Here is a 144179-nt window from a genome sequence, read left to right as displayed (position 1 = left end):
GTCAGCTGGCTGCGTGTAAAGAAGCTATTATATGTCTCTCCTCTCTCTGGTATCTTCTTCTCTCTGGCTCTCATTCGTTGGCACAGCAGATCCTCTGTGCTCAAAGAGGCATGATGCACACTGTCACACTGTCGCCCTCCATCATTCATGCATTCCTCCTCTCTCCCCTTCTAAACTAGTCTGTTTTCACAAGTGTACCAACACTTTTCAACAATGTAGACCAAAAAATGGGTTCGTAAAAGGACCTCCACAAATATTCAGTTACATTTCATTGACCTCAGTGTGAAGAAATGCTGATCTCAGTTCAGTTCAAGGCTCAAAAATGCATAGCATATTTCTTTGATTGCACCTCCAGGGCAGGAAAATATGCACACATTGACAAAAGCATGAATGCTCTGAGGCAATATGTATTCCTTCTGCAACAAGAAGAAATAGCCTATCTGCAAATATAAGGACTCCATTATACCTATTAATTTAGGACTGAACAAAAGCACAATTGGACCGTCTCCAGTAAGGGAATGCATATTGGCAGTCATGATGCATTCTAACCTAATTTTCGTCCTGTGTAGATCTGCTCTGACAACATGAAGCATGATGTACTTCATCTGGAGCTTGTATTGATTACATGTCTGTTACTCTCCCAGACTATTGATCTGGGTGGGGAACCTCATGGCGTTGCTAAATTAACATGCATTTTAACTCAAAATGTTTCATTCCATTAACAATTGGAATGTAAGTTAGTTAAAGTGGCTATAATAACAATATAATAACAATAATAATAATAACAATGGATCAAATCATAATAACAATGGATCAAATTATTATGGAAAGGAGTTATTCAGAGTGATGAACACAGAGAATTATCACTTGACTCGTTTTACTCTGAGTGCGCTCATTGTTTTCAGCTGTAGCTGGCAGGTGTTTTCACCAAAAAAGGTCAAAGCTAAAAGCCCACTATATGCTACCTGCCCAGCACCAAATGGTAGACAGACAAAGTTAGCCACCAGCTTGTTAAAAATGCATTCAGCAGCATAAGAGCCACTTAGTGACTACCTTGTTACTATAGCATTTAGCACCAACACAGCCCGTTTGCTTGTAAAAATAGCAATAAGCAGCTAAAGCCAGATATTTGTCTGAAAGATCATTGTGAGAATATGTTTGTTTTCACTGCCCAAATGCAGCCAAACATGTTATTGCAGGTTTAATACAACAATTAACAGGTTAGTGACAATGAGGGGATTGTTGTTGATGCATAGTAAGACATTAATAGACAACAACTACAAGACTTGTATGATGAAGAAATGTGGGACACAAAGTAAAAGCTGTTAGTTTGAAGTTCTGCTGTGCTGTATTTCTAAATACAGTCTTGATGTGTGAAGTAAGATTAGGGATTAAAAGTTTAGCTTTGTGCTTCATTAGGGTCATAATGTGAGGAATGGTTTTATCACTCAAGCATATCTAACAAAGTTATAGAATAAAATAATTGGTGATTCATAGTGAATGAACCTCCAGTAATGCCACGCCAGGTTTCAGATTAATCAGCCATTCCTCAAATGCAATGAAATTTGCTGAACTTCATTGTACGGTGGCTAACCCTATTGTTCCCTGAATCTAAAATATGTGCATGCTGACCCATTTAACAGATATGCTCCTTTATAATATTTTCGATCAGTTTTTATTTGAGGAAAATATGGATAGTTAGAAATATGACCACATTACTCCTATTTTAGCTTCATTACACTGGCTCCCAGTATGTTTTAGAATTGACTTTAAAATTCTATTGATCACTTTTAAAGCTCTTCATGGCCTCTCGCCTTGTTATATTTCTGACCTTTTAGTCCCATACGCACCAGCACGTACCTTGAGATCCTCGGGCAGAGGTCTGCTGTCTGTTCCAGAGTCTCGACTGAAAACTAAAGGGGACAGAGCGTTTGCTGTCAGGGCCCGAGGCTCTGGAACAGCCTGCCCGAGGAAATCAGGTCGGCTGAGTCAGTGAACTCTTTTAAGTCCCTTCTTAAAACATACTTTTATAGGACAGCCTTTCCCGATCTTATTTGACTTTATTTTATCCCTTTTATTTTATTGTATTTTACTAATTTTATATTAAATTTTCATGCTCTTATCTTTTTTTGTATTATTCTTTACACTTGTTAAAGCACTTTGTAACTTGTTTTTGAAAAGTGCTCTACAAATAAGGATTATTATTATTATTTTTTGGTCAGTTGTTGCTGTATAGCTGAAGGCATCTGAGAGGGACAATTACTGCAAAGGGCAGTCAGCAGGTCGGTCATACTGTTTATTGTGCATGAGCAAAACTTAGAATAAGTCGCTGAGGGCTCAGGATAAACATGCAAACTTATGACTTCTCTGAAAATAATGTGAGCATTATGTTTATCATTGCATCCCATACTTCTGGTGCAGAGCATGGCTAATGCTAAATGTGGATGTCATGTGTTTGACCTCCCTATTCACTGGATGCTAAAATAACAAAAGTATTGATCAGTATGAGTCATGTGTTTCATCTACAAAACACCTCAAGACATGATGTACTTTTTAATGAGTAAAATTGTTCTAAACTGATTCAAGCTTATGTGGGATGATTATGCATGTGTATACGTAGCAACATTTACGTCCAACGCCTCCGTCAGTTTGGTCTGGATACATTATGTAGAGTCATGCTGCACACACGCTCGCATTTTACTGACTAAGTTACAGCTGCTATGGCAACTGGGTTATGAGCCTCCTTTTTTCTTTTGTGTTTTTCTATGAGCAAGCTGTTGGTGTAGAGAACTAATTCAGCAAATACATTTTCCTAACTTTCATTTCTCCTTTCCAGTGAATTTCCGGAGTCTTTGTCAGTCTTTCTGTTGTCTTCTAAAAAGGTATTTACCTGATTCAGGTTTTGTTAGTTGTGTGGTCAGTGGTTCAGCCTCTTTTCCTCATTCTGGGGGATACAAGAATGACGTAATTTATACAGATATCCACCACAGCTATGGAGTGATATTGTGGTCTGGATGAATCAACTTGTCACAGACTTTTTTTTAAATTCAGTTACTTCCAGATTTTCCTGGCCATTCACACAACAAGTTAACTTTATGTGCAACAATTACTCTAATATAATAACACTGAAGTAACTTTAATTTTCCCTGCAGTGGCAGTACAGTGCGAACTGTGGCAGAGGCACCAACGTTTTTGCCATTTATAAACTCCCTGGACACATAACTGACACATACCAATACATTTATTTACTTTCACCTGTCCATTCTGTCCATCCCTCCCCCTCTCTTGGACCAGTGCAATTACTTTTACAGTGTTGGAGCACAGGGGCAAGTTTTATAAGCACTTCAGTACTTCTAGATGTTGTGAGTGTCGTGAAGTGGAATGTCTTATTCTGAATGGACAATTTTACGTGACTCATAATCATCTTTATATTAGTCTATCTCCTTAAATAACTTGTAAACACTCTTCCACAGTCTCCTCATAGAGGTGATGAGAGTAGTGATGACAAAAAGGTTTGCTTGAGCCTCTACTGATAACAAATGGTATGAAATGGTAACACTCATGGGAAAACATGTCACTGTGTTGTCTTTTTTTAAATCATCATTATGTAATTTTTAATGTAAATAAGCTCTTACCATCTCTACTACCCTGAAGCCCTACTATGTCATTTAAGGATAATGATTTTAAAACCATATAAGTAAGTGGACCTGATTTTGTTATCTGGGCGAAAATGTAGGCATATACATAGCAATGGAAATAAATAGATTATACCACATTTTTGAACGTTTGTTTTTTTTCTTGTCCTGTGATAGACTGGCAACCTGTCCAGGCTTTATGCTGCCTCTTGCCCATTGCATACTGGGATAGGTTTCAGCACCATGTGACCCTGCACAGGATAAGTGAGTAAAGAAAATGGATGGATAGATGTATTATTTTTTTGGCAGTGGTATCCCACTGAAATAATTCCACCATTTTCCATGCTTGCAATGACATTTTCTATTATTTGCACAATGCAATGCCTGCATTTACAATCACTATGCAATATTCAGTGTACAATGAGACTATTTTATTTTTATTATTATTTTGCCATTTACAGAAAGGAGTTTTTCTAAATGAAATATTTTCTTTGAAATTAAAGCTGTATAAATCTACATTTGGATTTTATCAATCAAGTTTCTATTCTGGCAAACTGACAAATCTACATCTGTTTATATATCTATGTAAAGACATAATGTTTTCTTAAGATTGTGTTACAAGAAGAAAGGTATTTTTCTTAGTGACATTTTAAAGAACCATTCATCCACAAGACAACTGTAGCAGCTATCACAGCTGGAGTCTAAAATCCTTAACCTTAAGCTGATGTCTGTCACTGTTTTCCCCGCTGTTCTGCATTGCATGTGACTGTAGCTGAAAAGTGGAGCTGAGCCCGAAATGCCCTTTGTAACCATAACTATAGCATGTGATATCCGGCTCAGACAACGAGCATCACATGTGTAGAGGTGCCTGAGATAGTAGCTGTGAAGAATTCACACCAGCCTGCCATAGATCATTGGCCCTGCATGAGCCTCATGATTCACCCAGGAAGTGTTAAAAACAAACACACAGAAAACACAAACCCCAGCAACACACACCCACACACCCACTCCTTCAATAATAAAACAGTATGGGGTATGGGCATTGCACTGTAAGGGCTGCAGGCAGTCTGGCCTCAAGGAAAAACACTAATTATTATTTTAAATAATTAAACATTCTAAACATGTGTATAGAAACATTAAAAGTGGTCTGATTAAAATCACATGATTAGACGAAGCACAAAGATGAGATAATTAAGTGATTGCCCTGAAAAGCTCTTTTTCAGACTAGGAATCTCTAACATTGCTAGCTTCACCTGGCATTTAAACAGAGGGTGCCTGTTACATAAATGGCCTTATTAAAACATGACAGGATAGAGCTGCAGTGCTTGTGCGATATTTGGCATCTAATGTGCAAAGGGGGGCATTAGCCCTACACCATGTTGTAGAAAAAACCATAGACTGTGTAAACAAAACAATTGTTTTTTTTTTTATACAGTCTACGTTTTTTAATGCGTATAAAGGGACAAAATTCGAGGCCGTCGGTTGCTGAGGCAGTAGGGACACTATTTATACGTCATGCACGTATCGGTAGCGACGTCCTATTGGTCGGCTACGTGCATGATAAATTTCAGTGGGCAAGTGTGTGCGTGTGATTGGAGGAGGTAGTACCCATAGAGTCCAGTAGAGGGCGGAGCCTGTGTGAGATAGAACAGTTTGTTATACAAGTGAAGTTTTGCCTGAGATTTTTTTGCACTAATGTAGCATGTGGTATGCCATTTATCTAGTATCTGTATAGATGTTGACATTATTAATATAATATCAGAATAAGGGAAGTTCTGTGCTCTTAGATTGTGCAGCACGCAAACAGCAGTAATTTAAATGCTAACTTTTTGTATGCTAACGTTACCCTACATGTGTGAAATGGGGACCTAGTTTCTGTAAAATACATCAGAGAAAGGTAGAGAGAGAAACAGAGAGAACAAGACTGAGACAGAGTGAGAGAGAGAAGCAGGTGGTCACTGGAGCACACATTAGGGATACTTCTCGACACAGTAACTTTCCCATCTTCTCTCTCACACACACACACACACAGACACACTTTCACAAATTCAGTAAATGCTTCCAATATGAAAATTGACTAAAGGTGCTAAAACACAGAACTATATACATGAAGGCAAATGTAGGAGAATTAAGCACTCAGAAGATATGAATATGGATTAACACTGGGTGAGTCACCATGATACACACTCACAGTGTGATTATGGGTTGTCGCATTACCATGGCAACACATCCTGTAATGTGCTGATGCCTCACGTGTGTGTGTGTGCATGTGCGTGTGTGTGTTTGTTTTTTTGTGTGTTAGTGGGTGGAAGGTGGCATTAATGTCACACTGGCCCTTACTTGCAGAGAGTCATACAGCACAGATATTTTAGACGTGGCACGGGGGCTGTAGTGAGAGGTTCCATGGAAAAAGATAGCTGCTATTAAATGTCTAGACATTTACAGGGTGTTTAACCTAATTTTGAGTTGATACTGACATTCAAAGATTTCTGGCAAAAACATATCATATTTGAATATTGGCTTGAATATATAGATATGCAAACATTCAGCTGCACAACCTGATATTGTGTTCAAGTTCTCACGTTCAGTATGGTGTGTGTTTGTGTGTGTGTATGTGTGTGTGATGTACTACTCTATGTAACATTGTATTATGTGCCTTCTCTTGTTTGACTAGTTTGTTTAGTGCTGTAGTCATTGTGTGAATGTTTATGGTGACTTGCCAAGGAACTGCAGATGAAGAGAAAATTAGCTTTAAGCTAACTCTGGTACAATGCAGCAAATAGTAACATGTATGTTTAATATTGTATATAGTCCTTTTCCAAAATTAAAAATTAAAGTAGCTGAATAATAGTGAATGACATATCCATCTTGCCACAGTCATTTTCAGTCAACACAGAACCTGCAGTAGTGGATGCTAGGAGAGGTTAACTTAACACTGTTCACACTGAGAAATATTTCAATTGAAGCAGAGCTGTGAGTTGAAGGAAAGGCAGCAGATAGTAAAACTGTTAAGCTGTAATGAATATCACTATCTGATTATCTGTTTCTATGAAGATAAGCAGCCCAGTGTCCCTGTTACTCCACTGAGCATTTATTTTAATAAAAAACAAAACTCTCACAGTTCACACCCTGTCTATAAGTACACGCTTGTCACAATTTTTCTGTCCTTTTTTCATTAATGTATAGCTAAAATGCTAGCTAGCAATGTACAAAGATGATGCCCCAGGTATTAAGCTGTTTGGTCAATTGTTTTTCTAACAGCCTTCAGTGAATATAACACCATACCTATTGCTCATGTTGGCTATGATTCAGAGGTCTGATTCAGAGGCCTGGAACCAGAAATAACTTCAAATTATTACTTTCATTGAGAGGCCAAATTAGCATACCCTAATCTGTTGTTTTTTGAAAAGGTCATTTAAATATTCTCAAACTACTCATTGCTTATGTTTTTGTCACTGTGTGTGCACTTCTGCAACTTTAACATCAGTAAAGGAAAAATGTTGCAAGATAAAACTGTGACAAAATGTACCACAGCGTGGAATCCCGGCTCAAATATTGAGCTGATGGTAGCTACAGATACGTCAGTTATAATGCAGATGGCTGTGAGTGTGTGTGTGTGTGTGTGTGAGAGCATATGTGAGTGCATGTGCAATAATCTATGTGACACTATGTGATTATTGTGTGTTATACGATAAAATGTGTAGGTACATGCATGCAAATCCAGTGCACATATGTGAGTTTATTTTGATATGTGTCAAATGTCATTGTCTGTATCTATCTGCAACCTCTGTCTCGTTGTCAGGCTCACACTTACAGGGACACAGCTGTTGTAATTGCAGACAGTCTGCGCTAGTGTGTGTGTGCGTGTGGGTGTGTGTGTGTGTGTAGTCATGCTGTATGAGAAAAGACGTGTGATTTATACACGAGTGACATGTGATTAAGATGAGTTGACACTATAGGGAGCAATAAAGTCCACAGGGGTCACTTTTAACTACAGCACTTGTGAGACTAGATTAATTAATGACAACCTCTACTGAAAGCAGACACACACGTAACAGCCGTAGTTGAATATTCAAAACATATATGAATATTCATGACATAACTAAATATTCACAAAAGATCAGTCATTCAAGCAGGACTGACTTTCGTCCCGGCAAAGACTTTGTGCAGAGTGGGAGTGCTGACTGTTTATAGGAAAAAGTGTTACTGTTACAACTGAACTTTATCCAAACCTACACTCAGACTCAGGGTTGGGGTTAACACTTTTATAGAGATATCTATATATCCATTATATCTATATAGAACAAACTATATAGAATAATAATTAACATGATTTATTGAACTATGATGGATACAGGAAGGTGGATATCATTCTAATGATCCTTTGTAATTTTATTTGCAAAATCAGTTGCGGTGATACTGTCTTTCAATGTTATGTGAACAACAATGTGATAATCATTATATAATCCAATATGTATGTGTATTTGTATGTATGTGTGTGTGTATATATGCTGTTACTGGTGAATAGGCAGATCCACAAAATCTAGTTGCTGGAGACCATCAAAAATCAACATGAATACAATAGAATACAACCTGCACACAGGAGTCAGAGCTCCGTTAGGCAAAGTGTTTATTAGTGACAGCAAACACAAACATGTGTGTAAACAAATGCTCTTGATATTTTCACTGGCTCTGTGTGACCTACGGACGGAATTGTGGAAAACATCTTTGAATTGTACCCTTGTATTTGTATATAATTTGTTACAATTATGTTGTGGCACATGGATTGGATTAAGTGATTATGGTCAATTTCTTATATATATATATCATGTGGGCATTTCAGACCTTACTGACCTCAGAATTTGGGTGCTGCATGTGGCAATTTTTTTGGACTTTCCAAACCAACAATCTGAGGTGAAACAGTAAGCAGGGATTGAAAGTCTCTGTCTAGCTTTCTTTTTCATTTGTTACACAGCTAATACTAATAAAATGAGTGCAACATTATCAACGTCTTCCAGGAAACACCGTCTGAAAAAGTCCATCATTATCCACATATTTAAATGATTGTGTCTTGCCTCTTTTCGCCCCGCCTTCAATTGTGGCCGCTAATAACGACCGGAAATCTATCTCACCTCCAGTCAATACAAAAGTTATTTTTGAGCAAACTCTTCTAAGGCAGCTCTAATTCTTGGGTATGGATACTTTTTTAGTGGATTCACATCAGTTACCGGTGAAAACAGAACCCTATCTAAGTAAATATATAAAGACAATCTAAAATGTACTAATGGTCAGGGTCAATTCATAGAATTTTTCCCTCCTTCTGTCAATCTCAAGGAGGTTCCTCTGATTCACAAAAGTAAAAAAAAGTGCCCAAACAAAATAAAGCATGTATTTATTACTGTATTGGGATGATTGTGGTGGTGTTTATTGAGAATATTAAGACTTCAGTGTTTGCAGATTATGTGGTGGGGAGCTAATTTTGACCTGATGACACTCAGACGTTGTTACCAACTCAGTCTTCTTTTACTCTCTCACTTCCCTTTCACTTCCCTCTTCTCATACCCTGTAATCTGAGAAAAGTCACTATACAAAGCGAAGAGTGAGTTCTAGAAAACAAAAGTTCAAGAAACAGAAATAACCTCTAACATAGTTTTATTTGATCACGATTTTCTACAGCACACAACATTTTGAGCTTTTCATACGTCATATGGACCCGTGTGAGAATATGTTGAATGAGTACATAACAGACCAAAAACACAACAGCAGCTGACATTTAGCAATAAATACCAGCTATATTATAAAATATAGCTCTGCCAACTTCAGCTATTTACAGTCAGTTGTATTTTAGTCTGACAATACTGTAAGTGATGTTATTATCTGTTTCTAAATGTTTTTCAGTTTTGGTGGTGCTAATATTCTTTAAAATGTTTTTTCCTACCATGATCTTGCAGTATTTTTCAGTTTTGTTTAAACAGGGAAATGCACGCTGGTAAACCCTGACAACATTACAGTTAAAGAGGTAAACCCCGCAATGTCAAGCAAAGAAACCTTTTGGTCTTTTGAGATAAAGTGCTTAACTTCTCACTTTGGTTTCAACCATACGCCAACTCACACACCTCCATAAACACGTACACACAATTAAGATGTGAGGCATGGTTTTCTAGGATCCCCTTTATTGAAAGATTATGAATACACACGGTGGGTAGTTCTGATGAAGGTGGCACCCGTGGGACAGCCCCGCAGTTTATTGAAATACATCAAAGACCTTTATTAAAAGCAGTGGAGTGGGTAGCCGGGTGTTTTGCTGACTAAATGAACCATTGTTGTCCCTCCTCCACACTCACTTTTTCATGTGACAGTTGTGTACCATGTTATTAAATGACAGAGTGACTTATCTAGTTTCTCCTTGCAGAATTTCCCTGTTTCTCTATTGTTGTTAGAAATAAAGTCAAACAAATTACAGAAACAACAATTCCTTCAGCGGTTGGACAAACTGCATTTAAATGAATTATTTTTCAAAAAGCTTGTAGGTAAGGTTTTTGTTTTGTGCCCATATGTGTTCCAAAAGTGCATCTGGACCAGCCTCACACTACAGTAGTTTCTGCTAGTAACTCATGTGATTGTCATGGAATATTGATCCTTGCCTAAAGATTATCATTTTTAGTTTCCCCCTCACTAGTTTGCAGAGAATTTGTTGTAGCAAGGGGTGCCCCAAGGCTCGGTGCTAGGTCCCCTTCCTTTCTCAATTTACGCCACCTCACTGGGGCCAATCATTCGCTTGTATGGCTTCTCTTACCACTGCCAAGCAGACGATACGCAGCTGTACCTATCCTTCACACCAGACGACACCACTCCATACAACATAAGAAAAATCAGGCCCTACCCTACTCAGTACGCCACCCAGCTTCTGGTACAGGCCATGGTTATCTCTTGACTTGACTATTGCAATACCCTCCTAGTGGGTTTTCCAGCTTGTGCGGTGAAACCCCTACATTTGGTTCAGAACACAGTGGCGTGTCTGTTTTTTGATCAGCCCAAAAGGACTCATGTCACTCCATTACTCAGTGACTGGCTACCCGTGGCCTCCCGAATCATATTCAAGTCTCTAATGCGTGCACACAGAGTGACTACTGGGTCTGTACCCATCTACCTGAACTCCATAATACAAGCTTACGTTACTTTTCGGCCACTGCGCTCCTCCAAAGAACGCCGCCTGCCACCCATACACACAAAGCAATCTCAGTCCCGGCTGTTCTCATCTGTAACACTACGATGGTGGAACGAGCTACCACATGCCATCAGAGCCTCTCTAACTTCAAGAAGCTCTTGAAAACTCATCTCTTCCTGAGAACACTTTCTCTTATAACGCCTCTAACCCCTAACCTCTAACATGGACTTCCTGTGCTCTTCTTCTTCTATTCCCTTACAATTCTCTTGTATTAATTGCACTATTTTGTTAACTCTTCTTTCCCTAGGTATTTTCCCCATTGATGCCATACATCCTATTAGCTCTTACGAGTATTTATTGCTGCTCTTACTGGTATCTATTTTTACTTGTAGATCTTGTGCTGCATTGATGCTTTGCTGATGCTTGTATGTTGTTCCTCAAATGTAAGTCGCATTCTTGTTGCTGACAACAATGCCACCTGCCTCACAAGGTGAGTTAGACTATAATTCAAAAGCAATAAAAATTCACACTTGCAGGTTTGTTGCTAGAATCCTTAAACTATCATAAGGTACCACCATGGTGTCCTAGACTACTCCTATTGTAGGAGTCATACAACTATTTTAGATGTAGATGTCTAGCAGAATAATCCCATTATTACAGCAAGATGAGTTTGCTTCCAGTCATTCAGGTTGTGGGTTTTCCCCTCTTAGTCCCTGATTAGATAAAATTCTTCTGATCTCTTTTTGTTATCAGCTTGCCTTGGGGTTTTATTTGTAGACAGTAAAGCAGCCCACTGCCCTGTCTGCCCTTAGTATGCTGTTTTGGCTTCATACAATTCTGTCACAAGGTTTTAAAATGTGATTATTAATGGATGTAAATCACGTTGGTTAAACTTTAACCAGAAAAGAGAGCAGCTGCCCCATTTATGTTTCTATGTAAATTCACAGGAAAATGGGGATTTTATCGGCAGAAGTTCTATCTCGAAAAACAAATCTTCTTTCTTTTCTCTAACTACATGTTTATGTAGGGGAATCACATCGCAGGTACTTCCCATGTTGTAAATCAAACATTTTCCTTCATGTTTCCAAAAATTAAAGCTAATGGAGAAATAAATCTTTACTGATCTTTAGTCCTGACATGGGCTTTACATTTGAGCTGAACTTTGGTGGTGAAACATAAAACTCTTTCTGTGGCTTTTTGTGTGTGTGTGCGCGTGCATATGTGTGTCAAATGATCTAAAGCATGGGAATTCCCCTCTTATCAGTTGGTCTGGTCTGGAATCTCTCTTTAGCGGAAAGGTTTGTTTGGGTTTGTGGAGAGCAGAAAGGGAAATGGTGAAAGAGAAGAGAGGGGAAGGGAAACAGGGACAGAGAATGAAAAGATCATGTGAATTTCACAGCAAACAGGGCTGGGACAAAAAAAATGGTCCTGGCATTTTTGGCATTTTCCAGACCGGCTCCCCACAATCAGTCATACACCCCCACCAGTACACCATCCTTGCTGTACCCTTAAATATGTGTACTGTACTATTCCCCCAAATTACTACAAAGCTGGGTAGTAAGGGCTATAGAAAAGTGGACCATTGTACTCACTCGCTCTCGACTGACTCCCTGGTGGATGGATGTGTCATGTAAATTCAGAACTTTCACTCAAGAGACTGAGAATCTCATCCTGTGTGAAAGAAAGTCAAAACTGACAAATTTAAAGTTTAAAGTTAAATAACGTTTCGTATGCGACTTATGTCACATGACTTACGTAATGAACTATTTAAACCTGACAGTCACAAATAGTTTTGCTGCCTAAACCTAACCAAACTACGACCATTTTACAACGTTTACCACGTGATTTACATAACATACTGAATGTCCGGTACGTCTGTCACTGGAATGGTCATTTTGGGGAGCGGTCATATATGTTGTTGTACTTTTCATCTACTTTTCAACTTATGTGTCTTTTTGGTTGTATATGTCATTTTGGGACACTTGACAACCGACCTGTTTTGTTGTGTACATATGAGGACATGTTGGTCATTTTTGCCCATTTGGTGGCATCCGCATGTAGATTCTTCATTTTTTCAGCCTGAAACTTCTCCACACCTCCACCTTTTTTCGTTTTTGCTTATCAATCTTGACAATTGACAAAGATGCTCTCCTTCATCCACAGATATTTGGCATCTGACAGAGAAATCGAGAGGACAGAAGGAGAGGGGTGGGGTCAGCCCAGTAAGAGATGTGATTGGGCCAGCATACTGTCTTTGTAGAAAATGAACCAATGGACAGCTGAACCCGCTTTATGGGCTGGTCGTTAATAAAACAAAAAAAAATTATTAAACAGTATTATTTAACAACTTTGAGATCTTTTCTTCTCTTGCCAGTTGTATTTTTCTACCAAGTCTTGACTTTGAATTAGGAGCTAATAAAGCCTCTTGGGGGTGTTTCAAATAACCCCCACATAGAAATGGACACAGCACAAAGTGTCCCATTGAGAAGTGTGAGAGTGCCCAGGGTGCCTTGTTCCACAACAAGCTCTTATTCTACAACAGACGGACTGGAGCTCAAACATACTTGTAGTAGGAGGCTTTTCAGTGTCTTGATTGTCAGAGAAAGTAGCCTTCATAGATTGTAGGGTGTAAAGAAAAAAAGGCTTGTCTTGAGGCTTACAAAAACACTTCTCAGTGTAAAGGGGGGAACATTTAGCTGAAAGAGGCGGGGCCTAAATCTGACTTTTTGATCTTTTGAGCTGCTGGATCAAAGGACTAGTTATGTACAGAGATTTGAGATGTTTTAGGTAATTCCAGGCACAAAACTCCCATGTGATTTTATCAGTTTCACACTACCATATCTTTGCCATATTTAATGTTCCAAAACCACATTTTCAAGTTAAAACATGTCCTATATATTTCCCATGTGAGTGTACCACATGATCATTGCATGTAGAGTTTTTCACCCAGGAATCACATGGGGTTTTCTGTAAGTGAAACTTAGTGTGAAAGTTAATTTTTGAAGAATCAGTATGACTAGCACAAGAGAGTTGTTTGACTTGTCATGTGAACAATAGCTAGAAAGTGGACCTTCAAACTACTATTTCCAAGATCAAGAAAAAAACGTTCATACTATATAAGCCAACTAAAAGGTCTATGGATAAACTGTAACAGCTACTGAACATTAAATGTCAACAGAACCATCTCAATATTACAACAATCTATCAGCTAATGAAGAATAAAAAAAAAAAGCAAGTTGGGATTGCTTTGTCGAAATAAACTTAAAGCCAAACTAATATCAGTCAGAGTCACACAAATGACACAGGCTTTGTTTTGTGATGTTCATGTCTTGATGTTTGTATTGTCAGACCATGATGATGATTATCTGTAGGAAATCAGGTTAATGCCGACAAAATTGCAGCCTCGTTTGTCCTATGACTCACTTTGTTCATTCATGTTTTCAGTGTTTGCGTCTATCATGTGACCTGGCTGGTGTCCTTGATCAGCTGTCACATGACTGGAGGAGCTGCTGATCTGTCCAGTCTCCATGATCTCATTCATGGAGTGAGTTGTCCGTCCTATCACCATGCATCCTATCAGATGAGTGTTGTTGGCCACAGTGTGGTCTGAGCGCTTCTTATATGCTAAACTTCACTTTCAGTTAGGGATGGGTATCGCTACTTGATACTTTATGGCAATGACCAAAACAGCAAGTATCAAGAAAAATCAAAACGTCTCCAGTCAAACCAGTACTTCAATTGTATACCTTATACAAATACCTTAAATTAGTTTCCCACAACTTATTTCACTCCTCCTCTCTCATTCAAATATAAAAAAAATTGCAAGCTGGATTCTTTCCCCATATAATAATACCCATAAGGATGAACTAATTAGTCTGAGGAGCGATCTGATAGAATTTCCCAATACTTTTATTTAACAGTGATTTGAAACAAGAAAACAATAAAATAGATAACCTTGCTTGTCCATAAGAACAATAAAAATAAAAATACCTATCAACTACTGTGGCTTTAACAGGTGGCATTTTACGCAAGGTATCGAATGAACTAGCCTACTCTACTGGTATAGGGATCATTTTATGTGTACTGGTATTGGTACTGGTATCGTAAAATTTTAAATCATACCCAACCCTACTTTTTCAGTACATCAATTTAGTGATGATGATTGATGACCAATGAAAATATTCTGAAAAGAATACAGCTGTTTGGGATGACACATGTGACCGATCTAAATTGCTTAAACAGATATAACTAAAAATCAGTTTACGCTGCAAGCCCTATGAAATTCCTTTGTGCATCCTCTGCATCACTATCTTCTGGCCATCTGTTTCCAGGCTCTGAGCATTTCTGTCTTGTCAGCAGAGTCTCTTCCTAGCGATGACATTATAGTGGATTAACAGTTTCTCACACAAGGTGTCTCCACATCATTCAGGGGTGTTTCCAAAAAAGATGAATAAATGCTTTCTCACGGTGACGCTAACAAAGAGAAACAAGTATATGTTTAGAAGAATTCACAACCTCGAGTTAACTGACAAAAAAAGTAAAATTAAGTTAAAATAAAGTTGTAGCTAGGGTTTTTAAAATAAACCCTCTAATGGCTTTGTTTTAGAAAACTAAATTCTTAAGTCTTACTTTTCATGTGGTGCAAAAATAATGTGTCATCAGAAAGTCAGACACAGGGTAGGCAGGATAGGGATTTTGGATGAGAATACTTTTTCAATTCTTTTTACATATTTATAGATTCAATACGTAGCCAAGCTCCCCGCTTAATGTGACTTTATAGTCTATCTAAGGCTTGTTAACTCACTCAGTACTAGCGGTAAAACTGATGTCAATCACACCTGTGTGACCAACATAAGTAGACTGAAATATTCCAACTGCCAGTGATGGTATCTTTGATGTTCATAACTAATGGAAAAATCACTTGGAGGTGTTTTTATTTTGCTCTGTCTCAGTTTGTTTGTTGTTACGTGGGCAATGTTTCTTGCTCCTCTGCACCTGACAAACCGGAAGAAGGTGCGTGTATTTATGTCTGTGTGTTTGCGTGAGCGTGTGTGTATGTACCACAGGATGTAAGATAACCATAGTTGATCTTTCCACGAAGTACAACGCACCCACTGTAGCCCCCCATGACTTTTCAACTCTATAAATAGTTCTTTCTGTTTCCACATGTATGTATCTCTAGCAAGTGCACACACACACACACACACACACACATACTGAAGGACAGTCACAGTTCTGACTTTGCTCTGTGCTCAAAGGGCTAAAAGCCATTTGGACAGTTATATTGTCATTAGCAGTACACTTGTATCAGATATCAAAGAACTGCAGAGCTACACTGATGTAGGGTTGTTGTTTGCAATCTGTTGCCACTAGACTATTTCATTCAAATGCTTTACAGAAGTCATGTGCATGTTTTTACAATCTGTTCTGACTATAAATTCATTGGCAGCAGTGCCATGTTCTGGTGTTATTGTGAGCCCATGTCAGCACAAAAAAAAATTGTATAAAATTTATGGGTGAAGTGAAATCTGTAATAATTTATTTGAATAGATTTCAAAGTCGTTTTAAAACAATTCAGACCCAATATAGAATCTGTGAAAAGGGCAAAAGTGGTGAATCAGTTTGGCCACAACAGTCTCAACCAAGATTTATGAATACTGATTGACTGACAGTCGTATTGAAGGCAGTAAGAGGAGGCAGGATCTTTAAGCCAACACATGGATCTGAAAATAGCATGAGAATGGCTATAGTACTGGAAGGAATAAAATCTGGAGCACATTGTTAAAAGATGCAGCAATTAATGACTAAGCCTTTCATATTAAGACATACTGGGCTTCAAGCAGGGACAACTCAAACAAACGGCCTTGTTCTTAAGCGGCTTGTGTGAGCAATTTAGGAGAACATGGTAATTTTGAATTTTCTCTTCAGGCAAGAACACAATTTCCATATGGCCCAGACCTGTTGTAGGAGTCATGGGCAATGGCCAGTTTTTCCCAAATGGAGTATACATTTTATTACATTTAAACAACTTTGAGTTTGAAAATCCTTTATAAATTACACTTAATAATTATGATGATATAATCCTGTTTGACTCTGTAATTTGACTTATAACTCTAAATGAATTCATACAGCTTCAGGTGATACAGCATTAACAGCTCTCATTATTTTTTCCCATTTCTTTAGCTGTTTAAAATTATAGATTTTCTTTTGTCGATCTCCAAAAGCAGGACTTCAACCTCCAAACTTAGTAAGTAGTAAGTAAGTTCTTGTTTTTACTGACGCTTTTTACTTTTACTCACATGAGCCCAACGTACAAAAAAGTAAGAGAAAGTTAAGATAAAACTATGAATTGTGTATTGTAATTGTGGCCTATATGTTTAATAAAAAATTTTCTTCATTACAACCTGCATTTTTGGGTTGTCCTGGGGGCTAAGTAGTTAAAAAGAGATATCACATACTGGGTAATGTATCCAGTTTGATTCCAGCTGGGGACTTTTGTTGTAAGTCACAAATAGTTTTGCTGCCTAAAGCTAACCAAACCCCCCTAACTAACCCCCCCAGCCAGCATATAATCTTAAAAACTGCTTAGTTTACCTATTTTTGCCCATATACCACCAACTTTCAGTGGAATCACGTGAAAGAATGTGCATCACATAAATTGAGGAACCACTAATCAATTATTTTGGTAAAAACCATTAAAGGAACATTTCTGAAAAGAACAATAATTTAAAAAAAAAGCAATCTAAAATGGGGAAAACAGGAAACAGGTTGTGGGTGACACCTGAGATGCTGTGAAAGAACTGGGATCATTTTTGTGTGAACAGATGATGCCTCCTGAGGGAGACATCTTTTTCTGGTGGATGGGAAAGCCATAAACATAATACATCTATCTGGGAAATGAATGTGCAGATCTGAACAATACATTAGGATGCACAGGTCGGAACAAAGAGTCATGGGAAGGGAAAGGTTTTGATGAAAATGATGCAAATGACTCAGACTTGCTTGTTCCTGAGAGGAAACGAGTGTTAGCCAGACCCTTTAAAACCTGCACACACTCACACAGGCCTTGGCTTGTGGGCTCGGCTGGAATTCATGAGGAAAGAGCATTACAATGGCCTCTCTCTCTCACACACACATTGAAGGGGGCTGGGGAGAGAGAAAGCTCTTGAGAAAACAGAAGTTACTAATTAAGTAAAATTGTCCCACAGCAGTTAGATGTCTAGCTGAAGTCTTCCCCTCTCTCTCTCTCTCTCTCTCTCTCTCCAGATCCGCCAGATGTTTGACTTCCTGATGCACTGACTTTGGTTTTAGTGCTGTTTCATGCTCTGTTGTCACAGCAGGAGATATTGTGACTGATCATTAGAGAGGATGAATAATGAGCCCAGCTGAAACACCAAAGAGTAAGAAGAAAGACGCAGCAGGAACACAGAAAAATACATCAAACAGGAAACATGAGAAACAGGACACATGTTTTAATATAATTCAAAGGACTCCATCTGTGTATAGAAAATATTGGAATGTTCTATAGGAGACCAAAAGTATATTTCCCTGTACGCTTCTTTCAATAAAGCTTCCTGAATAGGCAAACAATTCAATTCAATTGGTGGAGAGATGGTGAGGGATAAGCAGCCAACATAATATCCACACAGAAATACTAGGACTAATGATAATAACTGTAGCAACGGGTGTTGAGCAGGAACATGGGGACAGCGGGAAACCAGGAAACACAGATCCAGACTCCACAGCTCCAGAGCCAGAAACACCTTCAGAAAGGGACAGAAGGAGAGAGAAGAGGGGCGAGAAAGGGAGAGGAATGAAGTCAAGTTAGTAACATGCATTAATGGGATAAGAATGCATACAGATGGAGAGGGAATGGAAAAGAGAGGAGTTTTTTGCATCATGGGAAGTCCCCCAGCTGTCATTCTCAGCTCCGCCCTCTGACTTCCGAGGTAAATGGAACGCACCATAACAACCACTAGTGACCATTTGCTAAACCCCGCCACCGAACAATGATTGTCCAGTCATCGGACTCGGCCAGCTTCCCTGCTGAAATTATGATCTCGCGCGCATGCTAGTATGCCAGAGTTTAGAGTAATAATAGCAGCTCTGTCTCTCTTTATGTGGTTTGGGGAGGTTTATACTCAACCAACCCCAGGTAATGCTATCTGACTCATGTTTGGCACACAAACTTGCATCAGATAGCATTACCTTTGCCAAAATCATCATTATTCCACAGTTTTACTCTTGTCAAAGTGAAACATATTGGACAAAAACTGTGTTGCTTTTCCAATTGAGGTTTTTATAGTAATTAATTCAAGGGTTACATTAGAATTAGTCATATTTCAAATACATTTTTATTTATAAATGAATACAGAACTATAGCTATTAGTAGCTCTACCCTAAACAATGCTGCTTCTTTATTTCTATGTCCTACACATGAATCATCAACTCAGAAGGATGCTGATTTTTAGCGTGGGACATGCAGCTTTAAACTCAGTCTTCAAGCATTACATCATGTGTGCAACCATCAAGTGTGTATTTAAGATCGTTTTATGGGCTCTCATTTTGTTCATATGATTGGCCTGAAAACCGCCTGACTATATACGCAGCCAATCTATGTGTAGGTGCCCCATTGGATGATATGTGTGTGGATGAATATGATTGGTTGTCCTATTTTATTTTTCTCCGCTTCATGCCTATCCTGTTTAAATGTTCTTTGTGTTGTGTTTTATGATGACCCCGATGAAGGCCATGAAGCTGAAACGCATTGGTCGGCCAATAACATTCTTTTTCATACTACAAGTGTTGCTGAAGTCATGGCCTCTACATGTTCTTGTTTTGACACAAATAAGCAAAAAAGCAAAAAGTCATTTTCAGCCAAATCGCAAAGTTTAAGCATAGCATTAGCTCATGCTAGTTTCTGCGGCTTATAAAATCTGCTCGCAGTCATTTCAGCACACAAGATCCACAGTCATTGGCTAAAAATTTTAATCCCCCTTTGTTGAACAAACACAATGCTTCATAAATGAATGTCAATTATGAGTGGTAAGCCTGCCACTGGTATACAAATTGTAAACTGCACATGTTATGTGCTGTAATGGAAAGCACATCAGGCTTAGCAAAAGCAACTAAGGGGGAAGCTGAAGCATGTGGGTCTAATAAAGCCGGTCCTGTTTTTACCTGTCAACTCTCCTTTCTGACTATTTTAGGGGGGAAAGATGACATTAAAAACAATACTGGTAGTTTTTAGCTCACAAAACCTTGTGAGGGGATAATGCATGTCACTGAACAGGACTGGACTGGGACAAAAAATCAACCCCGGCATTTTTGGCCCAGGCGGCCCACCAAAATCGGCCTGACACCCCTCACCAATCCATCCTTCCACTTAAGGGCTCAGATTAGGGGTGTGATGAAACACTTAGCCCATGAGACGTAACATTGCACAAGATTGGGGCCATGACAACTACACAAGAATATATTTTAATAGGCCTAATATTTAGGAAAAAAAATTATTGATGAAATAGTTGATAGGGGGGTCCAGGGGTCCTCCCCCAGAAGATTTTGAGCATTGAACACTTAATTTCCTCCACACAGGGGACATTTTTTGGAGACATTTTCTGCACCAGGGAAGCACAAAATTCAGGTGGCAGGTGACAATTCAGAATATAAAAATATAATAGAATATAATGCAGTAACCAGAAGCTTGTTAATTTTTTTGGACAACACTTCTATATTTACATTGCATTCCAGGCTTATTGTGCAAATAAACCAAGAAAGTAACGCAAGAAACAGAGCAGAGGGAGTGGGGGCTAGTAATAGATGTGATTGGGCTGGCCCAGTGTCAGTATAGAAAATGACCCAATGGGCCGCTGTCCATACTTTATGGGCTGATTGTTGTCAAATTCTTTAAAAACAGTTAGCCTATATAAATACATAATTTACATTACACTGGCCACAAAGGTGCGTCGGCCCACCGGGCATTTGCCCAGTATGCCAGATTACCAGTCCAGCCCTGTCGCTGATGTAGAGTTTACAGCGAGACATGTAGTCTGTACAGATCTGTGAGTCAGTCTTTAATAGAGAGACAAAGTGTTACAAAGGCTGTAAGCTGTAATTAAAGCTCCAAAATGTTTGATAGATTGACTTTCTTAAAAACTATCCAACAAATGGCCCAGGATTGGATTCAAAAAGTTCGGAAATAACGTCTCTGTTCTCGGTTCACTGAAACATGGAGAAAACATTTCAGTCTGGCATCACAAGAGTGGATGACATTCTCCTTTGTGCTTTTGATGGAAAACAGAGGGAGAATCGTAAAAGGAAACACACATTTCCTGTGCGACTGGTGTGTGACGTACACAAGTGTGTGTGATGCACTCGTTGTAGCCTTAACAGGCTGGAATGTGACATCAGCAGCTGGCTCCCAAATGAAGGATAAGCCGCAACCAACAAAAAGTCACACTCACACAAATTGAAGCCAGAAAAGAAAATAAATGAAAGAAAAAAAGACGCGGCCAAGGGTCAATGAAACAGTAACAGAGGAAAGGAAGGATGTCCCCTCTTTAGACTCCTTTTCCATGCCACCCACATTGCCTTCTTCAAAGATTTGTAGTCATTTTTCTTTCCCCTTAAATGTCAGGAGAGAAACAGTGCCACAAAGTAAGCAATCTTCACAGGAACATAAACACTTAAATGTTTCCTTTAACAACTGCTCTTTGTTAGTTTTGTAAGTTAAGACAAACCGTGTCGAAATGTGAGCAACACATACATTTACCCACACATAGAAGACACACAAAGTCAACAGCTAGCTCACAAAGCTACTATCATTTAGCTTTTGGCACAAATTTGTCCCCAAGTGAGTCGTGAATAAAGCAGTCTGGAGAAAACCAACATGTGAGTGGAGAGTAAAAAAGGATAGTGAAGGAACTGGAAGAAATATTTAGTCTTTCTAGTGAATTTTTGTACAATATAAACAGAAAGATAAGAGTACAACACAAAGAGAACAAGGAATCAGCAGGTCTGTTTTGAACAAGGTTTAGCTACGAGTTTGGCTAAGATACTACCAAGTAAGGTACATGTGATTATATCAAATACACATTGCACTATGAATTGGATTCACTGACACCTTACCCTGAATGAAAAACAGGCTTAGATCTTTATACTGATTGGCTGCTGTTGTCAGACACACCATTCGAGACAGGCAGACAGGTGAGAGAGTTTGTAAGACTGATCAGTACTGTCAACCAATCAGGGCTTTTGTACATTAATATTAATGCTACTATGGAAATTAAAAATAACATTACAACCCGTTACATAAATACATCATCAGATAATGATGATTTCTTTGAAATTAACTTACTTTATTCTTCTCAGTATAAGGGGATTTTGCTCTGCACAAACCATAAAAGAGGCAATTCTAGTGTAAGTTACACGTTTTTTCTACTACACAGTATTTCTGGCCTCGACCTTACAGGTGCATCCCTCCACAGGCAATTATTTTATATTTGGAAGTTGGTGGGTGACTTCATCATGGAAACTTGAGATCATATGTTAGATGGAAGTATCATCTTAAACAAGTGTGACAACATACAGAAATCTTGTAATTAACTCCTCACTTTAAGCAGAAGGAGACCTCTGTGTGACTACATGCTTGACATATTTAATGATTTCCTACAGACATTTCTTAGATTAGTAGGTTTAAATAAATGTCAGCAGTCTGTGAGCTTGACATGTTCTGACATGTTGCAGTCTCTCTCCCTTACACTGCACAATCCCTTTCCAATGACAAAGTGACCTCATTTCAATAAACAGATTTGGACTGAATGTTAATCTCCTATCAGTAATAATTGATGACCCATCCAACTCCATTAATCATCCTTCTGTGAACAAAATTAAAGAGAAAGCAAGACGATAACTTTGCTAAAGGGGCTGAGAAAGTGATCACATTGCTGAAGGGAGTTGGCATATAGCCATCTGGGTACAGTAGCTATACTGCTGAGGAAAGGATTTAACGCTGAAATTGCTGTACAGTTTCTAAATAGCTTACTGATCCTGTATTTTCTGCTGTGGAGGTGATGCCGTATATTTCCAGGAGGTGTCCCCTACTCTTATCAAGGACACTCAATTCCACATTCCAATTACAAATGTCTGATTTTATCAATATATTTGTTTTGTCTTCATACAGTGTGATTTAGCAACAGAATTCAAATAAAAAATATTATTAAAGTGGTACACTGTAGGATTCTCCTGATATTTTTGGCGTTATTAACCCCAAATTTCCCAGAAATTCAGAGACATGTGATATGTTTGAATTCCTGTGTATTAAGTTTTTATGACATTGTCTTTTCTGTCTCCTCCCAGTGCCATCTACTGAGATCTTCTATTTATTCATAACAAACTGCTGTTGTTGTTGGGAAGCATAAAATGCATTACTTCCTGTGAATCTGTGGATTTTTCCTGGAAAAGGCCACCGGATGCTGTTCAACAAACGTAAGAGCTTTCATAAAGTCGATATTGGTTGTATTGCGTCATTCTGTTAAAAAGGAAGAAGCAAAGGGATGTCCCTTTTGCTTCTTCCTTTTTACAGAATGATTATGGTTATGTCATTAATACTTTAAAACTATTTTTACATACAGCGATAGTTGTGTGTAGTAGTGTGGAGATGTGAGTGAAATGTCCTTATCATATGTTCTCTCTTATTAAAGGATTATTTCGGTTTGTACCAAATGGACTGTCATTTGTTTTGCAATTGGTTCTATCTGTCATGAAAATACACTTACTAAAAAGACTGCTGATATCCAGGAGCACAGCGGCATTACAAAATAGTCAAATGGGACCAGACAATGATGCAGGTTTTAAACAAACCAACAAGTTATCCAAACTTACTTGGAAAACAAAGTGAAGCGAACAGTGGTCCATCTCTGACCTACTCTACTGGTTTTCCTGTGCGATGAGGGATTACAAATTTACTTACACTTCTATCTTCAAATAAAGTGGTAGATACACTGTATGCTTGTTTTCAACCTGTACGATCGCCTGTGTTTATAGTCCTGTTGGTCTTTGTTATAGCAATAGTGCCATGGTATCATATCTCAGTACAGTGTTACTATAGGCAACAGCTACAAAAGTAACCACTGGAAAGAAAAGTAAGTTCATTGAAGAAATTACTGTTACTATTTTTAATATCACTCACATTGAGGGGGGTTTTTTTGCTTAATTTTGGGCATCTCTGGACCACAATAAAGAACAGCTGTGCACAGTTAAAAAGGACTCAGAATACAACAAGCTTCCCTCCTCTATTTGTGCCTGCTGGCATGAGCACATAGATTGCATCAGTAGAGATAACAATTCCTGTCTTCAACACTGAAACGTTCCTTCCGCTCTCTCTCTCTTTTTAATGTGGGCACAAATCAGCACAAAACACATCTCTTTCTGTATCTTCTTGTCTCTCTGTTTGCGTATCTTCCATCATCACACCAGCGCCAAGTGACGTCAACATAATTTGTAACTGATAATAACTGAGAATTTCATTCCTCAAATAATAGATGAAGCTCCTCATCAAGGATACACTCCCTGATTTTATTATGATGTATGTGATTATGTTACAAGTACTGCCCCCACCTTTTATCATAAGAAGTGATTAAACATTTCATTTAATTTTTCAATATTCACATCAGATGAAGCCAAACTTTTACATGGAAAGCAGGTAGGGGAGACCACGGATGGTTGTAACATTTTTGACATTTCTGCCTGTATCTGGGAGCTCCTTTAAGCCAGTGTAATCAAAATGTGATCCAAACTATGTGTGTCTGCTATAAAATGGTGTAACTGTTATCTAACAGAAATGCATTGTTTAGTCTCAAACACAAGGAGTAAGTTAGTTGTAACACACCCTGGGGTGAAATGTAACATTATGTAATAAGTAATGTGAGAAAATCATGATATTGAAAGCTTTTACTCAACAATTAAATTAGTTTTTTTTTTTTTTTTTTTTTTTACATAATTAGTGTGTGTGTGTGTGTGTGTGTGTAGGGGTGATCCAAGTATCTTAGTTTCTGTATGTCATAGAATAATAAACATTAGTGTGTGTGTTTCTACTTGCCTTGCACCGTCACAGTAGAAAGAGACATATGGCACTCCTTGAGAGCAGGCTTCACAGGCCCACAGAGAAGCCAACAGGTCTTACACTAACATTTGGACATACTAATACAATTATTACAATTATTTTAAATACAACTAAACAATTTCATTGTTGTAACCCAAACTCTTGTAGCCATGAACTAGCTAACCTTACAACTTACAGCTAAAACATTAGCATTAACAATTTGCATGAAAGAAATCTACATATACACACTAAACGTGATTTAAGTTTGATGAGTTTAACTACAAAGCTGGCAATGCTAAAATAAACTAAGTAAAAATACTTTCTTTTTTTTAAATTCTAAAATTGCCTGTGCCTGCCACAGGGTTCTACGTTTTCCTACATGCAATAAGGACTAAACTGGGCATGTGTTGAGTGAATCAAGTGATTCCTAACTTATCTCTGTTTGGAGAAATTGGACATGTTGCAACTGACCCGTGTTACAACCATCCCCAGTCTCCCATACATGATATGAGTGATCAGTAGTGCAGTTTTTTCATACTAGACATGCAGTGCAGAAAGGTATACCACATGTGATGTAATGATATAGAATACAGAAAGAATTTCACAGCAGCGATTCTTATTTACACTTCTGAGGTAACTGAGGCTGAGTGGAGTGAAGTGAACGTCTCGCGAGGCAATTAAAGATAGGAAATCAGCACATTTTGGCCTCAGACTCACAGCAAAGCAGCCCTGTGATCTCTTGGTGCTGCCCCAGTTTCCAGCATGCAGTCAGGAGGTTTGAAGTTTGATGACATCTCACTCCTTTTCTCTTTCTTTCAGGTTTCATAGCCGCCAAGTGAGTCCTGTCTATTTGTAGGCTGTTTTATTTTGTATGCACACAAACACACTCGCACAACACAAAACAACCCACTAACGAGCCTGTATTGGCCCCCATTCCTTCTCCAACTGTGTCCATGGTTCAAAAGAGCGCTGTTGCATCATAACAACAGCTGGGAGTCTGGCAGGGAGCCAGGCTGTATGTGTGTGTGTTTGTGTGATTTTTGTGCCTGCATTGGCCTGAAAACCAGTGTTGTCTGCTTACTGATTAGGTACACTGAATGTGTGTATAAGCCCATTACGTGTGTTTGTGTCCAATTGCAAAATGTGTGTGTATGTGCACATATATAAAATCACATGTCCATATCCATATATTAGTATTCCATGTGTTATGTGCAATATATTTTTTCCTATTTCAGAATCCCCCAGAATATTACCTGCCAGTTAACGATAGAAAGCCCTGCTGGCTTGTAATTGTAATGTACCTTTCCTTTTAGCACATTCTGAAGTGTTTTTCCCATGTCAGTCAATTCAGTATCAGACACTTTTACAAACTGTTGTTGAATGTTTTCTAATCCTCTGTCTGCACTTGTCTTCAGCTATTATATTCAGCTATTACCGAGAAAATAACAGCAAAATGTGCCCCTTTCTTGGACAGATAATATAACCAGTTTGACAAGTTTGAAACAGTGATGTCTTAATGATGTCATACCTTACAACTATTTCCTTCATATCTGAAGATGGAGTCTCTCAGCTGATACGACATATATGCGAATGTATACGGATAACAAAAAACAACTGTTTTTATCCAGATCTTCAATACAAAGAGCTACAAATTGGACTCCAGATTTAGAGTTGTTCGTTTTTCATGTCTTTACCAAAGCTGTGATGAACAACTCATATGCGTTAGACTGCATACACTGTTTAGTTAATGAAGTTATTCTTGCTAGTGTGATGCTTTGATGAGGAACTCACTTCTCAGTGGTGTTAGAGCTCAGTGCTGCATGCCAACAAGAACAAGGTCATGTTTAGAGTCAAGCAATAGTGCTGGTTTAGGTAACATGTGTCACATGAAACATGATTACATTGACTTAAATTGGATGCCACTAGACCATGAATGTAGTTCCTGGAAATGTTTTTCATTTTGCAGACAAAAATTGGGATAGACTCTGCCAAGAAGAATTGAGGATATGTATAGAGGACAACACACACCGGCTACATTTTGTGGTGTGGTGATATTTTAATGCACATTTAACTTAATCTATTGTAATCAACATTGTTCTGACAAAGATGTAGCAAGTGTATTAATTGTAGGGAAGCCAACAGTGTCCATTGTTGTCTGCCGTAGTGAGAGTAATAAACTATAGATATTTTTCTGGCTTCCCATGAAGCGGAGAAACAGGCCTAAGAGTCTAGACTGAGTCAAACAATGAATCATACCAAAACTGCCCTTGTGAGTTGGCACCGTCACTTTTTTGCATTTTTTCCTAGGCTTCCTACTATGTTGAACATATCAAGGCTTCCATCCATCATCATCAGCGGCTTATCCCGCGTACAGGGGGCTGGAGCCAATCCCACTTTACATTGGGGGAAAGGCGGGGTACACCCTGGACAGGTTGCCAGTACATCTAGGCTTCCTTTCCTTGTAACTAAGGATCAAGCTACTTTCCAAAAATCCATGGAGTAGAATATTTAAAAAAAAAAAAAAAAAAAAAAAAAAGTACAGAAGTCACAGGGTGACATTTACTTTAATTGGTATGATTTTCCTAATGAAAACCAAGGGCAGATCATGCCAGCTCTAAAAACAGAAGAATGTCATCTGCATCGTGCTCACCCTTATAATTTTCAACATGGTTGTAGAACTATACAGTCACTGCCAGCGTTCAAAGAAATAAAGAGAAATGGGCTAAGAGGACAACCCTGTCTAATAACCCTTGCCAGAGGGTAACCCATCAGGGGAAGCATATTCCTCTTTAAAAACAAAAAATAAAATTTGTCCTTAAATTATTCAAAATAGGATGAAAGGTACATTCAATATTTAATTTAATTTTGTAAATATCTTGACAGATGGTCATATCACCCGCTGTCATCACATAACCAAAAAAAAAAAAAACCTTATAGTTGTGACTGACAGCACAGTTTGTTTAAGAGCTATAATTATCCACCAAGCGTTAATGTGATACAGTATTAAATGTGCACACTGCAGTCACCCAGCAAAGGCCAAATGACAATTTTGAAAATTCATCACTAGTCTAGTGGGAAACCTAAACCACAGCATAAAATGCAATGCGTTTCAATGTGCAACAATAAGAGCAAATTAAGTTCATTTTCAATAAACTTTATTTTTATCCCATTTCCCCAAAATGTTACATACAAAAGGTGATCAGAATTGAACATTTCCTTGTTTCAAGACCATAACATTTACACAATAAATAAAAAAGATGTATAAATAAAAAATAAATAAACACGACATTCTGTGCCAAAAAATAAAGACTCTTCTGAATTGGCAGATGGCTTTCACAATGTTGGGTTTTTTGAAAACACATGTACGTAATACTTGCATTCTAGGTCACAGTTTTTAGGATACAACTCTGGGTCGAGAAAGCAATGTAAACCGATAAGGATTACAGTACAACAGAGTACAATGTTTTCTTTTCCCCCCCCATAGTAGATATTACTGGGATATATATACTTATGATACCAGTTGTTCTAAAAGCTTATACCAGGTAGTGAGAGTGTAGTGCTATTGGACTTACTTTTAAACTTGGCTCAAAGTACAAAAGTAAATCCCACCTGTAAAACTCATCTCGAATCTTGTTTGTATCCAGCTTGATATTCACACAAAACAAAACACAAAAAAAAAAGGTTATTGCACTATACAGACATCCCTCAGAAAGGCACTTTTAACCCCCCCCCCCCCCCATTTTCCAACCAACAGTTTTGTTTACCAGCACGTGTGGTGCACACACACACAAATACATTAACCTACTGTATTGTGAATTTAAAACGTAAATCATTTTAAAAATCAAGAAAAAGCCTTTTGGTATCTAGTTAAAAACAAATAAAACAAGTGGTAGTAAAAGGCTTCGCTTTACAGATGATTATACAAAAAAAAAGTGCAAAATTGTGTTGCTCCCATAGCCCCTTTAGTATGCTGTGTACCACATCAGTGAAGATTGTTTTAAATAACTATCAAAAAAAAATAAAAATAAATACATACAAGAGTAACAATGGAGCAGAAGAAGCTATGACTTTCTCCAAAGTTTAGCATCACTGTCATCAAATAAGGCCAGGAATGTTATTTGTGCATGTGAGGTCAAGATCGTAGTGTGATCCTATATATGGCTAATTTATAAAAATAAAAAAAAAGATGAATGGCGCACCATAGTCCAAAAGAGGCCAGAAACCAACCAAGGGTAGGAGGGTCTATCAAACCACAGTTCTTCTCAAAGCACCTCTGCTGTAAGATCATGGTTCCAGGGCAAGTCAGCGGTGTAAATAAACTTGCTGCTAAAATACTTTTAGAAAACTGCCTAAAAAGCACTCCAGCTGCAAGATTATCCATGTTCCATTGCAAGGAAATAAGACAATTTTAGTGTTTAGATACCTTTGAGACACCATATCAGGGTTTTCGCCTACCAGGGGAAGCTGAAAGCTGCAGGGTTGGTTGGTGGCTTTGGAAGATCCAGCCAAGACGCGTGGTTTTGAGTGAGTGAGAGAAGGTAATTGGGAGTTTGGGTTTTCATTTAGGCATCTGTCCGTGAGGGATCCATCATTTCAGGCCATGTAGGAGTGTCTTATTTTGGGTACCAATACCTTCCAGGTGGATACCATAGGCATAAGCTGGATAGCTACAAACCCTTGAGGCAGATGGGTAACTTCCTCACTGCTTTATGTTTATCAAGCCCAAGCAATTTGATAATCAGCTGCCTAATCACCAGTCAGACGAGAATATATGGTCAAATCCTCCGAGCAGGCTTCCATCAACTGAACAGGCGTCAGCTCCCGCCTTGAGAAATTATATCAACCAGTCAAGTTGCCTCTGGGGCATCTTCCAATCAGGCAGCCTGGGAGGCACTGAGCTGTGCTCTCAGGCATCAGCATGATGTTGGAGCAGCTGGACCACATATCGCAGTCGGTGTCTTAGCTCAGAGGTGCATCCCAACTCAATCAGCATGCTGAGGAGGTAAGTGTATGAGACGCGTTCCCGGCTGATGTAGGTGAGCAGGTAGGAGTCGTCAGAAGACTTGCACAGGATGATCTTTGTGTGGTCTGTGTAGAAGTTAACCTGAAAGGAATGCAAAACAGAGCATGAATATAAAGGGGGGGGGGGCTTTACCAAAATGTGTAAACTGCAACAGAGCAACTTTCTTTTAACTTGTAATTTTGTTGTACCACTCTATAAATGCATCTAGAACTAAATGAATTTGAGAGCTTTTCCCAAACCTGTAGAGTGCCATTGTTGAAGAGCATGACAAGAGCATGGTCCGTCTTTACCCACTGAAGCAGCAGAGGAGGAGGACCCGAGACTTGCTCCTCACAGTGAAGATCTCCACCCTGAAGACGACAGAAAATATTGAGATTGAGTTTAATTTAATGTGACATCCTGTAAGCTATTGTCCAATTGCTCCTGGACAACTTTGAAAGCTTCTACCTAAAGAATTAGATGCCTTGCTCATACCTCCATAAGGTTCTGCTCCATGTAATTGGCCATGAGTTCTACAATTTGTCTCTGGCCACGAAGCTGCTCAGGTAGAGAGTTGGCAGGGAAAGTGAAGTGTTTGTTGTTGGTCAAGCAGTAGTGAACTGTCCTGTTGGACAGAAAAATAAGTGTTACGTTTGATTGGGGACAATTTCTGAAATTTAAAAATTAAATCCCCTAAAAATTGTAATTAATGATGGTCAAAAATGTTAATGGGGATGGCTGGCTTGGCTATATGAGACTGGTTAAATATAGTTGGAACGCATATTGGACCAATTTGGTCATAAAAGTAGTCAAAAAGTTCTAAGCAGAATGTAAATGTTTATATATGGCACCTAAATACCATAACAGGTACTTACTTGCGTTGGTCACAAAGACTGAGATGTGTTCCCTCATTGAAGAGCACACCAATGCTTTGGTTTGAGAGCTGGTACCCAAAACCATATTTGTTTGAGTAGTCGACCCATTTAGTCACCCACAGGAAGGACTGTGGTCTGGACAAACAGGGCGGGTTTCTAGTGGCTGGAGAGATAAGAGATAAAAATGTTAGGATTGATATTATGCATCCTGGAATTGTTCCACAATCCCACAGTAAAATGGATGACACAAAAAAGTTTCCAGAAGTCTATAAGTCAGCATATTACCCCAAAATAAACAAAAAAATGCTACAAATGTTAAGAAAGCTATAAGCTTAAAATGGTACTTTAGGCTACATGAGTCAGCAGCTATTCAGTCAGAAGATGTAAAGAAATGGCTGAGGCAAGGGAAAGATCTGGTTGAATGATTCTGCACCATTTGTGATTTAATGCAACAAAAAGTAAGAGGTAGTTCATCTTTGAGGAAGCTGTATTTAGCATGCTATTTTGGTGCTTTGCATCACAAACTCCGACGCAAAAAATTTAAGATCCTAGTCAGCATTTCTATTTTTCCTTTTTGAGGTTATACACATCAGTCTGACTTGCCAACCATTATGACAGACCAAAAGTGTTCTTTCAGTCTTTAACTCAGCCTCCTTTGTGCTCTCTTACCTGCAGGCATAGCAGCCAGGCAGCTGTTGAGAACTTTCATGGCACATTCAGAAACAGCTGCAGGGGTCAAGACGTCCTCACATGCTGAAGAGAACACAAGACTTGAGTGAAACACTGATCACAAAAAGGAATGAAAAATGCAATGAAATACTTCAGCTCAGAATTGGGGCCTACGTTCAGTGCTGCTGGCCATGGTGCCCTTGAAGGAGCGCGAGTTTGACTTCCTGGATTCCTCCTCAGCAGGAGTCTGTTCCAGAGGCACAGAGCTGATCAGCTGACCGGTGGGAGAGGGCACCTGTGCAGCAACAAAAGGTAGTATTTAACATACAGTCGTGACAAAAAAAAAAAAAACCCACACACACCAAAGTGAAAGTAAGAACACAAGATGGAAAAAAAAAATGACGTGGCAAAAAGACTGAAGGTGTTCTCTTAATGCATAGTGATTGCAGTTATTTAAAAAAATAAATAAATAAATAAAACTAACAAAAAACACCACACACAGGCAATGTTATGCTTCTACAGCTTTAAGGTGTTGCATTGCTGGTTTTGAATGTTTTAATCTTATGCATGCTTGCTGCCACTGCACTGGGGCGAAACTACGTTTAAGCGCCAGTTTCCCTGCAAGGTGTTGCAAGTTCTGTGTGTAGTTTCTAGTGTCAAGCTACCACAAAGCTGCTTGTGTTTTTCCTGCAAGCATAAATACAAAAAAGTAAAAAGGCCCTTTTGACAACTTTGTGTAGTCAGAAAGAAAAAGTTTAATTCCAATTCATGATCCACTACAACCTGGTATCTCAGCAAAGGCTCATTGTTAAGCAGACAATGAAATATTACTCCAAAAAGCAAACCATGTAGTTTCTATTGGGCTCTATAAATAGCAACTACATATGGATTGGCCCACTGAACTTCCTGCTGTTGTGGCATTTAGTCTCAGCTCTGAATCTTTTTAAATTAATATGTCAAGAGATTGTATGTAGTAGGATTAAAATTATGTAATGGGAGAAAAATCAAGAAAATAATGTATTCTGCCAAGTATGCAGTTACTGTTTCCTTAGATACTAGAAAAGGGCCCCCCCAACAGGTCTAATACACTTAAGTTTCTCACTAAAAATTAACTACAACATTCTTCCAGTGAAATGTTAATGGGTTGTTGACAAGCTGAAGGACTTCTGGGACAATACAGAACCTTACAGTGCAATGTCACTGAAACAAAACAAAATAAACCTCCTTTAAAAAAGGAGGAAGATGATTTATTTGTATAATTAAAAGCATAGTCAGTTGGTCAAATAATCTGGCTGCCCCATATTCAGTCAGTCTAAGCTGGTATCTGCAATGTTATTCTAAAAAACAAAAAACCCATCATACCAACTCTCCTTCACAATACTTTATTCACCCAATTTCCAGTGTAACTTGTAAAATAGTTTTAATGTTTAAATGAACAGACTACAAAAAGGTGTTAGGCTTACTTCAAACGCTGGGTGCAAAGCAATACAAGTCATGACTGATGTCGTCTGCCATGAAAATAAGTACCTGTCCTACTTGCAGGCTTAATTACCTTATTAGTAGCTGGAAACCCCCATTTTGTTTCAAGTAAACACAAAACGGCATTCTCTTTTCTTTAAGTAGGACACGCACACACAAAAAAAAAGACAACAAAAAAAAATATACCTCATTGGGTCCCACAGTTTTGTAACTGATCTGCCTGTTGATGGAACATTTAACGATGCCCGATACCAGCTTGGAAATATCTTTGTCATCTTTTTCCTCGCATGGGATCTTCTCCACTGCAACAAACAAGATTCTTGCATTGTAGTCACAACAAATATGTTTAACCACAGGAGCATTACACAGTTCTTGGAAAAGTGTGAAGGAAAACAAACTGAATTACAATCCAGTTGTTCAGTTTAATCATCAGTTCTCATGAGATGAAACCAGATCAGCAAGACGACAGGTGTTGCATAGATACATTGTAGAAGGGAAAAATATGTAAACACACACAACTTATCAAACAACCTAGGTTTCAACTGTGTCACTAGACTACAGCGTACCTTTTGGTTTCTTCTTGCCAAAGAGGCTTTTGGCCATTTTAGTGAAGAATTTCTTGGCAGGGCTGGGGGGGTGGAGCTCTGGCACCATCACACAGCTGCTGGGGGGAAGCTTATCAGGAGTAAAACCCTAGAGAGGGGGGGGGGGGAGCAAGCAGACAAGAATATGAGGAAGATGCAAGAGGGACAGAGGCAACACACAGCTCATTCTGAGTGAACATGATGGTACGTCCAACAATGCTGTGCAGTATGGTCTTTCAAACATCCCCACTCTCAAAAAAGGATGATGATCTTGACTGATGGCAACAGTGTCCTTAAATAGATGAAAGCATCAAATCCCATCATTGTTTTGTTTTTAAACTGAAACAGGAATCATGATTTGCATACTTTGGTGAAGAATTCGTGGTTGAGGATTTGATCCAGTGAGAGTCTGTTGCTGGGGTTTTTCTGCAGGATGCCTGAGACAAGTTTCTGTGCAGCAGGGCTGAGCGTGGATGGCAAGTTGTACCGGACTTCCTTTATACACTTGTAGGTCTCCTTCAGGTCAAGAGTCTCAAAGGGAGGGTTACCGCACATCAGTGTGTACCTGAATGGATGCAGGACAACCACTCATCAACTCCAGATACAAAACAATGAGTCATCCTAAAAACAATCTTAGCGGTTGGGTACAGCGTCCTCATTTAAAAACACAGTATCACTGACTGAGCCTACAAGTGTTTTCTTCACACATGACTGGACAAAGCAAATAACTACTGGTTAAAAATAGCAATAAAAAAAAAATAAAAAAAAACCCTCACATGACACAGCCAAGGGACCAGACGTCAGACTCTGTGCCGTGGCCCTGTCTGTTGAGCACCTCAGGGGCCAAGTAGTTTGGAGTTCCACAGATTGTTCTGAGAAAAACACAAAACAAAAGAAACAATGTACAAGTTAGATTTAATGCTTCAAACTATTCAAGTTATTTTCTGATCTGTATGTGCATCATGCAGACAAGGAAGTCGTGGTTGAACATCCCCCCCTCCTGCTACACTTATTCTTCTGGTATTCCACAGGAAGATGTCAAACAGGTACCGAAACTCTGCTCTAAGCGTTACATTCAACTGTCACTTGGAAACCGGTTTAGCTAGGTACTGAGGGAAAGTAGTGGGAGGAGGAATGTGCTTAGTAACTGATGTAATGGTTTTAATGTGCATTATGCAAGCCTAGAAAATGGTTAAGACTGTAATGTTCAGGTTCTTGGGTGTTATGGTTATAACACTAGTTGCTCCAAAATGCAATATGGATGTGAATTAAAGATTTCAAATATCTGTCTCTTCAGTCTGACAGACTGTACATTAGAAAAGTACTTTTTTCATACTAACTTTTTCCTCTGCTCCACCGTCTCCAGCTTGGCAGCAAGGCCGAAGTCTCCCAGCCGCAGCTCCATGTTCTCGTTGACAAAGAAGTTGCCTGAAAGAGACAAAAACATATGTCCAGTCAGCATTCCATAGATAACATGTGCCCGTCCTAAATTCCCAGTGGATTCCTGGGATGCTTGTATTGTGTGCGCACGCCACGTTTCAGTCGTGTGTTCACATACCTAGCTTGAGATCTCGGTGCAGGATCCCCCTGCTGTGGAGGTACTTGAGGCCAGAAATGATCTGTTTGAGGTAATATCGCACTTCTGGCTCTGTGAGCGTGTGTCTCGCCTTCCAAATGTGGGCTAGGGACTGCAGAGACAGAGCAATGAGTCAACTGTCAACCCGGGATCCGTCAGTGGGACGGTACTACACTCCTGCTGCGCACGCATACACACACCCCGACAGGCAGTAGCATAGAAAATAGATGCTGATAATTCAGCTGGTGTCTGTGACTCATCAGTAATCATTACGTATATATAAAGTAGGTTTAAAAAAAAATATTATATATATAATTTTTTAAACCTGAGTGTTTATAGTCTGTTGTGCCACTGTAGAGCAATGCAAGGCAAGCTGTCTACATGCAAGCACAACACTTGCAAGCTGTGCACGCAGTTTCTGAAGTCTCACCTTGCGACTGCAGAGCTCAAGGAATATGTAGATGTTTTCTTGGTCTTCGAAATGATGAGAGAATTTCACCACATGCTTGTGTGACAAGGTTTTGTGGAGCTCGATCTCATTCGTTATCTGTTAAAAAAAAATTTGGACAGTATCAGTTTGTGAGCATTGATCAATCCTAAACACAATGCAGATATTGAACTCAGGTCAGGCATGAGCCTCTCAGCAACACATAGTGGGAGGTGCAAACAAGCCCCATCATGTACCTTGTCCCTCTGGTGTGGTTTGGACACCCTGCTCTGTGGAATCACCTTCACAGCATACATTTTGTTGTTGGAGAGGTCTGTCATCTCATAGCATCGAGCAAAGCCACCCTTGGGGGGGGGCAAACAGGATGATCAGTTAACAAAAAGCAGCAGGTTGGAAACCTGCAATGGCCTTAATCTGCTTAAATGGCAAGTCTTTGCTGGGAGGATCAATAGCTGCACAGCAATGATTCAACAATTCTGGTAGGAGGCAATAAAAAAAAAAAAAAAAAAAAAAAAAAACTATCAAGAGATGGAACAAACCCAGCTGTCAACACTAAAAAAAAGGTTTAAATCTGTTCTGATGCATTCTATAATAAAGATAATTAACTGACCAGCATCTTTTTTTGCCCTGGATGCTCCCACATGCCCCTAAAAACGACAATCAACCCTTAATGTCATCTTTAATACTGCTCATTGGCATATCTCTTGATGCCATCAAGACTATATGCTTGAGGACATTGAGGGATGAGGCAGACCGAGCTGCTGCATTCATTAACCATGAAACTGACGGAGACGTTTCCAGCTCTGCGGCAGGCAGAGGGGGGAAAATAAATTAAAAAAAAGAGCTGCCCGACGCAGCGTTTCGACGACGTGCAACATGTTGATACAGTCGCTCGATTCATACATGGCACATACTGTGTCAAAAGCCATTACAGCGGCGATATTGCAGGGAGGGGGGGGTCAGGGTGGCAAAGTCAGGCAGATGTATCTTGTGTAATTATGTGTAGCAGTCGTCTGAAATGCCGCTAAAATGCGAGGATTCGTGTTTATTCTGCCAATGTAATAGTATTTGCCCACAGGAGCGGGGCACACCTTGAGCCTGATTCATTCAGCAATGACGCGCACAGCAGGGGGAGATTGGTCACATCCACCACGAGGTCATACAATGTTCCTGTTAGTAACACACCTGGAAAAATAACTAATAATGACTAATCATCGACACCCTTCCGTATCTGCCCCAAAAACAGCGGCTCAATGTCACAAATTCAGAGACATTCCTGTAGTGCAGCTGAGACAAGCACATGTAATATTAAATCGTCATACCTTTCCCAAAAGCTTTCCTTTGCTGTAGGATCTTCCCGTCTTGGAGTCCGTCACCACCTGGGCCAGCTCTGGTTTGGTTTGTTCGGGTTTATTCCTGCTGGTTTTCACCGGGGCAGAGGATTGTTGGGGTCCACGCTCCGGAACGGGTTTAAATAAATCCGCATTCATGGCGTGGCACGAAGTGCGCTGCGCCGCGGTGAAACAACCGGTATCCATTAAACACAGCGGTATAAATGACCAGTTCGTGTCTGTATATATGCCTTTATGTATAGCGCTCTCTCTCTTTCTTTGGCTTATTTTCTCAGTAGTTGTTCTGGTGCGTAACGACGTGTCCACCTCGTCTGTCTGTATCCATCTGGCGTGTCTGGGCACAGCTCTGTGAGGCTATAAGCGAGCAGCAACGTCACTGAGCAGGGGGCGGGGGGAGGAGACGCACTGGTGGAATAAGTCCAGACGATTTGCTCAGACAGAATCTCAATCAAAAAATGATCTGCTATGTAAGGAAGGCATGAATGAAACAGCGCTAACTCCGTTGATGCATCTCATGTCTTGCTGGTGCGAGCCCGATGACACGCTGTAACCCGGGCTGGGGTGGGGGGCTCCGATGTTTGTCATCTTTAATCTACAATACAGATTTACTGAATGGGCCAGTGGGACTGATCTGATGGTGCAGAGCGCGACACCCCTGAGAACAGGCACCTAAATTCTCATTTAAATGAATCTCCCATGGACACTGCACGTCCGGCCTTTTCATTAGTCTACCTTTACTACAATGACAAACAGCCTAATATCTGAATGAGTCATCTACTCCTTCAGTATGAATGGTGCACGCCATGCTGCGGTGGCCCACACAACGGTCCCCAGGACCAGAGCTAAATTGCAGATGACCACCACATCCGCTGATGCATGTCTGGGAGGTTTCATTGTGACTACGTGTTGCAAAAGAATTATTAATAATTATTATGAAGATTATTATTAATTATAATTACCAGTTCTAATGTTGAAATAGCACAACATATTACGAGAAGTCATACAAACATAGAAATATTTCCACGGATCATATAATGACCCCTGTGTTCACAGTAATATGAATCACATTTAGGAACTACAGACCATAAATACTGTCTTATAATTAATTTATCAAAACTGCGGACACAGAGGCGAGTTTGTTATGCTGCCAAAACCCTACAAAATAAAAGCTTAATTTTTTTCACAGTAAAATCTTGGGTTACATTTCCCCCGCGTGTCTGGGTGAGCTACAGATCGCAGCTGCCACCTGGTGGACAAAGCGACAGAAGACAAGCTAACAGACGCAAAGGAGACTCAGTTCATCAGTTCATATTTGAGAGAACTTTATGAACAACCTGAGGGCGGGCAACAACACATGTAAGATAAAAAATAAACAAATCACACATTTTACATATTCCCATATGTTGGAGGGAAAAATCACAACTTTCACAGAGCTACTGTATATGGAGATTATAGCAAGAAACAACACATTACAGAATTTCAAAGAATGTGTTTTAGAGCATTACAACAGGAGTGGGTAAAATACAGTCATGCACTAATATGAATGATTAACCTGGACTGATGCCTAAGTAGTGCTGCCTTTCCTGCTATCATTTCATCTATTTATGGAATGACAAAAAATAACAGGCTGATAAGAAGACTCAAGAAGTCTTCTGGTTGCCTTCATTAAAGGAATGTGAAGATGACTTTGGCAAACATACACTTGGAAACAGCTGAAATCACCACTTAGCTGCACGGAATTCTGCAAAAGGAACCATATTAAGATGTGACTTTACTGAACACATCTCACATATCTCTTTTACCCTGGTCCGATTTAAACTATTAAGTACTGACAGATATTTATCTCAAGAAAAAACAACTGCATTGTAGTCTTTTAATCCCAAAAAAGAAACAAACAAAAACAAAACAGGTGATGGAAGATGAGATTTCTTGCTATGTTAAGGCTGCCATCTGCTGGACAGCACCTGTATGTTTGTACAGACATTTCCCATGCAATGTATTGCACCTGAAGCCTGATATTTAAAGCAGGGCCAAAATAAGGCCATCAGAGGGTTAGATGTTAATTCCCAAAAACTTATACATGAGCTGTATAATGAATCTCTTGATTTTGTGGAAATGTGACTTATACATATCGGAACTGATAACATTTAATATTCAAGTGATGTTGGCTGCATGCCCAGCAGCTCTCACAGTTCAGAAGTCCATCATGCCTTCTTCTCCTCGTATTTTCTTCTCTTGGGACTCAGACCAGGCTTTGTTGATGGTTCTCTTCATCTCGTCATCTCCTTCGGAGTAAATCTTCTTCAGCATGCTCATCAGGCCGGCGCTGGGGTCTGTATTGTCGTCTACAGGGGGTTTACTGTTGAGGGAGAATAGGACAACAATTTGGATGTGTTCATCTGAATAGCGGGATTCTCATCCTGTATGCACCCACCCCAAGGCTGCATTATATACAGCAACACCTGGCACACCGATATGGTACTGAGAATCTCAGTCCTGGTTGGAGTGATTGACCAGATGTGTATGAGAATACTGGCAAGGTTTCACTTTCTGACATAAAAAAAAAAAAACTGTTTTTCTATACTTATACTTTCAGTAAAGATAATTCTTCATGCAAGTGCTCATGCCAATGTGTCATTAGCTACTGACAACAACTAATCATATGAACCATATAGCGTATGCAGTGGGTTTACGTCAAAACCCCTGCTTTGTGCAAATTACTTTAAAATTAATAAACTTTCCTATTTCTTTGAACTTACTCTTTCTCTTTGGACAGCTTTTCCACCTTTGTTAGGCACTCCCACTTCTTTGCTGTGTGCTTCTTGCACATAACCAGGACCATGTCGGTTTTTATCTGTTTGAAAGAAGGAAAAATAGTTACAGGCCTTACAGATGACTCTGTTTTCCCCAGAAGTTAGCAGATTAACCTAAAAGGTAAAATGCATGTTGACACTGAGCCTGAATTCAGAAGCTGGCAAGAAAAGGAACTACTAGATGCCCATTTTCTTTGTTGCTGCTGCTCTGTAAGAAACATTTAGCAATCGTTAAAGAGAACCCTAAAAAGTACTTGACAAATCAATGTAGTAAATCAAGGATTGTTACAGCAAGTTTGTTTTGGAGTTTATTTTCTGCCCTGTAGTGGTCACAAACTGCTTAATGTAGTTCAACCATTCACAACTAGAAAATATCATCCATCCAGAACAGGGGCCTGTACTACAAACCAGGTTTTCAGGTTTACGGGGTAACTTCAGCGTTAGGTAACTTTTCAGTCCTACGACAGTGGTTCACTTCTTACCATGGTTACTTAAGCCTAGTTCACAGTACACGATTCTGAGCCTGATTTGCCGCTCGCCAACAGTCAAGCTGTGATCGGGGGGGTAAATCAGTGGTTGATCGGCGGTCTTACTCGTTATGCGTGAACTACACAACGACACATTCACACATTTCTGACACATGGCCAACCTCTGCCAGATATCTAGCATGCCAAATATCTGGAGGAGTCTGCCGACTCGACATCCACATCCAGCCAATGAGAGCAGGCTGCCGGCAGAGCAGGCAGCTACTTTTTCACCGCAAAACACTTTTTACTCCCCCCAGCTTTCTCTGTAGCTCAGACAATCCCTGCTACATGTGTGTGCTAATCCACTCTTTCACCCAGATTTTTTGTCTTTATAATTGGTATCTTTATAACAACAAACAACAGCTGTTTTGTGTGTAGGTTCGCATGATTTCCCGTTTCACATTTCTCGACAAAATGTGGTTTGGAGACCAGCGTTGGGTAACAGAGTCGTTGTCAGCTCGGGTAGTGTGTGACCCCCTGTCACTGATCAGTCAAGTAGTGTGAACGCCACAACGACTTCAAGACTCCCGTCACAAGACGGCAAGCTGTGTAGTGTGAACAGCACGGCCATCGGCCAACGCTGAAAATCGTGTAGTCTGCACAAGCCTTCACTGAACAGCTAACCTGCTCCGGAGCAGGTTATGTTTGAGATATGAGACCAAGGCTATTAAAGCACCGCCTACTGATCAATTCTTTCGGAAAATGGCATCGTCATTCGAAGATTAAGATCCTGCAGACTGTTATATACTTTGTTTGCTGTATGTGATGTGGAGATGCTTTTGTATACCGATATCATGGTACCACAGAGAAGCACTAAAGCCTTGTACTTTTAAGATATGACAGTAAGCCTACTTACCACTTTGAAATTTATTTATTTTTAGTTCATTTTATCCTTTTGCTGCTATTAAAAGTAATGGCTTACTGTTTTAATATTAGGCTAAATATTATGACCATATATTTTGGTACTCAAGTTGGGCACAGGCACCTTTTTCCAGAAAAAACGCCTAAAATAACATACCCAAAATGAATCAGGAATAACTCCTCAACCATTTGGCCTAGATGCATAGTTCTGGTCTCCTTTGAAAAGTCAGAAGCTAAGTTTTCAACAGGTTAACATCAATTTGTGGCTGAGATATAGTCTTTCGAAAACTATATGAGCTCCTTTTTATGGCCTGAATGGATTTGTTTTGTTTCATTGCTTTATGACAATAACTTAAAACAACGTTTGGAACATTTTTAAGTGTGTTAAATAAATTAATCTGATTTTTTACGTTAATGAAAAGTTCGTAAAGTGAGTTGGAACAACCACTTATTCAGTGCCTGCAGTAAATAATGTCAAATTCTGACACACAGCTGCAGCAGCTGAAAGAATAAGGCTAAACCTGTCGTATGGATACATCTAAGCAACACATCAATTTAATGGAACACACAAATGTAATTATAGTCAGATCTACTCGTGCCCTAATGATTGGGCAGTAATATTAACTCGGGCATTCACACAGTCATTATTGTTTTGCATGCAGCAGCTGCAGTTGTGTTGCCTTTAGCCTGAATTATGTGTTTAACTTCTTTGTAATCTAATTTTATAGTTTACTCTTCATTTGTAAAATATGCCGCTCGGTTGCCAGTAGACTTGGCCATGTTTGCAATTGGTCTTCTGCTGCAAACACTGACCCTTTTATGTGAACGCGCTCATAGCCAGATAATAAAACATTCTGTCCATATTATGTCCAACTTACTTTGTAGTGCTTAGCAGGCCCCAGGTTCTTATATGTGATAACAATCATTAAATACAAAATGGTTCCAAGTATTAAAGAAACAAGCATGCTTCAGAAATGTATTTAAGATGCGCATTATGGCTTAAATAGTTTAATTAATTAGGACCTCTTCCAATTTTGACAGATAAGAAGTTTGTACTACCAGCAAAATAATAACTTGTGCCACCTTCTATCAACAGCTAAACCTGATGAATAGGCTTTATTCACCTTCTTATAGCTGTCTTTTTCATCAATTGGATATAACAGGTTGAGGACCGTCATCTGATGGTTTTTCCCATCTAGTTCCTTCACCAACACAGAAAATGACCTGCAAAAGAGAGAATAAGCAAAAACAATGACATGGTTAGTGACACATGATGAATACTATACTATATATGCACTGTATAAATATGCTGATTTTCACCTTACCCTTCTGTAAAGTTGACCTCCACATTTTCTGATGGAATTTTGTGCACATTCTTCAATGTGAGGTAAATTTTGACAAATTTCTCTGACTGGTCCCATGCTGCACAGAAGATGAAAAACAATCAGCTTTTACACGTGTGACCAGTTGCTCTCTCACAAATGGCTCGTAGTCTAACTAAACAATGGCACCATACCATAATTGGTTATCTTGACTGTGTATGTTGCTTTAGAGGCAGCAGATGGGTCTGCTTGTCTCCTGGCCTGTAGCTCCTTCTGTTGTCGTTTGACTGCAAGCTCATTCTCCACCTTCTTCTGCTCCTGCTTTAGCAGCTCCTGCACTCGTTTCCTCTCTGCCTTCTCCACGAGTGACCCCAGCTCCAGTAAATCTGCCTCCAACTGGTTGATCTGTATTCGGGAAAGAATTGAGAGAAACCCACATCCGTGAATTAGACATTTTACAGAAATTATTTAGATAATGTGTTAAACCCTAAACAGCTTTTTTTGTTTTTACCCGAGTCTACATTTCAGAGCTGAAACTGTTTCTCCATTAGTTGATCAACAGAAAATATATTTTGATTAATATATTTAATAGCAACAGACACGTAGTATCTAAAGTAAAAATACTAAACATGTGCTTCACAAATGTTGCACAAAGTGTTGCTTGAATTTCACTTGTATCTACAGTAAGTTTCTTGGGGTATTTTTTGGTCAGAACAAAACATCAATTACATGACCCCAGTTCCAGCATCTGGGAGCATTAATTGATAATCATTTCGTTTTTTTTTTTTTAAATGTGATGTAATTTGTTTCAAAAACCATCTGATACGGTAAGTTAAGTATGATAAGTTAACACTATCGGCTAAAATAAAGATAACATCTGATCACAAAACATCTAATAGTCTAGAATTGAAGCCAAACATTGTCTTAGCTCTACACACAAATAAAGAGCCTCGACGTTAGTTAACAAGTTACATCATGTTGATAGAAGGTTCTGGTAAACTCTGGCGAAAGCTAGTTACTGCTAGCTACTAACACATGCCGCCAGACATGAATACTGTCATGATCGTTGGCAAATACGCGTTCAAGTTTGGTGAAAATATTTATAACATAACGTTACCTCTTGAAACTTCAGCTAAAATTGACAGACACCACTTTGCTGATTTGCGGTTATCTGTTACCTGCCCTCACGTTAGCATTGCATAGCATTTTAGTGGAATCATGTAACGTTACTTAAATTCAGTAAATAATATACAAACTACAGTTTTAGATTGTCTGCAAATACTAAACCGAATAAACAATGCTGTTTACCTGCTCGGTTAGATCCATTCCGGTTTGTCTTTATCAGTTATGCTTGCTAAGTTCAGAAACCTATTTTAAGTTCTCTTTCGTTCCCTGCTGTATTTCACACTGCTCTCGCGGCGCGCTTCGTCTTCTTCTTCTTTTTCCTCCTGCTGATTAGTGGCGGTTAACAAGCACTACCGCTACCTGCTGGACCGAAGTGTTGACATCCAAGCATGAACATTTCAAATACAATTGTGTCACTAAAAATGTTAGTTCAAGTAATGAATTGTACGAATGTATTTTTTATTACGCTATATGGATGGATTTTCTTCTGACACTCGTCGATTACTTTACACCACTTTTAAGGTTTGTGATTTAATTTAATATTAAAACCCAATCCTGTAATCTGGGCAGTTTTGGGCTCCAGTAGGTAACCACCATAGGTAACAACTTGATTTGTGTTTTCTCAGTTCAGCACATAATGAATAAAATTATTTGAATCATTGGGCTTTGCCACATTTTGAACTAAGGCACTTCCACTGAAATGAAAAACTCTTACCATAAACCAACCATACACAACCACACTGTACATTTGAAAGGAAAGTCGTTAAGACTGAATATTAGAATTTGTGTATACCATAGCTTGGATAAAATAGTCAATATTCCAATAATATTTCCAGAATTTAAAAAAAAATAATGTACAACAATATTTATTCATCCATTTCTGGGTACAGTAAGTTACATGAACACTTGCTCTTCTGAGGAGTCACATTGTCATTTTCTCTTTAAATAATATGTATTTTGTTTTTCGCATTTAGAAGAGCCATAAGAAAACAAGCAACTTACTAACCGGACAAACATAATCTACAGAAAGGATATATTCATGTCCTCTTCAGCATATAACAAATACTGAAGATATGCTGCAGATTCACTTTAAACATTAACACCTTCCAGGTTTTTAGTCAATACCGCTAAAGACTCCAGACACTAAAAGGCCAAAACAAGTCTGTATTGGATGCCGATGTCCTGCTCTTCCAGCTGGAGTGTCCAGTGGATCCCTAGTCACCACCTTGCCCTCAGAATCCCAGACATCTGGTTGTGGTCAGCTAAATGACGGAAAACAATCCGGCTGAGTCGCCACCTTCGCTTCACTCCCCGAGGTCTGGAGGTCATCACACACCTGTTGCGTATTCTCACAGGGCAGCTGTCCCTTGGTAATGCTGCAATTTCTTTATCCGCAACCTCCTGCAAATAACAGTAGGGTGTTTAGGAAAATAATCACCTTGGATGTTGTGCATCACCTCCAATAATGATCACAAAAGATGCACAACTGTGACATCTGCACTGTGAGTGACTTGTATTGTCTGCTGCACTTGCAACATGAAAGACTTACTCTTACACACTGCGTCTTTTCATGAGAAGATTCAACTATTTAGAGATGTGCACAAAGATGCAGGCTCCTTTTTTTTCAACTAACTGTAAAGATTAAGTAGGATTTCATACTGTACTGGCAACAAAATATCCTAAATGAGTAATCATAGTTGTTGAAATGTTCTAAACAATGAATTGTGTTCCAATGTTATCATTTTCTCATATGTGTAAAACTAAAACTTCAATATCAGTGCAAGTTGAAATTAAAGTTGAAATTTCACTGATATTGAAGTTGAAATTAAAAATTCTGAATCATTAATTAGAACAACAGAAATTTACAAAAGTGCAACATGAGAAGACTATATTATCACAATTCTATTCCAGTGAAATTTGATAAATCAGTTAGCTCAGTTTTACAACACACTGACTAAAAGTTGAAATGCTGCATTGTACCTGAAGCTCTTTGGGTAGGATGGTGTTCTTCCTCAGTGCATTGATCCGTAGCCTCTCATCGGCATAGTCAAAGGCCATCTGTCTTCTCTTTAGGTCCCTCAGCATCCTCCAGTCAACGTAGTAACCTCTCACCTGCTCCACCGCCCCCCAGCAGCTCCTCAGGGCCTGCACACAGAGTTCCAGCAGTTGTTATTGATTGACCGGTAATATTATGCCCCTGGGTGGCACAGACAGATTGACTGCAGTTACTTCTAAGAGTTGAGCCTAATGTTACAGGCTGTTCTTAAAGCCTTTTTGCAGATATTGCCGATTGAAAAACACTGGTTACTGACATATGATCATCGGCGTCGCCAGGTCATGTTTTGACTGTAGCCCCGAATGTAACTCAACAACAGCAACAAAAATATTTTCCATGTTAATATGCAATAATCTTCATGATGCAGCCTGTCTCGCGGAGGCTACTCGCAATAATATTGCTACATTTTGTTTTAAAGTTCACGTAATGTGACCCCCCACCGTTACTCAGCCTGCCTGCGTTTAGAGGGAGCACGAGAGGAGAGAGAGAGAGAGAGAAAACATTGTTCACAGCTTCAGGGCTTGTCCACGACTTCTGAATTGTACCTAGAAAAATTGTAATCAATACATTTAAATATAAATGTTGTCGGTCAGTGTCCAGTCAGTGTATTTGTTACACAAACAGTTAACAGTGGCTGCAAAGTAGTGAGAGATATCATGACACACCTGACCGCAACACTAACACCTGTCGCTCTGTGTCCTGCTGTCTCTCTCCCACTCGCTCAGAGACACTTTGCTCTGTTTGACTGTCTCTCTGCTCTAGGATGCTTCATTCCCTCTAAAGTGGGTGAGAGCTGCACTTTATCAGAGGTGCTGAAGTGAACATTTGTGTGGAATTGTGTGATATTTCTGTTTGATCACAAGTGTTTTCAGTTTTGGTTTTCTTCCTCTGATGAAGAGCAGTGCGCTCGTCTCATCGAGTAGGCTACAAGTCAAATTATTTATTTATATAGGCCAAACTATTTTTAAAAATGGGCCAACGATCGGTCCATAAAGCATCAGGCCTATACTGACATTGGGATGGCCCAATCACATCTCTTACAGCACCCACTCCCTCCCCCTCTGCTCGAGCTGTTTCTTGTGTTGTGGGCCAAAAAAATTATAATTTGCCAAATACGCGAAAATAACCGATATATAGATATAAGGTTAAAGAAAAAAATAAGCTACTGATTACTGCATTACATTCTATTAAATTTTTACATTCTGAATTGTCAGCTGCTACCTAAATTTTGTCCTTCCTTTATAAAAATAAAGACATTTCCACCATTAATTGGTGCAGAAAATGTCTCCAAATTCTGGAAATTAAGTGTTTAATGCTCAAAATCTTCTGGGGGAGGACCCCCACACCCCCCTATCGAATATTTTGTCAATGAATAATTCTTAACTGAATTCTGATTAATAAAGCTAATTTATCATTGAGGTGAAAAGGTGCCATATGCACATTTGAAACAACTTTAGGCTTAGGCATGTATGTAGACTCAGCAGGATTAAATTAAATGAGAAAAGTTGATCTACAGGAGCATAACAGAACATATCTGACAGCAGTACAGAATGCCTGACAGGCTTACTGCATTATATAACACTATATTCTTCTTATTTTGAATTGTCAACTGAGACATTTCCTCAATAAATTGGTGCAAAGAAATTTACCAGAATGCAGAAAATTAAGTGTTTAAAGCCCAAATTTTTCAGGGGGACCCCCAGATCCCCTCAATTTAATATTATCAGTGTCAAATCTAGAGAATTATGGATTGAGAAGGGCCTATAATTTGTCTGCAGTTTATTAAGAGAAGTTAAAGAAGGAAACAACTTTTAAATAGACACAAACTTGATTCTACTGCCGTTAGTTTGTGGATTTTGTAGTGTGGGAAAGAGGAGCATTGAGCTCAACAGTTCATCTACATAAATATATAAAATGGCCATTGGATGGCAATGTTTTTTTTATTTATTACAAACTCATATGTGCTGTCTGGGAAAATAATGGTATTGTCCAAATTTATTAGGGGGACAGGGGGTTACATTTCATTGAGTAGTGGAAATGAATCTTCTCATTGTGCATTTCATTAAGGAAACAAACATGTTCTAAATGTATTAAACACTTTATTTTAATATCCTCCACCCATTTACTTTAGGGCCTGTCTAAATGATCTGATGGCATCAGCTTCGGGCGTTCATGTAACCTGCAGACATGGACGAACATTACTGAGGCTGAAGTGAGGAAGGCTCACAGGTGAGGATGCATCTAAAGACACCATTAGCTCCAAAAACGACTTAAATTCTTATATAAGCGTCCACAGTCAACGGTTTTATTTTTCACCCGAGTCAATCAGACAATTATCTCGCTGTTAACCATTACGGCGAACAGACAAGACATTATTTAGCAGCAATATAAAAGGCGTTTGTCACTTAGCAGGCTAACTAGCATGAGCTACGAAGCTAACATCAGAAAACTAGTAAGACCACTAAGATAGCTGAAAACGTTGCTTCCCTATCCTTCTGTCATATATAGTCGATGCAATCTTAATAAAAACACTCAAACTACAAAATACAAGGTTATAACAAGTAAATTACCTGCTTCGGGGCGCAGACAGTGGAATAAAGGGCATTTAACCCTAAACATGCTATCCTGTGGGCCGCCATATTGAATGATTCGTTGTGCAAAACCACAGAGGGAGGATGATCACAACGCTGAAAATATTGCCACCTTTCGACCAGGAGTGAGAAATGATAAATGGAGGCAATGGAGATGGAAACACATCTGTAAATTGTGTGGACCATTCCCATCCTTTTTTTTCCCGATCAAAGCTACAGCTAAATAGATTTTTTTTTAAACAAAAGAAAGGCAAAGAAAACCCATGCCAAACCAATCACATATTCTGACAAATTGTTCAAGCTGCTATTTAAAGAAAAAAAGATTACAGTACGTGCCACATTGACAGAGCCTAGTGCTCTTGAGTTAGTGCTAGCCTACATTTTATTACAGCTGTCATAGCAGTTTATATAAATTCTGACATGACGCTGCAAGTGTGCTGCAAGTGTCTTACATGATATGAATACAAATATGGACACACAACCTTCAAAACTGTTTTGGAAAGCAGATGTCTTCGCTTTAGCTAACACTGCTTTAAAGCTTGTGATCATTTTACTTTTTAGAGTTTGAAATCTCAGGTAATGGTTAGTTAAGAAGCTTCTTCATATCCCTTTGAAGAAATGATGCAGCAAGTTTAAGCTTCTAATACTTTCTGTAGGACCAAGTTCGGTTTAATTTGGTAACAACAATGATGGCATACTTGAGTGCTAGTCCATAATTTTTATATACAGTCTATGGTCCAACACCATGCATGCCCTTTGGCAGTTCTGACTTGATTTTTACTAGTCAATCTTGCGACTTGTGGAACTCCTGAAAAACCAGCAGGTGGCAGTATTGTTCTGTAGGTATAAGCTCATACTCTCTTTCTCACTACCCACCAAGGGAGTGGGGTCCCTATACTGAATCTAAACCTTATGTCTGACTGAAATCCTGTTCTTAAATCTTCTGAAACCCAGACCCATCTGTTCTCCCATGACACCACAACAATGAAACTCTTTTTAAGAAAGTACGTATATTTAGATATGTATTTTTTTAAAAGTGCACTGTGGTCTTTTTTCAACATATTTTTCAGGAGGACACTGTCTTAAAAACCTTTTGTAGACAGTGTTTTTAATGATAGCTGCAGATTCCATTTAAGTTTTCTTAAACAATCCCCATTATCGTGGAGCCTTGAGGGGGTGCGTTCTTGGATAAATATTAACATATGACAAACTGCAGGCATTGCTTCCTCTATAAAAAGTACCATTATGAAGCAGGCTGGAAAATCTGAACAGGCCCCTGAGCAGTGAATTAAATGAAAATTGACGTTAGACAAAGTGCATTAATGTAGCTTACAGACAGTCGTATTTGTAAACCTGACACTGAATATATAGCAAGTCATTAGAACAACACCACAACCGCTATAATTGAGTGTTGAAGTGTATGAAACAACAACAACAAAAAAATACATATGTATGTATATATAACTGTGTTCCCATTTCTGGGTTAGAAGGCACATCTTTTCAAATGACTGTTATTGTGTCATTTGACAGCAGCAGTATATCATAGTTATAATGCAGTTGGTTTTGGCTTAAAGTTTAACCCCTGAGGTGGCTGTTCCAAGATCACCAAGAAGGTAAAATCATTCCCTCTGTAATTTCTTTTACCTTCCTAGAATAGAGGTGTCAAAAGCTTGAGAGGATCTGAAAGGTGACCTTCTACGTTCCCATATATTGTAAAAATGTATGATAAATGCCAGGCTGCCAGATGCCAGCAAGAATAAAGCTTTGTGTTGATTGGCAAAAATACCTTTATGCTGGAGGAGTTTACACTTTCTTTTATCAGACCTTAAACAACTTGATTGGAGTAAACAACGAGACTCTTTCTGATTAAGGGTGATTGCACTGATATAAATGTAAACAGTAACCGTTCTTCCAAAATACTGGGGCTTACTGCAAAACGTGATGCTTTTTTCAAGTCAGAACAAGAACAAACATTAACAGCAGCCTAGTATGAGATTTGATGGCATAATGCAGTATTTCCATTTTTGCAGCAGTACTTATGTCATGTCATCATTCTTCATCCTCCCAAACAAACAAAAAGGTCAGTAACATCACGCTGAGAGAATAAAACACACATTGTTATTTACAGCATGTTATATCATCAATTTACAGTTTTCAAATGTTTAATAAATATGAATATGATGGAGACTTTTTTATTATTTTACAATAACACATACAGTTAGAAATTACAATAGCAACTCAGTAGAAATACAGTGTGTTACTGGCATGACTAGCTGAGTTGAATGGTGTATTACATTTTACAGTAATAAAGTGTTACAGTAGATTACAGTTGTGACAATGTAGAAATAACAGTATAATGCTGGTGTCACCAATGCTTCCTTGAACAAGGTATCAATCCCCTGTTACTTAATATGACCAGCAGCTTCAGTGTTTGACAGTAAAAAACGGCTGTATAATGCTCACACAAAATTTAATGACAATAGCAGTCAGAAACCTTTGAGCTGTTGTGTTTAGCCCTGAGTCCTTTGTGTTAAGGGACCAATGGTGAGAAGGATCTTTGATGCCTGGACTTTTAAACCGTACGAGTGGATAATACAAATGACAGTAGAGTAGCAAAGCAGTCTCTTGTTAGCTGGCATCAATGGAGCAATTGAATATAAAGGTGTAGACAGGTGTCTTAACAGCGGTGCAGTTTCATGCCTTACAGGGGATCAAGACCTCAGGCTGGATCATAGCAAAGACTTCGGGAGATTTGGGAACAAAGCCATGCAATATAAAACGGATCTGTTACTGACATAAGTTAAGATTACTCAGTGACACAGCAGACAAGTGGCCTTGTCCATAAAAATGACAGCAGTGCTGTGAACATGGTCAAAAGGATGTAACTGAGGCTGAGACTGCACCATGTAGAATCTGAAACTACATTAAACACATGAAGCGCTATTTATAGTAGGCTAATTGTATTCTTATCTAATAATGCTCAGGTTCATAGATTGCATATCTGCATCCACATAGAACATCTTTTTCACAGAATAGGTGACTGCATTAACATTTTATAGTTTATAAATGCTAAGCATGTCAAACATTCAAAATGAAGGAAAGCTCTCTGTTTATACTAAGAAGTGCCAGACAGACAGACATCGCCAACCAGCTAACCTTTCTGGTGTTCATCAATATAGCCTACCTTCTGCTATTGTAGTTTAGGCATTCTTTCATTCCACTCTAAAGAAGATTGTTCCTCTGGCTGATCGAACATGAGACATGCTACATGGAGATGAAAATGTGTGATTTCAGATGGAGGAAGTGGCATAGGCTATTCATTGCATTATTGTATGACTACTGCATTAATGAAAGACTGGCATATGTCAGCAGAAACAAGTCTAAACCCCAGTGTCTGCCACCTCTGACCAGAACGTCATCTTTATGGATACAATTTAACTTAAACAATTTAAACTAAACAACAAACATGCCATTTTGTTTCTAAGTGGGTGGGCTTTCCCTCTTTCCACCAAACCGTGTATACAACATGACCGTCTTTACGAACGTAAATGATACAAAGCCCAAATTATCAGACTGTACCAGTCAGGAGCAACATAGTAGAGATATATATTAATAAAGCTTAACTTTGACATCTTGGAGAGAATCCGAGCTCTGTTGAGTCTGTTCAAGGCCATGGTTAGAAGATACAATCACATCTCAGCATGTGTTCCTTTGGTAGTTCAAATATTTTAATCCAGTTTTCCAGTTTTGAGTGTAGTCATCTCCAGCTTCCAAAACAAAATGTTCCTTATATTACTATCATAATATAATATTACACGGGACCATAATGTGGTGGAATTTGGGACAGGGATTACCCAATCTCTGCTGTATACCCTGGCAATGATCCAGATGTTTGTATATTTTCCTAAATGTAAATTGATGACTATCCATCAATTATCAATATAGGCTACATATCATATATGAAACGTTTCTTATTCCCTTTTTGTCAGCTGGATGGGACACATTAATCTGTCTGGTTTTTGTTTATGTGAATGTTAAATCAGACAGAGGGCCCAATTTTAAGTTAAGAGATTATTCTCATGTTGGGAGGGGAAAAAAATAAAAGCATATATTTATTTACCTTAGTTTAGTGTGTGCCTATTTTTAGCTACACCAAACACATTATAGTCACTTAATGTCAAGAAAGTGTTATGTCTTGCAAGACCAGTCTATACAAATGTGGTTAAGTGATTACAGTTTGTTTTAAATATTCCACTCTTCCTATGAAACCATAATCAAACACATACAGTACCTGGTACAAAAAATGAAAAATGTAACAGCGAGACATTTCCCGTAGTTCTCTCGCTGGGTAAAATAAATAACTCTTTCTCCTTGAGATGTCGTAAACTCCACAAGCGGAGCCACCATTTTTAAGCCCTCAACTGGACCATTATTTTATGCCGGACGTCTCTGACTGAAACATTTTTGCCAAATGAAAAGAACCAAGCACATGTTACAGTATTTAAAGGTGCTTTAATAAATCACTGACAAAGCAAACCATTCAGACTGGATTTTGGATCATGGAAAACTTGTGCAGTCCTGCAAGTGTGTTTAAAAAAGGGGCGCCTTGGGAGACAGCAAAATTAGGCTTTCAGCACTTTATAACTAAACACACTATTGGAACCAATACTGTTAACATTTAGCTCTGCAGTGTTTTATTTTTATTACATTAAAACCTCCTTAAAAATTTGGCTTTATATCTCCTGATAAATTTTTAGAACTGCTACTGTAACAACATTATTTGGTTAGCCTATACCTCAAGCAGTCTGGCGGATACACATTAACATAAGATATGACTCAGCAGTCTTTAGCCGTTACGATACCTTCACTGACACAGCATTTGAACTCAGTGTCCATTTGAAGCTGATACAGCTCATTTAGCGAAAGGCCGTGACCTGACTGACTCAGAGGTCTCTGCTTTCCAGAACACAGGAATGTGTAGCATTTCCCCAGGAGAGAGAGAGAGAGAGAGAGAAAGAGAGAGCTTGGTCAAATTTATGGCACATCATTAATGAACTTTTTAAAGCAACCAATCATACACAAATACAGACCAATCTCAACTTTCAAAGAACATATTCTTTACATCAACACATTTAGCCAAAGGCATCTTTATGAAGAGTCAAAGGACAGGGTCAGGGGACATGATCCCGTTTCCAGGTTATGGTGGATGTGGAAGCAATTTTACAAATGAATTAAAATTACATTTGTAGGGAAATTAACTACTGCACTGTGTGTGGTTAAATAATAATAATTAATGTTATAATGAATAGTGTATCAAAAGTAAATCTAGAATTATAACATGTATAATTCCTTTATGTGTCATGTGTCTGAAAAGATAAAATAGATGAAATACAAAAATTGCGCAAGGACAAGGACTAGGTTGTTATCTATTAAGTTTGCTAGCATCAACTCAAGATTTGCTAAACCTCTGTCTGTGAAACCTCTGATGATTTCGACAACTTGTATACAGGCAAACATCACAAAAGCTCGCTCAACAACACAAGACACAGCAAGCCAGCTAATCCTAAATTATTACTTACTAATCCAATGTTACATAGCTCTATACAAGGCGCCCTGGGCCAGAGTGACAATGACAGAAGCGCCGTTCTTCCTATTACAAGTCAGTGTACCATCAAAATGATTTTGATGCTGTTATTTTAAGATAAAAATATTACATAATATTGCTTTAATATTATCAATCACAATATTGATATTGATATTATTATATATTAATATGAGTCTTTTGGGGCAAGTATAAATGATGAGTCCCCATGTGCAGATGTGCTACATTCACTGCTGAGGGGAGGATTTTATGAAACTCTTCCTCTCACATTCAAGAGTGGCTCCACTATTTGTGTGAATAAAATGTTTGGTGCATAACCTCATAAAGAGAAACACTAGCTTTTGTCTAACTATTGTCCATATTAGAAGATATAAAGACATATTTGTAAAAGCCAAGACTGTAATAGCTTGATTTTATGGTTAGGTGTTGATGTCATTATCAAGGAGAAAAACAGAAATTCAAATGAGTCCAATTACTGTGGAGGGTAGAGAAAAAGAGAAAGAAACACAGAGAGAGGGGTATACATCTGTGCCTATACTTAGTTACGGGACCACCAACGCTCTAGGAAGTGCAGTCCGCAAGCTTTGAAAACAAATCTTTCTTGACCAAAGAGAATCAGGTGAAGGGTAACTCCTGATGCCGGTTTACAAAGCTGAAATAATTTCCTTTTTGTCAGAGTTTGAGGAACCGTTTCATATGACCTCACTTTTTCCAACCGGGTACCTCTAGTTTCCAGACCTTGGCCTGCCAGTCAAAGGCTCTCTTAACTTTGTTTGTTTGTCAGCTGAACACAGCAAGTTAAGAGATTTTGAATTCTGAATAATGTAGAAATAATTTCATTGCATATATTTGTTACAAATTCATAATGAGTTCTGTAGTTTCTTATGTATTCTTATTCTTGTGGATTCTGGTCCAAGAATAGTTAATTCTATAGAAGCAGTACCCAGATCTACACCACACAGTCTATTCCATGACAATTTTTTCCATTGACGCTGTAAAATGAGCATCAGCCACAAATGGTGACAGGAAGTGATGCAACTTTACCTCCTTGAACTTGTCTCTTTTTAAATTCTCACATTGTTTCTCTTCTCTGAGACAAAAATGAATTACTGGATAGTCCCTGAGATCAAAAAGCAGTGAGCAGTGCTGGATTATGTCAGCGAGCGGACCAGGGGTCAGGTCTCCACACAATGTCTTGTGAACTGATGGTATCCACATCAGCCCTGCAGGAAGCTCTGTAACAGCTGTTGACACCATCTCATCAATCAGACTGCTGCTTGGCTTGCCTTGTCTATTCCAATTAACTCATTTGCTAATGTGCTTCACTGACTCCATGCACATAAATGAGGTCTCATTAATTATCATTCTGATGGCAGATTCATCTTATTTTGTGAATTGTATTGTACATAAGTGCCTTATTAGGTACCTTCATTTTTTCTGGGTTATTTTTTTTTTTTTGAGAACTAACATATTGACACTTTGTGGCAAGCCGCTCCCAGTTTGTTGTGACCTCAAGCAGATGTGTCACAAGAGACCATGCACTGTACTTACGGCATCACAGGTCTCAGTCAAGACCACAGCCATTGTTACGTATGTATCGTTGACAGATCATTTTTGTTGGCCTTTACCTTATTCAATCTAAGAAAACAGAAACCACATTAAAAATAATATTTGAAACCAATCTGTAAACCGGGTGTGTTGACCGCTCAAAGCACAACATAAAAATCATGATGTTGACAAAAAAACATAAAACTCAACAGTGATATGTAATAAAGATAACTGGAGACAGGGAAACAGCTTATAGTTTATGAACATATGTATTATGTGTGTGTGTGTGTGTGTGTATGTGAGTGCTTGTGTGGCCACAAGCTTGTTTGTACAAAGTGGTAGGCATCAAAGAAACCTGAGCAGACAACAAGGGGCTTTGAAACACATTCACCAAACCTCCATATGGCATTAGTTTTGTTTTCCATTAAATGACTTGGGCTTTATCTGCACTGTGTCCTCTAATCGGATCTGCTTTCCACTAAAGTCACACACGTTCAGTTTACACTGATAAAACATAAAAACAGCCTCCAAGACATTTCAGTGTAAACATGCAGAATGTAGCACTGATGCCAGCTTGGGCCCAACTTCCTGATCTGATCTTGTCATTTTTCATGTAAACAATGACAAAACATTTTGTTCCTATTTTTGACTGGTTAGACGGGAATGGGAAAATCTGCGTTTCACCACAAGGATGGAATATTGTCAGCTTTGAGTTGGCTGTCTTGATCTAGTCAAATAAACCTAAAACATGCCAGATATTTAGTCTGTCTTGAAACATATTTCATATGTTAGATATCTGCGGGTGCTATTTGGACCCGTCTGTCAGTTCACATTTAGCACACATCTTCTCATAGTGCTGCTCCCCTGCAGATCAAATCAGCCCTCTCAATCAACAGTTTCCAGATCCACAAGGAAACATGCAATCAGTGATGTTTCAGTTCACCCTTACCACACTTAGCCTGTGTGTGATTAAATAGACCATATGGTTCAAAGAGTAGAGTTAATGTGCTTTTTGTATATTTACTTGAAAGGATCCATTCAGGGTTCAGGTTTACGTTACTGAAAGTGATTGTTTGAGCACCTATAGACATGTAATAGTGATAAATGGCTCATGCCATAAAAATGTATTTACACTAAAGAGGTCAGTAGCCTCAGAATGTCCATCTGATACAGGCTAAGTGTTTCCATGATGGGTGCTAACCTTTGACAGTGCAAATTTTTAAACTTTAAAGGAATGATGATATTTTTTTAAATGTGTTTTTGTTTTCATTCTTCCCAAGGGTTTTAGGTTAGAGGAGAAGATTGGTCCCACTGTCACATCTGCCAATCAAATATGAAGCTACAGCCAGGAGACAGTTAGCTTAGCTTACCATAAAGATTGGAGGCAGTAGGCTAGTCTGGCAACCTATACTGTGTACATAAATATATAAAGTGACAATATAAAAATATAGAACAACAACGATTAACAAAAAGTATGTGCAATGTGCCAGGTTTGTGCATGATATGAAATGAAGTACAATTTAGATGTGCAGAGACATTTATGTTATTTGAAAAGAGTGAGTATCAGTGGGGGTGCTAGGCTAGCTGAAGCTTCTTGCCAGAGGGGAGAGTCTGAAACATTTTGTGTCCGGGGTGGGAGGGGTCAGCCACAGTTCCTGATGTGATGGAAGATTGCAGCCAATCACCTTCTCTGCAGAGTGAATGATACGCTGCAGCCTGCCTTTGTCCATGGCAATGCAGTGGCAGCAGGGTACCAGATGAGGAGGTGAGGATGGACTCGATGATGACGGTGTAGAAGTGCACCATCATTGACTTCGGCAGGCTGAACTTCTTCAGCTGCCGCAGGAAGTACATCCTCTGCTGGGCCTTCTTGGTGATGGAGGTGATGTTCAGCTCCTACTTGAGGTGCCGGACTCATCCCCACCAGAGATATGAGCCCAATGAGGGTGGTGTCAATGCAAACTTCAGGAACTTGTCGGACTGGTGACTGGAGGTGCAGCTGTTGGTATGCAGGGAGAAGAGCAGAGGGGGAAGAACACAGCCTTGAGGGGAACTGGTGCTGATGGTCCTGGAATCACAGCCGAAAACTGAGTTAACGCACAAAAACAAAACAAAACAGAGCGCACCCAACACTGAGGCAGCTCTATGCAGTGCCATCTTGGAAGAAGACAACACAAAGTTACTGCTCCCGGCAAAGAAATAGTCCAGCACATAACCCCTCATTTGTATCGATCTGCTTTTGTATAAATTAACCAAACGAGATATAACATGTTTGCTAGTTAGCTTTAGAGATACTGGCGGGAGGATTTTGTTACTGTAACTTTGACATAGCTAGGTAAGCTGTTTCCTACTGTCTCCATGCTAAGCTAGGCTAACCAGATGCAGGCTGTAGCTTCATAGCATGTAGACATGAAAATAATAATAGTAATTATAACTTTATTTAAATAGAACTTTTGTAAAACAGAGTTACAAACAAAGCAAAACAATGAAAAACTGGGGAAAAGAGTATTACAGGGGCAATTACAAATATGAATGTAAAAACAATAATATTAATAAAACAGACATAAAATAAATACAAAAGTAAAACTCCGAACATAGGGCACCAGTTCAGCACGCCTGATCTCCTCTGGCAGGGCTCTAACCAGCAAATGCACAGTCACCTTTAGTTTTTAGCCGTGAGTTTGGATCAGAGTTTTTCCTGAGGATCTCAGGCATCACGTTTGGTCATAAGGAGAGAGCAGCTTGGAGAAATAACGAGGTGCCAAACCAGACGGCCTTAAAAGTGATTAAAAGTATTTTAAAATCGATTCTAAAAGACTCGGGTATGTATATTGGATGACCTCATATTTGGTGTCATTAAGCTGGAGAAATTGGTCAGACATCCAACTTTTAATGTCGGCTGGGCAATTCTGAAAGGTTTATAGGCTGGTCATTGCCATCTCTGAAAATGTTAAACTATTCCTGAGTACTGAATCCAGTTATGGTACTAAGTGGGATATGCAGTTTGCAAATGTGTAACTCACATAATAAACTACGAAGATTCAGTGTAATGTTTTGTGTGTGATCACCACACTCCAAGGCATAAGGGCAGATGCTGGGACACCTATTCGTATGTTGAAAACTTGATAACTTGTAATTTGATAATACCCATTTGTTTAAAAGGACACACTGTTATTAATATTGTATTAATTAGCTCAGTTAATGACATCTTTGGCATAACTGGTTAAATAAGTATCATGTCAATTATGCAGTACATTAGGCAGTCTCAATTTCTTTTGTAAACAATGCTTCCAAGCTCTCACATATGGTTGTTATGACTAGAAATATATGAGCATCAGGAGGGCTGCTATTCATCTTGGCTGAGAGGAAATGAAGTGGACTATAAATTAATTCCACTATTTAGCAAGCATTCAAACTCAAATCCAAAATCTAACGGTGAGTGCATGTCAGGAGGGAAGATTGAGGTATGTCAGCAATGCTGATCGCTTCATTAGTTCAATTATATGCTGCATAATTTGGGAGTATTAACAATTAAGCCTTACATAACGACATAAGTGGTAAAAAAAAAAGTGCAAGAGACAGGAAAGCTCTGTCCAAATGTATATTTTTACAAAACAAAATGACCAAGAATGTAAAATAGCACTGCCTTTTTGTCATGAGGTTGTACAATCATATTGAAGCTTTTTTTAAATTTTTTTTATTATAGTTATTGCTTGTTGCTCTTATGTCGTGTCTTCATTAGGAAAGAAAGTGGCGTGCTGAAGATTTAAACAATGCTTTTCAGCTGAGAATGAGCAACACTGTAACTATTGTTGCCCTACCACCAAGTCTTGACTCAGCTTTGCGGGATGCTTCTAAAACTTAAGCATAGCAGCCAACTAACAACAATGCTTCAATACAACATCTATGATTAGAGAAAAACCATAGTCTGATTTTAATCACAAGTCAGATGTGACCAAGGAAAAACATAAAAAACATTACAACACATAAAGTTTGTTTACATAGTAGGAGCAATCTGCAGTTTACAGGCTACTGAAGGTTTTGGTGTACATTAAGCAGGGAAAACCATGGTGAGGGACATCCTTCCACTTACAACAAAACATTTCTATCCAGATAATGATGTTTAAAGAGTCTGAGAAAAAATGTTAACCACATTCCATGACTAACTCTACTAACCAGATCCAAACCTAATTGAAAAATATATGCTGAAGTGGTGTCTGAGCCACTGAATATTTTTGACTGTCAAGAGAACACAAAACAAGGACATTTATTATAAAATTGTATTGTTGTTATTGTACACAAGTCATTTCCAGACATTTTTCGAAATATGTGCATTGTAAAGTCAGTATCCAGCTTGAGACAGCAAGTGTATAATAAAGCAGCCTTCCCCATCACATAGAGTAAGATATGCTGCTGATACATGGTCAAGATAAGCACTAAGGTGCTTCAAATTTAGAGAACAGAGGATAGGAAAACTCCTTCAGGGGAACCACATCCACTGCTGATGGTTTGTTTTAATGATGACTCCAAGGCAACAGATAGATGAAACCAACACCTGCTTATTAGGTACAGGCTAAATCTATGGTAGAAGACCAGATATACAACGTGTAATGTCCAAAACGCCTTCTGTCAGCTTTTGGTCGAGCGAAAAACTGAACAGGCATAGCTTGAAGGGAAATTCAGAGGTGTGTGGGCTCTTCTAATAAAAGTTTAGAGATTGTCTTTTTTTCCAGAGAAGAGAAACAACATACAGGCATGCATCACATTAAAGGAAACATAATATAAAATTCACCCTGCTGTGAAGAGTTTTGTTACATCTGCTGCTAGTGTGGGGTACGTTTCCTGGCACTGAGCTGAAACCAACAAGCACATACAATGGGAAACAGTCACATTTATCCTTAAAAGTACAGTGACATGCATGAAATATTTTATCATTGTCCCATCAAGTGCTGTAAATGTCATCACCTCCCATACAGCATGTCCTGGCAACAGACTAGTGCACGAATGGAGTTCAATGTGCCGATTTGACATTCCGTGTATTCTTTATATTTGCTGAAGCTGAGGAATCGCCTTGCTTTTCTTTTCTTTCAGCGCCCATGTTAACCAATTGGGCTGTTCAGACAGAGTGAGCCGATGTAGGACAGCCGCAAGCAAATCTGTCAAGAAAACACACTGATAATCTACTATAAAGAATAGAAATGATATTAAATATGATATAAATGATCAGATTCTGATAAATGATGAAATATGTCCCATTCTTGCCAAACCCTTTTGGTTTCTCTGTCCCTCTCACTGCTGTTCGCCTGGAGTTTCAAGTCCCCCTCCCACACACGCGATGAAATATCAATATCTGCCCAACTGCTATAGCTATGAGAAATAGACGCTCCAGCTTCCTCCCACAGTCCAAAGACATGCAGGTTAATAAGTTAATTGAGCTGAAAAGAGCACAAGAGCAGAATTGCTTAGAGAGCAACCTGGCTGAGGTTGGTGAGGAGTTGAAATGCTGCCCCTTATTTTGTGGAGCATGTGGCAAGCAATTACACATTGTACCCTCAAGACCCCTAAACTCGCTCCCTATGAAAATATATATATATTTTTTAAATTCCATTTAATTAAAAGAGTGCAGACAATTCCACAGGAAGGAAGGAAGGATGTTTTTCAAGGTTGAGATTTGTTGATATTTACAACTAAACCAGATTAACTAACAAAATTAGTAAAAGCACTTGTGGACTGGTTGTTAGCTGAAATATAATCTTAATGCTTGTTGACATTTGTGACAAACTTGCTGACAACTTTGTTATTTGAGTGATTGGTCCGTGTGTGTGTGTGTGTGTGTGTGTGTGTGTTCGTTACCACATTCCTCTGTGCTGGTTTCAAATCAGTTGCCCAGTAATTGGGTCCAAAACATTGGAAGCTGATCTCATATAAGCAACTAACAGTCTCCTTTCATTTGTACACTCCCACACTGGCATGGAGGACACAAGTATTGGCACAACGGCCTGCCTACCATGATATCAACATACGTACATACTGGACATGCAAACACCCTCCTGTTGAATTTAGAAGCATACTGCTGTTATGTATTAATGTACATGGTAACTATTAAAGTCTCTGTTGGAAGTCTATGGACCTGAGACCAACATGGAAGCAGTTTTTAATGCAATGCCAAAACTCTTCCGTCACTGATTTCTGAAGTATTTACTTATGCCTATAAGTAGCCAATGTGATGAGGGATTAATCTGTTCATGAGGATATCAGATCAATCATCTTCTCTTTCTTCTATAAAAATCTGATTCCAGGTGATTTTAGCCTCCACTCTGTCAAAGTTAATTAATAACTCCAGATTCCTCTTTCTAATGACTGAAGAGCTTTGCGCTTGTTAAAAAGAGTGATAAAATGAAATTCAAGGCAACTTAATTAATCTTTGTAGTCTTTGTTCTCTCTGCGTAGTGTAATTGAAAGTGTCCTAGTTTCATATCTCTCTGATAATGGAAATTAGTAAAATGGGTAGAAAACTCAGCTGCAGGACCAAATCTGAGGCAGAACATTATATGCATTGATGTTCCAAGGTTAAGTTAACTTCCAGAGGAAGTGTAAACTCTCTGTAATGGCTGTGTCATTATGGAGCATCCGGTGATTCATTCATCTTTGTCCCTGATTCAAGGAGCAGTTTGCTTCTTAAAACACTGCACACACTGCTGCAGAATGACAGATATTATCTTTTAAGAGTTATGTTGCCTCTCAGTGCCAACAATACAGGCCATGCTCTTTTTGCTTTCTTCTAAAAACTAACAAATATGCTGTTTGAAAAAACAATATATGACCACACCTTAAAGCAACTCTAGAAAATATTTTCATATTAACAATGGATTAAATGACCATGGATAATTTGAAAGGTGTCAGTGACGAACGCTCAGAAGCTTTTCACCCAACTCTGCTGTTCTCCTCAGTTTTAGGGGTTGATTTAACTCACTGTTTTAGTTAAACTGCCAACCACTTCTTCTGGTTCAATCTCGCTTTTACGAGTATTGTTTCCAAATGCAACAGGAAGCTGTTTTCAGAAAAAAAGCTCTGATAAAATCATTTTACACTACCTGCCCATCACCAAACAGCAGACGGACAAAGTTAGCTTAACTAGCTAGTCAACATAGGGGAGCATTTGGCTGCTAAGAGTCAAATATTTCCCTTAGAAGTCAGTGGAGAGCAAAACAGAGCTAAAAGGAGTTACTCGCATGAATACTGCCGCTGTAATGTTTTTGTTTTTGGAGTATTTCACAAATCCATGAATATTTGCCCTTTATAGTGATGGGAGTACTGGGGATGGCAGCAAAATATATGCTAACTTGGTGGTAGTAAAGCACAACTGTTAAATAGATAATAGATAATAGTTAGAAACAAGTAACAGATATATATTTTCAACTTATTTTGTAGTGTTATGATTTTGCTCACTTTTCCCTAAGCCCTCACTGTTGGCTTTGTATATAATTGCAATAAATTTGCTTTGTGTTTGGTCTGAACACACCTTTAAATTCACCAGACAGACAGAAACACTTGCTCTGTGTTTCCCCAAGGTTAAATTAACAACAGTTTGCTAACAAGTACCAACTTTATAAGGTGCAAATATGTCAATATTGTGATTACAGCTTGTTGCCCTGTCCCCAAGTGGCCAAAGAATTTAGCAGTCTGGGTTAAATAGCTTTGACTGTGGACTGGTATTAGAAAAGATCAATCTTTCGAACTTTTTCAAAATGTCCAGATGTCCCTTTAAGTAAATCATTTTGTATTAATTCAGTTATGGTCTTTATAACTTGTCCTTTACCATTTTACTCAAATTGTTTGTCTTTATTATCTGTGATGATTTACTATATCTAGCCTTTCAGCTGCTATAGACAGGTTCCTTTCCAGTGTGCTCTGGTACGGTGCCTTATCAAATATTGTGCGAAAAGACAGATGGACTAAAAACCTATAGCTGCCCAACATTTCAAAGAGTACAATTAAAAGTTCATGCAGCATTTGTTCTGTACAAACAACCACACCTGCCCCCCAGCTACATCCCACCGTCCTCTGTGTTCCTACAGAAATTCGAAACCTTACTTATATATTTAGAGACAAACAGCCCCTGTCAGCGTAATGTATTGCCAACCTTGACAGCTGGGGTCTTTGGTAATGTTCAAGGGGGTAGATGCTGATGTGTGTGTTCTGGCACTGTTTGCATGCATGCACTTAGTTGTCTGCATATTTTCATTGTACATACAGTACATGCATAACAGAAACCAAACTGAAACAGAATTTATTTTTCTTTGCATGCTTTAAAGTAGTCAATGCGCTCTTGGAGGGTACGTTTTTGTGACACATGTGGTTTTTTCAGCTTGAAGAAGTTAGCCTGCTATGTGTCTTCACAGCATGCTTTGTGGTGGCCTGTTTTCACACAAATAACCTGAGAAACATTTAGCAGAAAATAATACATAATTGTGAAATCAAGTCAAGATTTTTTGGTGTCTGACTGCCAATCATTTGACCAACATTTAAACGTTCCAAAGGACTCATGTGATTATTATCACCGTTTTCAAGAACCCATACCCCCAGAGGATTTTATTCCAGGAATGTGCTACTTTATTGTCTCCATCTTTAACATGATCTGTATGCCACTGCTGTATTCATGTTATTTGATGTTATCCAAATATCCTCTTTCTTTTGAGTTGTCTTGTGGATTCTTGTGTACACTTTTTACTTCAAAAAATGTATTTCGATAAATACAACCTCTCCCCGGTGGTTACTTCTATACTAAGCGGACTACGTTTTCCTTGGCTTCTATCTCGCCCGCTTGAATCAAACCTTTATCCAGTTACAGTGGTGTTTAAGGCCCTACTTCCTCTGCTAAAGAGATTAATTTCAACCTCCTCTGCTACTGTAACCAAACACATACAGGGAGAAAAAAAACAGTTATTAAATAAATGAAGAAAGTGTTGAGATGATGAAGAAGCAAGGCATGCTTAGGTAGAGTGATTCCCTCAGAGTAAAATAGTAGAAAATGTTGCTCATTATCTCTAGACAGAGGAGGAGACACTCCCAAACTGCCCATTGGCCTGTAGGCACTTTGGAGAGAATTTGACAATTGAAGAGGGAGGGGGGGAGCAAAAGTCACTGGCAGTGAAGAGGTCTTTCAATCATTGGCCCGGACCTGTCAACAGGTGGCAGAGGGAGAGGCTTGGTGACGTTCAGTCCTTTAGACAAACGAGAGAAGGAAAGAGAGTAGAGGAGGAGAAAGTTAAAGAAAGGGTAAGTCAACATTCTAATTTTTGTCATTTTTCTCAGTGATTTAAACATGGAAAAGCATTGTGTGCACTGTGTTCAATGTGTCTTTTTTATTTAAGGATTTAGTTTACTGGTCATTATTAGTCCAATTAAGCTGTAGATTTCAATTTCAAAGTTATTTTGGTAAGTTTTGTTCAGTTCATTGTAAGATTTTAATTCATTTTATGACATTTCTAAATATGTAGTCGGCTAAATGGAAGTCACTTTTAATGAAATAAACAGAGAAAAAAAAACTTTTAAAGTTGTTAATTCAAAGCTGTTAATGCTGTTGTGCTCAGAGAACACTCTTGTTTAGTTTTACATTATCCCAGGAGGACCAATTAAGCCTTTTTAGCCACTCTTTCTCTCTATATTTCAATCCATATTTTTCACACTACTGAATTTCACACTAAATTCCATCTCAGCTGGTTCTTAGCTCTTTCTCTGCTCGTCTTTCTCTCCATACATCTAAACTCCCTTAGTTTAACTCAACACCTGGAATGTATCAAGTGTTCCAGGACTGAAGTTGGTATGCTTATGTTAGTTTGGGTTTGCATGGCAGCACTTAGTCTGTAAGAAAGTTTTGGAAATCTTGGTCAGTGAGAAATATTGACATGTGACGGGATTTGACACATTGAATGAAGTTATGTGGGCATTGTTATAAAGTGCTGATGCGCATATGGCATATAATTGATAAATGTGACATGTTTTTCAGCATTCCCAAAAACCACTGAGCGCTGTATTGTTTAGTGGTATAAACTAACTGAGTAAATTTACTTGAGTAGAGGCAAGTTATAGTTACTAGGTACTTTACAGATTAAGATTTTACATTCAAAACATATAACCGTTTTATAATATATGATTGTTGATTATATGATTGTTATACATGAAACTACCATACAGTATGTAACAGTTTAAAATACCACCTCAAATTACCACTACAGCATTAAAGCACCACTACATATTAATGCATCAAAAATAAATCATTTTAATATTCCACTGACATGCGGCCATTCTGCATTCTAATTAATGGTTTCAGTAACATGAAAACACAAATACACAACTTTTACTTGTAATTTAGTATTTACATTGCGGTATTGCTGCTTTTACTTTAACAGAATACTGTTTTTGTGATTGTTGAATGTATCATGCATTATGAAACAATGTATTATTTATTATTAGATTTGGATCAATTTAAAGCAAGTTATTTTCCCTTTGGATCGCTGTGACAGCCTTTAATTTCAATTTGCAAATATGTATTTGAGGTATTATTTACAATTTGTATATTCAGTTAATATCCACTTTGTATTGAAGATAACCTTATGTTGTCTGTCAACAAAGCTGCCAGCACTAATTTTCCTCTATGGTAACAACATAAATATTTATAATAACTATGTGCTGGGGTGATAGATATTCTCACAAGGCTGTCGATCCAGTAGATTTACCTTTAATGCTACTGTGCTGGCCCAGGGAATACACAGAAGCCCTCGCAAAATGAGCTACAGATGTGGGCCCTCAGCCATGCAAAATGATAGAGAGAGAGAGAGAGAGAGAGAGAGAAAGAAAGAAAGAAAGAGACCCACATCCCTGAGTGGGTGGCTTATAAAAAGTGTTCAGATTGCATAACATGACTGCTTTCACGGAAACCTCACAACTCCAGTTTTTTCATTTACTTTCACTGATTGAAAATGACCCCTGGGCACATGAAAGCTACTCAAAACATGTTTTTATTATTTCAAAAACTTATCTCTGTCTTGAGCTTAGTCTGTTTCATTAATGCTTGGGTTTTGTTATTTTCCTTTCTTCTCAGCTGGTTAGGTTTTCATCTGACGGCCCCACTAAGGGGAATGGAGCCTCTATGGTTCTGATGAAGCGATGTCCTTATCAAGGTCTACATGTGGTCTGTATGGCAACAGGAGGCAGACAGAATCATGAAGATATGAGCTCTGGTCTCAGACGATAATTGCTTTCAGCTTAGTTTTCTTTATTTTACTTTCCCTGTTCTGTCTGCAAGCTGCTGCGATGGAAGGAAAAGAGAAAGGGAAAGGAACGTCCACAAGTTTGCAGCCAGACATAAAGGCACAACCTTGCGGCTCCTCTTTTTAAACCCGCTCTTCTTCCCATCCTCAGGCTTGAAGGTTTGGTCCAATGAGATTTGTACTGGCGCAACAGTCTGTCTTTTGTCTGAGGCTTAATGGCTCTCTCATACAGGCTCTCATACAGGCTCTCATACAGGCTCTCTCTCATGGGATGACCACGAGTGAAACCAAGATAAACATCTGTAGAAAATACTTCTATTCTATTGTACAGACATAGATATAGGCAGAAGAAGGAGGCTTGGTCCGTCTGTGCATATTTGCCCTATATCCTCTCGTGACCCCCTGGTTAAGAACCACTGGTTTAGAGTATTCACTGTTTCCACATCTCTGAGAGCATGCAGAGATTTTTAGAAACACACACAAGCATCATCGCCGCTTGTCAAGGACCTTGAGTGAAAGGTGTCCATACAGTATTGCAGTTTTTCTCAATTGCTTAAACACTATAATCAGACTTTTGAACTAAAATTTCAAAACCATAATTCCATTTTTCAAAAAGCGCACCCATTTCCCTAAACTCTACACACAAATCCCTTAATTTCTCATTGCATACATCATGTGGTCATTTAGAAAGCGCTAACATTCAATATTGTACGCTCAATCAGCACAGCTTGAGGTGTGCTGATTGAGCTCAATTAGCACACAACTACCCAGGTGGACACACCAATGAGAATCTTCAATGGATAGATAAAAGAGTTAATTCAGTTTTAGAACAATGGATCCAGAGAGGACACCAGAGAGGAGGAAGAGGAGGAGGAGAAGGAGGAAGAGTAGTATGGAGAGGAGTAAGAGGTGAAGGAATAGGAACAGTAGGAGTTGGAGGAGGAGATGCGATAGGAGGAAGATGAGGAGGTGGAGGAGGAGGGCAGAGCAGGAGCAGGGTAGAGAACGAGGGAGGAGGAGGGAGGAGGAGGAGGAGGAGGAGGAGGACGAGAATCTCTGGCCTGTCCCAGACCAAAGATAGGATGCTGGAGCAGAATAATTAGTTGTTTGGTGTATTGTACTGTATAGTACGCTAAGGAATAAAAAATGTTCAAATGTTTTTGTTCTTTCTTTTGTTGCATTCATCATGTGAAAAGGTTTTTGAGGGGGAGAATCACAAGCATCATTACTTATAACCAGTTTTTGTAGTATTGTTTTGAATTTATCTCACCAGTGTGTAAGACTGTGTGGTAGTGTGTGCCTTTTTGAGGGCTTGTGTGTTATGTCTCAGGGCAAAGTTTTGTTTTTCAGCAAGATTGAATGGTTTTGAGTGGACAGCTTCATTTTGACCTGAAAACAGGATGTTTGGGGAATTGGGTGAGAAGTTGTGGATTTGTGTTTAGAGTTTCGATAGAAATGAGTTTAAGCAATGGAGAAAAACTGTAAATTGCTGCTATTACCTACCCCCCCACCCCCACCCCCCACCCGCATCTCTGTCAGCTATAAATTACAAGTTACACACACATACTGTACACACGTGGGCCGAGCCCTGTATGCACGTCTTTCTACTATATAAAAGAGTGAACACACATCACAGGTAGTCAACAAACTTTTTACAGGCCCATTGACATAGCTCTGCTTTGACAAGGAGAAGTTATTGTCAGGAAGGAATTTTTAACTGTGTTTATGGACATGTTGAATTTTACTTGAGAGGGTTTGAAAGCCAGATTGAAATGCTATCTGGATGGATGGGCCATGTGCTGAGTGAGAGCATCTGCTGGACTGGAGCCATTCTGTTTTACTTCTCTATCCTGCAGTCTTTTCTGACGTGGAGTGACAGTTAACTGCCTTTAGACTATGAACGTGCTAGATACTGATGCCAAACCAGAGTTCGACATATTTATGTTACTGTTCCATTGGAGAATATCCATATCTGTTTTGTGTCATGACAACCACTTAATGCTGTATACAGCCAGTATCTCATTCAGTGGTACCTAATCTTACCTGCCATTTTACGGTCCAACCACCATCTGCTCCATTCATCTTTTAACTACTTTAATATACATTTCTAAATAGTCTATCTATCTATCTATCCGTCCATCCATATATTGTCCATCATTCATCCATCCATCCACCCAACCATCCATCTGTCCATTAATGCATCCATCCATCCATCTCTCCAGCATTCTCAAATTTGACTGCCCCACTTCTCTCTGTATTCCCCATTTCCTTTCTCGATTAATCCCCCCATCTGTCTCTCTTCTCCACAGCAGTTGGTAGCGGCCCTCTGCTATGCTTGGAAGGTCACAGTGCTATCTCCTCCAAGAGAAATAAGAAAAGGGCCTGAAAATGGCGAGCATCAAATAAAACCCTGACAGAGAGCTATAAACATGCTTGTTAAGCATCTCTGCGCGCCAGTACCATTCCACATGGCTATAGTATACTGTGTATAATGTGGCTAACTGCTAGACTGTCACTGATTCAAACACACTCTCTCCATCATTCCTTCTATCACCTATTCACTCTCTCTCACTCACTTTATCTCACTCAATGTTCAGTTTTTTTAAAACTCTTTTCCCCTTACTTTCCACTTGTCTTTCTCCATCTCCTTCTCTTACTGTAATGGCTCTTCAACCTCATCTCTGCTCTACCCACCAAAATCTTGGCCACTGATAAAAACACCCAGTAAGGTTTTGGCCACCACATGGGGTCAAAAAAGCAATTTCCCAGTGATGTCATAGCTTGGATTTCTTACCCAGGCACCAGTCTCCGACCTCACGCTTTTGACCAGCAGCAATCAAACACACAGCTAAAATAACCAAACAAGGTCAGCCATATTGACTTTGGACTAGTTACAAACAGGTTGGTGTAATTACACGTCATATTTGTCTCCCTAAAAAGAAATCGGAGAATTTTAAATCACAGACCTACTTTAGTTACATCATGTGTAAATCATCAGAGTGAGTGATTCATGAGCCAAAGTTTATTTTACAGAAAATTAATGTCCACTAGTAGTAGCTTTCAACCTTGAAAAATACCACTCAAAAAGGCAGGTATTCTTCACTTATCCCTGCTCAGAATATCTGTTAATCTGATAATAGTATCATTATGGTGGCTGGGGGATTATTAGATTTTAGGTCCACTTGTTGAAATGTGAATGTTCTTGCCAATGCTCACACAGTGTCCAGTGGGGTTTTTAGGATCTGTTTCTCTCTCTGGACATTTTCTACTTTTCCATCTGTTTTTGTCTTTGATGCTCAACAAGCAAATGTTTTGCAATTGGTCAGTTTCTCCTTTTCAAAGTTGCACCCAGTTAGCAAACGTCAGAATACATTCACCAAATTACAAAAATACAAATATTTTATTCAACTTATATAGTTTCCACTGAAATATTCAAAATAAGAAACGAGGAAAGGATTTTTTCTTTCATCATGAAGTCATACTAAAAACACTTTCCTGTATCTCTTCCCAGTTTCTGTCTTCTATGGTTACTTACAGTATGTGCAGTCACAATTATGAGTTTCCCAACATATTTATTTAAGAATGTATGCTACTGTATATATTGCTATGCAGTTTTGTCAAACATCTCAGCTGGGCCCCCAACACATGAGCTTTAAGTCACTCTATTAGAGGTTTTGTGTTTCCATAGACCACACAAGCTAAGCCCAGTTAGATCAGAAGTTCCTTCTGCCGCAATTCAAACTTTTACACCAGAATGTTAAATTCAGACCAACATCCAAAAAAAAGACCTACTGAAGGTTAAAATGGGCCCACAGTTTTGAAAGCATGTAATTTGGCTTGCTGGGAAAGACGCTGCAAGGTTTTAAGTTCACATGACATCACTGTCATTAGACACAATGACATCACCTTCACTGAAGACAAATTTCTGCTCTTTCTGAAGCTCGGAAACGCCTGACTGAGCACAATTTATGGTTTAGAGCAAAAGGATCTTTGGCAAAGTGATGACTGCTCTCTTTCTGCTGCCATACGGTGGAATGACACACACACACACACACACACACACACACACACACACACACACACACACACACACACACACACACACACTACAGTGACATAACGGTTCAGGTTTCCTTAGATTAAATATACAGCAGCGTACCCCTCTGAATGTAACGTAATTTATGCATTGTCCAGATAGTGTTTCTGCCATCAATTCTCTATAAAACACTGACTGGAAATCGCATATGTGACCCTCTTTTAACCCAGAGGCTGAAGTCCACTCAGCCGTGATGACAAACATCTACAGTTTCGGTAGTCTGTTACAGACTTTTCATGCCAAAGATACAATCTCTATAAAATGTATAAACTCGCACTAAAAAAACAGATGGAAAATATATATTTAATCTCCATATGAAGCACTGTCTCTTGCCACTGTGTGAGAATCTTAGAAGAGAATTTGATGTGCTCAGTAGTCATATTCTTAGAGTACCTTTGAAAAAGCATGCTTATGAGGTGAGCAGTTTGTTTTGTTAATTCTGGGAGAGCTTGAGAATAAATGTATTTCTTAAAATGTTTAATATTCCTTTAATGATATACCATAGCATGCTGGCACTGCAGTGGGTATAATACAAGTTACTACTTTTGTGTTTTTGTTTTCTATCCTGGAAAAATAACTTCTGTTCAAACCACAAACTACCCTTCTTTCGTTTTTACTGTTTCATGGAAACAATACATGTATGCATGTATACATGGTTTTTAGTCTGGAAGGGGCCAATTCCTACTTTCTTTGAGTTATCACAGTTTTAAAAGGAGTTCTTTCCAGTCAGTGCTCTGAATGCCCACAAATTAAAAAAGATAATACAAAGAGGTTCCCTAAATGGTGTTTTTTTAGACATATATCACACTATTTTTCTGAACTCATTACTACACATAAACACAATCCCAGGTTTCTGTTTAAGACTGTGGATCAGCTGGTAAACCCAACCCCTCTTTGTGCCTCAGCTGGAAGTAATGATGACTGTGAATTGTTTTTATCTTATTTTACCAATAAGGTGGTGTCAATCAGAGCCTCTATTAACCCCGCGGCCTCTTACTCAGAGGTCCCTCACCAGCAACAAGAGAGTTTTGACCAGTTTTATCCCATCGACTTGTCTGAGCTTTTAAAAACAGTATCACAAATGAGTGTCCTCCAGCCCACTTGATGTAATACCTACAAAGTTTTTACTGAAAGTAATAGATTCTGTTGGGCCCCATTTGATCTCTGTTTTCAACAGCTCCCTATCTACTGGTTGTGTCCCTGATTATTTTAAAACGGCTTGCGTGAACCCACTTTTAAAGAAACCTGGTTTAGATCCCTCCCTCCCACATAATTTTAGACCAATTTCAAAACTGCCTTTTATTGCAAAGATTCTAGAAAGAATTGTGTCCAAACAGCTGCTCACTGTACTGGAAAATAACAAAATATTTGAAAAGTTTCAATCTGGTTTCAGGAAGTACCACAGCACTGAGACTGCCCTGCTTAAAGTCACCAATGACCTTTTAATGTCTGCTGATGAAGGCATGTGCTCAGTCCTGGTACTCCTGGACCTTGGATCACAACATCATGTTAGACAGACTGAGGCACTGAGTGGGGATCACTGGTACTGCCCTAGAATGGTTTTCATCCTACCTGTCAAATAGGAAGTTTTGCGTGTCAGTAAACAACTATTTCTCCTCGTTCTGTCCAGTTAAATATGGTGTGCCTCAGGGGTCGTTCTTAGGACCCATTTTGTTTTCCTTGTATCTGCTTCCCCTTGGACATATTATCCATAAACATGGCATTTCTTTTCATATTTATGCTGATGACACACAAATATACTTGCCCATCAGATCCACAGACCCTGGAATGCTGAGTTCACTTAACAACTACCTTTGTGAAGTTAAAAAATGGATGTCAAATAATTTCCTCCAGCTGAACTCAGACAAAACAGAAATCCTGGTCATTGGGTCCCAGCAGATGGCAAAACAAATACTGCCATCTGCTGATTCCCTAGTAAATCACATTAAGCCTGTTGCAAAGAACCTTGTTTTTGGTTTGATAGTAATTTAAATTTCGAGCAGCACACCACAAAATTCGATCTATGTTAACTTTTAAGGACACCGAGACATTTTACACGCCTTCATCTCATCACGCCTGGATTATTGCAACAGCCTTTTCACCTAACCCAAAAATCTATTGATCGACTCCAGACTGTCCAGAACTCAGCTGCCAGGCTTTTAACCAGAACAAAGAAATATGATCACATTAATCCTATTTTAGCTTCATTACACTGGCTCCCAGTATGTTTTAGAACTGAAAATTCTATTGATCACTTGTTATATTTCTGAACTTTTAGTCCCATACACACCATCACGTACCTTGGGTATTGTTTTTGTATTATTGTCTTTTGGGTACTATTGTCTTTACACTTGTTAAAGCACTTTGTAACTTGTTTTTGCTCTACAAATAAAGATTATTATTATTATATTATATCATTTATTGCATTCTAGTTACCCTTTAAACTAGCCTTTTGCTTTCCAATAGCTACACAAATCATCTTAAAATCAACGTCAACATTGTGTGTGTCCTGTGTGAACTTGATGTCGGTCTTGTTTCAGAAAAATAATTGTGTTAAGGTTCAGAAAAATTAACAATTATCTGCTCTTATCTTGTCCTCTAGCCATGACCACCAGACTCCTGTGGAGGGCCCTGTGCCTGCTGGCCCCACTCTGTACCATGTCACCCTTCAGCTCTGCCGACAACCCAGACCCCTCAGCCCCAGAGCAGGGAGTCACCTTCAGCCATGTCTATAAAATCGACATCCCAGGGAGCTCCAGTTGTAAACTTGAGCACCAGCCAACACAGGACGAAACAGGTCATTCTCAAAAAACGAGAGCAAGAGAGAACACAAGTGAGAATAATTACAGGCAAAAGAAGGGATATGAGCGGAGTTTGAGTATGTGTATGCCGAAATGGATGGAAATATGTAAATACCTCACATACTGGATGCTGGATTACTGTATGGCTGTACTGTATTTTTAACCTACAAATGTAGGTATAGTACATGTCGAAATGAAAAGGCTGAATTTTTGTCATATTGTGTAGGCCTGCAGAAGGAGACCACAACAAATGGAAAGAATGACATCATCTTCAGACACAACATCAGGCTGCAAACACCAAAGTGTGACTGTGAGGAGTCGGAAAGCTTCAAGTCACTCTTGTACAGAGTCAACGGGCTGGAGGAAGAAGTCAACTACCTAAAGACCCAGTGTACTCAGGGATGTTGTGGAAAAGGTGGTGCTGCAGGTATGCTGTGCCGCTATAGTTGTGAGGCTGAGCTGGGAAGTGAACTCTTGACCCACAATTGATCGGGTAAACTAGTGGAAAGAGGTGGTTGGGGTGAAAGCAGCAAACAATCTTATCTTACCTCCTGAAAACTGTATGTTTTTATTATGCTATGCATGTGTAGAAGGAATATAATCAATTCAGAGTAAGTGAAGAGTACTACAGTTCTATCCTATACTTTGAATTTGAATAATTTACCTACCAACCACAATAACATATTTCCAACTTTTCTCAAGGAGTGGACACAAGCTGTAGTGGCCATGGTACCTACCAACATGACACTTGCAGCTGCCTCTGTAACCCGGGATGGGAAGGACCAGATTGCTCAGTGTCCTCCTGCCCTGACGAGTGCAATGACAACGGCCGATGTGTGGATGGCAAGTGTGTGTGCCACCAGGGTTTCACAGGAGAAGACTGCAGCCAGCTGATGTGTCCAGACAACTGCAACGATAAGGGACACTGTGTTGATGGAAAATGCGTGTGTTTCCCACACTTCACCGGTGAGGACTGCAGCGTCCAGAAGTGTCCTAACGACTGCATCGGGAACGGCCAGTGTGTGGATGGCCAGTGCGTCTGTGAGGAAGGCTTTTATGGGGAAGACTGCTCATTAGGTAAGCTATTCAAATGCTTAACAACACCAACTCTTTGTTTTTTGTCTTTAATGTATGCATAATAATCAACTCGGTTAACTATGTTTACAGTACTAACTGACAAGCTAACGTTAATGGCTAACTTACAGTTAATGTTAACACTTACGTTCTCTTATCTTATATTTTGTCTGCACTGTGCCATTTACTCCCCCAGGCATTTGTTATCATGATTGTACATCATTTCAGTCAATTAAGAGTTCTTAAAGGGGGAAAGTAAGCATATATAAAAAAAAAAAAATGGGCACAAGGGTTAACGTTAGGTAACTGAGATTAGCAAGCTCATTAGCTCAGTCAAGTAACAGGACATTCAAGTTCACACCATTTATGGAAAACAGTTGTATTTTTTCATCTTTATAGTTACTCCTGTCTCATAAATGTCAGCAAATCTTTTTTGTGGAAATGTTTGGACTCTGACAAAGAATAGTTAAATATAAGTGAATGGTGCAATACCGCTAATAAGCTAGCTTCTTCTATTTGGGGCTCTCCTTTGGTTCAAAGGGCAAATGATTGCTTGCTGTGCGTGCTATTGGCGTAAATTTACTGTCAAAGTTCACCAAAGTTTAACATGAAATATTCATGCAGATTCACTTTGCCCCTGCGTGTGAATCCACATATTGAAATATATTAATTTCACCATGAAATTTTGCTGTTTTATATGTTGACAAAATCAGGCTAAGTAAACTAATGCTAAGTCTGCATTGTTGTTGGCGTCAGTGGTCAGACAGTCTGACAATTTAGGTTAGAAATTCATAAAGAACAATTTTCACCGGCATATTTTCAAGTCTTTGACCTCTGCAGACATAGATAATTCATACAGGTTTTCTTCCCATGGGCAGTTCATATCGTAGCTACCAGCAACATTTTCAATGTGTCCTCGTGTAGAGATGAATGGTGTCTGAGTGAGCATATTCCACCATGATCGTTTTATGGGTAAATTATGTATCTGAGGTGCAGCAAAACAACTTTTTATGACCTGGGCATGTATTTAACTTGATATGTGTTTCTCATGAGAATTTACTTTCACATTTCACCTTTTTACTTCATCACCTCTATGGCTCTGCTGACATTAAGTTGTGAATATTAACTGCGGTCTGTGGAAAACACAGATGCTACAATGAGCTCTGGAACCATTAAAATATAACACTTGCCCCTAAAGACCAGTTCACCTTCATATAAATTTCCTTCTCATATAATTTAGTAAAAACTTTTAGGATCTAGCTGAATGAATCCTTGGCTCAACTGATCGACTCTAGGCTTTTTTTAAAGCAGACCTTTCAGCAATTTATAGTAGGAAAAGCACAAGTGTTGCTAATAACATTAAAAATGACTCAATTCAAATGTCCCAGTACCAAGACCCTGAAACCATTTCATTTCATTATTTACACCTGTGCTTTTTCGATTGTGGCATGTCAAAATTTCATCAACTGGATAATAACACTCACTATTCATACAGGTGTACCGTGTTGGCTTTATAACCTGACAGTTGTCCCTCTGACTTTGCTGCTACCCTCATGCCAACAAGTAAATTTGGATTCAACAGGATCAAATCCTGTATGAAATTTTAATCTTTTCAAATCCCTTATTAAATCCAATTAGGCTGTTCTTTTAACATTTGCAAGTAACTAAAGTTTTGAATAACTACAACTCAAACACTACAGTTTTGAGTATTAGTCCAATTAATCTTGGCAACCTGTACAAGCAACCCTTAAAGGAGATGAACAGCATAAGATATGAAATGTTGATTAAATATTTCTGACATATTGAAATTAAATACAGCTGTAGCCTACTTTTTAATGCTACTGAAAGTGCAGAATAATAACAAAAAAATCAAGATGATAAGTTTAAAATGTTGATATGATACAGTCTGAGAGATAATTTCTCTAGTTAATAGTCGCCACTTATGTTGTGTTGAGGGACTAAAAAAAAACGTTACATTAATGTTACAGAATGGTGGGGGGGGTTTCGCTCATAAACAACCTTTAGTTGAGCGCAGACACTGGTTTGTAGGGCACTATCATCAACAGTGAAAAGCCAGCCATTAGGAATTAACAGATTAAAGTGTGAAAGTTACAGTAAGCGCTGGCAAAAATAAGGTCTGCTACACTATCTAGCCTAAATTACTCTTATGCAAATAAAAAAGAACAAGGAGAGACAAAAGGTCCAATAAAATGTTTGTTAGCATCGGCACTTTGCATGTATTTGGAAAGCAATCCAGAATAAAACCAGAACCATACTGAACACTTGCTGCTGCTGCTATCTCAAACCACCTCAAAGTACTCTTTCTTACGTTTTGAGGCTTTTGATACTGTTGACTTTTCTAAGATATAATAACTAGGACAAGCAGACTCAGAGCTCCCTCTTTTTTTTTTTTTTTTTTTACCAAACTCCTTGCTAATTGCAATAAATGGTCATTTCATTGATGTAAGTGTCTCAAGCTGAGCCTAAAGTTATCAAGATGATCATAGTGACTTCTGTGGCATTCAAAGCATCTCTCTTACAGTTATTTCAGAAATAGCAGCTGACCCATGACCGCTGATGGCAATGGCCTCTGGATAACTTTTGACAGCAGGTCACATGCTGTAATACGACAGGAATATTAAGAACGCCCATCAGTCTTTTTGGGCTCCATCTAGCTTTGACCCCCTAGAAGAATCATCACCTTTCCTGCTAAATGCACTGCACACCAAACCAGTATTACTGTGCTGCCTCAGGAGCAGAGTACAAAATTGCATTTTATGGCAATTTAAGGCCAGGCAAGCAGAAAGGTGAGAAGCAGCAGCCAGGCATGGACAGTTTAATTCACTGAGTTCACACTGCAGACTGTGACAGTCATTTCTAAGGAGGTCTTGAAGAGTCGGCTGCAGATGAAAGGCACAAAATGTTGCTTTGTCAAATGGCTTGTCTCTTGGACTACAGTCAAGCTTTAAAATAATTATGTATACAGTATCTATCTGGTCTTTGTCTACAGCATATCTTCCCCGACATTTAACCCAAAGTACAGCCACTTGCTACGGGTGGATCCACAAAAAGCAGATCCACATTAAATTTCAAGTCATGAACTACAGTTTTAGAAACTAGAATAACAGTATAAATGGTTCAGCCTTCACAGTAGCAGGTCAGCTATGTCAAACCCCTTGATGGCGATTTAGTTTCTTCAAGCTGTGTTTTGCACTGCAGAGGCAGAGAATAGCTAGAGACAGCTCTGCAGCTTTGTGTGTAGGTACTGTTGAATGGAGTCCAACATCAACAGGGGCACTGTGTTAGAGGAAAAGTCAGGAAGGAATGGAAGGTGGGAGGTAAGGGAATAAAATACATTGTGTTGATTTTAGGTGTTAGTAATAATAGTGGTAATAAACACCGCGGAAAGAAGAGTACAAAAGCTAAACAGTCAAGACATGTTTTGTTTTATGTGGCTACTGGCCATTTCAGTACCTGGAAGATGGATGTCAATCTGCTCCCTGAGTGATGATGGCAACATGACACTTTGGCTTTAGATATACTGTACAATGGTGCAGTTTCCTTGCCATTGATATAGGTTCAATGTTATTATTTTTTATCTCCACTATCAAGGGCAGATGCCTTGTGGTTTAGACAATCAGTGGTGCTTTAACAATGTAAATATTTCTGTTGCCTGAACTCTTGTCTATCCATCAGATTATAGTAGAAAAAAAAACAGTAAAGTTTAGCTGTCGCATGTAAGAAGTTACTGCGGGTGAGATTATTAAAAGTGAACAAAGAAATTCTTTAGAGCTATATCAACACGATGCAGATGCTTTGGAATTATCGTTCTTATCTTACATTATATTTATTCATTTAGCTGATGCTTTTATCCAAAGCAACTTACAATTGCTATACTTGTCAGAGGTTGCATGCCTCTGGAGCAACTAAGTGTGTTGCTCAGGGACACAATGGTGCATGGGTTACAGTGGGTTACAGTCTCTCACACGAAAGGCATGTGTCTTATCCATTGCACCATCACCACCCATCTTGGCTTCTGTGAATGTCTTACAAATGTTTTCCTTTTTGAGATTACGTTCAACATCATGTATCATTTGAATTCTTTTTATTCAACTCAAAACCATAATTGGCCTCTTTTTCAAGTTCTGTGTGTAAATGAATTGACCCAGAGACTTGATTCACGTGTCTAATTTTAAAATATTTATGATGGATGGGAAAGTTGTGAAACATAGGACACAGACAAACACTGATAAAGAAGTTGATTGAATTCCCATTTCATTTGTCCTGAACAAAATTAACACTGATGTTTCCTTAGCGCTTACTCGATGCAGATAGATCTTTTTTTTAAGAAATTCTAACATGTAGTTTCAGTCATATTTTCCTTCTTCAATTTGTATTTCACTCATGTCTAATCAAAGAAGACACAAATCACTATTAGTCTGTTTCACTGTTTCCAATCTTAATATGTTAATTTATTCAGCCAAGCTGTTCTGAAATATTATTTGAGAGTAAAGATTGTTGATAGTCGTGCCTAGAGTATCAACAGGGGGATATTAACTGCTTTTGGATGGAAAAGGATTGCTACATTTAAGAAAAAAACATTAAGCTTCCTGACTTTGGCTTGTGGAACAGCATCTGAACCTGATGTGAATTCCTTCCCTGCCAAAGTAATGGCGGACTCTTTCAGCACCCGTTTCACTTTTTCCCCTTAAAATATGCTTACGTTTGTGTGTACTGTGCTGTACTTCTCTAAATGTACCACCATCTACCATTTATTTCCCTCTATCTACCCACAGACTGTTTGTGGAAAGCCTCACTCCCCAACCCTGCTGACTTGCTGTCTTCTGTCCTTTTGGCTACAGTTTTGTTATTGTACTCCCCCATAGTTATGTACCTTCTTATTTGCCCCCTGCCATATTTTTTCCACCACTTCCATTGAAGCCCTTTGGCCTTGTATTACCACTGAAAAGCAATATTTTTTCCATCTCATGCATGGGAAGAAACCTCAGTGTTAAAAATAATGCATTGCTTTTGCCTCTTTCACGATCCTCTCACGCTGTGAAAGAGGGACAGACAGGTAAGAGAGAAGAAAGGGCAATAAAAGTGAGAAAAAATTATTAAATGATAAAACTACAACACATCAGTGTTATATGTTTTTCTCACCTTCCAGGCCTTCCTCACCTTGTCATTGGTTAATTTGGTACACTATAAATGAGTTGTAGCAAAGAACAAAAAGGAGAAGAAGAAGTTTTTCAACCTGATTGTCACTTATGTGATTTCAATAGATTAGCACAACTTTTACTGCGTTAATTTAATTCTCATTTTGTGGTTATTTAGGTTTAGCATAGATTGAGTGGCTTTGGAGGGAGGCCTAAATGGAGGGGGTTGATTTTTTTGGTTGGTTTTAAAACACTTTAATTTAAGTCCACCTATACATCATGTGTGATTGGAGTACAAAGATGTAATAAATGGTTTATAAGAGACTTTAATGTCATTTCAAGATCTAATGTGTTTATTCATTTGTTAACAACTATACTGAATGACAAATAGTAAAACACAGTTTTATAATATAAAATGTCTTCATAGAAGAAATTAGAATTGTTGACAAATACTGCCCATAAATAAACACTTAAAATGTCCGGATATCTGCCTACAACTGAATTATTGTTTGCTATAAACTATTTAATTCATGTTTATATACTGATTATACATGATAAATAGGGGAACTTAATGTAGAGGGGTACTGAGAAAGTAGGTTTTCGGGGCCTTTACATAAATGTGAGGGTGAAAAACATAAAGACAGAAAATGACGGAGGGAAACGGTCAAGGAAGCAGTAAAAATAATAGTACATTGTATTAAAATGTGCTATAACCTCTGTTAAACTTTGTCTTTGTCTGTCTCTCAGTCCTCGGCCCTCAGGATCTGCGGTTGGTCCGGATGACCGACGTCTCTCTCCTGGTTGAGTGGGAGTCAGTTCGTGGGGCAGAGTATTACATTTTGACATATCATCCCAAAGACGATGAGAGTGCCCTAGAGCAAGTAGGATTTTGTCATATCAGTAGGTGTGTCAAATAAAGGTTACCTAAGGTGTTTTAAAAACACATTATTTTCAACCCACTGTATCCTAGGTTCAGGTTCCCAACACAGAGAACTCCTACCTCATCACAGGACTGTCTCCTGGGGTCACCTACATTGTCCAGGTGTATGCTGTCATCAAAGAAATCCAAAGTGAAGCAGACAAGATTGAAGCTACCACAGGTGAGCAGGGGCTGCTGTGTTCAGCACTAAAAGTAACAGCCATCTTCTTCTTTAAATGAGAGTAATGCAGAATTAGATCCATTACTGGTGGAATGGGGCTGGGTGCAGCATGTTGCCTTTAACAGTGTACGTGGTTTAGGGCGAAGGCAGATGTGACCTATTAAAGACTCATGTGGCAGGGTGGTATGGCCTGCAGGTCTGAATGATTTAGTTTGATTTTCTGTGGATTAAATGGTCAAATTTGAGGTCACAAGAAAGTACATGTGTGAGGAGCATGAAAACACTAATATGTCAAGCTCTTAAATGTTTAGAAGACAGAGGTGTCGCAGATTAAGAATCTAGATTTCAGGCAAGAGACAAGGAAATGGCAAGAAACTGACTTTGCACATTTGAACATTAAAACCTTTTGATGTTCCTTCTTGGTATGGGTGGTCACCTGTTTATTCATGAATGAACAGTCTGTTCCACTCGTGTTGAATAATGAGAGTTTTTCTCCTGTATTTAAATCGACCGTGTATGCCTTTTACGCAGATGCTACGCTAAAAAGCAGTGAACACGCTGAAGTCTGTCATTACTTAGCGTTTCATTAAGCGCTGGTTTGTTAACCATTTAATTTAAAGGAAATAGCCCACGGATGTGTTTAGTGGAAATCGGACTTGCTCATAGATGTGGTAGAGACAGATGTAAAGAGAAAGAGATTACTAGACAGGATTGGTGGGTGTGAGTGAGACAGACAGACAGACAGAGGGACAGACTGAGTTTGATTGTAACGCGTGGTTAGCCTGGTTAGCCATGGAAAACCTCACATAGCACGGCATTCCCATATGGCCATGAGAAAACACTCCATCATCTGGCTTATGGTTGTCTGAGGAGTACACAGCATGAGGCAGACATTCACTGGTTACATAGTTTTCAACTTCAAACGATGATCTACTTCAAAGGAGGGTTTAAGTGAATGTTTTTCTTTTCCCCTTAGAACAACACAAGGGCTTGCATAAAAAATGCTAACCCTTTCCATTTGGTACCATTTGTTTTGTTTTGATAGTATGTCTTTTTTTCACCATATGCTGCAAATCCTGACATTCTCCCTCCCGCTATACTAATGTTCAAAATGTTACCTCTCTGTACATATTGTTTCACATATTTATGAAATGACATATGTGTTGAAAAGTGCTTTAGTGCTTCTAATGTATACCACTGTCTGGCTGTATAGTGACTCACAGTATCATAGCATAGGTTAAGCCAGTGATTATTGTTAACATACTGATATTTTTTACTTCTTTGACTTTAGTGCCATGGGCCAAAACTTGACAGAAACACTAATAAAAAACAATAATATAAATGCATTGTTTACACTGTTGTGTAAGACTGTGCAGGTAGGTATGGTTTTCACAGCATATTGTAGGACAGGGAATAGCTTGTTATTTATAGGCCAAAATACAAATGTTCTAATATCATGTTTGGTTATGATATTTTCTTGATGCCCAAAAGTGAAATTCCTGCTTGGGCCTCTCCCCAGGAAGGTAACATGCCATGGTGCAAGTGATTCATCTTCTGGCTCAAGGACATGGAACAGAGAAGTGCAGATGCTTGTATTTACAGGGGCTTTAATGCAGGGTTTCCGGTTTAAGGGTCATGTCTGTACTCCCAGTTCCACCTTGTTGTGCAACACTTGTATCCTTCCCAGACGTCTCAGCTATTGATGACATCCGAGTTCTTGGCCAGACAGAAGTCTCTATCCAGGTGGATTGGAAGAACCCACCAGCTAAGGTGGACCACTTCAGGCTCACACACACTGACCCGGCAGGACAGGAGGAGGAGCTGAACATACAGATGAGCCAAGAGGCGCGCACCAAACACACTATTGTGGGTAAGTAACAGAACGCAAGTTTTGTTATGCTCTTGTCTTAAAGTCTCTCCGGTTGGCTAACCAGGGTCTAGTAATGGATGTAACTTGAGTTTGGCTTAAAATGAAGAGCATTTGCTGTCTTTGCCCCTAAATTCTGTAATAATTTACCTCTCTGTCTAGATCATCAGATTCAATTGACATTTCTCATATGAGACAAGTCTCACATATACTTTTCTTTACTGATGTTTTGTTCTTTTGTTGATGTTATTTCTGTTTTGTTTTTTTGTTGCTTTCATGCCTCTTTGATGCTTTACATACATACAGTGAATATCCACACTCATGCACACATACAGTGTATATTTGTAAATACATTTCTGAATTGTATCAAATGATCAATATATTATATAATGCAGAATTGTATGAAATGTAACTCAATAAAAAATGTGAAAATCTTGTATAGTTATGTCACTTATGTTATTATCAGTTACATACATTAAAATATTAAGTAGATTAAGATTACATTCATGTAATAGTATAGAGCAGAGGTTCCTCACCCACCCATAGAGCCCTTAAAATGAAGCAATGTCTACTTGAGAAACTTCATCATAGGTTTTGGTTATGATCAGAGTAACCAAAATGTCTGACAAGAGGAAAGTATCAAGTATCTCGCAAGAAAGAAAAGTCAGATAAAGTAAACATGTGGCATAATGGTGTAATAGAAATATTTCCACTATAGACCTCTCAGCGGCTCCTGACCCCCAAGTAGGGAACTACTGGTATTGAATATTATATTGACCACAGTTCATTGCATCTTCGAGTTTTTAAAATGAAAAAAATGTGTCATTCTGCAGGCCTTTTTCCAGGAACAGAGTACCAGATCTCAGTGCAGGCCATCAAAGGAACTACTGAGGGAAAATCTTCCTCGGTTACTGGTGCCACAGGTTAGTGTCAATACATCAGCGATCCATTTAACCTAATGTGTTACTCAATGACCAGCGCCTGAGCAAATTCTGTATATTATCAGTTAGCACAAAATGGGCTTAATTTTTCCCAGATGGACTACCGCTGGACGGAAATTGCAGAGACTTGCGCTTGTCCTACCACTGACTGTGTCTGAATGGGATGACACTTATTTAATGATAGATCAGCGACATGTGGAAGGAAACACAGTGAAAGAAACAGTGAGGATTTCCATATTCCATTTAGTTTTGAATTGGGTGAAGCATCAAAGACAGCTCTTAGCTCTTGTCAAGCCACCTATAATTCACCCGTGGTCAGAACTTAATAGGGAAAACACATCTGTCACACACAATACTGACTGTATGATACAACCTGGTATTACCTTCCACACAAAGCCAATTATAATAGAGTAATGAATACAACCAGCAAGGAGCACGATTTGGGTCAATGATGGAGGGCTGGAATTTACAGCCTAATAATCTGGATAGGTCCAAATGACTATGGTGAACATGGTCACCAAGGGTAACATGATGCGAACGGTGTAACAACTATAAGATGATGGTTGAGGTGAGAAGGTCCATGATTTACAGAGTCCATCTGGTAATGTTGTATTTTAGCAGTGTGGCATTGAGCTGGACGCATTGGTCTAACCACGTTTTGGACTAGTTTTAGGACGTGAGGAGGAATTCATTTTATAGTTTCACTTTAACAGCTGGTCACTACATGCGGTTGCTTTAAAGTTGTTATTTAAGTGACTGACAAATGATCCATGATGCGTGCCATGGTCTCCAGTTACTCTCATTACTCTGCTCATTTGTGCTTTGTTATTTTCTACTTTTCTGTCTCTCATTTCCCTTCCTTTCTTTCCTCCTTTACCTTTACTTTCATCCACCCTAAGAGCTCAGTTCAAAAGCAGTCTCCAGGTTGATGGCTCTTCGTTTTTTAGACCCCGAGGCAGCCAATTTAATAGTTTTTAGTCATCAGTTAGCTAGGTGCTTTCAAGACCTCAACTCTCTTCTGTTGCAGCCAGTCAGGTACTCAAGGGCCCCTGTCAGTGCTAATCTTTTTTTTGTGTGTGTGTGTGCCACCTACTCGTGTAGTAATTATGTGTGTGTGTGTGTGTGTGTGTGTGTGTGTGTGTGTGTGTGTGTGTATGTGTGTGTGTTGGTGTTGGTGTGAATGTGCTAATCTACACCAGACAGACAGTGGCTTGTCTCTACTCCAGTAGCTACAATCCTTCATTTCAGGTGTTTCACGAAAAAGGCTTAGGGGTGATTGAGGGGGATAGACTTCAGCTCTATTTGCCAGCAGGGATGTGCTGGTTTCATGAAGACTGGCATGGCAAAACAGAGAGCATACTCACCTATTATCTCACAGAACATGCTGTTTGCATTGGTGCATGGTTATGTACAGTGAGAGATAAAAGGAACATAAGGAGGAAACACAAAAAACAGAGCAACAGCAATAACGAAAAGTAAGTGCTATGATTACAGCTGGAAATAACAGCATAGGGACAATAAGGAAGAATTAGAAATAAAAATATTTATAGGAAAATCTTGATAAAGAATAATGCAGGATATTAAAGAAATGAGTCACAAAGAGGCAATTTCGATGACATGGTATGAAACTTCATAGAGGATATCGATGACTCCTTCCATTATAGAAGATCCACTGTAAAAAGACATTTCTGTATTTTCGAATCGTTTTTACCATCTGTCTTCCACTTGTTCTCATGTTTCTCTTTCTCAATTTCTTTCAAAGTTCACCGTTCGTATGTTTTGTATCATATTTATTTTTCCTGACTTTCCTGACCACCAGTAAAATAAAATAAATTAAATAGACACATAAATAAATGAACCATTGAAACCATGAACCATTGTGGGTATTTATTTATGTTGTTTCTTCAAGATGAATTTGATTTTGATTTGTTTTTATTGATAGCAACACTTTGAATGGTGCTGAACATGAAGTTAGTATTCATTATGGCCTTGTAACTTGTTAAATGTGAAGACTACAGTATGTCTAGTTCTTGAATTGCGCTATATTTAATATGTATGATGCATCCACTGTGGTTCCTTTTTCAGCCTGTAGTGTGTTGGAATGATGCTGGTCTTGCAGAATTTGTGCAGTCTATATATATGTATATGTGTGTGTGTGTGTGTGTGTGTGTGTGTGTGTGTGTGTGTGTGTGTGTGTGTGAGATTCGGTGGGTGGCTGTATGGCGTCCTTTAACTGTCATCAGTACAATGACAGCTAACATTTAGGAAACACCAGAACCAAAGGGATCTGTACTTGGAGCAGACATTACATAGTCACTAACCTGCCAAAAGATTATAAGGCATATAAACACAACATACCACGGCTGCTGCTGCTGATTCAGTTTCAATAAAGTCACCACCTAGCCCTGTATAACCAAAAGCAGATGGGTTTGGCTTTGGCAGAGGACTTGAATGTTTAGTCTTTATGTTATCTGGACACGCTATAGCACCTCATGTTCTCCAGTGGGAGTACTCTGTCTGCTCAGACGCTGTCCATCAGCGCTTTCTGAGCCAGCTCTGTACAGTAGATGCCAGAAAAATGACGTGAAAATGTGAGAAGGGACATTTTCTAAAGACAACTATAAGAACTCTAACCCCTCCTTGTCTGTTCATTCTATTGGGGTGGTAAGAAACAGCTCTGTTGGCCTGTTCGTGTGGTTACGGTACAGTAAAGTTACTGTTTGTGCCTTCCACTTGTTGTGGCATTTGGAGGAGGACCTGTCATTTGTGCCCTTATGGATATATACAGCACCGTACACAGCACCATATCCTCAAAAGTGTGTTTTTTCAGTAACTGTTTACAATTGGTGTGTGGCTGTACCGAGGCCACACTTACATTTACATTTATTCATTTAGCTGACACTTTTATCCAAAGCGACTTATAATTGCTATGTCAGAGGTCGCACACCTCTGGAGCAACTAGGGGTTAAGTGTCTTGCTCAGGGACACAATGGTGGATGTCTCACAGTGGGAATCGAACCCAGGTCTCCACCACCGCTTCTTTATGTGATTCAGACATAACATGTACACAATTAGATGATATTCACATACAATTAGAAATGTGATGTAAACTGATTTATATTATTTTAGGGTAATAATATATTGGTACTTACTGGTGATTTAACAGCATTAGTACAGGCTTCATTAAAAAAAATACAAAAAGAACACTGTAGGTCTAATGGTGCGTTTATCAAAACTGAAATGCGCATGCCTGCTAGTGCAGTGGATGGATAATGAGAGGATCATTTATGATGGCAAAAGGAGCAATAGATATAATCCATGTTGTATGTTACTTCTACTTCTAGATGTGGCAAATAGACAACTTATTTCTGTAACAAAGAATCATGAGCTGCTTATGGTACAAATAGATCGTTGGACAATAAAACCCTCTGGTAGTCAGGGGACCTGCAACAAAACGTGTCCCACCTGACATACTGTAGTTTCTAAAACAATGGCACCTATTGGCTCACATATTTTACCTCAGCGCCATCAGCAGACATGGCTTCCACTGTACAGTGAGGCTATGAAGCTGTGAGGCTGTAAATGATGAAAGACTGCCTGTTACTGTGTGCCTTGTGGTCGATGTCTCTGCTGAACATGCCACCCATAATGGATAAGCTGTTTTCCAAGCCACAGCTCATGTTCTCTAGCCCGGTAGCCACTGTCACTACGCCGCTAGTGGGGTAGAGCGTCTGGAGAAACTCGATCCATCATACACTGTAAGTTCAGAGCAAATGCAAGGCGCCCTCAGAAATTAGAAGTGCTTGGAAAAAAAGATCTAATAGCATATAGAATACATCATACAGCCAAGGCAGCCTATAAGAGCAAAAGGAACTGCAGCAGTAGGACATTTGGTGTAAGGGGTAAAAAGCAATTGCAGACTTTCCTTCAAACTGTCAAATGCTTTTAACTTTCCTAGTTCATTTGGGCTGTCTGATTGTTTTAAGTCAATTCAAAACCCATTCATTTAATTTCCTTTAAGTGAATTGAGAGGACATCTGTAGCAAATATCAAGTTGGCTTATGTAGCATAATATATGATTTTAGAAAAAGCAAGTTTCATCCTCTTCAGACTGACTCTAGCAAAGGAGTGTTGTTATTAAAAGGTTCCGATTTATAAATGCTCTCAAGAGGTTTACCTTTTCTGCTGTTTTCAGGCCTGTTTTCGTCCAGCGTTGTCTTCACTGGGGACAAACAGACAGAGAGCACTATTTCTGGATAGATAGGAAAACAATACAACTTCAGATGTTGCAGGCTATACTGTATGGTGATTAGACATTTTCTCTTAAAACTATCTAGACATGTCAATGTGCACTTTTTTAAGACAATTTCAAAGCCACTGCTAGTGCCACTGAAATTCAATTACTAGTATGTGTGACAACCATGTCCCTGTGGCTGCCAAACTACAAGATGCAAACACAATCTGCCCCATGGCCTGATCATACTCACACAGTTCTGGTGTGAAACAATGAAAGTCTGTGGGAACGTTCTGCGATATAACAAATGTTAAGAGTACCACGTCTATGAACAGACCAACATAATACATCTGTCACAAACACGATGATTTGGTACAAACTGCTTATGATTTTTTTATGAATTTTTTGTATTAAGTTAAAGCAATGTTAATCAGTAATTGTAATTTGATCAAAAAATCAGCTTTTATTATCATGGTACACTAAATTGTAATAGGATGAATGGCGTCTCTGTCATTGCCACTCTGGGCCGAGGAGCCTGGTAAAGTGCTGTGTAACATTGAAATCTCAGGGAGGATCTATTGCGAGAACGGCAAAATGCTTTATAGCACCATATCACACCAACAAAACTCTTCAACAAGCAAGCTATGAGAAGAAGCAAAAAGTATATAATGTACAATGTAAGTTCTTTGGAAGAAGCTAACTGGGTATTCTCAGTATCAATATCATGGCAGAGGTTGCAAAGAGACCGAAGAAGATGTTGGCGAAGAGAGAAAGGGAGAGTGACGGAGCAAGAGACCAGACATAAGTTAATATCAGGCTTTTACTCATTGGTGTGAGTTAAAAGAGCTGAAATGATGCAGGACAGATGCCGAGCTGGCCTTCTTTCTGTTGGCCTAGTAAGTAATAACTTATTAGCTGGCTTACTGCGACTTTTGGTGTTGCACTTGCTTGATGTTTGGCTGTGTTAGCAAAGTTGTCAACTTGAGCCAGAGGTTTCACAGACAGAGGTTTAGCCACTAGCTATAAATCTTGAGTTGATGTCTCTGACTTGCTAGATAACACACGTATATATCAGTAATGTTAATGTGCTTTTACGTTTGTTGCCGTCTGGCCTTGTTGGTTAGCTTGCCACCCAAGTTGCAAGCAACATTATGCTGCTGCTGGTGGAGAGCGGTGCCGCAGCCGGGCGAGCAGGCAACATAACCGGGCAGCAGATTCTATAAATGTAACTAACAGCAGAGGTGAAGAGACTGAGGAAACTAAGAAGAGAAAAAGGGAGTAATCAAGCAAGAGGCTCCCAGGCTTTGGCAAGAGCTTTGTGAAATAAAAAGCTGCAAGACAGACGCTGAGCTGATATTCTTTCTGTATACTTAATTGGACTAGGGAGTTAATAACTTATTAGCTTTTGCACTTGTTGGTGTGTTAGCAAAGTTGTGGACCTTTTTTTGATCATAAGTAATGTAATCATAACAAATGCACGTGTACAGATGTCCTTAAGACAGCGGTGAATTACACTAACAAATACAATAACATTACAATAACAGTAGGGCTAAAAAATCACACAAAAAACCCAAATCTTCCATAATGTTACTTTAATGTCTCTTTATAGTCTCCAGTATAGTATTTAAAGAAACAGGACCAAACATTTAGAGGGATACCTACTACATGCTGTGTCATTTTGAATGTACACAATGTGATTTTCAACACGATGAGCGGATATGCAATTTCTGGGCTCCCTCAGTAGCACTCACTTAAGGTACTTAGACTACTGAATGAATCTAATTTTTAGGCCTTGGAGAAAACACTCAAAAGTAATAAAATAGAGCTATTATAAATTCTTTCTGTGGTTTAGCTCATGACAGACTGTCAAGCGATGCAGCCACAAGGATGGAAAAGTGACAACAAGAGAGGATAGAAAAAGAGGGGATATAGAGTTAGACATTTGCAAAGCTCCTTTATACTCCTGGATGCATCTTCAATCAGTTTTCATGAAGGCAGACTGCTCACTGACACAAGACTGACCTCGACTCAGCCACTGCCCCAGAGGGATAATCCTAAATGATGATTGCTTTTACATTTCCCTTCCCTTCCTTTGTGTCTCCCTTACTATGCCTCTGTGACTCTTATTTTTTGTCTCCCTCCCTCTCTTTGTTGCCCTCTCTCTTCTCTTTCATCATGAGTCCCTTGACAGAGACTAACACCCATCCACTCACACATGCACCACCAACTGCTCCTCCTGCGTCTGCCGTATGTCCCCTGTGATTCCTCAAGCCCGCTGACTTTTCAAACAGAGAGCTCTGTGTTCTGCTGTGCTCCTGTGTCCTCTTCCCACTGCAGCTCACCCTGTAGAGCTCAGTGAACAGACCATGAGGTTGGGTTATGTGCTAGCAATGTTCTTTTGAAGAGTTTCACAGAGCTCTTCTCTTGAGTACACATTTTCCTTTGGTTCCTCTGTCATCTTCAGTGTCCATACAAAACACAATATGGATAACAAGCTTACATATATTTATTTTGGAAAAGTTCTGTGTGCCACATACATACTTCAATAACAGTCAATATTTGTTTTTAAAATATGAGGTCGATCATCCCCCCATTGAGTTGTTTCACCGGGAGGCACTCCTAGGGATGCTTTCCGTAATGTTGTTAGACACCTTGTATAACAGTCTGAGCCTGTAAGTATCAAAAAGAAGCACGTTTTGTGGACTTTAATTTTGACAGACGCAATTGAGCCAATATTGCAGCCACCGCAGCTGATTGTCCTGCACGGATTCCAAAACTTTATGTACCTGCTAGTCTTTTTGACATGGTTTAAAAATAAATTGTTCTTTCCACACATCTCATGCTGCTTGCTCCTGCTGTAACTGCCAGTACTACTACTGTTGCTAGGCTTTTTCCATTTACTGCCCAATTGTCCCTGTGTTCCATGTATATTTGTTTGTTTGTTTTTGTTTTGTTTTGGGGGTTTTCTTCTTTTTTCATGATTGTGTTGTTTATGTACAGTATATCCTATATCTCAGGTAGATGTCTCCTGGTTTTTGTACCTTGGGTGCATTTGCTCAACCGAGTTTCTACAGCCAAAGTGGATGGACTGGAAGCATCAGTGAAGACGAACTCCTCGTTTTTTATTTGTCTGCATGTTTTTCACGTATACACACATGCTTTTTCACCTTCTTTAGACATTGATGCTCCTACTAACCTGGTCACAACTGAAGTAACCGAAGACACTGCAACAGTTTCATGGGATCGAGTCCAGGCAGAAATAGAAGGCTACATGTTGACCTACACCTCTGGTGAGGCCTCCAGTGCAGAGATCCCTGTAGGCCGTGACAGCACCTCATACAGGCTGATTGGCTTGAGGCCTGGAGTTCTCCACACTGTCTACATCTGGGCCTTCAAGGGAGACAAAGTCAGCAGGAAGAGTTCAACAGAAGCTGAAACAGGTAAACTTTGAATGGGACACTTGTTCATTGAAGGAGTAATCGATGGATTTGATCTTTTATGCGTTTCCACAATTAAAGACTTCACAGATGACATTTATATAAATGCCGGACAAATATGTTTAAAGGGTCTGGTGTATGATATGAAGTCAACAAAGAATTCCACAAAGGTAAGACATAAGTGATAAACTACTAATATTTTAGTTTGAACACAGTTTAAGATGTGCAATGTAAGAACAAATATTTTTATCCTCTGTACACTTTTTCAGTGACCTCACAATGACCTGTTATTCTCAGATATCTCAAGTGTTCCTACACAGTTTCTTTTCTGTATTTCTTAGCAGCCTGAGGGAAATATGTTATATGTTAATATGTTATAAGTGTCTCTTTTTCTTTAGGTCCTTTGTGTAAGACGCTCTTACCTCAAATAGCCCTTATGTACACACCAATCATTTCCTTTTGATCTTCTCTGTGTCAGTTTTATGCACAATTTTACTTGGTGACAGGAAGCAAGAAGCATCACAGTAGACATTTTACACTTAGCAAACGAACTGCTCTTGGCAGTTAGCTTGAAATTTGAACTCTCACCAAAAAAGGCTATTTAACATAATTACGCTGGACTCCTCATTTAAAGGCGGTTGAGTTTAGCCTGGGGATGAATATCTGAAAGACGTTTAAGAAGAGCCAATTTTACCTAGTCAACAAAGCCAGCTATTTTGTTTCTCTTGTGTTCTCCTGTCTCTTAATTTTTGCTATTGTGAACTTTAGCAGCTGTCGCTGTCTGCATTCATTTATGAAGAAAGGCAGCAGAAGAACACTTTTGAGTTCTGACTGGCATATATCCAAATTGCTTTAATAATTCAGTTCAACACGGGGACCAAAACTGTTGGGGCATACTCAGCAGCACAGTGGTAATGATATCTCATATGGTTAGGAATTCAGTATGAGCAGCAAATATAAATCCACAGTTACTGTAATTAATAATTGATCATCACAATATTTTAAGAATTTATTGGAATTGCGCTTCTGCAGGTGTCTGGTATGTTGTGATGTGTGTGTTTGTGTGTGTGTGTGTGTGTGTGTGTGTGTGTGCGTCTAAAAGCAGGAATGCCTTTACTTTGTGCCACTAAGGGCTTCCATTGCTTTTAGCCAAATGGGTAAAACATGAGTTGATTTGTTTGCTTAATATACCTGTCTTTCCATTTTTTTCTATTTTTATACACATTTCAATTTTTATTCAGGTTCCATTTTCAGAGTTGTACTGGTGCCTTTTGATGAGGGAAGCAGAAATGTTATCTCCAGTAACCTCACTCATGCAGCAACCAGCGGGAGAGCACATTTATGCAAATATCTGAAGTAGCTTGAAACTTACTTTGCGAGCTGGTGATGTTAACTGCTGGTTGCTGGTGAATTAACTATAACATGAGTGATATTATTAAATTATTATTTTGTCATGACAAATGAGAAGGAGCTAATAATTTCACAGATGTGTGAGATTATTTAATTTATGCATATGGTGTACACAATCCGTGATAAAATCAAAGGGCTGTGCTTTTTTTAAGTGGGCTCTTTCTTACCTGCAATGAATGCAAACATTCAGAATGATATAGAACAGCAAAGAGGCAAGATACATTATGCGATTCATCTTGAAGCCAAACCAGTGAAACTGTATCACATCAGTGGTTCAGATTTTTCTTAACAAGAACAAACAGTGTTCTGTCACCATCTGTTGTTTGCAATAGTAGTTTGCATGTTCTTTAATTAACATAGTTTATAGTATACTCTTAGTAGCCTGCATACATGACTAACGTGTGATATGACGTCAAACTTGGATTCAAAACCTCAACAGAATAAAATGTCACATAATTTAAACATTTGTTAAATAACCATTAATGATTGTTTCTAAAAAGTGTTCATCTTCTTGATGAGAAAATGACTACTTCTGGTTAAAGGACCCCCAAAAAAAACCCTCCAAACTACATTATACTGATTTGGATCAGCTATGTGTAGTTCTTGTTAGGTTTGCACTGGATGCAGTGATACCCGATTAGTAGTCCATACTAACCATAACTCCCCATACAGAGCTGGACGCTCCTGCTAACGTCTTGGCCCAAGATGAAACAGAGTCCAGCTTCAGGGTGTCCTGGGATCACACCCAGGCAGAAATTGATGGCTACGTCCTAACTTACAGCTCCTCTGAGGGTTCAAGTGAAGAAATCCCAATTGGGTCTGACAGTTCTTCATACATGCTGTCCAGCCTGAGGCCAGGTGTCCTCTACACGGTGTACATCTGGGCCATCAAGGGGAGCAAAGTCAGCAGGAAGATCTCAACACAAGCTGAGACAGGTCACACATCTAAGACTTTCTTCCAAAGCTCTACCAGCTAATGCCAAATTTAGGGTGAAATGCTAATCTACATGCACTGGTAGGGTTTAGGCACCTTAAAACATTTTGATAAGACAACTTCAAAGACAAGTAAGTTTCACAACCTTTTTATTTTTCTAGATGGTTACCTTACCAACAACTGTTTTAGATGTAACTTTAAACCATTAATAGACCAATAGACCAATCAGTCTATTTCAAAAACACAACTCTCCTACTAATGCTCCTACTAAGCTCTTGGCCAAAGGTGAAAAAAAGAGCTGGTACAGCTCATTTGTAGTTTGCACCAGTAATGTATTAATATCCTCTACTAACATGTCCCTCTAGAACTGGATGCTCCTGCTAACCTCTCAGCTCAAGATGAAACAGAGTCCAGCTTCAGCGTGTCATGGGATCCAGCCCAGTCCGAAATAGATGGCTACATCTTAACCTACAGTTCTTCAGAGGGCTCTAGTGGCGAGATTCCAGTGGGGCCTGACAGCACCTCTTACGTGCTGACTAGTTTAAGGCCTGGCGTCTTCTACACTGTCTACATCTGGGCCATCAAAGGAAACAAAGCCAGCAAGAAGATCTCGACACAAGCTGAGACAGGTCTCAAATCTACCATTTTCTGTTGAACCCAGTTAAAGCTGTTGAAATACTCACCTCTTTTGTGTTTATGTTTAATACATTATGTTTTGACAAGACTTCTCCATTGTAAACCCCAAAAGAAAATGTGTTTCTCACATGGTAGACTATTCAGAATCAGCTTGTTTGTTTAAAGGACATTTCCAATGTGTTCCAATCTATCTACTTGCCAACTTCTTATGCGGGTCACGGCTAGCAAAGCAGCCCGGACATCCTTTTTCCCAACAACTTACTCCATCTCCAGCGTGTCCTGCAGTCTCCCCTCAGTCAGCCATGTGGTGAGCATAAGGATGCACTCAGGGCCAAGGCCCATACTTTCAAGTGACCAAAACAACTCTACCTGCTACTGTGGAAGAGAAGCCACTGCATTCATTGTTCCTCTCAGACACTTCACTCTGTCATGCAGACAGAGGCCAGCCAACATGTTGGGGAACCTCATGTCAGTTAGCCTCTTGGAGCCAACAATATGATCATTTCAGTTGCATGTACTGTGCTACCCAATGTTTGTGACCAGAGATGGAGGACGAGTTGAAGATTGACTTGGGGAATTCAGAGCTTTGGCTCAGCTCTCTCTTCATTAGCAGGATCTGATATGTTTTCATTGCTACATCCAATTCCCCTAATGTTTCATCTTTCTCCTACACTCTATCTCGTTTGTAAAATCCCAATTTACCTGGATCCCTGCTTGGAGCAGCTGCCTATTTATCTTAATAAGACAAGACACATTTTACCAGAAGAGGACTGTGGAAGCCTCGGTCTGACAGCCTCAGTCTGACAGCCTTTTTCACTCCTCCTGTCCACCACAATGATCTTGGGGTGACAAGCACTCTTTGCTCTTCTAACAGGTAATGCACCCCGCCCAACTTCTATGAGCTAGGTTCACCGCAAGCCTGGCTCCAGGAATGGGCTCTAACCCTTGACTCCATATTCAAAACTGGGTTCTCCATATAATCTCTTGGCCCATCACCAGTGTTTCGGGAGTCAGTGGGCAGTCAAAACTCAGTGGATACATGTTTACCTACAGTTCTGATGAGAGCTCAAGTATACAGACACCTTTTGGACCCCATGCTGTCTTTTACAAGCTTACTGAGTCCTTGTGTCCTTTTCATTTACATTTGGGCTGTGAGGAGGCACAAAGCTAATGGGAAGATTTAAACATATATCTTATCTCAAATATATGGAGAGGGCATCTAGATGCAATATATGAAAGTAGACATTCTCCTTGTAATTACCATGATATTACTAATATTTTAGCAATGCATGTCTGTTCACCGTGGATGAGAAATGAAACAATACATAATGTAGTTTGCATCAGTAGTGTATTAACCACTTCCACTAACATCTTCCTCTAGAACTGGATGCTCCTGCTAACCTCTTAGCCCGAGATGAAACAGAGTCCAGCTTCAGCGTGTCATGGGATCCAGTCCTGGCAGACATTGATAGCTACGTCCTTACCTACAGCTCCTCCGAGGGCTCTAGTGAGGAAATCCCAGTCGGGTCTGACAGCACCTCTTACAGGCTGACTGGCCTGAGGCCTGGGGTCTTCTACACTGCCTACATCTGGGCCATCAAGGGGAGGAAAGCCAGCAGGAAGATTTCAACAAAAGCTGAGACAGGTTAATATGCTATGAACAGGCAGGTTTTTTTTGGTAATAATAAGGGGAGGCAATAATCAGATTTTTATATAAGCCAACTATGAGAATGAGTGTGTTAATGCAAAACACCCGCTGTATAAGCAGGGCTGGAAATTGGAGGAGGAACACTCTGTGCAACAGCCATAAGCACTACTGCTGTAGCACTGTTTAAAAAATGCTGTGATCTTAGCACAAAGCACGAAAAGTTCCAGTTATTTTTGCATACACAAACTCAAACAGATTACTGCTCTATTACTGTCTGTCTGATAATGCTGATTTGCAGTCAATTAGGGTCTGCCACATATGGCCCTCGTTTTAGGGAATATTGGTTCTACAGAAGCACTAATAGGCAGGATCTTGGAACAGTATTGTGTACAGAAGCAAGAAAGTCGCCTTTCAGATGAAGAGGACACAAACTACAGTAATTTCATTCCTATAGACTTGATAAGAAATTATTTTATTTTACTTTATTTTATGATGAAAAACAGCATTGAAGTTAGTTGTGGATCCCTGCACCCGTAGATGTATTTTACTTCTTTAATGTAAATGTTTAATCTGACAATACTGGAAACACTTGTATTCACAGGGGTCAGGTTTAAGTATCAGAGGTCAGGGAATACATCTGGGTTGTTTCGTTAGTACAGAGGTACTTGCATCATGTGTGAGCAGTAACTTTTTAATACATCAGTATAACCCTTAAAACTGCTGATAGTCTCAAAAACAGTAATTCAGTCAATGTTAATCATCTACTATATTTTTTAGACACCTGCAAACCAAGTGAACTTGGTGTGGCTTAATTTGTTAATCTAATAATAATGATGCTTTTGATTTTATGTACACACAAAAAAGCGATCCATCAATTCTTAGACCATATGACCTTTGATTTAGTCAGAACTTGTTTTCTCTAAACATCTCAACTGTCAGGAAGCACCAAAACTCCTGCTCTGGCAGGAAATGGTTCCCATAGGCCAGGCCAGGTCACCGAGTATGTCTTGCAACTTAGTGTGGGGTAAAAATAGCAGAGGCAGCACATGGTGAATGAGTTACAACAGGGGTATCTTTGTGTGAGCCAGATGAACTGTAAAATCACCTGGGAGCTCTAAGTGAAAGCTGGATCTTTTTCAATTAGGCAGCAAATGGCAGAGTTTTGGATTATAAACTTGTCTGGCCATAACTCATTAGGAACCATCAGGGACTGCAAAATCAACACAGCGTTGGGTTCTGATAGGAAAGCCATTGTGTCAAAAGATAACATCTGGGACACATAAAAGCATGTATTACTACAATTGTGACTTTATTGGACTAAGCACCATTAACGTGTCAGTTAAAATTGTCTCCAACCAACATCACTGCGTTTTACAGACTATTGATACCAGTGGTTCTACTAAATTTGTCACTATTCACACAATTTTTTACAGTAACAATTTAATTACCAGTAAAGCAGTTTAATTTTTTCAGCTACAATAAAACTGGCAATTGGTTGAATATAAATTGAAGACAGTGTTTTTACCAGAAGAGAACTGAAAGTATGACTCTTGACTTATAAATAATAATTGTGTGGGCTGATATTGTTCGTCATGCTGACATAAACTTCCTCTAATTTCTTGAGCTACGGGACGTCAAGGCCCCCACTGTTACAGCAGGCGTCTTCATGTCGGACAAATTATTTCAGCGTCTGTTTCAGGTCAAACCGCCAAAGCATTTAAATAAGGCAGAGGAATAACTGCCAGTTTATCTGCAGAGGCAGATTGTAACTCTGCAGGTGGATGGTAGTCATTTCTGGTGTTGCAGAGAGTCTGAAAAGCAACAACGTCACATACATTAATGTTGCACTTATCGTTGAGGTAGGTAAGGGAACAAAGGGCGATGAATACTGCACTGCAAAGTTATGTGTTAATAATATGGTTAAATACGACTATTAGCATAAAATGATGATTTTACAAAAACAACTATTTAATTAAAGAGACTCTTTTTTTCTTTGGAGTCACTCACAATTGATTATTCCCCAGTTTTAGTGAACAAACGTAAGTAAAAGCAGCACCAAAATCCTCTGCTCACTCAGTCCAGACCTGAGTCGGTTTGATGCATTAATGGACATACAGTAGACACCATGTTCATATGCTGTAATCCTCTCTGATTTACACTCTAACCCGCAGACATTGATGCCCCTAAGGACCTGAAGGCAGCAGATGTGACGCTGGACTCTGCTGTTTTGACTTGGATTCCTCCTTTCGCTGACATTGAGGGGTACATCCTCACCTACAGAGATGAGGATGGCCACATGGAGGTATTTAGCTATAAGGTTTGACGCATACTTTGTCACCCAAACAGAAAAAAGGTTAACTTAAGTTTTGGTTGTACTTATTTAGACTTAACATACTGTTCACACTGAATCGTTGTACGTGCACTGACTTTTATCCAGCTTTCCTTTAATGCAGAATCATAATGCCAGAAATTAGGTATTAAACTATGTATATTTGCATTTATTTTTTTATACCACTGCTACATTACTGCAAAAACACAACTTCATATGCAAAACTGAGTATGACTGTGTAGGAGGAAGCAAAAACCTGTTATTCGCCATTGTATAAAACTAGTGCTGCAGTTACTTTGAGCATCCTGTCGCAAAATTGGAATATTGAACTACACAAGTAGCTGTTTTGGTCTTTGCAAGTATGCAAATACTACTTGGAAAACCGTTTCTTCACAATTTGAAATAACCTGAGGCTGCAGTAAAGCAGCATGTTCAATTTAAGCTCTGTGGAACGCTGCCCTCTTGTGGTCAAAAGTAAAATAAAACTACCGGAAGTCATTTAATGGTTGAAGTGATTGAACTTTCCCATGATACTTTTTAAAGCTTTTCTTAGAATTGAGTAGCCCATTTAAATGTATGTCTCTAATTGAAGTTCAAGACAGTTGCATCACTCAAACAGTGAATTTGATCAAAGGCAACATTACATACCATGCATTATGTTGGACAACTACATAATATAATTTACTGAGTTATCAGTAAGATTAACTGCAGTTGTTGCTTATTGTGGTCAGACGGTTGAAAAGCAGCTTGCAGCTAGAGAGAGCAGTTTTACCGTATCCAGTTTGGAGATGGGGAAGCGATACATTGTCACCATCATTGCCTATAGGGGCAACAAGCGGAGCAAGGTGGAAGAGACCATCTTCAAAACAGGTCTGTACACTGCTGTCTTCCAAAGATTACATGTATAATCCTAGTTCCTTTTTATCGCATTATTATGTCAGTTGTCTGACATTTATCAGATTCTGTCATGTTGCATGTTCTGTACCGTTATTATTAGTAGTATTAAGTAAACATTAATAATGTCATCACATCCTCTTCCCAAGTTGGTCTCGTGTACCCATTCCCCATGGACTGCGTTCAGATCATGAAGAATGGCAATAAGAGGAGCGGTATCTACACCATCTATATAAACAATGACCGCTCCAAACCAATTGAGGCTTATTGCGACATGGACACTGATGGAGGCGGCTGGCTGGTACAAATTATTGATAAACTGCACAGACCAAAATACAGTTTCAGAATATTAATAATACTGTTTTTGTTTTTTATCATTATCAGTTACAGTCATGTTTGTTTTATGTGGACAGAATTTGTACCAGTAAACTCGTCACGATGTATAATATCTTTAGTGGTCTTTCAAAGTCTGAATTATTATCCTGATAATGTAGGATCCAGTGTTATTGGAGCTCAACTTTATGAAAATGCAGTACTCCTTTGCTGGAGTTCCCCTTTATTGATAGTAGTTGACAGGTACAATGATACCAAAATTTTAGTGGTAGACATGGTAACAAACAAATTGTTTGAAACATTTATGTAACAGCTGTCACTGAAAGTCCTGTGCTCGCTGCCTTCAGGTGCTCCAGCGACGTACTACTGGCAAGCTGGACTTTATGAAACGCTGGAAGCAGTACATAGCAGGTTTTGGCAACATGACAGACGAGTTCTGGATTGGTGAGCACTCCAATTTTCTGTCTGTTTTCTGCAGCCATTGAAGCATGCTTATGAGCAGTAATGGAGTATTTCTTCTTGCTTTCACATTCTCTGTCTGTTCCCTCAGGTCTGGATAAGATATATGAGCTCACCAACACTCCTGCTCCTACTGAGCTGAGGTTTGACTTGGGTGTGGGCTCAGAGAGAGCCTATGCTGTATATGACAACTTTAAGATTGCACCGGTCAAGCAAAAGTTCAAACTCACTATTGGCAAATACAGTGGGACAGCAGGTGGGCCTAAAACCTTTCTCCAAACTACTAGCGATATGATAAACTTCCACTGAGAAGACAACATGAACAGCGTTCAGAGCTTACGTTTTCTCTCTTGCACATTACTCAAAAAAAAAGGATAAGAAGAGCAGGCAAGAATGGCAGTGAGACAGACAGAGGTGGGAATACAGGGCTTTCAAGTAGTAGGCACCTCACCCATCATTCTGTGGGGTGCTGAGAAAGCAAATACACACAAACAGTAGGTGGGATATTTGTTCCAGAAACTCATATTCAGCCAGTTATAGACAGTAGCTATATAGGGAAGGCGGTATCTGAAGATGTCGGAGTTTTAGTGGGCTTTGAAGGCAGACAGGCGCGCAGCAAGTGGGACGCTGTGTCTACACATACCACTGTGTGCTGAAACAACATATACTGTATCTCTCTATTTTTGGCATTTTATTAAATTTCATCCGCCAGGGACCACGTGGAAGAAAAAGGAGTGAGCAGCAGTCTGTGAATATTTTGTGACTAGAAGAAGGTTACACAGCCTCTTTAGAGTTTTTCAATGTTTAAACACTACTCATTATTATTATTAATTATGGTTGATGATCCCCAGGCGATGCCATGACCTACCACCAAGGCCGACCCTGGACTACTGTTGACTCAGATAACGACATCGCACTGGGTAACTGTGCCCTGACCCACCGTGGTGCCTGGTGGTACAAAAACTGTCACCTGGCCAACCTCAACGGAAAATGGGGAGACAACAGGCACAGTTTGGTGAGTGAGCAGGGAGGCATCTCTGCACTGGATCATACATTGTTTTTTTGCCCGTAGGGTGCTTTCCTGTCATTATTCTGAATCTGCCAATGTCGGGTTAAAAATAACAATACCATTTATAAAAAGTAGATAGTGGAGAGAGGTGTAGTTCATTTTCCTTTCAAATAAATAGATTTTTATAACGTGCAAAATTCTGCGTCAGCATACATGCATCTAAGTGTATTAAATCGTACTGTTCTGTTGTTGACATTAATACTCTCAAACATGAAAGGTTTAACATCAAGAAAATGAAGTTGACTCTTACAGTTGGAGTGTGCCTTTACACCAACATGTGGCACTGACATTATTATGTGATGACAGATTAATAGTGACCCAGGTTACAAGTTAACAGTCTCTGGATCCTTGAGCTAAGGCTGTAGGCTGTCAAACATCATGCATGCCTCACTCCATCCGTCCCAGTAAACGACTTTATTCTCCCACTCTGTGTGATGTTCTAGCATTTAAATCTGCTTCATTAACTTAAGCTGTACTGTAGACAAACAATAGGGATCTTTTCTAATAATAATGCAAGCGCATCCTAAAAGTCATTTATTCTCTGCGTTTGTCTTTCTGAATCCCCTTCTGCCTGAAATGTCACTGTGGCAAATAACATTTTCATTGAGTGTTCTTGGTTAATTCAGCAGTTATTGAAAGTTTCAACACTCGGGTTTGGTTACAAAGTTAGGAAGAGTTTTGCTGATTTCTTTTCTATTCATTTTTCTGCTCTCCTGTTGCGATGTAGAACTAACCATCGTGATCCCCACCAAAAAATCATTGTTTCTGAATATACCTGTACTTACAAAAAGATGAAAATAAAAGAGCAAGCTGACCAAGAGGCTGTTTCCTGGTCAGCAATCAAAGACAACTTCACTCCAGCTCGCTTGTAGTTGTTTTGTTTTGGATTGTTGAGGTGAAGCTGAAGTGGCCCGCATCCATCGGCAGTGATAAGAAAACACATTTCTCACACCAGCTATAAACTGTAAGTGTTTTTTTACCAGGTTGATAGGGTAACAACAACAGTTATTATGTCTAAGGGAGACTGATACTGAAGGTACTGCCAGGGGAGAGCTCTGCTCTTGCAGAGATTTCATCCATAATATTGCCGCTGCAGATGTCTCCTGCAACGTTTGTCGGCGAAATGCAATAACAGTCTAAACAAGTTTGTACTCACATGAAATGAAGCCAGAGGCTGGTATTTATTAGTGTTTGTCATTCTGCCTGTCTTATCATGCCGCCTGCCTCTTCTGTGACTCCATCTCTCTCCTCTCTGTCTCTCACCGTTTTCGTTTTTGCCTCCCCCATTTCCCCTCTCATTCCTCTTTCACCACTCTACATATTTCTCTGGTCTCTCTTTCTTTCTATATTTCAATCTCTCTCTCTCTCTCCCTCTCTTGCTCAATCTGCTGTGCTGCTGTCAGGGAGTAAACTGGGAACCGTGGAAGGGCCACCTGATGTCCCTGGACTTCACTGAGATGAAGATCCGCCCTCTGGGAGCCTTGTCCAGCAGGAAGAGGCGATCGTTGATGGCCAGAGAGAAGAACAGAACCACAAACCTCCAAAAGAAATAAGAGGGCACCTTCCACTTATACCACAACAACCCATTGACCTGCCACCACGCTAGATTTGGGTACAGACATGTATGTCTTGGTCTTTTGACCACACAAGAATTCCTTACTGATCTAGTTACCAGTATTAACGCTGACAGTATTTAGACTTGTGGGGCAAAAAGACGAAAGCTCATATGTAATAGTAAATTATTATCTGTTTGTATACAATGACATTCATCAGAAATTCAGTGTGATTGTTGGAAAGCGGTGAATAGGAAACTGCCCTAGAGTTGTTTTGAAGTGAAGTTGTACTTAAACGAATTTAGTCTATCAGTTATAAAGCAATTGTTATTCTAAATAATACTGTTTCACTGATTCTGGTAGTAATTTCGATTATAAAGTTGAGAACCAAGAAATCAATTTTTTCTCCTATTAATGCATTAATTTTAACTTTTTCTTTTTAAGCCTTAGAGCTGCAGCTGAGGTTATTTGTATTATATTTGTATATTAACAACATAAATGTAAAGTTGTTATAATGGCTCGTGTGTTTTGTTTTAAGGTCAGTTGTGGACGATTAGCGAGTTAGCGCCCTGAGTTTATTGATTATGAAGCTGGCTGGCTGTGTCACATTAAGCTGCCAGTGTGCCGCAAACACTGTCACATCACATTAGTTCGTGTAGGACAATCCAGGGAAAAACAATAGATGGCTGTTTTGAATGACCATATTGCTCCTGCTTTACATTCATACTGTAGAGACAGCGCATATCAATCACTGTGATGTGCCCGTATCATAATGCCAATAAGAATGAAGTTTGTTTGCCCCATCCTCAGGAACATAATGACAAAACTCTTGTTTTCAATCTGGAAAGCTGACAAAGGTTATTAATACTGCATTGAGTTTATTACACAATTAAATTTTTTTTTTTCACTTTTATTACTCTCGGTTTATGTGACACAGACAGAGAACATCAATCAACCTTTCTGCTAATCTGCCAGAATTGATTTGTTGTCTCCGCTCCTCATAAATAAATTTCATTTGAAGCGTTCATGGCCCATAAAGGTTTTACTCCAATCAGTTTCTTAATCACGATGTTCAAGGTCCGAAAAATCCTGTATGTGACTCTTTTTTATTTAGTAATTGTGTTGTCAAACTTAAATGGCTGCTCATTCGTATCCATGCAATACATTCACACAATAAATAAATAAAGGTTTTGTTAAATGAAGACATTGTCATTTTCCTTGTCCAAGGATAGCTACAACCTTTAAGGAACACAGGTCGAACATAATTAATAAGATCAGAGACTGGATTAGGCACCAGATCCAAAAAAAAAAGGAGTTAGTGTGGGGGAATATTTTGTACCTATTTCTTAAGGGGCTTTGTTGATGTAACAGGGAAAAGTAAGACAGGTCTAGCTTAGAGTAATTTAGCTGACCCCATAAGTCTTTTCTGACATTCTAGCTTTAGGTATTTCTCACATGTACTTGAGACAACATGAGACAACAATAGACTGATTAGTTAGACAGTAGCTCAGGCATCAGGCTAGCAGTTATCAGTGTTCTCTGGGAATCTTGCAAGGTTGAGTTCTACAAGAATGTTTACAAGAACTTACTGGCTCCACAGATTAGAGTACAACTCATGGATAGTAATAGATTCCAATATGACAAAGCACTGGAGTCTAAACATCAGATCAGATAGATTTGTTGTTCTAGGTTAAGGCCAGCTAAAGATGACCTAATAGAGAAACCTACAGGCACTAGGGGAAGACAGAAACATAAAAGGGACCAAAAGACGTTATCCTTCAGATTTGGTGTTGGCATTTGATGTGTTTACATGTTGTGTGCTGGCACTGTGTCTCCTTGGCCAGGCTCAATAAACAATGCTATGTTAAGTCTTCATCAGTCTCTGAAACTTCTTCACACCTGAACCTGTCTCACAATCTCATTTCAACAGTACCAAATTTCATGGCAATCCATCCAATAGTTGTCAAAACATTTCACTCTCAACCAAAAATGGCTACCTGCTTGTGAATTCATATTCATGAATGTTGTCAAAATGTCATGCCAGTCCCTTCAATCGTTCAACTATTTCAGTTTTGACCGCAGTAGTGGACCTAACCTACGCTCTATAAGACAATAAATAAAATAATTAGTGACTTAGCTGACAGTCCAAAGCGATTTACAAGGACCTCTAACAAGGCCCACTTCAAGCACAAGGTATCTGAAGACAGAAGCTTCAGTAAGTTTAGTTCAGTGATCTACATCTCAAAGCTAAGTTGCATTATTCATTTGACAAATCATCAACATAACAGCCTTTTCCCTGAGTTTTTAACAAAATCACAGTGTTCATCAGCAGATTAATCTATCATGAAAGCTTGGGTGACACATTGTAACGAAACTGCTCAATGAGTGCTGCCTCTCTCTTCAGTCTGTCTAGAACTTTAGTGTTCCCACAGCACAACGCTGTCATCATACTGAATTGCGCTACGAACATGTGCGGACTGTTTGCTGTCTGGTGTCATGACAGTTTCCAAATTCTGTATCTCATAATCTGTAGCTCACTGGCGTTAATCATTTCTACACAGCTGCTAAAAGTGCATGGGAAGCATAGAAACAGCACATTTACACAATTTAAACACAAAGTGAAAGGAAATGTTTTTGAGTGTTTATTCATCGTGTGAGAAGGCTGCTACTGCTGTCTGAAATTTGGCAGCAAACATTTCTGGCATTTTTTTTTGTTTTTAACTTTGGAATTAAATGTCTCACAAAAGCTCATTGATGCGAAAGGCCTTTTCAGCCACGGTGATTGCAAATCACTGTGAGATTGGTTCCTGCGAAGGTTTGCTTAGTGCCAGGATAAACAGGGAGAGGAGAATGAGCAGTTTTTTCCTCTCTTTCTCTCTCTCTCTCTCTCTCTCTCTCTCTCTCTCTCTCTTTCTCTCTCTCTTTTGTTCTTTCTGTCTCTGTATCCTTTCCTGTGCGTGGTTATACACAGTATAGTATACAGGGGAAGCTTGCAGACATAGGCCTACACATTTGTCTGCCCATGTCACTTGGGTTGACATTCATACGCCTTCAGTTCAGTGTGACGTGTATTTTCCATGAGAGAACTTGGTAATGTTGCAACAAGGGAGTGTTTGTTTTAAAGGGGTGGTGAGCAGTTTGTGGAAAGAAAGAAGTAATGACCAGAGAAAAGAGAAGAGGAGAGGAGGAGAAGATGAAGAAGAAGAAGAAAAAGAAGAAGAAATGCAATAAACTCAGCAAACGAGAACACAAGAAAGTACCAGTAACTGACTCCTGGATCATGGTGCACCCCTGGTGGACTGTGCTGGTGATGAAAATTTCTGAAATAAATATATGTAAATATTGACTTTTTTTCCTTTATTTGACAGCAGACAGGAAACAGCAGGATGTAGAGAGGGGACATGCAGCGTAGGACATTGCAGTTATGTGGTATGTGCTTTAATCATTCAGCTTTCAGGAAGCACCACATGTATTGATTTGATTTGCTGTTTACATGATGTGATGTGCGTATGCGAATACATTTCTGAAACGTGTCTACGCTGTTTTCTTGCTGCATTGTGGCTCTGTCACATCTCTGTTGCTGCAATTCCAAATGGGCAATGGAAGTATTTCACACGCGTCGTCACCTCAGCAGCTACGCTCTGAGGTGTTTTGTTCATTTTTGTATAGTCTTCAGATACACCAGTTGCATCTCTTAACACAACAGTCAAGAGCCACAGCTGCTTAGGTTATCTTATATACATTATTCAGCAGGCTAAGTGACTTGAATTTGATTATTGTGTACAGGTGGACTCTCAAATAGCCAGGGATACCAGAGTCCTTGAGGCATGTTTGTCTCAGTACCATGGGTCGAGTGAACTACTGTAAAGAGTTCCTGTCAACACTTGTCAGGGATTTGGATACACCTCCGCATTTATACGTCACACAAGTTGTGAAAGACAAAAAAGACACCTCAGGCCCTTAAAGAATGAAATACAAAAAACATGTTGTTTACATGCCGAGATTGAAGTTATGCTAATACTTTTGACAACACTGAACATCTCACGCAGGTTAAGAATCAGGATCCGTGAGATGGAATAAAATTCCCTAAGTGCACGTCTGAGCCTTAATATTGTCGAATATGAATTGCTCCTCAAGCCAAAGTAATTACTTGCATCAAAGATTGCTCCGCTACGGCCATCAAACCGATGATGAAAATTGCATGTTCATGATGATCACCAGAGGCAGAGGTGCTTATTAATTGCATTGCCTCTGCGACTTTCAGTTGTGTTTATTTACACACTTTATATGAAAAGAAACCTTCCCACAGCTCCTTTGATATACTTATTTTCTGTAATTCAATGCCGTAAAAGTGGATGTTGTGTAAAAGGAAATGTTGCAGTTTGGAACCATGCATAGGAGATGCCATGCAATATGTTAATGTTTAGTGTTTCATTTCATTGTAACAGTTCCTGTAGTCACAATAAGCACAGTGTGTAAACAGTATGCAAAAATGACAAGGAGTATTGTTTGCATTGGGACGCATGTATACTCAAAAAAATGCATTGGTTGCATAAATGTGGATTTACTGTGAGCATATAATATCTGAGTCTCAGCAGTCACGTTGAATGAAGAGACCTGTGCAATATATGACATGCTCACACATAAAGATAATGACTTTATGTTAAAACTCAAAAGGTTCCATTAACATCAGTTTATGTTAGAAATAGAGAGATGAGATTCCACAAAGCTAAACCTTTTTTTTATTTCTCTCCCTGTCAACTTCCACATTGTGCTCTCCTTTATCATAGTGTCTCTATATGTCAGGATAAATTATGCATGCAGAGCTACCAACAAAGCCCAGCCAGGCACATAATTAAAAAAAAAAAAAAAGATTTGTCTCAGCATTTCTTCCGACTGTGGAACAACAAAAACACGTCCTAAATATACAACGTCAAGCATAATTGGATGGGATCAAAAACACGGTGCTCATCATATAGGAAACCATCCAGGATGGCAGATTTGCTGTTCAAAGAGATGGCGAATCCTCACACCTCTGTTCCCTCTGAACGCTGCAATCTGACAAAAGGCGAAAAAAGCTAAACATATATATTTCATATTCCTTCAAATAAAATATGATTTGTTCAAAGTGAGAGCCATCAAAACACACTGAGGGTCAATACCACAAACACTGCTTAACAAATGTCGAGAAGAGAAGCTTGGACCATGTCAACATGTCAACAGAAAAAAAAAGTGATCTCATTAATGCAACCAGTATAAGATGTAATGAATTAAAACATTCTTAGGATTTATGTGTTCAATGTGTTAAGTAGAAACAGAAAGACATACTTCTCTGAGAAATAGTCTGACGCATAATCTCTGTAAAAAAAAATCTTTACACTTTGTATGGATTAAACAAAGTTATAACATGTAAGTTTTTATTTTGCTGTACAGAGCCAGGCTAACTGTTTCCACCAGTTTACAGTCTTGCTACACTAAGCTAACCAGCTGCTGGCACCAGCTACATATTTACCACACAGACATGAGCGCAGTATCAAGCTTCTCATCTTGGCAAAAAGCAATTAAGTAGTATTTCCCAACAAGTTGGACTATTCCTGTAATCTTCCCCTTCGTTTAACTACTCATCATTTCCTGACACTGTCAGTTATAATGAACAGGAACTGACTCTATATCTCTCTCTGACAAATACAAACCACAATGGCGTGTTCAGCCAACCCCTGAACATGTTGATGGTGTTATTTCTTGGCAAACGTCTCAGTCTGGGCGATAACACTTGTAAGTGTTCGTGCATTGCTACTGAGGCGTTCATTTTTGCAGGGCAAGCTTTCCAATTAAGCCCAACAAGTACAGTCTCTCTCTCTGAACATGAAGCAGAAGAGGCAAACCCCAGCTTCCACGTGGGAATGTATCTGTCTGTGCAGTAATGAAATGAGTGGGGCCTGTTTTCCCAGCAGCACTTGAACAAGACGATCAACTTAGTAAGCTAATGCATAAAGATGATGATACTGCTGAGATGCTTCTGCTTAATTGGGCTTTGAGATGTCATACACTCAAAGAGCTTTCAGGCACAATCTACTTAAGCCCAAATCATCTGATTATTTCAGGGTATCTCTTCTTCTTGAATGTTTAAAAAGTATTTTAAGTGGAATAAGTTCAAAAATAATAAAGTTTTTAACCATCTTTTTTACCTAATTTGTTCGGACCACATAACTTTGTAAATGTAAATGATTATAATTGAAATACAGCTGTATTTACAAACATTGCTGATGTGAATGAACTCTGGGCCTGTATTAATAAAACTTCTAAGAATTACACTAAAGAATGCTGTAGAGACAACATAACTTAAAAAGAGTAAAACGTTTTACAGTATTTTTACCCTTGAGAAGTAGCTTTTAACTGATGAATCCCATGTATGTTCAGAGCTGTAATAGCTAATGAAAGATATGTTGCATTGTTCACGCTTTCTTTACAGAAATATTTTTACAAAACATTTTACTCAGTGCTTTGTTTTTCTGCAAAATCATATTTAATTTTAAATCATATCCTTTATATTTCTAATAATAATATACATAGGAAATGAAAAACAATGACGTTCTTATTTTATAAAGAATAGGATATTGACTGAAATGGAAATAAAAAGAAGGAAATTCTACTGCTTGCAGCTTTAATTTGTGTTGTTTGCACCCCTGATAAATGCAAGAAAGGGGTGAAGGAAGAAAGTGGTGCAACATCTTATAAAATGTTCAAATCAAAAGCAAATAACAGCCTAGAACGATCCTACCTTGAATTGCTTCTGCTAGTGGGCTCATCATATTGTGTATAATCTCTCAAAAACATGCCTCAGACGTTGTGTGCTCACCTCTGTTTCTGTACTGCAGCCATCTAGGATCTGCTCTCAACCAAGACCTCTGGAGCGCTCTTAAATTTCAAAGCAGTTTGGAGTCTTTTCTGTGAAGAATTTTTACTTTTATGTTTCACTGAAATCCAGAAAACATTGCTGACTTCAGTATGGTTTTTGTCTAGTGTTAATCAGTGCATTAAAAGGTTTGTTAACCAACAGGTGTAATTTTTTACTTTTTGCTGGTTTTCAATACACCTGGATTATGAATTGTGGCTTTAAGGCTCACTCGAGCTGAGAACAGCAACTAGGAGAAGTGTCTCTTTCTCTGTGGCCTACACTCTATTAGATTTAATATAATCTAAATGAAAGAGTTACAGTTTTCTTTCTGCATCCTGTGAGTTAAACTTTTTGAGAGTCAGTGGCTTTCAATCATCAGCCTATATTGCAGCCTGAATTGGAAAAGTGGGCAGTATTACAGCCGTCTGAACACTGGGCAGAACTTAAATTGGCTCTCTCTCCCAAATGCGGACACAATGAATTTCACATGGGAGCTCTAAGAACAAAGTGCTCTCAATAACACTGTACTTCTCTCTAACCCACTCACACACATTAACACACACACACACACACACACACACACACACACACATACACCTTCTCTGTAACCCACTTACACACACATGTTTGTTCCTCTATCTCTGTGGGGACATGTGTTCATTGACATAATGCATTCCCTAAACCCTTACCCTAGCCTTAACCTGATTGTAACCTGAACCCTAAAACTAAGTCTCTACCCAATTTTTGTCCCCACAGTGACTCGAGTTCACATTGGTTGGTGTGCATTCAGGTTAAAGTCCTCACACCACACACACCATCTGTCTAATCCACTCACACACACACACACACACACAATACCTATGTATATACCTCTGTCAAGCATTTTTCTTCCTTTACGTACCACACACTAAATAGCTCATACAAAATGCTGTAAACATCATCCACATACATTATACAAATACAAAATGACAAGAATCTGTACACCGTTTACACAGTTCAACCACATTTGTGCCCATTACAATGTGAAGTCCTTTGAACAATGTCTTCAGCCTCCTTTGAGTCTACGCTAGTTTGAGTTTTACGCTCCATCAGCTCCACCCGGCCTACTCCATTGCAAGGGCGACCCTGTCAGTCTTGACGGAGATCCACAAGTCTTCTGTATTGGCCGAAACCTTTTTCTTCTTTGTTTCTGACCTTGCGGTTGCCATGGTGTCTCCGCAGCAGCAGCAGCAACAGCAGCTGTTGGCATGGCGACAGCAGCAGCAGTGGCAGCACGCCACCAACGTAGTGAGGAGGACCAGCAGGGGAAGCGTCAGGAGGACCACCAGGCAGACTGTGTTGTAGGCCCCCTGGTTGTGTTTTTCAGTAGCAAAGCTCCAAAGTTGGTTGAAAAAATCCTGGATGCTTTCTGTTTTCCCATCCATGGCTTCTGGATACGGAGCTGTGGCTCCTTATAATTGAGTCTGTTTGGCAGTTGTAAAGTTTTAATAAATCCTTTAGAGGGCTGTGAAGATTTCAAGTCAGTAAATGTGCATAACAGGCTGCTATAGACACCAAAACAATTAAGATATGGTGTTGATTTGAGATTTGAGAAAGTCCTTTTTTCCCGTAATCCGGTTCCCAGCTTTACCCTCAAATTGACTCTGAACTGTTTTCTATTTGATAATGATCAAAGTTTAGATCTTTGCCGTGAAACACAGCACTATCTACCTGTGATGCTTGTGTATGTGCTCAGGCTTGAGTGGTTTATTTTAAACAGAAACACAGGAAGCACAGAGGGTGACTTCATCTGTGGCTCGTTCCTTAAAGTGTCCTATGAGGTGATTACAAAACCAAAGCATTTTTTTAAAACAAGACCAAAAGTTCATGTGTTTTGTTTGAAATCGCCCCCATTTGTGATGATTCTGATCTTGATGCAGGCCGCACTTCAGACAAGTTTGTTCGTGCTGCTTGGCAACACTTTTCTTGCTTGTTATCTTCAGAAGTCTTCTCTTGCCCTCTTGCCCTTTGGTTTTTGGTTTCGTTTAATCCCCTTGTAGAGAAGTGGTTTGATTTGGGTAGGTCTGTGAAACAAAAACAAAAAGAGAAAGTGAACATGGAGAGAAATTTGGTTTCCAGCAGACAGCTCGTCTTCTTCCTCCCTCTATCCCTTCCCTGCCTCCAATCCATCTTTCTGTCGCTGTCTTTAACGTCTCTACTCCTGCTCTCCCCCTCTTGTCTGTGTCAGCTTTGGATTTTCAGCTTTCTTCTCATTAATACTGCAGAGGAGTCATTCAGGATTCAGGGCAGATCTCCTTTAAGAGTCCCACTGAGGAAAAGAGGGGCAAAGGGAGAGAAAGAAAGAGAGGACGAAACGAAGGGAGATTGTGTCTGAGGAAAGGCCAGACAGAGATAGAGGTAACCAATCTTTCTAAGAGTCCCGCTGAGACCGAGAGTGTGACAGAGCTTCATGAAAAACAAAAGAGAGAGAAGGGAAAGAGGTAGGCTAGACAGACCTGCTGCAGGAGATTCATCTTAATGTACTCAGCTAATGGTTCCCATTGGAGGAGATAGATGGGATCTGGCTTACATTTTCATAAATGTCTGATTCTAACTATTTCCTCTGGCCTCGGATGAAATTTCCTCCTAACAGCTCTCCCGGAGAAGCAAACACAAGGTGAGGTACTTCAATTAATGAAGTAGGTCTGCAAAAGAAACGCAAGCCTTAAAAATAAAAGGGTTCCCTTTCTCTCTGAGAATATAGACAGTTTGGTTAAGTATGAGGCCTTGAGCTACGTCTTCATTTAAATGATGTTAAACAACTATAGTTTTTCAAATGATTTCAAACACTATTTAACTCAAGTGTATCCTTTCGATTCTCCATAGCTCACGGCTACAGAGATTCTTTGTATTTTAGATGCAGGAGGGAGAAGAGATTTTCATCTCACATTTGGCTGCATCTTAGGCAGAGAGGGGGGGGACACACCTGCAAGGGGAGAGCAAATAGATTTGGCATGGCTGCCGCAGTGCGTTGCGCCTCATGTGTGAAATTGGTTTACCCGCAGACAGCCTGCTAACTTCCCTCCTGTTCATTTGCTCAACAGGAAGCTGAGCGCTCAAAGCTAAGTAGCAAGAGTCACCTGGAACTCCAAAGTGAGAGTTTAGAAAGAGCTGTCTCCTCTCTATAAAACAAAACTGATGTAAAACAAATCACCACATTTGAGGCTGCGCATGTTGCAGTTTGGTTACATATTAGTACTTTTGTATGTAATTCTTATTTTAAAAACGTTGCAGGTGTGCGTTTAGGCCAAGCAGGGCCTCATCGACCTTAAAAATACATTGATTTACATTGTAAATACATTGTTTGTTTTGGATTTTAGGTGCAAGCTAGCCATTTAATCTCTTTGAATCCTTACATCCAACAGTTTACTCTTGGTTCTCAACCAGGGAGTCAAGACCCCTTACAAGTGGCCGCAAGATAAACCTGAAAAGGTCATCAGATGAATAAGAGGAAGTAGAAAAAAACATGTTTCTCCTACACAAAATTCTGTAAACGTTTTACAGAAGGGGGGGGGTTCTTGTTCAGTGAGGTGCCTGCGTGGAGCCCACAGACAGTACCCACCCCAGCCACAGCCTGTTCACCCTGCTGCTATGTGGTAAAAGTTCCCCTGTCGTCTCACCAGACTTCAGAGCAGCTTCTTCCCCATGGCTGTGACTGACCGACTCCTTAATTCATCCTCAGTACTCGATCATGAAAAATATTATTATTATTATTTTCACCATTTGCTGCATATCATTTTGTTTAGAATATATTTTTATGTTTTCATGAGTAGCATAAAGGGAACTAGAACCTTGAAACCTTGTAAAATATACTATATTGTGCAAAGGCAATCAAACGTGCAACTTTAGAATGTCACTATCAGTTAAACTTAACAAAAAAACAGTTTTCTAAAAATCCTTCTAGATATTTTTTTTTCCTTTCAGAGGTGTTCTGGAGCTATGCAGCTGTGAGAATCTCCTCCGTTTCATTTGTCCATTGCATTGTGGGAGAACAGCACACTTGACATTTTTTTGCTGCTTTAAGTATACTTTATTTACTTCAGTGCAAACACAATTAGCATGTAAATATGGAATTGGGCCCCGCGACCCTGTAGGATAAGTGTTTGACGATGGATGGATGGATGGATATGGAATTGGGTTCACAGTTACTCTTTGGTAGACAATCAGTAGACATTTGTGATCAGTGATGAGGGTTTTGCAAGTAATCTCTTCATTTGAAGGGGTCATCAGCCAAAAGGTGGGAACCACTGTCATCCGAATCCTTATCAGTAGTGGATGGAAACATAAATGAATTCACATTTTCTTTCGCTAATTTCCTGGAAATTATGTTCATAATTTGCGTCACATTTGGATGGAAACTTGATTGTAAACGATACCGTGGGCCGTGCATATTGTTCGGAGCCACAATGTCACTGCCACATTATTCTTGATTATTTCCTGTAGGTACACGTTGTTGTGATGAGCTCGGCTGAGCAGCAAGCACCTATGTGCACACTCTGACCCCCCTCACATTATGGTAACTGTCAGACACGACAAGCCAGAGTCACCAAACAATAAGTCTGTAGGAGTGGGACAAAGGCCAGGGGCACACAGATGTGTGATCTAGCTATATGAAAGAGATGACTAACAATGAGGGAAAGTCATTAAATGTAATTCATAAGTCAGTCGAGTGTTTTAGTTTTTGTCTCTGGCAACGATGAGTGAGAGATCTCGGTAACTTATGGGTAAACTATTTTTAGTGTCATCGACACTGAAATCCTCGACACGTTATGATCTTGTTTTGTCTTTTCTTTGTGCTCATATACAAAGACAAGCCAAATATTTATTGTATTAAAGTAGTTCCTCACTTGTTTTTTTATGTTTAAACTTTTCTTAAGGTAAACACTTTTATTGCCAGTATTACTTTGCCAAAAGTCTCTTTCTCTGCAGGCCATTTTGAGCATCGAGAGTAACTGAGGGTGTTCACGCTGTAAATGTTGATGACGCATGTCGGAACTGAGGTTAGTTTCTGATTAAGCAAAGGTGCACAACAGAAGAGGTCATTTAATAAGAGCCATGTTTAGACAAGAGATGTATTCTGAACACATCTTAAATGAGGCCACAATCTTGAATATTTCTCTGGTTCGTATCATCTCACTGAGATGCCATTCTAAGACTCTGACCGGGTGCTTCACTTTCTCATGACTTTGTGCTCTCCTGGATCCATTCATATACAGGAAAAGGCCATTTCTGGGGCACACAAAGCCAGGAAGGGGCTGAGAAAAAAATGTTATGATTGCACTCACTTAGCCCCTGCTGCTTTTAAAGGAGCATGTGCGACCTACAAGACAAAGTTGTGACAGAAGGCAAGGCAGGAATCTTTAATGACTAGCCCTAAGCACACAGTCAGACCAGAGCCCTCATCAGGCAGTATTAATGCAGTGCTTGGACACGTTCAGTTTGACTTCAGTCAGCCACCAACAAATGATTAAAGCTGTGCTACTTATGTTTTATTTCACCAAGCTATCTTGGATGACTAAGTTCTGTTCAGCTGTTTCTCTTGGGTAGCTGCAGGCCTGCTGATAGTCTGGAGGAGTACAGTTTTCCTCATCAAGCAAAAACAAGTGCACAAGCCCAAGTCAGTTCACAAAATGTGAAATGAGCTTACAGGAAAGTCTTCAGATGAAACCAAAACCATCAGCAGTAAATATTTGCGCCAAATATGTTTTCTACAAAGATGCCCTGAACAGAGTCACGGGAACTTATTCTATATGGTTGATAAATACAAAGGTTACAGGCCTGACTAGTGACAAAGTTAGACTTTTTCTTTCCGTAAACTGACATTTTCAATCAAATGGTTATTTTAAAAAGTCATGAAAATAACAAGAAGAGCGTGTTATTGTGACGCTCCACAGCACTCAAAGGCAGGAAGAAACTTATCAGCTTATCGTTGTAACTTGTCAAACATCCTGTCAAATCTAACCACTGCCAAACCTTTTTTTTTTTCAAAAGGTGCTTGCCACAGTTACAGCAATTTGGCTTCTGTTTTCCCACTGTCACACAACAAAAACATCTTACATAAACCACTCAGAACAGTTTCAACATTTCAGTTTCAAGTTGCTGGCACTCAAGGTCTCTTTGAAAGCAACACCTTACCCCGCAGGCGCTTGTGAAGTGGCAGGTCAGCTCTCCTCTCCTGTCTAATCCAGTCAGCTGCTCAAACTTCTGTTTCTGTTTTGGCATCTGGCTTCTGCTCTGTTCTGGTCCCCCTCACCCAGACATCTTGACATGTCTTCACTTTCTGTTCCTGTTTCCCTCTCTACCCTTGTTTCCCGTCCTCCTCCTCCTCCTCTCTCTCTCTCTCTGAGTGAGCGTGTATTTTGGTCACAACGTCACTGCACCCTGCCCACTTTGTGTAAGAATGGGCCCTCTGTCTGAGCTTATGTGTTTCCTGCATGGCGAACATCTTGTGGTTGCTTTACTTTACTCACACAAGCACTGAATGATGTCAGACAGAGAGGGGAACCTAGGCAAACTGAATATGAAATGAAATCACAAGAAGCCTTTATTAAATGTGCCTCAAAACAAATTCCCCATGTTAGGATATTAAAAGAAAGGCTCCCACACACACACAGATCTGAAAACATTGCACCACCGGGCTTTAGTTGCAGGCGAGGTTTGCAGCATTTTGCATAATAACACTAAATTACTCAAACAAAAACCACTCCACCCATCTCAGAGTCCCAAAATGGGAATAAAAAGGGGAAATGAAAGCTGTAAAAGTGTTTGTGTGTTGTGAGTATCACCAGGTGTAAGAGTCCGTTGTGAGTGAGATGTGAAAGAGTGAGGTCATGTGAAGTGCGTGTACACACGCACGCACACACAAAACACTAACTATGCCTTTGGCGTTGTGGTCTATGGTCTTTTAGTTCAGTCGAGCAAAAGAGGAAGAAAGAAGACAAAAAGTGTTCTGCTGGCATTAAATAAAAGCCTATTTACTCTCCACTCGTCAAAAGGAGGCAGTTGTAAGTTAATGTGCATTGACTCGAATACTGTATGTACTCACAAACAGTATGATGTGTGCTTGTGACCAACCTACAGTACAGTAGGCCTAATGCGTGAACTCACTAAGTTATGTGGGTCAGGTCACATAACAACTTTTCATTTCCTTTAATAAATGTTTAATTTTAGTGAAACCAGTTTTCTCTGCTGTTTCTTTTAACAGTGTTCTGTAACACTGCTCTGTTCTGCAGTTACTGTGGATGGAAACATTTCCTCCGATAATCTTAACAAAAAACCCCACTACATTACCATCTGAATGGCTGAGCATGCAGGGTGTTATTCTTTTTGTTTTGTTTTCTGTAGCTACGGGGCATGGTTACATGAAAATTGATGAGACAAGCCTCAGCATGTCTGCAGGTGTGTCAGAGCCAACTTAGACAAATAGCAAACACCTACCCCCCCATACACACACACACAAACACACACACAGGGTGCTGTCTGACCGGCAGGGCGTGTAGTGCTCCTACACAGTGAAGCTATATCACAGCAGCTGTTGGGGCACTACAGTGTCCAGTCACCTCGAGCAAGTGTTGATTAATGACCTGAATGTAGCAGCACTTTCCTTGATGGAAATCCTTCTTTACAGCAGTTCATTTGAAAATAATTTTGCTATATATTTAATTTGCTTTTGATACTTCTACTGCAGACGGATCTGCATGTGGACGTCACCTTTTCATTGCGTAGATCTGCTTTATGTACAGATACACTTTTAAACCTGCTGCTGTCATTTGGGAAATCTTAGATCTGCTTTTCAGCTATGAGAGGACACGAGGAATGACCATTTCTGTTGGATCTTATGCAACGATGCACCTTTCCAGGTCTGCCGTAATTCAAAAACACATGGCAACAGTGTTTTTTCCCATTTCCATGACGGAGACCTTATTTTGTTCTTATATCATAAGGTCCCTATTATACCTCCCCTTCCTCTGAGGATACCTTATGGTCCAACTTACACTGCAGTGACCCTTCTGTGTGACCCATTTCCTCCACTGGAAACCTTACTCTCAGTTTATACTTTGGCAACCCAGTACTGTAATGGGTGTAGCTCCCATCTGGTTTATGGAAACCTTATTCTCAGCCGAGCTCACCTATGACGGAAAGCTCAAACATTATATCCCCTTATCCGGCTTGGGTCTGTAGCCGAACAAATTGCAGGAAAGACCACTGAGTGCACACCGGATCACTGATCATGCCATCATGACAGCAAAAAAGTGACTTTGACATTACCAGTAGTATTAAGGAAAGCCTTTGTTGAATAACTGGACTGTGCAAAAGGGAGTTACAAATCATTACGACCTACTGGTTCTGCCAACGCACATTGCAGCATGAGTGAGTGTGAACCAGACACTGTGCGCTCTATGAGTTTTCGAATGTGAGCACTAATGAAAAGTGACTAAAGGGTCGCTGTAGTGGAATCTGACAAGTGTCCAAAAATAGTCTGCTAATAAAACCAGTCACCCCAGAGGCAAACCTTAGCAGTGATTCAGTTCTGTGAAATGTTTGGGCCCAGCACTGGGAAAACAGGCAGGGAGCAAGACAGGGAAAGACGTGATTAGTCTATATAAGGAATTGACTCATGCTCTCAAGAAAAGCCTTCATTGAAGAGCTATTGGTTGGCATGTAAACTTAAGGCTTTTACTAGGGCACCTAATTGCACATTCCAGCTATGAGGTCAGTCTGAGCTATTTTAACATTTAATTACGTAATAATCTCAGCATAGTTATTGTATGACACAGGCTGTCTTCTGGGACTAGACGTTATGTTAAACATTCTTTCTTGGCTAGTGAAGAACAGTACTTTGGTGTATTCTGCTGCATAAATAAATAAAGTTCAACACTGTCAGCTCGCAGTGAGGGAAGTATTTTCCAAAGTGCTTAAATTTAATCAATGGGGACTTTCTAAGTTCCTCTTTGCTCTCCAGTATTTCCAAACACAGCAAAGCAAAATGAGACATCATGGGAATAAAAAGTCACTCAAGGTAGCCAAAGGCTTGGGTTGCCATGGAGATTTGAGTTCAAGGTCACTGGAAATAGACAGAGTACAAAAATATAGATGATTGATGAAAAAGATGAAAGATAGATGGTCTCTGAATTCAAACAGGACATGGAGAGTTGAGTGTTAAGGCGGATTGATGCTGCATTATAATTGCTGTGTCATTATCTTTTTTAAACAGACTGACTGCTGTTTTCTAAAAACAGATATGTCTGATAGTCTTACAAGAAAACCCAGACAACGACATGACCTTATGTGGTCATGTGTTAACAAAGAAGTACAAAAATGCACTTCCCTGTTTTGTTTTTTGTTTCAAGTGTTTAAAATGACGAGACTTGTATGCAGTGTCACAGCCGTTTGATAACAGAAATCATTCAGATTGACGCAGTTTCTTAATTTCTCATCTGCAGCTACAGGGACATTTTCACTCAGCAAGCAAGTTCAATTAGAAATGTTCACCCGCAGTGACAAAAAAATAAAACAACTTCTCTTTTAAGAGTCTGTTCAACCTCGATTTATCTCAAAATGACAGTAACTGAATATTTATCTTGCATTAATCTCTTCACTGTGTCACATTTTTTCTCGTTGTTACTTCAGTAGCCAGTCCCTCTCCCAGGTAATCACTGTTAATCAGTGTCACCTGTTGACAAAACAGACTCATGCCTAAATCTGACTACAGAAATGTATTTTTATTCACTAAGCTAAACAGAACATTTTCATTTTCACATGCCCTTGTTAGATGTTTGTTTTTTTCAGGAAAAGGTTTCCTAAGCTGCCTTTCGGAAAACATTTCTCAAACTAAACCATTTGACACTTTTACTTGCATACGACAGCTGTGATTATTTTACATCTCAATGTGGAACTTGCAATGTGCTGCTGTTTGTTCTCTTTCTTCCTCTCTCTCTCTCTCTCTCTCACACACTCTGGCTGAATCCCAATCTCCACACTCGTGGACTCACGGATTTCGAGGCGCTGTCAAATGGTCAAGCGCGTGAGGGCTTAAACACGGGGTTACCAGGAGAAGCCAGCATAAAAAAAGGTTAACAAACATGGAAGGAGCAACTAGGAAGTTCACATGTAAGTGTATGATGCTGTTTTGATAAAAACGAGTAAACTAAGTTTTGAAAATGACCTCTTGTCCTCAGGTAATCTGGTAATCCCTCTGCAGCTCCGCCCCCTTTTAAAATACCTCGTCATCACGACGGAGTCTAATCGCCTCCAAATGACTTCTCATATTCTTATTCACTGTTATCACATGCCAATAAATTATTGTTCTTCTCTCAATTAAGTCCCTCCTGATTAAAAAGAAGTTGGCAGTCTTACTCACATGCCATTACAGCAGGATTTCCATTCAGTTTAATTCAGTTCAAAGTGTGCATCGATGCATGTGTGTGGGCATTAAATCAAGACTGAAGTGCAACCTCAAATAGCAAATGTGATCTTACTTTCTCCCAAACAAACACAAGCTCCTTGCACTGTGCCTTCTGCAAAAAAAACAAACCCCTATCCAAAGTTTTGTAAAATGTAGCAGCCTGTAGGTGACGTGATAAAGTATGGATCAGACTCACTGCTAAGATCATCCCTCAGGTCACTGCAGCCCTGGGAGACACTTTCATATGTGTGTCAGCTCTCATGTCTAAACGTCTCCTGAGGACCTCTGTGTAGTTCAACTGATGCAGGGGGACATTAAGGAGTGCTGCCGGCACACTGCAAAGATCAAAGTCCATTTCCTATTTCGCCTTAAATCATAAATACAAAATGGCAAGGCAGGAAAAACAAAATGTAGACAAACTCTGATAACAGAGTCCAGAGAGGGAACAAAGCCAAGCCTTATAGCTAAACACACATGATAAAGGAGAGAGTTTGATATTATGTAAATGTGTGAACTGGAGGTACCCTGTAGGGTTCTTCTGCAGTAACCAGGGAGTACATGGAAAGCTTGTGGAGGAGCTGATATTAAAAAAATAATAATTTTGATGTGATAATATGTAAATGAAAATTAGCAACAACTAGGATTACCAATGTGTTATTGTCACAAGAACTTACCAACTATGGTAGCCTGACAGCACAAGACACACCTCAGTTTTCTACCAGACTGAGTCTTTTGTGAGTTTATTAAAACAGCATGAAGACAAGGTAGAGAAATAACAAAAGAAAGTGTTAGGTTCTTTAGGTCAAGTTTGCAATTGTGCTGTTGCAAACTTGACCTAAAGAAAAAAGAGACCAAGCCTCATCAATAATATCAGGATAACTATGTGTGGATTGACAGAGAGCAAAGTTTTCTTTGAGACGAAATACAAAAAATTCTATGAAGTCATCCCGTCAGATCAGAAGGTTTGATACTTTGGCCCATTTGACAGGGACACAAAAGAGATTGGGAACCAACATTCAAATATTAAAACATACCAAATGTAAGGAGAAGAGAAGAGAGGATGTTGACAATGACTAGAACAAAAGATGTGTGGCTTAGCTCAAAATAACAATATGTCAACAGTATAACTTTTCTCAATTCAAAATTTTCTCCTGGTTCACTCTTGTTGAATTCTTCCCCTGGAGCCCAGCTGTCAGTCTGACTGTTTTCTAGTCACAACCTCACTGTCTTAACCATGTGACATTTACAGGTCAGAGGTAGAGACATGAGTGCGATGCTTTATTGGTTGTTTTATAGGTCGGGTTTGTGGATCGATAGCTGCAGAAAATAAAGACTTAATTAAAGGGAAATTAAGTCTAAAATGTAAATAATTGTAGGGGATAATTGGTCAGTCAGTATTAGTCAAATAAACCTAAAAAGAAAAACAGTCTCACTGAGCAATAATCAGGCTTCAGAGCCTCCATTCAAGCATTCATTCAGTAATAACCAGTGTTTAAGAGTGCTGAAATCTTTAATGCATGGTTAAATAAATCATTTCAATAATAGGTATTTTCCTCATTTCACTTCTCTAATTAGAATAAACAAACATAAAAAAATCTTAAGTTGCAGAATGCAATGCTCAACCAAAACATCAAGTCTTACCTCATGTTCACCTCTGCTGAGGTTGTGAATAGTCTTCATGTCTCTGTGATCTGTGAGGCCCTGAGCAGGCTCCCTCTCACTCCAACTCACACAGCTTTGAGCATCAATAAATGGCTGATGAAAATCAAGCTGTTCACCGGCCGGTTTCCCAATTAAGCCCCGGTGTTTACAACGCTGTCACAGAGAGGCTCTAACTAGGAGATCTGGGTTGCACCTCCCTCTTATTCAGATGTCTGCCAGAGCCTGTTAACTTTCGGGGTTCAGTGAGATGTAAAGAGACTCTACAAGCGCATGGGAGACTGGGGAAGGCTCGCAACGCTGCTTTACATCAGCTTCACCCCGTCACCAGCTCTGTACTCAGTCCTGTAGAGAGATGTAGAGGTGTTGTACTGTACGGACAGTAGTGGAGAGAGGAGGAGAAAGGGTAGACAGAGGATAAGAGAGAGGAGAGAGGCAGAAGAGGATGGCTCACAAAGCAAAAGTGATGCCTCCAGTTCCCTTGGCCATGCAATATTCAACATTTGCGCTGTTCAACTGTGTTTAGCTACGAATAAATCATATTTTCTGACATTTGTGCAGCATTTTTGACATATTCCTTGCTATGTAAGCAGAGGGGAAACATAAATAATGAAATTTGATGTCTCAAATTGAATGTTCTATGTAGTCACGGGACCTGACTGAGCCTTAAAGTGGAAATTAATGAAAATGTTCTTTTTCACAAGTTTATAGTTTTGGATGTGTCTTGGTCTCAATAAAAAAAGTTTGTATTTCTCTTGCCTAATTTGCTCATCGAAAAATGCTGCAATTAAGGAACAGTCCATGTTTAAATTGTGCGGCTTTGCAGACTCACTAAGAATTTTCATGAAAGTTCACAACAGAGCCCTCAAGCAATTTTGCAGAGAAACAACCATAAACCCTGATGGACTTAACTCAATTGCACCAAAAAAATCCATGAAACACAGAGAGGAGACACTGGGATTTAACAGAGTTAGGAAACTGACCTGCTAGCGTCAACAAATGATCTTGTGATTGGTACACTGATGGGATAGACATTGTAGTGCAGTAGCTTCAGTCAATCAGAATTCTAGTCTGCAAGTCCTACTCTTCGCCTAACAAGCAGTACTCTGCCAGGCTCAGTCACAGCCATTGTTCTTGCTAACGTTTGCATAATTATACTAAAATATACAGTTTCCCTGCATTCTTACAGAACAATTGTTTTACATGTCACTGTACACTATTTAAATGATTTCATTACTGCTGCGGTACACTAACGTCTACTGTGTGACAATTTGGATAGCCTGTAGTCTGATAGACTGCATCCAGTCTGGTTAATAAGGCTAACATTTTTAAATTTGCACAAGGATTTAATTCTTAACCAAAATGTTTAACTTTCCTCTTACTCAACCCAAGAACAAACCATAGAAAAGTCCTGCTGTTGCAACACTTAGTTCTTGTTCATGTTATACGTCAGTCAGTCAGGTTAACTGATTAACATAATATAATGCTGTTCAATGTAGCCTAAAGTTAGATAAGAATAACTAAGAGAAGCACAAAAATGAAATAGTTAAATATATAAAAATTATGATAAAAGAAATCGGAGATAAATAAATGGTTAACTAAAAAAACACACAATACATTTATACTACACAATACTTTTGTTTCAACTCTTTGTTTTATTGGCCATTATCAGTGGATAGTGAGTGATACCTGTGGTGATTGGCAGTAGCTGAGGAAATTAAACACAGAGGGTGGGCAGACACGAACAAGCAAGAGGTCGACGGATGTTGTGGCAGTTGGTTAAGAAGCCAACTGACACAAACAGTACTGTAAGTAGAATCAATAACGGGGGGACACGAACACTGAATCACAACAAAGCAATTATGTTGAAAAGGAGCATTCGATGCAGTCAAAAATGGAGTTATCTGCTTGCCAAATTGTGTTTGTATGAATGGGTTAAATCTGAGACCAGATACCAGTCAGAATACAAGTGGTCTTACTGCTTTTATTTGTCATCAGCTAGCATTATATAAACCGGTCACTTTAGTAATAGTATACAGCTCTTGGAAAAAAAATACTGAGACAGATTGTCTCGGGTTACGTATGTAACCCTGGTTCCCCGAGAAGGGGAACGAGACACTGTGTCGGTTACGACACTATGGGAACGCCTCTAGGCGTAGTAGGTCTGAACGTGAATGAAATCACTCCAATCCTATTGGCTTGTTGCTAGAACGGTAAGGTGTGACGGAATAACCGGAGGAGTATAAAGCACACCTGCACACACTCATCATTTGCTTAAACTATGAAGCAGGCATTTCAGGCGGGGAGAGAGGTGTGGCGGGCCGACGCAGTGTCTCGTTCCCCTTCTCGGGGAACCAGGGTTACATACGTAACCCGAGACGTTCCCCTTCGAGGGAACTCGAACTGCGTCGGTTACGACACTATGGGAACGAGATACCCACTAAACAGTGCCAAAAACCCCGCCTGCCCCAGTGTGCAATAAAGTGGCACGACTAAGTAGAATGAGCCCTCACAGCCACAGGTGAAGGCAAACCGCGCACCTGATAGGCCAGGGAAATAGTCTGAACAATCCAGTTGCTAATAGTATGTTTGGATGCAGGGAGCCCAGCCCTGGGGGACCCAAAACACACTAGCAGCTGGTCAGCCTTCCTCCAACGGGAGGACCTCAGAATGTAAATACTCAGTGCTCTGACAGGGCAGAGCAGATGAAGTCTCCCGTCCTCCGCCGTCACATGAGGTGGAGGATGAAATGCCCGCAGCACTGTGGACCCTGCCGCACAAGAAGGCACTTTAGGGATGTATCCTGGACAAGGGTGCAGGATAGCCCTAATATTCCCCGGGGCAAACTCCAGGCTTTGCGGGGAAACCGAAAGTGCTTGGAGATCCCCCACCCTCCTCAGAGAGGTGATAGCAAGGAGAAAGGCCATCTTAAGGGTCAAGTGCTTAGCCTCAGCTGACTCCAGGGGTTCGAAGGGTGCCTCAGCCAACGCCCCAAGAACCACCGCCAGATCCCAAGTGGGAACCTTGGACTGAGTCGCAGGTCTCATCCTCCGGGCACCACGGAGGATCCGTGTGGACGGGGCCCTGGAGCTGAGGATGGTCTCGACTGCTTCGGCTGTTAGACCCACCTCTATGTACTGTGCCCCCTCAGGGGCCAGACCCACAGCCGCCATACGGCGGGGCAAGGGTGAAGTCCCCGGCCCTGTGCCTGGAACAGCAGGTCTCTCCTCAGAGGGACCTGCCAGCGACATGATGTCCGAGAACCACACCCGGGTTGGCCAGAATGGGGCTACCAACAGTAGGCCGACATTGTACTGGCGGACCTGCTCCAGAACCCCCGGGACCAGAGCGACTGGGGGAAAAGCGTACAGACGTAGCCTCGGCCACGAATGTACCATGGCATCCAGACCCAACGGGGTTGGAGGAACGAGAGAAAACCATAGCGGGCAGTGCGTAGTCTCTTGAGACGCAAACAGATCCACGTCTAAGGGGCCGAACTCTCCGCACAAGAGCTCCACCACTTCGGGGTGAAGTCTCCATTCCCCGGGCCTCAGCCCCTGCCTCGACAGCAGGTCTGCTCCCTGATTCTGCATCCCCGGGAGATACATCGCCCTGAGCGATAGTAACCTCTGCTGGGACCACAGGAGGATCTGACGCGCCAGTCTGTACAGAGGGCGCGAGCGCAGACCGCCCTGGTGATTCGGCCACCACCGCTGTGTTGTCGGAACGAACCAGGACGTGGTGGCCTTGGAGATCGGGCAGGAAACTCCTTAGAGCCTGGAACACCGCCAACATCTCGAGACAGTTGATATGCCACTCGGACTGATGCACATGCCAGGATCCCCTTGCAAAGCGGCCGCCCATGACCGCGCCCCAGCCCGTGAGGGAGGCATCTGTCGAAATGACCAGCCGGCGACAAGACCCTCCCAGCACGGGCCCCTGGGACAGGAACCAAGTTTCCTACCAAACTGATAGGGAACGAAGACACTTGCGCGTAACCCGACCAGGAGACCCAACACTCGTTGAAAGTGTTTTATATTGATGCCGTGGCCTAACTTCACCCCTTTCACGGCAGCCAATATGGTGTCGACACGTGCCGGAGACAATTGTGCCCGCATCGTTGTCGAATCCCATACTACCCCTAGGAACGTAGTCCGTTGGGTGGGCGCCAGCACACTCTTCTTTGCGTTGAGCCTCAGCCCTAAACGCAGCAGATGAGCCAGAACGACATCTCGATGCCGAACCGCCAACTCTCGGGACTGGGCTAGGATGAGCCAGTTGAGCCAATTTTGGAGGGCGGGTTTTGAACTGTAGTCGAAACCCATCTATGGCAGTGCGCAGGACCCACGGAGAAATGTTCATCAGGCTTCGCCAAGCCTCTGCAAAGTCTGCCAACGGAACCAGCCCCTCGGGGCTGGTGGTCGGTGTCTCGTGTGATCTTCTGGTGGACCCCTGAAGCCCCAGGGGACTGCTTCGGCTGTTAGACCCACCAGGGGAGAGCCGCCGAAGATCCACGGTGAGTGAGTCTGAACGCCGCCTGACTGCAGACCCTCGGGGCAGGCAGTACGGCGTGGACTCGATGGTGGCAGGTGCATCCCGAACGTGTAAACGGCGGGATAACATCACCCGTTGCCACGGCGGAGGGGACCTCGATCGGCCTCCGGGGGGGGTGGGGGATGCGGGAGGGGAGAAAGACTCCCCTACCCCGGTTCCGTCGGGACTGGATGACGGTCCTCATATCGCGTCTCTCAGAAGGCTGAGGGTGAGAGCGCCGTCTCGCTGCCCCAGCTCCTCGGGGGTGCCCCCGAGAAGCGACACTCTGCTTCCTCTCCTCTCCGTAGGAGCTCGTAGAGGGAAGGGACCTACACCTGCCAGCCTCAGCTGCCTTGGGTCCAGACCGGCGAGGGAGGTACTGGCGGAACACTTCGCCCTGCGTCTAACGCTCTGTGGTTCTGCGAAGCTCCACCAGATCTTCCTCAGAGGGACCCCCCCTCTGAACCATCTCCTGTAGCAGGTCGGCTTGGTAGGCTTGAAGCACCGCCATGGTGTGCAAGCTCGCACCTGCCTGGCCCGCTGCCATGTACACCTTCCCCACGAGCGTAGATGTGGTGCGACATGGCTTGGAGGGTAACGCCGGCTTCTCGAGGAAGGACGCAAGTCGAGGGGAGAGATAGCTCGCAAGCGCATCCTCCACCTGAGGCATCCTCCCATAACCACGGTCCCTAACCCCCATCACATTACTGTAGTTCAGTGATCGGGGTGTGGAAAGACATGTAGAGAAGGGTCTGCCCCATGATTAGTTGACCTGGTAAAGTTTTTAAGTGGTGTTACATTATTTGTATACTTTATTTTTTAATTAATTTCAAAAGCATTAGGGGAAAATATTATTTGTAAATCCAAATTAAACTGCTTGTGAACTGTTACCATTTTTAATAACATTGACTGACATCAGTTATTTAAAAATAGTGATAAGTGAATTAGCCCAAATTTAAGTTAAGTAGTTATTTCTGTTGGCACTTTGTAATAATAAATAAATAATAACTTTTGTTAGGTAATCCTTGATAGTAGCTACCTTGAGATAAGACCCCAAAAGCCCTCTTCATTCTAGTCCAGAGGTTTTCAAAGTGTAAGGTAAGCCTTTTCAGGGGAGGCTCAGTGAATGGAAGTGAAACAATAATACATCAGTTATCAGAAGGAGATCACATAGAATAACCTACGTGGGTGATTTGGTTAAAGAGAGAGTTCAGAGTAGTTTTGGGGAAATTTTTTCCCACTTTATCAGGGTCAGAAACTGATAAATGCACCAGGACAGACGCCTTTAAACCCCCGTTCTAGTCTAAACTCAGTCCATGGTGTTTCAAACACAGCACAGGATGGTGGGGTGCTACACACCCTACTTTGGTTTGATAATTAAATATCTACCGGAGCAACTCTGCAACCGTCCAAAATAATAGTATAAACTCTAATGTACGTAATGTAACATAATTAAGTAAACATATATAATGTGTAATATAATGTAATTAATGAAAATTAAAAGAGGTAGAGTTTGTGGAGTATGTGGTATAACATTGTTATCAAGCCCAAATCAACTTCTCCTAATTTGTTTTGAGATGAGATTAGATCTAATTTAGCCTGGATGGTGCAAGTCGTTTTTGCCACAGGTTCAGCAGCCTGTGTGGTCTGCGGTTTTGTTTTGAAATGGTCTACGTCCGGCTGTCAACTACTAATTCAAGTTGCGAACTCACACAGGCAAAAGTGTAAGAACATGAAAGTGTAAGAACTAAACAAACTTTACTGCACTGTGTGAAGCAGACTGTGGCGGTGGTGTCATCAACCCAGCAGGGTTTGTAGCCTGTTTAATCATACAGTATAATCACGTTGTGTCTTTTCAACTATGTAAGACATCCGGATTAGTTTGAGCAGTCATCAATTCACACTGCTCCCTGTGTAGCTCTGTCATGGCTTTAAGGATACGTTAGGCACAAGGCACAGTGTGCACTTGTGGTGAAATCAGGGGCTATTGAAACTACTCTTGGTAGTTTCTGTTCAACAAAAACTACATTCATCCTCTCATTCTCAATCCACAACAGAACTTCCACATGACTGACGGAGAACCTCCTCAAACTGTGCGCATTGTCTTCCTGACACAGCAGTTCAGGTGAAGTGTTTTGTTTTGATAAAGAGTGAACATGAGCTTATCTCTCTGACCTTTACTGCACCATTAATCTTGTGTTGCCCTTTTTTTGTGTCTGACTCTTAATATATTCCCAAACTTCATGCAGGCTCATTATTTACTAAGTTGTTTGTGCTGACCAGACATTTTAATGGATAATTAATAGATAATTAGAATGTGCAGTAATTAGACAATGAATCTTAAAACTGCTGAATTGAGGGTTTGTATTTGTTATTGCGATAAAATCTGTAGCTGCTATAACGCATGTGTGTGTAGTTCTGCATCTTTTTTTCTACATGAGTAAAGACGCTCAAACTAGCTGTTTGTAGCCTGCACCTGTAATGTGGAGCCTTCAATGCTATTTTTAATAAGATGATTCAGAAAATTTGTAGTCTGATGCACTCTTTCAACAAGCAGTCTCAAATTCATTAAACAACTTTCTTAGTATTGATTTGACAACTGACACTTGGCCGAACAGATCATGTGACTGACCTTTACTTCTTCTGGCACAGTGCCATAGCAGTGGCAGTTTAACTGACATCATGGATGACTGACATTGTTACTTCCAACACTTTGTCAGACCTGTGACCAGGCAACTACTCAAATGCCCTTTTACTTGAACCCTTGAACATTTTTAATTGTACAGCTACAACGATTAGTTGTCAACTATTAAATTAATTGAAAATTATTTTGATTATCGATTAATCACTTTGAGTCCTTTTTTTTGTCTTCCGAGACTGGATGAGATCAGGCGTGTTCAGCACCATCCTTTGCTTTGTTTAGCTGTCACACAACTGTCGTAAACGGAGAGCATGTTGAGGCAGGACTCGGCTAAAATGTCTGCAGTGTGGAAATATTTTTTAAAAGTGGATTTATGTTCAGTTGCGTTTCTTAACCTGTCCGCCCCCTGTGAGAGCTACTATTTCATATTTACGCAGAAACCGGACAAAACAGGAGACTGCTTGCGGAAAAGTAAGCAAAAAGCTGAACTACCTGGTAAGTTCTGAACATGACACGTGTCTGTTACCTGATTCCAGCTATCATCTTACCTTGCTATCAAAGAACATAACAAAGGACGGCCCTGATCGATCCGGTTACCATTCACAAAACAAGCATTTTAAAGGTTGTTTTCTTATCATCTTGCAGACTAACCTGACAAAACATGAATTCATATGTTAAAAAGCTTTGACAATATTTTGGGCCCATGCCAAGTGTCCAGAAACCAGGGTCTTCACTTCCATAATCCTCCACTGTTTTCACATCTCAGTCACATCTCAGAACAAAAGAGAAGGGAGCACACACATGTATTATAAATTTGATTGTAATAAATTGTTTGTGTAATCTAAAAATATTTTAGTGTGCTCCTCAATTTCTTTGTGTGCTCCTAATTCTTTTCATTTAGGAACACATGTGCTCCTTGGGATAAAAGGTTAGCACAGAGTTCACTCAGGTAACTCAGGCAAAGGCTGTGCCGAAGCAAAACACAAAATGGACGATACTTCTGAAAGGAGAGAGAAATTTAATGTACGTTAAGTGTGCACTGTGCAACTGTATTATCTAGGGAAATACAAGTAACGGACTCGGAATTGACAGATAATCAATATTCACTGACTCAGATCATGATCAGGGGCAAAGAAATCGAGACATCCCTACTTCTAACTTAACAACAGAACGGCTAGTAGGCTACAGATCATATATGATTAATACTTAAACTTACTAATCTTGTAGCAATCCAGTTTCCAGTGTTTACCAAAACTCACGCTTGCTGCACTGAAGTGGCGGTATGTCTCAGTCAGCAGCTACATTTACAAGAATTGCCAATTTTAAGGTGAGTGGCAAACTAAGCTAAACAGACTACATACAGACAGCTTTCATTGCAGCTTGTTTGTAACAGTTCGCTGTTTGCTGAGCTAGCACGCTGTGCTTGTGTAAAACACAGCGGTGGTGGATGATAGACTGCTGACAGAGCAGATTAAGATACCGCTTTCTACATACAGGTGTATGTCTTGGTTTTTTACCCCAGAAGGTTTATTGCACTTTCAAGTTATCTTCAATTCACCCTGTTCACATCACTGTCTCTGCTGACTGTGTGTGTGGATTTACTTATTTTACTATATTCATGGGGTCCAAAAACAGCTTTTTGGGAACCAAAATGCTAGATCCCACAAGTTTAAAGGGCTGTTTGAGGGTTAAGACTGGGTTTCGGGTTAGGGTTAGGGTAAAGGCTTCAGGTTAGGCATGTGGTTGTGATGGTTAAGGTTAGGGTAAGGGGTTAGGGATGCATTATGTCAAAAAGATGTCCCCATAGAGGAACAAACATATGGGCAGAAGCTACAGCGTGACAGTTTTTTGCAATGTGTTTATTCCACATGTTCATATTGCAATGAAAATACAATTTATTGGTCAGCACTAATCAATAACACTCTAATGGCTGAACAGTAAATATAAAGTTTCTGCAGCTCCTATAGCTTAGCTTAGGAGAAAGACTGGAAAGTCATGAATTCAAATTATGCCTTTTCTGAACTCTGACAGTCTAATTGAAAACTGTGCTCTTGCCAGCAGATCGTTCTCTACAATCACCTATTTGAAGGCGATTCATATTTTTATGTAGAATAAATGTTGTCTATATGTTATACTAAAAGTTATCAGGTGTGTTTTCATGTCAGTGCAGGTCTGCTATGTCTCTGCGTATGAGCATAAATTAGGGGTCATGCAGCCAAACCATACTGGAAGACCTTTATGACAGCACTTTTCACTGTTCACCTGGAACTGCTGCTGGCCTCACTTCGGTTTTAATGGCATCCAATTAGAGGTGAAGATACTTTAAAAGTTTATGACATGGAGTCAGTCGGCTCTTGGTACTTCATTATTTCATGAGTAAAAAAGGGGGGAGTAAGGGCCACCGCTCAACTTCTTTTATATGAAACTCATCTCCAAAAAGGAACAAACCAAAGTTTTGTTCATGCAAAGATGTTGTTCACCATAAACTTGACGTACAACAGCATGCAATCAGCACATACTAAACAAAAAGAGAAACAAAACACTCCAAATCAGACTATTTGAATGTTTTATTAATATGTAGAAAATGTATTAAAAAAGGAACTATATAGTACATGTATAAGTCAAACTAGAGCTAAATTTGACAGTAAAATCCAAGTTTATCCAACAAAAATCCTTATTTCAGCATATGAGCTTTTCAAACAGTCAAGATCACATTTGGTCAACATTTACATTTCCATGGCAAGATTTCAAATTAATGCAGTTACAGTATCTGGCTTATATAACAAATACCACCAGACATGGTGGTTTTATCAGTTAAGTCACTTGTAAAAGTAAACCCATCAAATAAAGCATTTTTATTAGCTTTTTTTTTTTTTTTTTTTTTTTTACAATTTCACAAAGTAATTGGAAAATAAATAGCAGTGAAATAAATAAGGGGGAACAGGTTTCCTGTCCAGTGAGAAGCTTGGTAGAAGCAAACAATGATCAGTGTGAGTGTATTCCCAGTGACTGAGAGTTTTAAGTGTAAATAATGGAGATGCTCTTTTCAAACCTGATGTTATTCAGTAGCTGAAGAGATGACATTTTACATGATCAAAACGTACAATTTAACATCTCCCTACCCTCCAAAGATGATAAAATACTTGATCAGTTGGCTTTAAATGATGGGAACAAACTACTTGCTCATATTTTATGCTAAAGGGAATGACATCAAATTATTTATAATATCAAGAAAATAATTTCAGGCATGTTTTTTTCCATGAGGGTTGCATTTTCTCAATTTCAAATAATTTGTTTTCCTGAAAGCTCTCAATGAAGAGTAGCCTAATATTACTAAGCTTTCAATTACACTAATGGATTAATGTAACGTGCTTGTGACAAGCAATAGAAGTTTTTGAACAAATGGAAAGAGAAAAAATAAATACATAGATGATTAACTTGAAATGAAAGGTGAGACATAGGCTTTTCCACAGCAACTTAAACAATTTCCTTTTTGTGGTTTTCTCATTGATTGACAGAAAAAGCTTAAAATGATTACAGATGGGAAAAAATATTTAAAATGAACTTAAATATATATCAGCTTTCCTCTTGAAATATTTAAGAGCACCTCACGGTTTGCCATGAGAGAAAACCGTCACAATACAAATAACATTCTTTTTTCTTTTCTGCAAAGCTTCATGACCTTCGTTCCATGTACAAAACTGCACCGAGGCAAACTTCATCCAAGTAGTTAATAAAATAAGTACATAAAGAGTTCCCTACTCTACTATAAATCACTATGGGAGATGGATTGCATGAAAGGCTCTGAAACAGTCACTTTGACACTGAAACATTAATCAGACCTGGGAAAGGTTGCGTGATGAAACAGCTTCTTATAAATATTGTTTTTATTCTACCTTTTTAAAAACCATTTCAAGAGCACCTTTTACCCAGACCAGCAAAGAAATGTGTCACTACAAATCAGATTAGAACATGTACTCCAGTGACATTTGTTACTAATTATCAGGCTCTTGGTTGCAATTTAAGTCAACATGCAGTAGGCTCCATCCACCCATTAACACAACCATGGTTAAAAATACAGTGGTTAAAAGGGGAAGTGTTTCAGAGGGCTTTCTGAATTAGTTTGCATCTAAAGGGAGAACACACCAAAAGTCACATTATCTTCAACTCTATAGCTACATGAGTATATAAGTTGTAGTTTATAGAGGGGAGAGTCACCATTGTTTTCAAGTCTAAAAAGGACAAAGAACACAAATGAAAAATATACGCATATGATACAAGCCAGACTTCCTGGTTTGCTTCAGTGAGAGAATTAAAGAAACTGACAGAAGTACCAGAATGAGATTTCCAGCTGTTAATATTTTGATTATTGAATATAAAATGCTGCTTGCAGCGATGGTGACACTGATTTCCAAGGATTATATTGGACAACAACTTGTGTTTATTTTTAAAGTATGAAGCCAGAGAGAAGATTTAGCTAGTTGTGTGTGGTTTGTCTTCAAACTCCACAGAGATGAGAGGAGGGAGGAAACCGCAGTTTTCTGGCTCCAGAAAACTGCAGTCAACGCACTGGCACTCAACCCTTTGTGCAACAGTGTGAACACTGAATAGAACAAAATGCTTGGTGGGCATGCTGCGGCTTACGCTGGTCCTACTAAAACAATGCATTCTCTGCCATGTTTGCTGATTTTGTTGTTTCACTGGGGAGCTTAAATAGCGAAGCAAGTACAAGAAAGGCTCAGAAGAAAGACTTGGCTCCACTCCACCTACTGTTCCGCTTTCTTTAAGTTCATTTCAGCTAATAGGCAAGGCTAAAATCTGCACCATGCCCACCACGACTTTCTTTTGCATAGAATTTAGTGTTCACATTGCATAAAATATCACCTGGGGACATGATTACCATAAAAGTCCCTGAAAAGTGAGACTCTATTAATACATGAAAAAAGCTGCTTCAGTGACTTTGGTGACAGAACTGACGGGCACCTTTCCAAACAGTGGGCCGAGTCTTTATTATGCAGATCTTTGGTTACATGTTACACTTATCTGCACCATCTCTGCAAGCAATCACTTAAGTGTTTGCAATTTGCTTGAAAATAAAGTCCAGGAAATAATATTAAATGCCCATGAACAACTAAAAAAATAATTTGAATTGATTAAACAACAATAGCTTTGCTGTGTTCCCACTCGTAGTGCAAAATACTGTCTCAGTGTGGCTACCAATAATAATAAAGTTTAATATTGAATATTTCATACGGCTTTAATATTTAACACAAAGGATATTGTAATTAACAGTAACACAGAAAGAGAGAGAAATAAAATAAATAAACTAGGTGGTAATGAAGCTGTTGCTGGTGCACTGCTTTGTGAATGATGATTTTGCTTTTTGATGTTAATTTTATCTCTTATGTCCAGAATTTGTCCTCAAGGTTTTATCATTAACTTCATATAGGCATCAAATCATATTAAATAGATGGACTTCTGTCACAATATCAGTTATAAAAATATATATATCTTACAGTTAAGGGTTTTAAGGGCATATACAGTATATTTTTCGTTAAAAGTGTTATTATTTCTTAACGGTTAAAATCACGCTAGCTCTCGCACTCTTTCTGAGTATTTCTGAGCACATTTCCTCTTATCCCAGGGAAAGGCAAATTGGACTTAAAGGAGAAAAAAAAGCTTCTTTGTTTGCCTTTCCATTTTACAGCAAATAGAACCATTGTCATTCAAAGTATTTAATAAATTACATACAGTGTCCTCTATCGTCTGGGTAGAATTACAGCAGGGAAAGACAGCTAAAGCTGGGAAAGAGCAGATATAAACAGAGTTCGGACATTGTTTCACCCTCTCTGCTATTTCATGATCTCATCCATGGTTATAACAGTTTCTGATTGTTGGTGGTGTATTAATAATAATGTGTTTTATTATTTTACAACTGAATATTAATAAAATATTAGTAGCTTTTTGTCATAACCCACTTTTTTTCTTTGCAGCCTCACTAAAAGGCATTAAATAGCACATGAGCGAAGCACACAGATAGAAGAAACTCGTCACTAAACATTGTCCAAACTCCGTTTATCCTTGACTCTGGGCTGGGTGAAGGCGGTTTGTTTATTCAGGCGCAGACCGCCTCCTCTTGCTGCTGATGCTACGGAAGTTGAACGGCCTCATCTTCATCTCCACAAAAGGAATAGAGAACTCGTGGCCTTTCCAGTGGTACCAGTTAATACCCTGTGAGAGCGAGAGATTGATTTCAGAAGCTGGTAGAATCAACAAGGCATTTGAGAAAATGGAAAATAACAGGATCTTTTCAGGAAAGTGTATTTTAATTTCAACTGAAAGAAGTCTTCAAAGAAGGAGGGCAACAATCCTGACTTAAGAGATAGAACAATTTTGAATTTAGTGCAATTATAGTCTCACGCCAACCCTCCTAATCCCCACCAAAACCCTCTCATTAGCAGCTTGACACTGAAAGGCAATTTCTCCCTGCATGTCTTCATGCCTGTCCATCTCTGCTCCCACCTGGGCTCATTTCATGTCATCATGCAACAAAGAGAAAGGCACAGAAGCGCTGAAGCTCCAAAAGCCTTTGTAGTTCAGCCTAATCACAGCTTCACACAACACCTCACTCTCCTTTCTTGAGCCATTTCAGCATCAAGCAGAGAGAGAAACAGCGAGCACATCACGCACTCGTCAAAATGACCAGAAAAGCCCTCAATGCGTAATCACACTCACACGTAGTATTAAAAAAAAAAGCCAATGTCAGTCTGAATGGGGTATCAGTGTATCAGTGTTTATATTTGTAACCATCTGCATTTTGCGTGCTTGCTTAATCTTTTAAATGAACTCTGGCCTTTACCTTCCATATATTTCTGTACATAAAAATATTGGTATGAGTGTTTTAGATAAGCTAAAATCATTCATCATTCATAACAGATGAACAGGTATTTTTTAGAAATAAATATTAAGATTGACAAAGTGTGTTGACAGTGTAGCAGGTATGAGCCTTTTCTTTTCTGACCTTTCATTACAGCTCCTCCATCAGGCCAATGAGTGTAACCGGTATGGAGAAGGATGCCTGTGGCGAGTTTCATGTAATTTAATATACTAATTATAAGCCTTTCAAAATGAGAAATGTTAACCTTTAATCACTGCCATAATCAGGCCAGTTTGTGTGAGTTTTGTAAATGCCAAAATGCCACCTTTTTTTAAATGATTGCATTGAGTTAAACAGTTGGTTCACCCAACCCGCTCTTAAAGAAGACTGACACAGGGACCTTCTCTGAGACAGGACCACAAACTCAGGTAATAATGCTCACCCACTTTAAGACCCTTATCATGTCAGTTGATATTCTGCTTTAGTGCTGCATATTCCCTAACTAAATATAAATTTAATTAAAACAAATGTATTGACACAAACAGTCTGGAGTTTTTGGGGCCCCTGGAGTTCTGTGATTCTGGCGCAGCTGTCTACTTTGCCATGTTGGCAATCCATCCTTGTCTTGCACCCCAGATAGTATGTAGGAGTGTTCTTTTGTAATTTGAACCAACCTTTAATCTTTTTCTAACTTACACCACAAAATATGTTTGGCCTGATGATAAACACATTTACTGACTATTTCATTTGGCACATTCTCTCTTTGATCAGTTTGTGTATTTACGGGATGACTGACCTGACTGTGTCTGGACTCGCCGTATTTGCCATTGAGGTTGGCCCGGTGGCAGTTCTTGTACCACCAGGCTCCTTTGTAAGACAAGGCACAGTTAGTGACTGCGATGTCATTGTCTCTGTCTTTTGTAGAGAAGGGACGGCCCTGGTGGTAGCTCAGAGAGTCACCTGGGGTCAGAAGAGGGGAGAGAGAGCGAGAGAGAGAGAGACCATCAGCAAATTCTGGGCAACATCGGCATATGGTTGAAGTGAATAACGGCGTGATGAGGGGACATAAACGAGCAGGCAGGCAGGAGGGAGATGGAGAGACATGAGAGGAAAAAGGTCCTGCAGCAGGCTCTCTGAATATATTTAGGCAGAGAGAATTATAATTATAAACATGAGGGGATGATGGGTAATTCTGGCATATGGTCATGTTGACAGACTGAGAGATACATGGAGAGCGAGGACAAGGGCGGAAATGTGGAGGAGTGCTGAAGCAGGTTTCAGACATCAGGGAGAAGAAAAGAGAACGGAAAGGAGGCAGGAGAAAAAATGGCAGAGGACAGAAGGAAGAGTATTTTCACTTAAAGGTTGGGGAGAGCACACACTATATTACAGCATAGGGTACCGCAGGGTACAAAATTAGCACTCGTCAAATGCAAGTAAGAAATTACATTGGCAAATAAAATAAATGAGGTCAGCCGTCATTGAGAGCATTGTAAGTGGGAGATAAGTGCTGTCGCAAACCTCCGTCACTGTTGAGGGATGGTTTCTCTACTCGGGTTTAAATGGCTTCTTTAATTCCTCTATCGTTGACAAAGGACACTCGTTTGAGGATAACAATGTGAAATTGTTCATTTTGGACCCTGATATAGTTTAGTATTTTGGAACAGGAAAAGATTCATATAGCAAAAAGATTTCCATGTTGATGTTCTCACTGGCTATTTCTATACAGTCTGTGGATTGATCATAAGGCTACCATCCACAGAGCCGTAAAGTAAAATGCAAAATAATTACATTAACTTAAACAAATATTCCCAATGCATTCAACCACATACCAGCGGTGCCATTGTATTCTCCTATCCTCAGCTTGTACAGGTTTCTCGCATCTCCAATGGAGAATTTGTCATAATTTGCGTAGACAGACTCCTGTCCGTCCTTCATGTCAATTCTCAGCTCATAACGGCCCTGAGCAGCAATCCTCTGGATGTTGTCCAGGCCTGTGGAGAAAAAAAACAACACAAATTATACTGTATTGTAGATACGCGTTGTATGTATGTCGACCCCAGACAGACAAATCAAATTGTGATAGTTACACCTGCTGTTTTGAAAATATCATTTTACTTCCAATCTAACTGGCTCTCAACCATTTAATAACCAAATAAGATTTGGTGCTGGAATGGTTTCACACTATTCTCCTGACTGACAGGTGACAGAAATGTGCCAGAAAAATGCAGGACAGAAGAAGGCTTCAAGCAGCAAACATGGATTTAAACAATGCAGGTTTCCTGGAAGAGTCATCCCAAGTGAAATTCTTTTATAGAGCCCAAAATTGCAAATCACAAATGTTACTCAAAAGACTTTACAATCTTTACATGTGGAACCACCTGTTCTTAGATCCTTAATTCAGATGAGGAAACACTCAAACACAAAAAATACTACTAGAGCAACAGAGGAGGAATCCCTATTCCAAGACGTATAGACATGCAATATATGGGGGGTGTGTGTGAGTGTGTGTGTGTGTGTGTGTGTGTGTGTACAGCAGTGATCATCAACTGGATATAATACTGCAATATTAATATTTTTGCAGTATTAGACACTGCATCTGTGGCAAAATTCATGGTAAAATGCTCTGTCAAGTTACTGCTAATGCAAAGTGAACATTTCCAGCTTCACATTAAAATCATTTAACTGGTAAAATACAAGTTCTCATGTCTCGTACAGAATAATGTCAGATCATGACTGCTCACATAATTATGGAAAAAGACCAATTATTTCTTTAGCTGCCCCAGACTTCTGTGACCTGTAGTAGGTGTATAAAAGACTGTGCAGCTTTCATACTGAAAGATGGCGTACTCACAGAATTTGAAAAGTACATACGCACAGAAATATCCACATGTATAAAACAAAGCATACGCAAGGTCCTGCGCACCTTTCCTTTATACATCCCAATCAACGTGAAACTGACATTACTATGCAAATTAGCGGCTCCCGTTGCTAACAGCCGGCTGCCAGAAACAGTGGTAATAGTGGTAGTGGTCTACTTGCACGGTTCCGCCAGGTTGGTCTGTCAAATGCTGGACCCAGTTCAGCACACAGACCCAAGAGCCCAACTCCAGGGAATCTAAATCGAAGTATTAGCCAGTCATCATCGTGGGCCAGGAAATCTTCATGGAACTCTGATCCTTCCACTCGCGTTCCTCTGCAGTGCCATTGGGCAGCCATGCAGCATTACGAACGAGTGTCACACAGTTTTCATATGTTTACAGCAATCAAAATGATGCCAAAATGATGGCTTCAGTCAGTAATCCTGGGAGATCATTTGAAGACTGAGGTTTGACAGGTGAACACATTTTTTAATGTCGGTTTTAGTCTGCATCATGAGGACTGATGATGAGAATGGAGATTGTGTGAGAGCTGTCCCTGGCTTTATTTCCAGACATTTTTTATTTACACAGTCCATATATGCAGGTGGTGAAGATGAGTCGGGTGAGTCGAGGGGAGAAGGCAGATCTGTTTGTGCATCTCAGTACACACTGTGCGCCTGACAGCACAGTCTGTTCACCGCAGCATTTACACACCAAACTAAACTGAAAACTAAAAGGTGATAGGTGATAGGTGATAGGTGATCACGATGATGATAATTCTATCCGTTAGCCGAGTTTAAGTCTGAAAAGGACTCAGAAGCTAAATTCACGTCGGGGAAATGCAGCCTGAATCCTGCCACCTGACATTATCCTGGCTTTAGGCTGGCAGGTTCACAACTGACCATGAAGACCATGGTCTGATGAAATATTTAGCGGACATTGATTTAAGATTTGGCACTAATTTGGCTTATTTTATTTCTTTTACAATTGAAAGGTGCAGTATGGAATAGTTATGGCTCAGTAGCGTGAGCACAAATAACACTGCTGGTTTGAATGTTTAAATGATAGTGATACCGTGTGATATTAAGCGAAATTAAATATGTGAGAGCCATTATTATCTATTCCTCTAACATTCAATTTTATTTTGATATTAAACCACTACACACATGATCAAAGTTTTATTGTGTATTAACGGATATAATTAGGTTTTTGATTGACTACTTCATTGACATATGCCTAGTAACTGCAGTGGAAACGCTATTTTGAAACATTTGGTGAGTTTTGGCACTTTAGAGTTTACTGAAAGAGCCAGACAAAAGTTTGCAGAGGGTCCTATGTATTCTCACAGCAGCTCAAGAGTTTGCACCACGGCTTGCACATTCTCACGTCACGGTCATTTTTATACATCCCACGTGTGCGTGAAAACCAGCGTACGTAACCTTTTTGTGCGTAGGCAGCGTTTATACATGAAGCCCCTGGTGTACAGAGTAGATGAAAATAGTGATAGTAAAATTCCAATACAGAACGAGAGAATGTCAATATTAGATGAACAAAATACAAAAATCTATAACAAACGTGTAGGTTAGAGGTTAAAATCCTGATAAACACTATGTAAGACGTCTTTGTAAGCTGGTTGTATGGAAGTGGATGATTGACATTGTCGAGAGCGGTGGACACTGTGGCCACCAGCCCCCCTGCAAAGGCCCCATGTCGCAACTTTCTGAGATATGTGGCTTTGCTCTCTATCTCCAAGGCAGCAGATACGAGGGCTCGTTTGAACCCCGACAGGCGATAAGGCCCCACATCGACCTGAGAGATTGGAACTGCCTTCACCATCAGATTACAACAAGCACCCATTTAGAAAAGACTCTCCTCCAACAGAAGGATCACCTGTACGCTTTTTTTTCAAGCCGGAAAAAAATTTATAGAAAAGCTAAAAATCCTCTAGCCTTCGCTGATAAGGAATAGGAAGTATAAAATCCTGGAGAGTAGGAAAACTAACTCTGCCATAATATGCCAATGGTAAGCAGATAAAATCTATGTTTGCAACCCGAAAGCACTTAGGGTGACAGGGGAGAAGAAATTGTTGTAATAAAACTGTGTTTAACACTTAGTCATGTCTAATTTCCATTGTATAATATCACTGTATTATCAGCAATTAATCTTGTACCCATAATTTTTTACTGTTTTTTTTTTCCTTCCAACAGTTTTATGGGATTAGGCCGCTCTATTCCAAACTGCAGCAATTAAGAATGCATTTTGACATACTATTGCACTTGTCTTATTATACTACCAATATTATCAACTCGTCACATTTTATGACCAGCTTTTCTCTCACACTTAGACAGAAACAAGAGGGGGAGGGGGAATTTTTAAAAAGCAAGCGAATGGGATAATGACCACACTTGCACACAGCCACCCTGGTTTCTCTCTGTTATTACATCATCAAACTGACATTGTGTTCAGCTTTAAAACTGGCTGAGGTCAGCGAGCAGGGAGAACAGATTGCCCTAGAGCAGCAATAAAAACGCCCGTTTTCAAACTGTAACAGATAATAATGAAAGCTTAATTTCCATATTCTTTACAGCTGACCAGTTAAATGCCTCTTCTTTTCAGTTTGAGTGGATTTAATATCGATTTTTATGGTTCCATACTGTTCAATATATTGCTGTTCTGTGTGTAGAGGCGGTGATTAGCTAAATGTTTGCTATAATGGCTCTCTATGACAGCGACCTAATCTGTAGAAAGAAGAGTGAAAGTCAGATGGTTTGAAACTGCAGTGACCATCTGTGTGACGATACCATTTACTTCCTATAACAATGATACATTTTAACACTGAAATGCACAGCAAACACAGTCACAGGACATAACACAGAAAATAATACATGGCAACACTGATGTGAAAGTAGCTACGCCTAATATATATTTGCGGAGACATTCAGAACAGTTGTATTAGTAGTTACTTTTTCCAAAAGGTTAAGTGTTTAGGGTTTTGCCAGTAATATGTAAGAACACAGACATAATGGGTATGGATAATACTTAATATTTGTGCCAAACAATTGCTATAACTTGTTATAACTTGTTATAACTGCATTTGAAAATTCTACTTTATGTGTAGTTCTGGAAGTTAGTTATTAACAATGTGACACATAGCTCATGGAGGCAATTAAAGGAGCTGCTCAGTGTTTCATGAAGCCAAAAAAAGTCGGACTTCCGGGTATAAAATTACCTGAATCTTCCACATTGTGCAGCCCCACAGGAACAAACGCACTCGCATTTCCTTTAACCCCACCTCATGGAGCAAGCGCAACAGAGACTTCTGGCTAACTTCTGGTTTAGCTCTCAGCTAACTTGAATGGGAATTAAATGATTTAACAGCCCTTCTAGACTTTCTAAATGTTATCAGTATGTTATCACTGCACTATGTAAACTAAATTTTTTCCGGTAAGTACGTTTAGTTTTAAGCCTGTTTTTTTGCTAGCCAAAATAAGCATCCCGGTTAAAATCACAGTTAAAGTAAATTACAGCTGCACCTAGCTAACCAAGCCGCCACCGTCTTGTCCAAATATCGTCACGTTTGGTGCCTGTTTGCAAAAAATCAACATGATGGTGGCCAAAGGCTTCAATTCTTTTAATCTCCGAAAGCATTATGGGAACTGTTGTACTATCAAATATTTTTGACAGTATTAACAGGCCCAGCTGTCCCATCAACTTGGTCCCCTGCTCACAACCATTTTAACCACTATATCAGACGGCAAATGGGTCAGTTTCAAACAGCAGACTTGACATTTTGGGCCATACTCTGAGGCTACCGTGTTCCCTGCTGGCATGTTATCTGTAATCACTGGGAGAAGCTTTCACAGGCGCAAAGAGTAGCTCTTGATGCTCCACACCCTGAGGTGACATTAAGCTGCTTTTATGTACTGAGAGGAGAGAGTACTGTACAGGACAGAAGAAATATGGCTAAAAAAGTCATGCAAGGCCCTGGAGATGGAGGTGCCCTGGACTGGTCTGCGTCCAGAATTGGTAAGAGGGCAGATTATTACTGAATCAGCGAAAGTGGAAATGGGTCAGATGAATTATTGTACTCACTGAACCAGATATGCTGCGGCATCTTCACATCATATTGTACAGAGAGAGTCATTATAAACCTGCCAAATATGAGGCAAGTGCAGCTACATGATGCCTTCAGGTGTCTGCCAGAAACAGCTAAAACACTGCTGTGACTTTTACAGCGCACTGTATCCGTATATCTATGTTACACTGTATAGTGTGCAAGGAGGATTGTTTTTCTCTCCTGTGTGTTGTGCTGTCCAATATTCTTCTTCTCTGTATGAAATACAGAAACTGATAAATTATTAATTTATACCAGCAGACAGCAATCCCACTTTTTCTATTGTGATAAAATGTTAAGAGCTACCTTTGAACACCCTCGGTGGTGGTGTACAAAAGTAACAGGAGCAGCTGCCATTATTATTCAATTCAACTTGGCAACACTGCAAACATACAGCTTTAAAAGTAAGACAACAAGAATTGCATGCTTTTCTATCAGATTGCATTATATTGCCAACTCCTGCTCTTTTTATAGTTTCATCTATTACAGTGTGCTTAGTCACTAATGGACTAGAGTTTTCCACAGCTATCTTGTGTTATGATCCAGTATGTGTCAGCTGCAAAGTAGCAGCCCTCCATCTGTTATAATGTGGTGATAATGCAATGCCCTAAAATTTCCCCCCAGTGTTGTTTCATTTCTCTAATCAGAAAGTTCAAAAAACATTCTTCTCAAGGTCCTGATTCAGTGAATGAAATATTCATGTAATATTTTGCTTTAATCATCTGCACCAAAACAATAACACAAAAACTGGCCCATGAAGAAACATGACTCATTTGCACATTTTCTAATGAATATAATTATTGCTTCATAATGAGATTGGGGTACAGGGGGAGGGGGGATTTAGCAGTCCATCAAAACAGAGAGGATGTTCTGTTGTTTTGTCTTTGAATCAGAGTGACGCTAAAAACAATTACCAAGTCATTTCAGGGAGAGATGATCTTTCAGAGAATCCAGTAATGAATCGGATAGACTTTGTGAAGTCGAGTGCTGAAATGATGAGGGAAAAATCTAAAGGCTATACTGCCTGCACAAGATATTGGAAACTTCATGCCTCTCCATAAAATAGATGTATCAATTGAAACCAAGTGAAAGCCATGACCTTATATTGATTGCACCTATTAAATCCACTTCGGTCATGGAGAAGGCGTGTAGATAAAGAGGGCAATACAGCCTTCAGAAAACTGGAACAGAGATTGAACTAAATTTGTGGCAGGTTGCGATGCACTATCAGCCTGCAGCCCATGAAATACAGCTGAAATATATTGGGCAGGGTGACATTAGGTTGAAATAAGGCAGCAGCAAACCTGTCCTTACCTGTGACTTTTCTAATAAAACTACTATCAATCAGTATCATTTTAGGTTTATAAAGAAAAATATAATTAAATGTAGAGCGACAAACCAGGTTCTACCTTATTTTAATTGAGGGAGATGTTACAGATTTTTATATCCTCCAAGTTATGTTAAAATAGAGAAGTTGTTATGCCAAAAAAAAAATAAAAAGTGATGGTAACTCCTTGTATTTGAAACGACACTACACATTCTTTCTCTAGACTAATGATCTCGGAGTAAGA

At 39.6% G+C, this 144179-nt stretch overlaps 5 protein-coding genes and 2 long non-coding RNA genes across 10 annotated transcripts in view; 1 reads left to right on the top strand and 6 right to left on the bottom strand.

Moving 5' to 3' along the window:
- Nucleotides 1-18260: 18260 nt before the first annotated feature.
- LOC119903027 lies at nt 18261-25898 on the bottom strand. The gene is made up of 2 exons (XR_005444394.1): nt 25622-25898; nt 18261-18566 (listed from the first exon to the last, which is right to left on the bottom strand). It is a non-coding gene; the product is annotated as an uncharacterized LOC119903027 (long non-coding RNA).
- A 2144-nt stretch (nt 25899-28042) lies between these two features.
- Nucleotides 28043-37230, bottom strand: plk3 (polo-like kinase 3 (Drosophila)). Its single transcript, XM_038718067.1, has 15 exons — nt 36860-37230; nt 35774-35881; nt 35520-35636; nt 35072-35201; nt 34854-34941; nt 34290-34385; nt 33880-34078; nt 33496-33622; nt 33116-33231; nt 31625-31745; nt 31451-31534; nt 30782-30944; nt 30402-30531; nt 30167-30277; nt 28043-30008 (listed from the first exon to the last, which is right to left on the bottom strand). Exons 1-15 carry the CDS (start codon nt 37073-37075, stop codon nt 29811-29813), a joined length of 2004 nt encoding a protein of 667 aa, XP_038573995.1. The 5' UTR covers nt 37076-37230; the 3' UTR covers nt 28043-29810.
- A 960-nt stretch (nt 37231-38190) lies between these two features.
- LOC119902122 (calcyclin binding protein) lies at nt 38191-43876 on the bottom strand. The gene is made up of 6 exons (XM_038718065.1): nt 43721-43876; nt 42607-42817; nt 42416-42512; nt 42215-42314; nt 39649-39743; nt 38191-39248 (listed from the first exon to the last, which is right to left on the bottom strand). The coding sequence occupies exons 1-6, from the start codon at nt 43736-43738 to the stop codon at nt 39083-39085; spliced, it is 687 nt and encodes a 228-aa protein (XP_038573993.1). The 5' UTR covers nt 43739-43876; the 3' UTR covers nt 38191-39082.
- Nucleotides 43877-44363: 487 nt separating this feature from the next.
- mrps14 (mitochondrial ribosomal protein S14) lies at nt 44364-48291 on the bottom strand. The gene is made up of 3 exons (XM_038718066.1): nt 48164-48291; nt 45518-45682; nt 44364-44938 (listed from the first exon to the last, which is right to left on the bottom strand). The coding sequence occupies exons 1-3, from the start codon at nt 48230-48232 to the stop codon at nt 44756-44758; spliced, it is 417 nt and encodes a 138-aa protein (XP_038573994.1). The 5' UTR covers nt 48233-48291; the 3' UTR covers nt 44364-44755.
- A 16166-nt stretch (nt 48292-64457) lies between these two features.
- On the top strand, nt 64458-103783 carry tnn (tenascin N). 3 transcript variants are annotated; one of them, XM_038718062.1, is made up of 19 exons: nt 64458-64613; nt 73306-73500; nt 73731-73931; nt 74207-74581; nt 80485-80618; nt 80708-80837; nt 82525-82707; nt 83538-83627; nt 91056-91319; nt 93399-93662; nt 94026-94289; nt 95678-95941; nt 98116-98246; nt 99005-99143; nt 99317-99468; nt 99848-99944; nt 100051-100215; nt 100811-100974; nt 102432-103783. In XM_038718062.1, exons 2-19 carry the CDS (start codon nt 73308-73310, stop codon nt 102579-102581), a joined length of 3360 nt encoding a protein of 1119 aa, XP_038573990.1. In that variant the 5' UTR covers nt 64458-64613; nt 73306-73307; the 3' UTR covers nt 102582-103783. The 3 variants fall into 3 exon arrangements, with proteins under 3 accessions (XP_038573990.1, XP_038573989.1, XP_038573992.1); XM_038718061.1 differs by having other exon boundaries at nt 73306-73536; XM_038718064.1 differs by lacking the exon at nt 94026-94289 and having other exon boundaries at nt 73306-73536.
- A 7700-nt stretch (nt 103784-111483) lies between these two features.
- Nucleotides 111484-115835, bottom strand: LOC119902120. The gene is made up of 2 exons (XR_005444293.1): nt 115654-115835; nt 111484-111542 (listed from the first exon to the last, which is right to left on the bottom strand). It is a non-coding gene; the product is annotated as an uncharacterized LOC119902120 (long non-coding RNA).
- Nucleotides 115836-131619: 15784 nt separating this feature from the next.
- tnr (tenascin R (restrictin, janusin)) overlaps nt 131620-144179 on the bottom strand; it is a 208595-nt gene continuing 196035 nt past the window's right edge. For both annotated transcript variants that reach the window (XM_038718059.1, XM_038718060.1), the window contains 3 exons: nt 137466-137627; nt 136430-136593; nt 131620-134987 (listed from right to left, as the gene is read on the bottom strand). In XM_038718059.1, coding sequence (XP_038573987.1) covers nt 134868-134987; nt 136430-136593; nt 137466-137627 — 446 coding nt within the window. In that variant the 3' untranslated portion in view covers nt 131620-134867. The remainder of the gene's footprint in view (nt 134988-136429; nt 136594-137465; nt 137628-144179) is intronic.

Source organism: Micropterus salmoides, unplaced genomic scaffold (assembly GCF_014851395.1).
Source record: "Micropterus salmoides isolate LMB-PRFRI ecotype aquatic unplaced genomic scaffold, ASM1485139v1 Ms_hic_scaffold_14, whole genome shotgun sequence".
In the NCBI taxonomy this organism is placed as follows: domain Eukaryota; kingdom Metazoa; phylum Chordata; class Actinopteri; order Centrarchiformes; family Centrarchidae; genus Micropterus; species Micropterus salmoides.
This window is presented reverse-complemented; position numbering and strand designations above follow the sequence as displayed.

Excerpts from the sequence above, each read along its gene's own strand:
- tnn (XM_038718061.1), top strand. The coding sequence starts at position 73,308 with ATGACCACCAGACTCCTGTGGAGGGCCCTGTGCCTGCTGGCCCCACTC. Across the intron at positions 73,537-73,730 it reads GAGAGCAAGAGAGAACACAA|GCCTGCAGAAGGAGACCACA; the intron begins GTGAGAATAATT and ends CATATTGTGTAG. Across the intron at positions 83,628-91,055 it reads CTCGGTTACTGGTGCCACAG|ACATTGATGCTCCTACTAAC; the intron begins GTTAGTGTCAAT and ends CACCTTCTTTAG.
- plk3 (XM_038718067.1), bottom strand. The coding sequence starts at position 37,075 with ATGGATACCGGTTGTTTCACCGCGGCGCAGCGCACTTCGTGCCACGCC. Across the intron at positions 33,623-33,879 it reads ACCACGAATTCTTCACCAAA|GGTTTTACTCCTGATAAGCT; the intron begins GTATGCAAATCA and ends CCCCCTCTCTAG. Across the intron at positions 31,746-33,115 it reads AAACTGTGGGACCCAATGAG|GTGCCCTCTCCCACCGGTCA; the intron begins GTATATTTTTTT and ends GTTGCTGCACAG.
- mrps14 (XM_038718066.1), bottom strand. The coding sequence starts at position 48,232 with ATGGCGGCCCACAGGATAGCATGTTTAGGGTTAAATGCCCTTTATTCC. Across the intron at positions 45,683-48,163 it reads CTGTCTGCGCCCCGAAGCAG|GCCCTGAGGAGCTGCTGGGG; the intron begins GTAATTTACTTG and ends CTCTGTGTGCAG. Across the intron at positions 44,939-45,517 it reads TCCTACCCAAAGAGCTTCAG|GAGGTTGCGGATAAAGAAAT; the intron begins GTACAATGCAGC and ends TGTTATTTGCAG.
- LOC119902122 (XM_038718065.1), bottom strand. Across the intron at positions 42,513-42,606 it reads AGTCAAGATAACCAATTATG|CATGGGACCAGTCAGAGAAA; the intron begins GTATGGTGCCAT and ends TCTTCTGTGCAG. Across the intron at positions 39,744-42,214 it reads AAAAAGACAGCTATAAGAAG|ATAAAAACCGACATGGTCCT; the intron begins GTGAATAAAGCC and ends TCTTTCAAACAG.